Source organism: Octopus bimaculoides, chromosome 28 (assembly GCF_046866305.1).
Source record: "Octopus bimaculoides isolate indiv1 chromosome 28, ASM4686630v1, whole genome shotgun sequence".
Lineage (NCBI taxonomy): Eukaryota > Metazoa > Mollusca > Cephalopoda > Octopoda > Octopodidae > Octopus > Octopus bimaculoides.
Window position 1 is genome coordinate 15,632,580 of NC_142955.1, and position 144,179 is coordinate 15,776,758.

The 144,179-nt window shown below is 36.9% G+C and overlaps 17 protein-coding genes across 25 annotated transcripts in view; 6 read left to right on the forward strand and 11 right to left on the reverse strand.

The window, feature by feature from the left end:
* Positions 1–3,503: 3,503 nt before the first annotated feature.
* LOC149130639 (uncharacterized) lies at positions 3,504–11,326 on the reverse strand. The gene is made up of 2 exons (XM_089344490.1): positions 11,138–11,326; positions 3,504–5,963 (listed from the first exon to the last, which is right to left on the reverse strand). The coding sequence occupies exon 2, from the start codon at positions 5,671–5,673 to the stop codon at positions 4,408–4,410; it is 1,266 nt and encodes a 421-aa protein (XP_089200616.1). The 5' UTR covers positions 5,674–5,963; positions 11,138–11,326; the 3' UTR covers positions 3,504–4,407.
* Positions 11,327–16,085: 4,759 nt separating this feature from the next.
* On the reverse strand, positions 16,086–20,203 carry LOC149130640 (uncharacterized). Its single transcript, XM_089344386.1, has one exon. It carries the CDS (start codon positions 20,186–20,188, stop codon positions 16,112–16,114), a length of 4,077 nt encoding a protein of 1,358 aa, XP_089200512.1. The 5' UTR covers positions 20,189–20,203; the 3' UTR covers positions 16,086–16,111.
* A 4,363-nt stretch (positions 20,204–24,566) lies between these two features.
* Positions 24,567–35,768, reverse strand: LOC149130641 (uncharacterized). Its single transcript, XM_089344384.1, has 2 exons — positions 35,628–35,768; positions 24,567–30,161 (listed from the first exon to the last, which is right to left on the reverse strand). The coding sequence occupies exon 2, from the start codon at positions 30,152–30,154 to the stop codon at positions 24,593–24,595; it is 5,562 nt and encodes a 1,853-aa protein (XP_089200510.1). The 5' UTR covers positions 30,155–30,161; positions 35,628–35,768; the 3' UTR covers positions 24,567–24,592.
* Positions 35,769–40,745: 4,977 nt separating this feature from the next.
* Positions 40,746–46,361, reverse strand: LOC149130642 (uncharacterized). Of its 5 annotated transcripts, none has more exons than XM_089344579.1 (2): positions 46,219–46,361; positions 40,746–44,217 (listed from the first exon to the last, which is right to left on the reverse strand). In XM_089344579.1, exon 2 carries the CDS (start codon positions 43,795–43,797, stop codon positions 43,012–43,014), a length of 786 nt encoding a protein of 261 aa, XP_089200705.1. In that variant the 5' UTR covers positions 43,798–44,217; positions 46,219–46,361; the 3' UTR covers positions 40,746–43,011. The 5 variants fall into 5 exon arrangements, with proteins under 5 accessions (XP_089200705.1, XP_089200703.1, XP_089200706.1 ...); XM_089344577.1 differs by lacking the exon at positions 46,219–46,361 and adding an exon at positions 46,029–46,101; XM_089344580.1 differs by lacking the exon at positions 46,219–46,361 and adding an exon at positions 45,119–46,101.
* A 666-nt stretch (positions 46,362–47,027) lies between these two features.
* LOC106883490 (uncharacterized) lies at positions 47,028–56,463 on the forward strand. The gene is made up of 2 exons (XM_089344513.1): positions 47,028–47,215; positions 53,797–56,463. Exon 2 carries the CDS (start codon positions 53,981–53,983, stop codon positions 55,124–55,126), a length of 1,146 nt encoding a protein of 381 aa, XP_089200639.1. The 5' UTR covers positions 47,028–47,215; positions 53,797–53,980; the 3' UTR covers positions 55,127–56,463.
* A 1,606-nt stretch (positions 56,464–58,069) lies between these two features.
* On the reverse strand, positions 58,070–69,123 carry LOC106883482 (uncharacterized). Its single transcript, XM_089344510.1, has 3 exons — positions 68,927–69,123; positions 67,663–67,760; positions 58,070–61,244 (listed from the first exon to the last, which is right to left on the reverse strand). The coding sequence occupies exon 3, from the start codon at positions 60,924–60,926 to the stop codon at positions 59,760–59,762; it is 1,167 nt and encodes a 388-aa protein (XP_089200636.1). The 5' UTR covers positions 60,927–61,244; positions 67,663–67,760; positions 68,927–69,123; the 3' UTR covers positions 58,070–59,759.
* On the reverse strand, positions 65,182–69,123 carry LOC106883481 (uncharacterized). Its single transcript, XM_089344460.1, has 2 exons — positions 68,927–69,123; positions 65,182–67,760 (listed from the first exon to the last, which is right to left on the reverse strand). Exon 2 carries the CDS (start codon positions 67,475–67,477, stop codon positions 66,125–66,127), a length of 1,353 nt encoding a protein of 450 aa, XP_089200586.1. The 5' UTR covers positions 67,478–67,760; positions 68,927–69,123; the 3' UTR covers positions 65,182–66,124.
* On the reverse strand, positions 67,395–74,626 carry LOC106883479 (uncharacterized). The gene is made up of 2 exons (XM_089344430.1): positions 70,727–74,626; positions 67,395–67,760 (listed from the first exon to the last, which is right to left on the reverse strand). Exon 1 carries the CDS (start codon positions 73,641–73,643, stop codon positions 72,078–72,080), a length of 1,566 nt encoding a protein of 521 aa, XP_089200556.1. The 5' UTR covers positions 73,644–74,626; the 3' UTR covers positions 67,395–67,760; positions 70,727–72,077.
* Positions 74,627–76,390: 1,764 nt separating this feature from the next.
* On the forward strand, positions 76,391–92,890 carry LOC106883483 (uncharacterized). The gene is made up of 4 exons (XM_089344639.1): positions 76,391–76,469; positions 78,547–81,864; positions 85,841–87,143; positions 90,101–92,890. Exons 3-4 carry the CDS (start codon positions 86,163–86,165, stop codon positions 90,743–90,745), a joined length of 1,626 nt encoding a protein of 541 aa, XP_089200765.1. The 5' UTR covers positions 76,391–76,469; positions 78,547–81,864; positions 85,841–86,162; the 3' UTR covers positions 90,746–92,890.
* A 250-nt stretch (positions 92,891–93,140) lies between these two features.
* On the reverse strand, positions 93,141–99,765 carry LOC106883486 (uncharacterized). The gene is made up of 2 exons (XM_052977558.2): positions 98,680–99,765; positions 93,141–97,007 (listed from the first exon to the last, which is right to left on the reverse strand). The coding sequence occupies exon 2, from the start codon at positions 96,660–96,662 to the stop codon at positions 95,790–95,792; it is 873 nt and encodes a 290-aa protein (XP_052833518.2). The 5' UTR covers positions 96,663–97,007; positions 98,680–99,765; the 3' UTR covers positions 93,141–95,789.
* A 376-nt stretch (positions 99,766–100,141) lies between these two features.
* On the reverse strand, positions 100,142–119,908 carry LOC106883477 (uncharacterized). Its single transcript, XM_089344641.1, has 3 exons — positions 117,824–119,908; positions 115,541–117,409; positions 100,142–102,650 (listed from the first exon to the last, which is right to left on the reverse strand). The coding sequence occupies exons 2-3, from the start codon at positions 117,052–117,054 to the stop codon at positions 101,705–101,707; spliced, it is 2,460 nt and encodes an 819-aa protein (XP_089200767.1). The 5' UTR covers positions 117,055–117,409; positions 117,824–119,908; the 3' UTR covers positions 100,142–101,704.
* On the forward strand, positions 102,645–108,185 carry LOC128251125 (uncharacterized). Of its 4 annotated transcripts, none has more exons than XM_052977565.2 (3): positions 102,645–102,810; positions 104,641–104,762; positions 106,136–108,185. In XM_052977565.2, the coding sequence occupies exon 3, from the start codon at positions 106,533–106,535 to the stop codon at positions 107,322–107,324; it is 792 nt and encodes a 263-aa protein (XP_052833525.1). In that variant the 5' UTR covers positions 102,645–102,810; positions 104,641–104,762; positions 106,136–106,532; the 3' UTR covers positions 107,325–108,185. The 4 variants fall into 4 exon arrangements, with proteins under 4 accessions (XP_052833525.1, XP_089200702.1, XP_052833526.1 ...); XM_052977566.2 differs by lacking the exon at positions 102,645–102,810 and adding an exon at positions 104,247–104,521; XM_089344576.1 differs by lacking the exon at positions 102,645–102,810 and having other exon boundaries at positions 104,244–104,762.
* LOC128251111 (uncharacterized) lies at positions 108,432–113,221 on the forward strand. Its single transcript, XM_052977501.2, has 2 exons — positions 108,432–109,674; positions 110,802–113,221. The coding sequence occupies exon 2, from the start codon at positions 111,181–111,183 to the stop codon at positions 111,946–111,948; it is 768 nt and encodes a 255-aa protein (XP_052833461.2). The 5' UTR covers positions 108,432–109,674; positions 110,802–111,180; the 3' UTR covers positions 111,949–113,221.
* Positions 119,909–122,156: 2,248 nt separating the features above from the next.
* On the reverse strand, positions 122,157–129,477 carry LOC128251121 (uncharacterized). Of its 2 annotated transcripts, none has more exons than XM_052977550.2 (2): positions 128,879–129,477; positions 122,157–125,143 (listed from the first exon to the last, which is right to left on the reverse strand). In XM_052977550.2, exon 2 carries the CDS (start codon positions 124,810–124,812, stop codon positions 123,037–123,039), a length of 1,776 nt encoding a protein of 591 aa, XP_052833510.2. In that variant the 5' UTR covers positions 124,813–125,143; positions 128,879–129,477; the 3' UTR covers positions 122,157–123,036. The 2 variants fall into 2 exon arrangements, with proteins under 2 accessions (XP_052833510.2, XP_052833509.2); XM_052977549.2 differs by having other exon boundaries at positions 128,809–129,477.
* Positions 129,478–131,495: 2,018 nt separating this feature from the next.
* On the reverse strand, positions 131,496–134,697 carry LOC106883488 (uncharacterized). The gene is made up of 2 exons (XM_014934515.3): positions 134,485–134,697; positions 131,496–133,519 (listed from the first exon to the last, which is right to left on the reverse strand). The coding sequence occupies exon 2, from the start codon at positions 133,089–133,091 to the stop codon at positions 131,724–131,726; it is 1,368 nt and encodes a 455-aa protein (XP_014790001.2). The 5' UTR covers positions 133,092–133,519; positions 134,485–134,697; the 3' UTR covers positions 131,496–131,723.
* Positions 134,698–135,232: 535 nt separating this feature from the next.
* Positions 135,233–144,179, forward strand: part of LOC106883476 (uncharacterized) — an 11,603-nt gene continuing 2,656 nt past the window's right edge. The window contains exons 1-3 of the mRNA XM_052977552.2: positions 135,233–135,444; positions 136,358–137,976; positions 143,111–144,179. The exon at positions 143,111–144,179 is cut by the window's right edge and continues 2,656 nt beyond it. Coding sequence (XP_052833512.2) covers positions 136,785–137,976; positions 143,111–143,967 — 2,049 coding nt within the window. The 5' untranslated portion in view covers positions 135,233–135,444; positions 136,358–136,784 and the 3' untranslated portion in view covers positions 143,968–144,179. The remainder of the gene's footprint in view (positions 135,445–136,357; positions 137,977–143,110) is intronic.
* Positions 140,726–144,179, forward strand: part of LOC106883485 (uncharacterized) — a 25,182-nt gene continuing 21,728 nt past the window's right edge. Inside the window, exon 1 of the mRNA XM_052977570.2 lies at positions 140,726–141,397. The gene's annotated coding sequence lies outside the window, so the exon portion shown is untranslated. The remainder of the gene's footprint in view (positions 141,398–144,179) is intronic.

Here is a 144,179-nt window from a genome sequence, read left to right on the forward strand (position 1 = left end):
TAGGAAAGAAAAAATTATTAAGAATAAAAGGTTAAACTTTATATATATATACAAAGTTTTGATTTAAAAAAAACTTTAACGATATTATAAACTATAAAGATTAATAATTAATCAAATAATATTAATCAAAAATAATCGAAAATATATCAACACTATTCCAATCGAAGTTCTAATATTATGTTGAAATGAAACTATAACTTCTAAATAATTTAGTGTTAAATAAGTTATCTATTAAAATAATCTATAAAGAACCAAATGAATAGTATAAAAACAAGAATACATATTATTTTCAAATAGTAGAAAATCTTTAGCAAAGTGAAAACAGTACTTATCCAAATTTTTCCGTAATTCAAACTGAAAACTAAGATGTTATCTAATAGCTATAGCGTTTTAAGCAAGAGTTCACGCGAAAATACTACGTTAAAAAAGAACGTTAAATAGAGAATAGAATACGAAAGCATGAATGAAATAATAATACTTAAATAAATGAATGAAAAATTTAAAATTTATATAACTAACAACATAAAAAGAACAAAAAACTATAGTTATCTTATAAAACATATTAATAAATATTAAATTCTAATATATAATAAATAAATAAAAATATTAATAGTCGTAAATTAAATAATATTATGAAATAAACTAAAATACTACTATTGATTTAGTCTTATCAAAATCGTAGTGTCATTGTAATATAAAACCTTAAACTTATTAAAATATTAACCTACCAATAAAAACAAAATATAGCTACTAGAATAATTAAATAGATACCCCAAAACACACCCTAATACATACATACACATATATGTGATCTTTGGTAATGTGACCTTCGGTAATGTGACATTTGGTAATAATGTCTTACGATTGAGTTGGTTCTCATGAATTTCACTGAAGAGAAGACTACATCTTTATCAACATCACTCATTCCTTCGGAAGGAACCATTTGCAATCTTCAAAACATATGTCGGAAATAAAGGTAATCATTTAACACATGCGTATAACTCCAATTATTAAATTTTATATTTATTCAAAATACCTCAAATTAACAGGGAGTTTCTACCTCGTAAACAGGAGTTACACCAAAGTTATTTTGGGAACTTTGCTACCCTGGTAGCTATTAACCAATTTATTTTCTCTTAGTTAATTGTTAACTAAGAGAAAATATATACATATAATCAAATATATATACTCTTTTACTTGTTTCAGTCATTTGATTGCGGCCATGCTGGAGCACCGCCTTTAGTCGAGCAAATCAACCCCAGGACTTATTCTTTGTAAGCCTCGTACTTATTCTATCAGTCTCTTTTTGCCGAACCGCTAAGTTACGGGGACGCAAACACATCAGCATCGGTTGTCAAGCGATGGTGGACAAACACAGACACACACACATGCATACATATATATATATATATATATATATATATATATATATATATATATATATATATATATACGATGGGCTTCTTTCAGTTTCCGTCTACCAAATCCACTCACAAGGCTTTGGTCGGCCTGAGGCTACAGTAGAAGACACTTGGCCAAGGTGCCACGCAGTGGGACTGAACCTGGAACCATGTGGTTGGTAAGCAAGCTACTTACCACACAGCCACTCCTGATATATATATATCTGTGTGTGTGTGTGTGTGTGTGTGTGATTGCGTGAATGTGTGCATATGTATCTGCATAAATGGGTGCGTGTGTGCTTACCTGTTGTATGTATGAGCATGCCTCTGATATCTGTGTATGTATGAGTATGACTCCGCTATACATATAGGGTTGGTGTGTAGGGGAGGGATGTGCGGCTGCCTCGGGTTTGGCACAACTCTGTGCGAAGAGGAGCCTTATTAGGGGTAACCAGATTTGCTGTTGGATTGAGATTTGGCAGTGTGAGAGAGAAAGAAAGCATACATACATAGAAGATGAGTGTGCGTAACGTAGGCGAATCCACATATATAAGAGGATTACAGGAGATTAGAGAAGCAGTTTTTGGCTGGAAACCCTGCCGTGGTCTGTGCACGCAGTGGCTGTTGTTATGTACCCTGTCTATCAAGCTATCTGCATATGTTCAGCAGTCTCTCTTTGTGTGTGTGTGTGTGTGTGTGTGTGTGTGTGTGTGTGTGTATATATATATATTTATATGTATATATATATGTATATATATATATGTATGTATATATATATATATATATGTAAAGTAGACGTAGGGGTTTTTAAATCAAAGCTGGACCTCTTCCTGTCGAGAGTCCCAGATGAACCTACCTCACGGCAAGAGGTGCAAATGAGGGTTGCTAAATCAAACTCCATTCATCACCAAGTGCCACATATTGTAGGAGGCTCCCTGTAATAACAGTGTAGCAACACGGCGGTGCATCAGCATGGCCGCAGCTCTAAGCTGAAACTATAAAAAACAAAAAACATATACACATGTGTATATATATATGTGTGTGTGTGTGTGTGTATATATATATATGTATATATATATATATATATATATATATATATATATATATATATATATACCATCTGTCTGTTTCTCAATCTGTGTATCTACTGGTATCCGTCTGTCTAGTTGTGTATCTATCTGTCGGCATGTGTGTGTGTCTATCTATCTGATAATGTGAAGACCTGTCAAACTGAGTGAAATTGTAGTCAGGGCCGATGCCAGTGTCCGGTCAATGGCACCCGTGCTGGCGGCACATAAATGTCACCTACTACACTCTCAGAGTGGTTGGTGATAGGAAGGGCATCCAGCTGTCGAAACCTTACCAGATCAGATCAGAGCCTGGTGCAGATCCCAGGCTTACCAGTTTTTAGTGAAACTATCCAACCCATGCCAGCATGGAAAGCAGACCTTAAATAATGATGATGATGATGATGAGTACACCAGCACCTTAGATTCACAACTACAATCTGTCCACCTCACTATCTTCCATTCCATCATTTCAGAAAATGGCTGAAAGATTACTTTCTTACAACCATTTTCAAGAAACTCTTTTACCATTTGAACAATTTGTCATGCATGAAGAGAAGAATGTGTAATTTCACAAAGAGAAGCTGCAATGCATTTCCACCATATCAGGGACAAAAGCAATGACAACATTTTTGGTAGGCAGATGCTGACAGATGCCATCACCTTTGTCAGAGATTCTTCAGAAGAACAAAACGGAAACTGTAGCACAAGGAGGGGCCCCGCCACGTCAAAACGGTAGAGGAGTAGGAGCCGAAACCGGACGTGGTTCCTCCTGATGATGTCTTGAGCTAACTGGATCCTATAAAGGAGCTGTTGTGGTAGCAGACCACGAAACATGGTTGAAATTCCTCCATTCCTCCCTTTGCTTCAACATAGAACTGCACAAGAACAATTATCTGAAAAACAATGCCACCATATTCAAATACAAGGGGCTGCAAAATATCACTGGTTCTGGGCATAAAACAGCAAGACAAGCATTTGGGCAGCTGTGCTTTTAGTCATGTATAGAGTTAATAAGAGACACTGTGAGATCTTCTTTGCTGTGTCAAGACATTTATTGCTACTAAAATATTTCTTTTCACTCAAGCATTTATAATATTAATACAGTTGCTCTTCTCTCTGAATACATACATGTGTAGTTACCTGTCTCTTTGGAGAGAATGATTTTCCATATATATCACAATGATATGGTTTCTCTTCAGTATAAATGTATTTGGGTGTTGTTGTCCTCATTTCAGTAGAATGATCAATCAAAAATGTCCATCAGGTAGTCTCTCACTTGTGTGAATATGTTTTCTGACACCTACTGATCAAAAATCTTCATCGTACCAATTTCATTGTGCAGAATATCCTCCACCCTCTCATGGGATATGCTGATAGCATTGGCTATTTGATTTTATAGTCAATTGCCTGTCATCCACCCCCATGTGGTGAACTCAATATTTTTCTCAGTGGTGGCAGTTGCAAGACCTCCTCATCTTGGAGATTCTCCATTCCCCTACTAAATCCAGTTGCCTATTTTTGCACTGTTGATAAAACTGGGTTGTTATCCCCTAATATAGCAACCATGCCAGCATGAATGTCCATGGGAGCCAAACCCTTTTTCTGCAAGTACTTGATAACACCAAGATGCCAAATTTTATCCATTTTCAAGAGAGGTTGCTACTAGTGGCTTCCAGAGTCTTCTTTGAACAGTCAGATGTCAGTTTACATGGAAAGAAATGATGCAGTTTTTAATAAGACACAAAGAAATTATTACATGCAAGATTTCAAAGTTCTAGCATCACTCCTTCATAATAAGCCTATAAAGTATTTTAGACCACCTTCATAGCCATTTCATTGAATGGTTTATCACATATATCCAGCATATTTTTGAGCTTAGCTGAGGTACGTCTTTCAGCGAATGACTGACCACAGACATAACAATGAAATGGCTTCTTTCAAGTGTGAATACATTTGTGTCGAGTTAACTTCCTTCCTTCAGAGAAAGACTGACCACAGATATCACAGTGATAAGGTCTCTCTCCAGTGTGAATGCGCCTGTGAGCAATTAAGTGGTCATTTCGAGAGAATGATTTACCACAGATATCACAATGATAAGGTTTCTCTCCTGTATGAATGCGTTTGTGTTTTGTTAAGATATGACTTTGAGAGAATGATTTATCACAGATATCACAGTGATATGGTTTCTCTCCTGTATGAATACATTTGTGTCTTGGTAAAGCACTACTATCAGAGAATGATTTACCACAGATATCACACGTATAAGGTTTTACCCCTGTATGAATACGTTTGTGCTTAGTTAAGGAACGGCCCTCAGCATACGACTGACCACAGACATCACAATGAAATGGCTTCTCTCCAGTATGAACACGTTTGTGTCTGGTTAATGTACTCCCTTCAGAGAAGGACTGACCACAGGTAATGCATTGATATGGTTTCTCTCCTGTATGAATGCGTCTGTGATTAGTTAAGACGAAATTCTGAGAGAAGGATTTACCACAGATATCACAGTCATATGGTTTCTCTCCTGTATGAATGCGTTTGTGTTTAGTTAAGTAATTAGACTGAGAGAATGATTTGCCACAAGTATCACAGTCATATGGTTTCTCTCCTGTATGAATGCGTTTGTGTTTAGTTAAGTGATCCGACTGAGAGAACGGTTTACTACAGATGTCACAGTCATATGGTTTCTCTCCTGTATGAATGCGTTTGTGTTTAGTTAAGGTTCCACCATCACAGAATGACTGACCACAGAAAACACACTGATATGGTCTCTCTCCTGTATGAATGCGTACGTGTGTAGTTAAGCCATGATTTTGAGAGAATGATTTACCACAAATATCACAGTGGTATGGTCTCCCTCCTCTATGAATGCGTTTGTGTGTAGTTAAGTGGTAATTCTGAGTGAATGATTTGCCACAGGTGTCACAGTGGTAGGGCCTCTCGCCTGTATGAATGCGTTTGTGTGCGGTTAAGTGTTTATTTTGAGATAATGATTTTCCACAGATATCACAGTGATACGGTCTCTCTCCTGTATGACTACGTTTGTGAATCATGAGGCTTTCTTTTCGAGTAAATGTCTTTTTACAGATATCACAGTTGTGAGATGGCTTCCCTATATCTTTTGGCACCTCCCCATTAAAGTCAATACTTTCCATCAGCATTTTACATCTCACACTGTCCTCACACAATTCACTTTCCATAATTTATATTTTCTCACCACAATATGCAGATGTTTACACACTTCATTCCTAAAAAATTTCTTATCTCAGTCAATATCTGGAGATGCTGCAAACTCTTTTGTAATCCATGTTTAATACGAATGCAAAATCCTCACTGAAGAAGAATTTTTTTCCCAGGATATTTACCATTTTTGTATAAACAGGGATATATCTGTTCTGTGGAACAACTTTGTTTAGTCTTTGAAAGATAATAAATATTGATGACAAATCCAAAATCAAAGAAATTCTTTAATCCAATGTTATCCAGTAATCTGAAATAAGAGAGAAACAGCAGAAGTTAAAGAGGAGATTTAGTAAAACAACAGAGATTACACAGTGGAAGATTTTACAGGTTATATTCAGGATTATGGGAAGATATCTTTTATCTTTCACTTGTTGGACTTTGGCCATGCTGGGGCACAGCACTGAAGGGTTTAGATACACAAACCAACACTAATACTTAGTTTCTTAAGTGACTTACTCTATTAGTCTCTGGCAGGACTGCTTGGTTAGAAGGATGTAAACAAACCAACTCCAGTTGTGGATGCAGTCATGGGGGACAGATGGAACATAAATACACACACACACACACACACATATATGTAATGAAAGCGACTTCCTAAATCACAAAAGCAACAGAAATACATACATCAACATCGTTTAATGTCTGGCATGGGTTAGATGGTTCGACCGGAGCCAATGAGCCGGAGAGTTGCAACCGGTTCCAGTCTGATTTGGCATGGTTACTACAGCTGGATGCTCTTCCTAACGCCTCAAACTCTACAGTGGATCTATTGACCAAATGTTTGTGTATCTTATAGAGAACAGCCGTATGTTTGCTATAAACGATCATAATTTGTTGGTTAATGATCTCGTTACAAATAATCAACTTAATTATTATATCGACCTGGTAGATGTATTTTCCAGAAACATTTCTGTCAGTGAAATGCTGTCTTCTTTATATCTACAGGATCTGACAGTTTCTGATAAAGCCAAACATATTCCTCTCCCTAAACATTTGGGAGACAAAAAAAACCAGTGGAGATTAAATATTTGGTTATAACTGAAAATAATCTGATTGCAGGATGGGACGAGGAGAATAAAAACATGAAGATATTCACATTGGATCGTCAAGTTTAGGATTCTATCCTGGAAAAATGCATTTTTCTGAAAAAATATTTTTCAGGTCCCTACGACTTAGATGTCGGAGATCATGGATATGCAAAAAAAAAAATTTAAAAAATTAATCACACCCACTCAATTTATTTAAAATTTTGGACTTTCTTCGAAATTTCTTTTAAAACCACCTTTCCGATATTTTTTTTTTACACATTACAGCAGTAAGTGACTTTCTTTTTTTCCTTTCTTTTTCTGGTTCATAGGATTATGCTCTAGGTGGCTCCATCATTCACACGTGCCATCCTTGCTACATTCCCCCATCTTTTATTGAAACATTCACTAGACAAGACTTCCCTCTCTACTCTCACCTTCCTTTTCAAGTGATACTTGAAGAGGTTGATGAGAGAGGAAAGTGTTTGTCTCTAGGCCTTTCAGACGCGTCAACCATACACATTCTTTCACTATAGCCACAAGTACAATAAAAATGGCCCTTACTTCCTGCTTGAAGGAAGGAGGCATGACAATATTGAGGATAGACTCCGCTGATGAACTGACCCGTCCTACACGTGTTAGCAGTTATGCGACATAGGCCCACAGGTTGGAAATGGTCGAGCACTGCACGAGTGCATGCAGAACAGTTTCGTCGCTCTGACCCCATCTCAGGCAGGTCAGCCCAGTGTTTCTCAAGCCATGCCTGTAGAGCTTGTCCCAAACGGGTGGTGCTCCTCGGTAGTACTGCCAGGCCAGGGATCTCTAGAAGCTGTCCATGAGTCCCGGCCCGAAAGTCATCTGGAGCTGGCGGGTCAGGTAGTCCTCATCGACGCCCAGGTTTGCTCCGAGATTGTTGTCGTACATCCCCTCCACTAATTCACAATAAAATGCATTTGTGTGATGCAGTCACTCAAGGTTGACATAGTTGCTTGACAGCAACGCGACACTCACGGTGCCATTCGCCCTTCCTTGGCTTCTTTTTGATCCATGGCTGCCATTCGGTCATGGGAACAAGCTGCGGGAAAGTGTGACTCACAAATGGCAACCACACCTGTTCACCGTCGTCTACGTAGAGCCAGAGAGGTCGCAGTCTCAGCGCATCATCAACCACGGCATGCTCAGCCCTCCTTTTAGCAAGTGTTGGCCGCAAAACGGATCGCCTGACCAACGGAACACTTCCTTTCCACAAGAAGTGGAAGCGGATACATTCCAGTTTGGTGATGGTAGGGTCGGGACAAGGCACAACGGTCAGGCGGTAGTAGATGACGGACGCGATGTACGTGTTCACCACCTCCACCTGACCTTTTAGGGACAGCTTTCTCTCGGACCATTGCCGGCAGAGAGTGGCCACCCTATTCGTAATCTCGTCCCAGTTCTTCTCCGTTTAGAGGTCCAGACCAAACCAGACCGTCGGTCCAGCGTCCCATGACAGAGGAGCTGCTGGACAGCGTGCGTTTGCTTCTCCAGGTGCCGGTTGATTTTCGCTCCTGTTACTGCTTCATAGTCTTTCAGTGTCTCGCCGACCAGCTCGATGTATTTGTAGCTAGACACTATGATGGTGACGTCGTCCGCATATGCGGGCACACTCGTCCCGCATCTCAATTCTCACGGGATACCTCTCAACGTCGCCAGCTTCCGCAGTAGTGGCTCGAGGGTCAATACATACAGAAGCATCGAGAGGGGGCATCCCTGACGGACCGAACGTGCGATGTTGAGAGGTCTCAATAGATGCCCATTCACACGAATTACTGTTGTATAGGACAGTGATCCAGCCACAGAAAATGGGACTGAAACCAGCCGCTATGAGGACAGCCTCCAAGTATCAATGGTCTACCCTATCAAAAGCTTTGGATTGATCCAAATTGATCAGTGCTCCACCCATGCCATGTTACTTAACTACCCTGTCTATGATGTTGCGCATGAGGAGAAAGTTGTCAGAGATGCTCCAGCCCGGCATGGCGCTTGTTTGCATCTTGTCAACCAGTTTCTCAATGACTCGCGCCAACCTCTTGGCTAACACCTTGGCCAAAATTTTCAAGCCTGCATTGAGCAGAGTGATGGACCTAAAGTTATCTATTACATTCCCCTTGTTTGGATCTTTAGATAGGTAGATAGAGCGAGATATGAATAAACAGACAGGGATAAGTAGACAGACAGACAAATAAATAAAGAGAAGAAAAAGTTCAAAAAAATTGAAGGCGGGGGTGAAATTTGAGCCCCTTGTTAAACTTTATAGCATTAATTATTGGTGTGTATTTAATTTACATTTAATTATTATTTACGATTATTTAAGGCAAACACAAGTAAAACCTAAATTCTTTTCACTTTAATATTTTTGTCCATATTTAATTTTGATTTGCATATGTTCATCAATTCGCTTCAATCAAAACAAAATCAAAATTCTAAATTGGCGGGGAGGGATTAAAATCCCCTCCCCCTCCCACTTGTATATTCGTCATCTCCGACATCTAAAATGGAGGAATGGAGTCCGAAAAACCTTTTTGGTAAATTTTGATATTAACACCCGCACGATTTTCACTAAGAAAGTAAAAATTTACAGAAGACAACCAAGAGTTACTTGAAGATGAAATGGTTGTTCTTCTACCGGGAGCTCGAAGACTGGAATAGTATAGCCCTTTTCCTTTAAGCTAAGACAATTATATATAAAAACAGTCGTTTTTTTTCTGCTATTCTGGTGATGATTTTTTGAGTTAGCTTACCAATTATTTTTGTTGGTAGTTAATTTATAATATCATCATCATCATCATCGTCGTTTAACGTCCGCTTTCCATGCTAGCATGGGTTGGACGATTTGACTGAGGACTGGTGAAACCGGATGGCAACACCAGGCTCCAGTCTAATTTGGCAGAGTTTCTACAGCTGGATGCCTTTCCTAACGCCAACCACTCAGAGAGTGTAGTGGGTGCTTTTACGTGTCACCCGCACGAAAACGGCCACGCTCGAAATGGTGTCTTTTATGTGCCACCCGCACAAGCCAGTCCAGGGGCAGTGGCAACGATCTCGCTCGAAAATCCTACGGGAGCCAGTCAGGCGGTACTGGCAACGGCCACGCTCAAAATGGTGCATCTCATGTGCCATATATATATATATATTCTTGGAAGTCTTCTGTAATTTTTTTTTCTTAATGAAAACCGTGCGCGTGTTAATATCAAAATTTACCAAATTTTTTCCAAAAAATGGCTTTGTCCAGGAGAGGTGCGATTCTGCATTAGCCCCCTATCTAATTATATCGCCATCAAACAACATTTTCATTTCGTTACCGATTCCTCTTACCTTCTGTCACATGTTCTCTTATTTACAAATGTACCGGTGCTACCTCAATACGAGATCTACAGCACTATCGGTAGTGTATGCTGTGAAATGACCTCACCTGCTTTTCTCACCTTCCATCCTATGAATTTATTACTGGGATTAGGGTAATAGTGAGCTTTTCCCAGTCACACCTTCATCATATATGCTAGAACAGGGGTTTTCAAACTTTTTGGGTACTACTAAAGCAGCACGGTCCCGAACTCACAGTCGCGCGTCCGCGCTAGCTAGTCGTGAGTGGTCGATCCTACAAAAAGTGCGCACGCGCCTGCAAATGAATACGTATTTAGGGTTAGGGTTAGAGTGCGCTAGCTAGTCGTGAGTGGTAGATCCTAACCCTAACCCTATCCCGTATTCATTTGCACACACGCTCGCACGCGCACTTTTTGTAGGATCGACCACTCAAGACCAGCTAGCGCGGACGCGCAACTGCGAGTTCGGGACCGTGCTGCTTTAGTAGTACCACTTTTTGACTTGCGGACCCCTTTATATTTCAGGCTTTACCTTAGGGACCCCCTTATAAACGCTTAGGAAATTTATACATAAATATTTGCTTAAAATAACATATATTTTTGCATTTATTTATTTAACAGATAGGTTTATTGTCGATTAAAAGATTTCGATTAAAAAACATATATAAAATCAAATTGCCCATAAAAAGTATTTGCTGTTCACGGACCCCCTGTCATGTCCTTGCGGACCCCCTGTGGTCCGCGGACCACAGTGTGAAAACCCCTGATCTAGAAAGTACTGAGAAAAGATGCAGCCGATTCGTTTGTGACATTCCTAAAAGATTTAAGAAGCATCATCGTTAAAGGATTTAAGTGTAAATTCTGTCAGTTACGCATGTCATTAAGAATAGATAATTATACGATATTATTCAACTCGATTTTTATAATTGTGCCGTATAAACGGTTGTGGTGGAGGTAGACGGCGGCACACAAAAGTGACACAGAAGTAAATTGCGGGTAGGAATGGGTGTGGAGCGGAATATTTTGGGTCTTACCTCAGATAATCACTCGTTTTTCCTCTCCCAGGTTGTGTCAGGACGTCGACGAAGAAGAAGAGAAATGACAGAACCTATTCACGACTCAAATAAGCAGACATTCGCTTTCTGTTTAGCATAAGAGGAGGAGAAACCAGGAGCGCAGCTGGCGTTTCCGTCTCTCGATTTTAAGACACCACATCGCGCTCCGATCAGGCCAGCTTCCGACTTTGCCTGGTGACGTCACGTCCGCTTCCCATATCAGCCAATAATAACAGACTTACAATGTCAGCTGATGTGGTTTCGATTCCTGGACAGGAACGATGCGTTATATTCTTGAGCAGAGAACTTCATCTTTGTTGCCACATTGGATATCGGACACTTGTACATCTGAACCACATCTTGTAACTCTTCTCCGTTAACTAAGCTTTCAAGCTTATTTTTAAAGAAATAACATTGGTTGTCATGGCAGCAGTGAAACGTCAACATTATTTCTCAGAGTTATTTCCCTTAGAGTTATTTCCCAGCAAGAAATTTCGGAAATTTACGATTTTCTTTTATTCTCTCCCACCCCAGTCAGGGTCCGATTTCGACCCCTTTTTTTTAATTATTATTTTGGTCGACGCACTTAAAAGAAAGAAAAAAAGGAAAATTTTGGTAAGGAAACCCCACGATTTTCACTAAGAAGAAAAAAATAAACTCGGATTTCTTTTTCTTAGTGAAAATGTTGTGGGTGTCCTTACCAAAATTTACCAAAAATTGTTAATTTCAGAGGGAAAGGTGTGATTTGAGGCAGGTGTGACTGTTATTTTTAGCACATCCCAAGACCTCCTTCCTCCTTTCTTTCTCACTCTCAAATCTATTGATGCTTTTCAATATTTTTCTCTCCCCCAGAAACACATTTTCTGGAACGATGATGCCAAAGTAACACACGCGTGGTCCATTGCTGGGATATAATAAGCTAAGACACACCAAAAAAATGGTCATTTAGATTTTTATTCGCATCCCAACCAAGCGAGGCCGTGTATGTGTGTCTAAGAAAGAAAAGAAAACCATTTTCTAACAGAAAAGGATGCTCTCAAAAGAAATCCTCTTTTACATAAACTCTTATTTAAATCATTTTGGATAAATCCCAGCAATAATCTTCTCAGGCTCTCCAGTATTTTAGAATTATAAGAATTGGGGGCCAGGAAGTGGGGCTAAAAATAATCATACATTTTAAAAATATTCTTTTTATTTTTTATAATATAAATGTGTTTCTGAGGGAAAATATTGAAAAAAGAAAATCAATAAATCATTTGATTGAGAAAAAAAGAAGACAAGGCGGGTGGTCTTGTGATGTGCTAGAAACAACAGCCAAATCTCCCTTAAATCACATACTTTTTCCTCGCTGCCTTACAAAACATGGTATATTTTACCAACAAATTTCCTTGGAATCGTAATCTACACCGTTTGAAAGTTATTTCTATATATTACACTTAGTGGTGGTGGTGGAAGGCGGAGGCGGTGGAAGGCGGAGGTGGTGGTGGTGGTTGTCGTCTGCTGCTGCTGATGTCGCCGTTGTTGCTTTCGGTCGTCTGCTTTTCAATGGAGAATCAATGAGATGAAAGTCACTGGTTTGCCACCAGACATACCTATACATACATGCATGCATGCATATATATATATATATATATATATATATATATATATACATATAACAATTAGAAAATGGAGGATAATATGCTGAACCCAACTACTTGCAGACGGTGTATCCCGTTGACCCCAACCCCTAACTCTCTCACGTTATATATATATATATATATATATATATATATATATATATATATATATATATATATATCTTAATATATAAATCTGAAATTGTGTGTTTGTGTGAAGCCTTTTTGAATGTTTATAGAAATCCACATTTTCCACTTTTTCGTAAAAATTTTTACATCAATGGAATTTTCTTGATCTGAACTTTCCAGTGCAGTAATTAGATTTTTTAAATTCCGTTTACTTTGTGCGATTTAAGGGAGATTTGGCTGTTGTTTCTAGCAACTTTTATATTTCATCCCTGCTACCTGGAACGCCATTCTTACACACGCGCTCAACATAAAAATATAGAGAGTAAAAGTAAAAGAGGGAGAGGGAGAGAGAGAAAGTGATACATACAACGTCATAGATTAAACTTTCATCTCAGTATTCTTTACCTATTTTTCATAACATAGATACGTAAAAACACACACAACCACACATACATGACCTGTGACAACAACATACACATTGCTCTCAATCTCTATTCATTTCTACCCCTCTTCCTCTCTCGCTCTCTCAAACGTATACACGTGCAAGTAAACACAATCATTCACATCGTGGTATATTTACAAAACGTTGATGGCATAACTACAGAGTTGTATCCCCCAACTTTGGAAGGTCATGACTTTCATAGAAATGAATATTTTTTAATGAAATTTTCTATGCATATATTATTTATTATGTAGATTCCAAATATACAAAAATTTTCGGTGAAAATGTTTTGGAAGGGGGTGGGGTACAATATTCGGAAATTCCACTTAAATTCCTCTTAACTTCCAGGAAAATGAATATTTTTTCATGAAATTTTGTACAAATGTACCTTGATGTATGTACATTTCAAGCATGTAGGAATTTTGAAGGAAACAATTGCAGGTTATTTTTGAGAAGTGTTCCCCACTCGGTGGTGTTTCGGAGCAAGTCGTCCATATTTGTTTCATTTTTCTCTATTATGTGCTTATGTGCATCCTTAGATTTCTAATGAAGTAATAGGCAGTGAAGAGAAGCAGTCATAAGAAAACTTTTAACTATCCCTATTCCTTTCTCTCCCCCTCTCTACCTCTTCCTCTCTCGCTCTCTCAAAAGCATACACGTGCAAGTACACAATCATTCAGTAAAATATAACTCATGTTCGTCAATGTTTTGTAAATTTACCACGATTTTCACTAGGGTGTTAGGGTCAGGGTTAGGATTAGGGTTAGGGTTTAGGGTTAGTGTTAGGGTTAGTGTTAGGATTAGGGTTGGGTAATCGTGCGGGTGTTAATCTGAAAAATTACAGATATATGAAAAGTACCGACCCTGCCATCTATTATAACTTTTGTTGTTCTGTTTAATATATACATAGATTATGCCTCCAAAGAAGAGAGTGTGCTGGGGAAAGACAGCAACCGGTTTAAAATGACAGCAACAGACTGCAGTTATACACCACATTCCAGAAGCTATTTTGAACATAATGCAAAATGGTGCATCAACATCTGCCCAATCTGATAGAATTCTGGCAAAACTGTGTAGCAACAGATCGCCAGCAATTGCTTCATCAGAAATTGCCGTCCTAGCTCCTGTGAAAAGGGATTACCCTGCTATGTATAATCAGGGCAGCGCAAAAAGTTGTTTTGCACAAGCATTTCTATAGCCAATTACACGGATGAAATTTACGTATGCTTAATAATTTTACGCAAAACAGCCTTCAGACTTTCCCTATTAATTTCATCATCTTTTGAATTATGAACATATTAACATCATAAGGGTTTTTTCGTTGTAAGGCTTTCTTTTTTAGTTGATTTTCAGCTAGCAAGACTTATCGTAGATGGCATAATAAGTCACACCCGGACAAGGTCGGGTTATACTGCTAGTATATAATAAACGTGAAAATGTGTGTCTGTGTGAAGCCTTTTTAAAAGTTTATAGAAATCCACATTTTCCACTTTTTCGTAAAAATGTTTACATCAATGGAATTTTCTCAATGTGAACTTTCCAGTGCAGTAATTAGATTTTTTAAATTCTGTTTACTTTGTGTGATTTAAGGGAGATTTGACTGTTGTTTCTAGCAACTTTTATATTTCTTCCCTTCTACCTGTACTGGTGTTCTTACACATCGCTCACGCGCTCAACTACCAACCCTGCCATCTGTTATAACTTTTGTTGTTCTGTTTGATATGTACATAGATTATGCCTCCAAAGAAGAGAGTTTGCTGGGGAAAGAAAGCAACCGTTTTAAAAAGACAGCAACAGACTGTAGCACTTCACCACATTCCAGAAGCTACTTTGAACATAATGCAAAATGGTGCATCAACATCTTCGGCCCAATCTGATAGAATTCTGGCAAAACTGTGTAGCAACAGATCGCCAGCAATTGCTTCATCAGAAATTGCCGTCCTAGCTCCTGCAAAAAGGGATTACCCTGCTATGTATAATCAGGGCAGCGCAAAAAGTTGTTTTGCACAAGCATTTCTATAGCCAATTAGACGGATAAAATTTACGTACGCTTAATAATTTTACGCAAAACAGCCTTCAGACTTTCCCTATTAATTTCATCGTCTTTTGAATTATGAACATATTTACATCATAGGGGTTTTTTCCGTTGTAAGGCTTTCTTTTTTAATTGATTTTCACCTAGCAAGACTTATCGTAGATGGCATAATAAGTCACACCCGGACAACGTCGGGTTATACTGCTAGTATATATAGATATATATATATATATATATATATATATATATATACAATATATATATATACACACACACAAACATGCATATATAACCACACACATATACATATATATACACAGGCACACACACGCATGTATATACACATTTTATTAAAACTGCAAAATTATCCCAGAACTGTTACACATTTTTTTTATTTACTTGTTTTTTTCAGTGATTTAAATGCGGCCCTGCTGGAGCACGTCTTTATGTATCATATATTCAAAAGTGAGTTCATATTTATGTGTATAGCCTTATTTCTATACATACATACGTAAATATGTGTGTGTGTGTATGTATAAACACATGTACATATACTGTATATAAATATACACACATGCAAAGAGAGTGTGTTGAGGAATGTGTAGAATGCAATGAATGCGATGAAGGTTCGATTCCCGGGAGAAGCCATTTACAATAATAATGATAAGAAGAAGAACAACAGCAACAACAACAACAACAAGATTGAAGTTTAATATTTCTGGAAATATTTATTTGTCATAATGAAAGAAAGCAAAAGATTGACGTCCAGGAATAATTCCAAAAACCATCAAAGAATTTTCTGAAACATCCAAACCAAAAACTTCACAGACTTCATTATCATCCCATCTGAAGAGTAAATATTTTGGATTATCTTTTAATCCCCAGATTATAATATCTTCACATGTTTCCTCTTCATTACCTTCAGATGTTTCCTCTTCAATATGTCGAGGTATTTCGTAAATATTGTTGTCTACATCTGTTATATAAACATATTCACCATTTATGGTTAAATGAAGTCTTGGAATATATTCCAGACCAAAATACATTCTTCCTCCTTCTATTCTTATCCTCCTCACCAAAGACTTTTCCCTGAACCATTCCACAAAAAACCAACAATCCCACCTTCCAGACTCCTTCAACTCCCTCCTCATAACAACAACATCACCAAAAGATGTGACTCCCACACCATCCACCCCTTCGTCTCCCTCAAACCTTCCCCCTCTCCCCATCTCCCCCCTACACACTTCATCTTTACATTTCCCATCTTTCATATCAAACACATCCACATAATAAGGGTCAAAGATGCTGGGGTCTTTGCAACAATAGTAAACCTTGTTGTTGTACCCTATTCTTTCGTATTTCTTGTCTCTCTCTTCTTGAGTCATGTCTCTAATATAATGACCACCACACACGAGTTGATTGTCGTTGTATTTATAAATCTTGTTGTAGGATTTCTCAGTTCTGATGGTTTTTAAACGACAGAGATCCCTGTTGAAGACCCTCATTTCCTTCCCAAAGGCGACAATGAAACATTCATCTGTCCACCGACAAATGTCCAGTGGTTCTTCTTGTTGTTGTTCATGTTGAAGTATGTCCACTGTTGTTGTTGTTGTTGTTGTTGTTCTGATTAATGTGAAACTTTCTCGAAACATCAACACACTCACATTCTCATCTAACTTAATTAGTTTACTCCTCCGGTCCCTAATGCCCCTAAAATCATAATCTATAGGTTCCTCGAATGCAGGAATGCAAAAAGGGACCATTGCTGTTCTATATGGAAGTCTCCTCACTGATATTTCATCAATTCCTGAATTATCAATCTCCGCTATGTAATTACCACATCTCACCTTTAATCTACCTTTACTAATTATTTCACCTGATTCACCTCTTCTTCCAACATCTCCATCTCCATCTCCTCTGTATTCCAATTTACTAATTAATTCATTACTGAATATTTCCCCAGATGTAATGGAAGGGAAACAAAGACCAGAATCAAGATTTAATAAAGACACAGATTCCAGAACCTTCACTTGGTCCCCATCAATCTTTATGCAATGACATTCAATCAATTCAATATGTTGACACCAGTAAATACCCCCCACTTTTCTCCATATTACACCATAAGGGACGAGACTTGTCCAAGCTTTAGATGTCTTCAAATCTTCTCCATTCAGTTGAAATATTTCTTTTCTTTTAGGAACCGTGGCCATTATGTGTTTTCCTTGTGTAAAACACACACCACCAACTAAACTTGCCACATTTCTGTGACATAGCAGCTCCCCGTCTTCATCAAATATTTTAACAGTTCCATTATTGGCTTTTTCACACACAACTGTCTTTCCTTCATCAGAAATATCAAAATCTTTTACTTGAACAGCAAATTCGTCTGTTTGTAAACGAGCAACAGGGAAGCTTTCTCGATTCACCATAAACAACCCTTCAACATACAATTCCTTCCCCATTACCCCCCAGGGGCTTCCAACAAACCTTGGTCCTTTACAGTTCATACTGGAGAAATGTACTGCATGTTTATAAATTCTTTCATTTAAAAATATTCTCTTGTATTCCCCATCCTGGGTCAAACACAAAATGTTTCTATATCGAGATAAACCAAAATATTTCTCCCACCCACCATGAATGTACAAAAAACTGTCATCAATTGCCATCCTGTCATCATCAAAAGAATAACACAACATGTAGTGTCTGACTGAATGTAAATATTGACCATCACTGTTGAAGAAAATTATGAATCTTCTGTTGAAGACAATGATGACATCTTCAGCAGTAACTTTAATATCCTTGATGTCATCATAATAATATTTTCCATCTCCTTTTCTCGTTATTAATGGTTCAGGTATGTCTATTTGTTTTATTTCCTTCACACTCGAATGTATCTCATCAATATCAACAAAATACAAATGACTTCCATCTCTCCTTTTACTAAGAACCAGTTGATTGTTTGATAAAGAAGCCACACAATCATAATTATTTCTCGTTTGGTAAATTACCAACGACAATGGAAATTCCACTTTTAATGTCAGCAATTGGGATTTATTATCATCATCTTCATCATCCCAACTCGTAATGACCAATGTGTTTGACTGCCATCGACACATTTTAATTTTGTTATAAACATTCCATTTGATAGAATCCAAAAGTTGACCATCCAATGTGAATATCTTAATGTTTCCATTCTTCTCGTCCCATCCTGCAATCAGATTATTTTCAGTTATAACCAAACGATTAATCTCCACTGGTTCTTTGTCTCCCAAATGTTTAGGGAGAGGAATATGTCTGCCTTTATCAGAAACTGTCAGATCCTGTAGATATAAAGAACAAGACAACATTTCACTGACAGAAATGTGTCTGGAAAATACATCTACCAGGTTGATATAATAATTAAGTTGATTATTTGTAACGAGATCATTAACCAACAAATTATGATCGTTTATAGCAAACATACGGCTGTTCTCTATAAGATATACAAACATTTGGTCAATAGATCCACCGTAGAGATTGAGGGGACGTTTCACTTGGGACATTAAAACACTGGGGACCATCTTAATTCTATGAGGTTGATGACTGACATGACCACCACTACTAATGTGCTTGAAGACAGCTTCTGGTTGGGACTCTAAACCACTGGACACCATCTCAATACTACTACTACTACTACCATCACTGCCACTACTCTGACGACGTGCACTGCCATGACCACCACCATCTATTCTAGTGTTGTACTGAAATACTTTTCCCCTAGTAACAATTAATAGCTTCTTTGTTTTCTTGTCTATTGATAATGATTTCACAAAAAAAGGGATATTAATTGTCTTAATTGTTTCAACTTGATTATAATAATTGATGGCTAAAATATCTAAATGGGATGGTTTATCACAATAACAAACAATTTCCCCTTCACCCATCTTACACACCCGTACATAAGGCTGCCTTAATGATACACTTCTCACTGTCTTTGATAGGTTTCCAATGACCCTTAATTGTTTCTGTAGGGGTAATGTGACACCTATTTGATGAGAATCCCATCGACATATATCCGTAGCTGGAGACGGCAGAGATAATCTCGTCACAATGTCTCCTTCATTAGAAATGTATAACAAGCAATCATGGTTGATGTCGGACACCACCAACTGTCCATTCTCCAGATTACATATTTCGCCAATGACAAGTTTTTTGTCATTCTTCTTGTCTTTGAGTCGTAGATTTAGATTTCTGATATAAGGATTTTTCAGGTGTAAACAACAGCCAGACGACCGGTCCTGATACTTGTAAAGAAGGACCCTGTTGAGTTGAGTGTCCGGTAGATAAAGAGTTCCTTGGAAAACAGCAATGTGAGGGTGAACTGGGAAAGGCAGTTGCCACTGCCATTTCATTTCTCCATATATATCATAACATATCAGAATAGAGTGTCTCTTGAAGAGGACATAAAAATAAACATTATCAGAGTAGATGTGATGAGGGTAGCCATAGAATGGAAGGTATTTTTGAAAAAGTTCTTCACCACATGTCGAATAAAATACCATTTTATTTTCCCTTCCATCTACGACTACAAAATTAATTGGAGTTGCAGCAATGGTGACGTTAGAATGTCCCAGAGAAATTCTTTCAATAATGTCAACATTATCTTCGTTGATCAATAGGATATGGACCTCATTTTTGTTTTCAGTGGTGGTCACAGCTAAACACCTATTTGATACAATATGACATATTTCCATGTAATCAGTTTGGACCTTTATTAAAGGGCCTTTTCTTAGTTCAGGACAGGTGATACACTGAAATCCTTTCATTTCACGATAAAATACCAGGAATTTGCTTCTGTTTATTCTACAATAGAAAGAAGGAAGCTCAAGGAAAACTAAATTATTTTGGCTAATTGTTGACAAACTACGGCACTAATTTTATTCAAGGGAATAGATCCCATGACACCGTTAGGACATGTTGTTTACATTCCACGGCAGTAATTGTTTTCACCTCAATAGACGTCAGTGATTGGTTGAAATTACCGAAATACGACAATTTTTTTTACATGAATACAAAAATTTTTATCTGTTCTATAAGACAAAATATACAAGTATACGAAGTTTGAAAGTGTTTCGTTACCAAAGACACTACATAAAACATAAATGAAAAGTGGCGCCTGCCAAATCAGAAGGATCCCTTTAGGGTTAGGGTCACGGTCTTAGGGTTAGTGTTGGGGAAAAAAAGTCATAATTGAAGAAGTTGGGGAAGAAAATTTCACAATGCCGATTTTTGGCAATTTTCCGGAACCTCCGTATCCGAAAACGGGGATTTTTGGCAAAAGAATTACAAAATTGAACAAATTTGGGATAAAATAGCGGGGAGGGACGGGCGGAAGTATTTCCCGTTCACGGATAAATACATACATACAGACACACACACACACAAACAGGCGTGTATACACACACATAGACGCACCGACACATACATACACACACACACCAGACATCATTCGTCTTTACCCCCTCATTCCATCGATTTGTATGTAATACTCCTCTCTCTACCCCCTTTCTCTCTCTATAGATGTATGTAAATATTCACACACACTTACATATATCTGTTTTACCACAAATAAATCATTTCCCGCTTTTTTCCCCTCGTTTTTGTCATTGAAATTGTCGTTGCTAGGCAACAGACATACTTAATTGAACGGGAAACGGCAGAAGTTATAGAGAGACTCCAGACTGGGCGGCTTTTGTGCTACCACATCAGAAATATCATCAGATCTCCTTAAGCATGGGTGGTCACAGGTGGATTTCATCCGTCCTTTTTCTTACCGCCTTTGTGGCATTCTTTCGCTATTAATACTCCGACTGTCAACGTCCACGTGCGTTTGTTTACATCAATTCGGCATTTTCCGTAAGGAAAGACGGAAAGGACGTATATATATATGTGTTTGTATGTACATATATATATATAGTTTAACGTTTTTTTTTGTGATGGCCTGTACCCATATATGCATGTATGTATACATATAGATGTAGGTATGTACATATATGTATGTATCGATATATGCATATATAGAAAGAAAGAGAGATAGATAGAGAGAGAGAAAGCGAGAGATAACTGATATGTGTTTTTAAAGGAGGGAGAAAGAGAGATAGAGAGAGAGAGAAAGCGAGAGATAGATAGATAGATAGAGAAAGCGAGAGATAACTGGCATGTATTCTTAAAAGAGGGGGAAAGAGAGATAGATAGATAGAGAGAGAGAGTGAGAAAGCGAGAGTTAACTGATATGTGTTTTTAAAGGGGGGAGAAAGAGATAGATAAATAGAGAGAGAGAGAGAGAGAAAGCGAGAGATAACTGGCATGTATTCTTAAGAGAGGAGGAAAGAGAGAGAGAGAGAGAAGGAGAGAGAGAGAGAAAGAGAGAGAGAGAGAAAGCGAGAGATAACTGATATGTGTTTTTAAAGGAGGGAGAAAGAGATAGATAGATAGAGAGAGAGAGAGAGAGAGAGAAAGCGAGAGATGACTTATATGAGTTTTTAAGAGAGGGAGAAAGAGAGAGATAGATAGATAGATAGAGAAAGTGAGAGATAGATAGATAGAGAAAGCGAGAGATAACTGGCATGTATTCTTAAGAGAGGGAGAAAGAGAGATAGATAGAGAGAGAGAGAGAGATAAAGCGAGAGATAACTAATATGTGTTTTTAAAGGAGGGAGAAAGACGTAGATAGATAGATAGAGAAAGCGAGAGATAACTGGCATGTATTCTTAAGAGAGGAGGAAAGAGAGAGAGAGAGAGAAGGAGAGAGAGAGAGAAAGAGAGAGAGAGAGAAAGCGAGAGATAACTGATATGTGTTTTTAAAGGAGGGAGAAAGAGATAGATAGAGAAAGTGAGAGATAGATAGAGAGAGAGAAAGCGAGAGATAACTGGCATGTATTCTTAAGAGAGGGAGAAAGAGAGATAGATAGAGAGAGAGAGAGAAAGCGAGAGATGACTGATATGTGTTTTTAAAGGAGGGAGAAAGAGATAGATAAATAGAGAGAGAGAGATAGAGAGAGAGAGAGAGAGAAGGAGAGAGAGAGAGAGAGAGAAAGAGAGAGAGAGAGAGAAAGCGAGAGATACCTGATATGTGTTTTTAAAGGAGGGAGAAAGAGAGAGATAGATAGAGAGAGAGAGAGAAAGCGAGAGATGACTTATATGTGTTTTTAAAGGAGGGAGAAAGAGAGAGATAGATAGATAGAGAAAGCGAGAGATAACTGGCATGTATTCTTAAGAGAGGGAGAAAGAGAGATAGATAGAGAGAGAGAGAGAGAAAGCGAGAGATGACTGATATGTGTTTTTAAAGGAGGGAGAAAGAGATAGATAAATAGAGAGAGAGAGATAGAGAGAGAGAGAGAGAGAGAAGGAGAGAGAGAGAGAGAGAGAAAGAGAGAGAGAGAGAGAAAGCGAGAGATACCTGATATGTGTTTTTAAAGGAGGAAGAAAGCGAGAGATAGAGAGAGAGAAAGCGAGAGATGACTTATATGTGTTTTTAAGAGAGGGAGAAAGAGAGATAGATAGAGAGAGAGAGAGAGAAAGCGAGAGATGACTGATATGTGTTTTTAAAGGAGGGAGAAAGAGATAGATAGATAGATAGAGAAAGTGAGAGATAGATAGAGAGAGAGAGTTGCATCTTTTCTTTTTCCCTGCTGTCTGCTCCCTAACAGGTCAGAGCTGTCGCTGACTAACGTCCTTTCCCTCTTTCCTTACGGAAATTGCCGAATCGATGTAAAGAAACGCTGAAGCCAAAAGGACGATTGGTATCGAAAGATCGCCGGTGATGGGGATGGTGGTGGTGGGGGTGCTAATGATGATGGTGGCGGTGGTGGCGGAAGGAGGAGGCGGCGGCGGTGGTTGTCGTCTGCGGCTGCTGCTGATGTTTCCGGTGTTGCTTTCGGTCGTCTGCTTTTCAATGGAGAATCAATGATGCGAAAGTCACTGCTTTGCCACCAGACATACATTATACATACATGCATGCGTATACATACATATATATATATGTATATATACGTGTGTATATATATATATATATATATATATGTATATATGTATATATATTGTATGTATATAAATTCAAATTACGATGAACGTAAACAAACAAACGAAGGTTGCTTTCAGAAGCTTTGAGATGTCTTAGAAAGTGGAAGAAGTGATTTTCAATTCTCAATCGCAGAATAATGCTAATAATAAAGCCTGAACAGGAAAAACTACCCCCATTTTGAAGGGAAACAGTGTCGGCGGTTATACACACATGTATACACACACACACATATATATACACACTCACACACACATGTATATACACACACACATATATACATATATATACACACTCACACACATGTATATACACACACATATATACATATATATACACACTCACACACATGTATATACACACACATATATACATATATACACTCATACACATGTATATACACACACATATATACATATATATACACACTCACACACATGTATATACACACACACATATATACATATATACACTCATACACATGTATATACACACACATATATACATATACACACATGTATACACACACACATATATACACAGTCATACACATGTATATACACACACATTTCACACATGTATATATATAAACACACAAACATGTATATATAAACACATACATATACATACACATATATATTAACATACATATATACACACACATATACATATACACACAAACACACATGTATACACACACACACATGTATATATATACACACACACATGCATATATAAACGCACATATATATACATATATACACACTCACATGTATATAAACACACATATATACACACACACATATATAAACATACATATATACACACACATATATACATATACACACATGTATATATATAAACACACATACACACACACACATGCATATATAAACACACATATATACACACACACATGCATATATAAACACATATATATACATATATACACACTCACATGTATATAAACACACATATATACACACACATGAGGAATGTGTAGAATGCAAAGTATGCGATGCAGGTTCGATTCCCGGGTGAAGCCATTAATAATAATAATAATAATAAGAAGAAGAAGAAGAAGAAGAAGAAGAAGAAGAAGAAGAAGAAGAAGAAGAAGAAGATTGAAGTTTAATATTTCTGGAAATATTTATTTGTCAAAATGAAAGAAAGCAAAAGATTGAGGTCCAGGAATAATTCCAAAAACCATCAAAGAATTTTCTGAAACATCCAAACCAAGAACTTCACAGACTTCATTATCATAACTCCCGAGGAGTAAATATTTTGGATTATCTTCTAATGACCGGATTATAATATCTTCAGGTGTTTCCCCTTCAATATGTCCAGGTATTTCGTAAATATTGTTGTATAAATCTGTTATATAAACACATTCACCAATTATGGTTAAATGAGGTCTTGGAATATGAAATTCCACACCAACAAACATTATTCCTTCTTCTATTCTTATCCTCCTCACCAAAGACTTTTCCCTGAACCATTCCACAAAAAACCAAACATTCCAGCATCCAGCCAACTCCTCCAACTCCTCCTCCTTCAACTCCTCCACCCCCTTCAACTCCCTCCTCATAACAACAACATCACCAAAAGATGTGACTCCCACACCATCCACCCCTTCCTCTCCCTCAAACCTTCTCCATCTCTCCATCTCCCCCCTACACACTTCATCTTTACATTTCCCATCTTTCATATCAACCACATCCACATAATAAGGGTCAAAGATGTCGGGGTCTTTGCAACAATAGTAAACCTTGTTGTTCTTCAATATTCTTCCGTATTTCTTGTCTCTCTCTTCTTGAGTCATGTCTCTAATATAATGACCACCACACACGAGTTGATTGTCGTTGTATTTAGAAATCCTTTTGTAGTATTTCTCAGTTCTGATGGTCTTTAAACGACAGAGATCCCTGTTGAAGACCCTCATTTCCTTCCCAAAGGCCACAATGAAACATTCGTCTGTCCACCGACAAATGTCCAGTGGTTCTTCTTGTTGTTGTTCCTGTTGAAGTATGTCCACTGTTGTTGTTGTTGTTCTGATTAATGTGAGACTTTCTCGAAACATCAACACACTCACATTCTCATCTAACTTAATTAGTTTTCTGTTCAGGTCCCTAATGTCCCTATTATCATAACAAACAGGTTCCTCGATTGCAGGAATGGAAAAAGGGACCATTGCTGTTCTATATGGAAGTCTCCTCACTGATATTTCATCAATTCCTGAATTATCAATCTCCGCTATGTAATTACCACATCTCACCTTTAATCTACCTTTACTAATTATTTCACCTGATTCCCCTCTTCTTCCTCCATCTCCATCTCCATCTCCTCTGTATTCCAATTTATTAATTAATTCATTACCGAATATTTCCCCAGATGTAATGGAAGGGAAACAAAGACCAGAATCAAGATTTAATAAAGACACAGATTCCAGAACCTTCACTTGGTCCCCGTCAATCTTTATGCAATGACATTCAATCAATTCAATATGTTGACACCAGTAAATACCCCCCACTTTTCTCCATATTACACCATAAGGGACGAGACTTGTCCAAGCTTGAGATGTCTTCAAATCTTCTCCATTCAGTTGAAATATTTCTTTTCTTTTAGGAACCGTGGCCATTATGTGTTTTCCTTGTGTAAAACACACACCACCAACTAAACTTGCCACATTTCTGTGACATAGCAGCTCCCCGTCTTCATCAAATATTTTAACAGTTCCATTATTGGCTTTTTCACACACAACTGTCTTTCCTTCATCAGAAATATCAAAATCTTTTACTTGAACAGCAAATTCGTCTGTTTGTAAACGAGCAACCGGGAAGCTTTCTCGATTCACCATAAACAACCCTTCAACATACAATTCATTCCCCATTCCCTCCCAGGGGCTTCCAACAAACCTTGGTCCTTTACAGTTCATACTGGAGAAATGTACTTCATCTTTATAAATTCTTGCATTTAAAAATATTCTCTTGTATTCCCCATCCTGGGTCAAACACAAAATGTTTCTATATCGAGATAAACCAAAATATTTCTCCCACCCACCCTGAATGTACAAAAAACTGTCATCAATTGTCATCCTGTCATCATCAAAAGAATAATACTCAATGTAGTGTCTGACTGAATGTAAATATTGACCATCACTGGTGAAGAAAATGATGAATCTTCTGTTGAAGACAATGATGACATCTTCAGCAGTAACTTTAATATCCTTGATGTCATCAAAATAATAATCTCCATCTTCGCTTCTCGTTATTAATGGTTCAGGTATGTCTATTTGTTTTATTTCCTCCAAACTCGAATGTATCTCATCAATACCAACAAAATACAAATGACTTCCATCTCTCCTTTTACTAAGAACCAGTTGATTGTTTGATAAAGAAGCCACACAATGATAATTATTTCTCGTTTGGTAAATTACCAACGACAATGGAAATTCCACTTTTAATGTCAGCAATTGGGATTTATTATCATCATCTTCATCATCCCAACTCGTAATGACCAATGTGTTTGACTGCCATCGACACATTTTAATTTTGTTATAAACATTCCATTTGATAGAATCCAAAAGTTGACCATCCAATGTGAATATCTTAATGTTTCCATTCTTCTCGTCCCATCCTGCAATCAGATTATTTTCAGTTATAACCAAACGATTAATCTCCACTGGTTCTTTGTCTCCCAAATGTTGAGGGAGAGGAATATGTCTGCCTTTATCAGAAACTGTCAGATCCTGTAGATATAAGGAACAAGACAACATTTCACTGACAGAAATGTGTCTGGAAAATACATCTACCAGGTCGATATAATAATTAAGTTGATTATTTGTAACGAGATCATTAACCAACAAATTATGATCGTTTATAGCAAACATACGGCTGTTCTCTATAAGATATACAAACATTTGGTCAATAGATCCACCGTAGAGATTGAGGGGACGTTTCACTTGGGACATTAAAACACTGGGGACCATCTTAATTCTACGAGGTTGATGACTGACATGACCACCACTACTAATGTGCTTGAAGACAGCTTCTGGTTGGGAATCTAAACCACTGGACACCATCTCAATACTACTACTACTACTACCATCACTGCCACTACTCTGACGACGTGCACTGCCATGACCACCACCATCTATTCTAGTGTTGTACTGAAATGCTTTTCCCCTAGTAACAATTAATAGCTTCTCTGTTTTCTTGTCTATTGATAATGATTTCACAAAAAAAGGGATATTAATTGTCTTAATTGTTTCAACTTGATTATGATAATTGATGGCTAAAATATCTAAATGGGATGGTTTATCACAATAACAAACAATTTCACCTTCACCCATCTTACACACCCGTACATAAGGCTGCCTTAATGATACACTTCTCACTGTCTTTGATAGGTTTCCAATGACCCTTAATTGTTTCTGTAGGGGTAATGTGACACCTATTTGATGAGAATCCCATTGACATATATCCGTAGGTGGAGACGGCAGAGATAATCTCGACACAATGTCTCCTTCATTAGAAATGTATAACAAGCAATCATGGTTGATGTCGGACACCACCAACTGTCCATTCTCCAGATTACATATTTCGCCAATGACAAGTTTTTTGTCTTTCTCCTTTTCTTTGAGTCGTAGATTTAGGTTTCTGATATAAGGATTTTTCAGGTGTAAACCACAGCCAGACGACCGGTCCTGATACTTGTAAAGAAGGACCCTGTTGAGTTGAGTGTCCGGTAGATAAACAGTTCCTTGGAAAACAGCAATGTGAGGGTGAACAGGGAAAGGCAGTTGCCACTGCCATTTCATTTCTCCATATATATCATAACATATCAGAATAGAGTGTCTCTTGAAGAGGACATAAAAATAAACATGATCAGAGTAGATGTGATGAGGGTAGCCATAGAATGGAAGGTATTTTTGAAAAAGTTCTTCACCACATGTGGAATAAAATACCATTTTATTTTTGCTTCCATCTACGACTACAAAATTAATTGGTGTTGCAGCAATGGTGACGTTAGAATGTCCCAGAGAAATTCTTTCTATAATGTCAACATTATCTTCGTTGATCAATAGGATATGGACCTCATTTTTGTTTTCAGTGGTGGTCACAGCTAAACACCTATTTGATACAATATGGCATATTTTTATGTAATCAGTTTGGACCTTTATTAAAGGGCCTTTTCTTAGTTCAGGACAGGTGATATACTGAAATCCTTTCATTTCACGATAAAATACCAGGAATCTGTTTATGTTTATTCTACAATAGAAAGAAGGAAGCTCAAGGAAAACTAAATTATTTTGGCTAATTATTTCCTCATTATCAGTGAATAATTTAGCTTTCTTGTTTCTGTAAATTATTAATATAGAAGATGTAGACATAGGTAGAATATTTGTAATGTTGTTGCAATCCTCAATATCAATATAGTCTTTTAAACTGGGGGTATGTTGCTGGTGGTTGTATGACAGTTTGGGCCAAAAGTCTTCATTTATTTGAATGGCATGTGGTTTGCCAAAATAATCTGTTACCAAAATGGTATCTTTAGCAACAGAAATAGAACGGCATTTCCTGCCAATGTCCCTCTTTGTCACACCACCTTTAGTCGAAATCCTGTAAATGATCTGTCCCTGGAGGACATAGAAATAGCTTTGGAACCGAGAGATTTTACCTGGGAGGTGCAGAGAATGGGTCTCTACCTCCCATAACTGTTGGCCATCCATATTGTAACAGATTACTCTGTTAATACTGGAAAATGTAATTAAAAGTCTTTTTTGGACCCCTACAGCAATATCTGTTGGTGATTCTTTGGTAATGAATTGGTTCTGAATTTTGTTATTCTCCCAATCAATTTGGTAAACACTCTTACCAAACATTTCTACACCTATAAGTGTAGAATGTCCCAAATAACTCACCATATGTAACCCCAACTGTATCCTTTTAATCTTGAAACATGTGGGGCTGATAATAAGAATGAGTTTTCGGAACGGGAGGGTTGCTAGAACCATGTCTTCACCGATTCTTGTGAAACTGGTGACAGAAGATGGACAATGGACATCATTTCTGGCACCGTCTCTTGTCACACAACATATTGTCATACAATGGTGGGAATATGTTACTATTCCCTCCTCTATGATGACAATATTGGATATTGCTGTGATTTTGTCAAATTCTTCTCCAGATTCTTCGATTTTTGCTTCTCTGGTCACAACTGGGCAAAGAGGTCGAAATTTAGTGATTATTTTTGGTGGCTCAATGGTTTTGTGTTTGTCTTGTAGAATATTTCTCTTTAAATAGTGTTCCAGGAACAATTCTAGTTTTCCAAAAATAATAAATTCTTGATTGTAATCGATTTTTTTAATGTCTTTCATCAAAATTTCTATTCTCTGTGTAAAATCATTTAGAAAAGTATTTTTATCCATTCCTATACTTTTTAAAAAAATACAAATTTCTTCCCGAGAATTTATCAACAAATTCATTTTGTCTTCACATGCATTGAATCTTGTGTAAAATATGTGTTTGTCCAAAATATTTCGTCTTCCCATTATTTCCCTCTTTTCTTGCTCTCCTTTATGTTCTTTTTGTTTTGTTGTTGACTGTGACATTTCTCTCCTTGAACCATCATCTCTCTCATAGTTACGCCCTTTTGTTGTTGAGTCCCTTGAAGCCCTTTCCAGAGGGGTAGGTTTTGTTTGGTCTTCCATAGTGAATCTGTAATGAAATATAAGGAAAATATTTAACTTTGTGAAAATATTAAGGTTTCAGGGAGATGTTTACTTCATTATTTGAAACACACAAACAAAACATTTATGTATTTCTGTCAGCAAATTAATCTTGTCTAATTAATATTTAAACAACTTTCTGTTGGAATAATAATGATTAGAATTAAACACCTTATTACAATCTACTTTGAGATATATTAATAAGTTTCATTAATTACATGGAGTCTAAATATTAGCAATAATTATATTCACTGGAAATGATATTTTCGTTCAACATCACAAATTAATAGTCAAGTGTGGTTTAGATTTATTTAACGATAATTAGTCAAAGAGATTCCCCTGCTCCAAAATTATTCAATAACGAGACACTCTAAGCTGCAGAGGAAATTAACTTTAATTGGTATACATGCTATATTATGTCCCAACACACAACAATTATGTTCAAACTTCGTTAACATGGAGCAATTAGCAAAACATAGACTTTATGTTACATAGACATTTGTCAGATACAAGACAGACTGAACATTTTGCTAATTAGATGGAATATAAGTATTACTAATGATTATATGTGCTGGAAATGATGGGACCGTCATGGTTGGCTTGGTTTCCATCATATTTACCTGGATTAAGAGATATCAATATAGCTGGAGATGAAACTGTTCTTAATCTGACAAATGCTGTAAATCTCTCAACATTCCAATATAATCCACACAATTATCATAGACAACACTGATTAAACTTGGAAAGCTTATCAAAAGATGGGCTTTCATATAATCACACTGATACACAGCATGTTGAGAGGATCGTTATTATTTGTTCCTGATTGAGATAATAAAGATTGGTTAATGAATAAGCCTAATTAATGAAAGGTAGGTTCATCTTAATTATATTCAATGAGGGCAATATTCAGTTACATCAACCCCAATGCGTAACTGGTACTTGTTTAATCAACCCCAAAAGGATGAAAGGCAAAGTCGACCTCGGTGGAATTTGAACTCAGAACGTAGTGGCAGACGAGTCATAATGATAATGGTTTCAAATTTTAGCACAAGGCCAGCAAGTTCAGGGGAGGAGGTAAGCTGATTACATCGACCCCAGAACACAAAACGGACTTATTTTATCGACCCCGAAAGGATGAAAGTTGACGTCAGCAAAATTTGAACTCAAGACCATAAAGATGAACAAAATGCTGCCAAGCATTATTCCTGGCGTGCTAACGATTCTGCCAGCTCACCACCAATAATAATAATAATAACAACAACAACAACAACCCTACCTTTCCTATTTCATATCCTTCATATTTCCTCTTCTTTTACTTTCGTCTCTCTCTTTCATGCATTCACAGTTTCCTTTTAAACACCAACTTCAACATTTCATTTCTATTCCTTTACATTAACGTTTCTGTATTATTCGGTTGGTGCATAATTATTGCGGTTTGTTTTTTCAATAAAGTTTATTCAACAAAAACAATAACATTTAACAAAAACATATGTAAATGATTATTCTGGAGCGTATTCACCATCTACTTCAATTACTGCTTCCCATTTGCTTGGCAGCCAGTTGGAGTAATCATTTAAAGATGCTTCTGTTAAATGTTGTTATCGTTTTGTTGAATAAAATTTATTGAAAAAAAAAGCCGCAATTATTATGCACCAACCTAATGTGTGTGTGTGTGTATATACATGTCATCATCATCATCATCATCATCGTTTAACGTCCGCTTTCCATGCTAGCATGGGTTGGACGATTTGACTGAGGACTGGTGAAACCGGATGGCAACACCAGGCTCCAATCTAATTTGGCAGAGTTTCTACAGCTGGATGCCCTTCCTATATATATATATATATATATATATACATATATATATATTATATGTGTGTGTGTGTATCTATCTATCTATATATATAAATGGAGCAAAACACATATAATCCATAAGTTCCTTTTTAATTATATGCGTTTTGCTCCATTTATTATTATTCTTTATATCTACTCAAAATACATCACTTTAATATGAAATTTCTACCCATTAACTGATATCCCAGTTTTTGTGTGATTTTTGCTACCCTGGTAACTATTAACATATTTGCATTATCGAAGTTTTTCAACCAAGATAATATTAATAAATACATAAATTAATATATATATATATGTATATATATATATATACATACATATATATATATATATATATATCAACAATTGCAGTATGGAAGGTGTTTATAAGCCATTTAAAAAACACTCAGAAACTGTTAGATTTACTTCAACATTTAAATTTAATTTGTCAAGATATTTTCGTTGCTTTGAGACTGAGACTCGTTCCCTGCAGCACAGAATTTTGTCAGGGAACAGGTCGCGGTCTCAAAGCGACAAAAATAATTTCACAAATTAAATTTAAATGTTCAAGTGAATCTAATGGTTTTAAATGGCTTATAAACATCTTCCCTGCTGCAATTGTTTTCGTTTCAGCACAAGATTCCAGAACAGGTCACTTGCTATGCAAGTACATCTCAATAATATATACATATATATATATATATGTATATATATATATATATATATATATATACACACACACACATATAGCCTGGTGCAGCCATCTAGCTCACCAGTCCACAGACAAACCATCCAACCCATGCCAGCATGGAAAGCAGACATTAAACGATGATGATGATATATATATATATATATATATATATATATTCTTGTACTTGTTTCAGTCATTTGACTGTGGCCATGCTGGAGCACTGCGTTTTGTCAAGCAAATCAACCCCAGGACTTATTCTTTGTAAGAAAAGTCCTTATTCTATTGGTTCCTTTAGCTGAACTGCTAAGTTATGGGGATGTAAACACACCAACATTGGTTGTCAAGCTATGTTGGTCGGACAGACACATAAATACATCCATAAACATATATGACAGGCTTCTTTCAGTTTCTGTCTACCAGTTCCACCCCCAAGGTTTTGGTCAGCCCAAGGCTATACTAGAAGACACTTAGGCAAGGTGCCATGCTGTGGGACTGAACCCGGAACCATGTGGTTGGGAAGCAAGCTTCTTGCCACACAGCATCTCCCATGCATATATCTATATATATATATATAGATATATATATATATATATATATATATATATATATATATATATATATATATATATATATACCACAGATTGACAAACCCAAAGATCCTGACTCCATACATCAGAAGCGTAGTAGAAGCAATGGCAGTGGCCAGATGGGTGTGTCTTTGAGACTGGAGCCTTAAATGGCTGCAAAGGTGGCAGGGACAACTACAACAGTTGTAGCAGTCTTGATAATATAGAAAAGGAGAAGAACGATGAAAGAGGGAAGAAATGGATGAAGAGGAGGCAAGTAAATAAAAACTGGGTCTACATTGATGGAAAATAAGTTGAAAAACAGCCTCAGAAGATCTGACCTCTGTGGCTGTGTTTAAAATCGAAAGTGGTCAACCAGATGACATAAGATGTAGAATGACTGGAAGACATTTGAAATCTGGGGGGAGCCTTTCTCTCTACATGTGTAACCCCTGCCAATGTCTTCCACATAGAAAGAAAGAAGTGGTTGAAGAGGAAGATGAACACAACAATGATGACAAATGTACTCCAGTACTTGACTGGTTCTTTATCAATCATAATATAAACTAAAGCTGACCTCACTAGGTATTGAACTCAGGGCACCAGAGAAAATACTGGAAACAGTCTTTTTCTAAAATGTGTTAATGCCTTTGCCAACTGACCCCTTTTTACATGAATAAGTTCACTTGTGTTACTGTTTGATTTCTATGAATATATTATTGCTTGAGAGAGCATCATTAGGGAAACATAGCCAGGTTGTACCTTGGCCAGGTAATAACAAATCATTAATTACATTTTACACAGGTGTATGTTCATTGGTGTATCTGATGTCACCTTGGAATTGCTTGATTTTTAGACATTTCTCTTGCTTTACTTCAAGAAATATACAAATTTATAACATGGATTATTCTTTCAAATACAATATTTAAATGTAATTTATGAAAATGTATTAAAAATATAATCTTTTTAAATTTCATAGAATGTTTAACCTTTGTAATGCCAAAATACAATTTATAAAGTTGAAACATTAAAACATTAAAATCATTTTTGTAAACAGTAAATATATTTGAAATGCAAGAAATATATTTGTTTAAAATATATTAAAACTATGGCTTCTATTGTTGATGTTTAACTGAAGGTTAATTCTTGTCTAGCAACGCTATAGTCAAAAACACTCCAGCCATGACCCTCCTATAAGTTGTCATGATTGAATGTTTTTAGGAGCATTTTAGGGACTGTGTTGTTGGTTTTGTAATAGAGTTTATAATAATTGCAGACAATGTGAAATAATTCTCAGGAGCCATCCCTCTGGTAAATAATATCGAAGATGGTGAGAAAACATATTTATATTTAATACATTCCACATTAAAAAGGTTGATGTAGGATAAAAATGAGCTGAGAGAGAAAATATATGTTGCCACCAAATTGTTTAATATTTAAACATTTCTTCTTGTTTGCTTCGAGATATAAAATAGAAATGAAATCACCAGAACAATTCCATTTACATACAAAGTTTAATATTAAAATTTAAAAATCAGTTTAAAAAATTGATTGAAAGAAGAAAAAGATCAATTAGTCATCATTAGAATGGGATTTATACTGACTCTTTGTGTTCTGGGTTCAAATTCTGGCAAGGTCAACTTGGACTTTTATTATGCAGGGGTTAATAATTTAAATACTAGTTTCAGAGGGTAGAATTAAATACTGGACAAGATGCCTTGTAGTATGTAATGTGGTTGTTTGTAATCTGAGTTCAAATCCCATTGCGGGCACCCTAGGTTGCAGACTTAATCTATCGCCTAATTTCACGCCATCAGCTGGCCCCTGAGCTGATTTTAGCAGAGGATTTCTCTTTTCTATGCACTCACGTTGGGCCTCTTGTCTTGAGAATGCTTTTCTCCCACTCACCACTGTCAGAGACCCTGGAAAAAGAAAGGGTCATATGCAGGGCCCTTCTCCCTCGACCATGCTTTAAAAGAATTAAGTTTACAAAAAACAAATGAATCTGCCATAAAATTAATTTACAAATTTTAAATTTCACTTGGGACTTAGGAATCCACTGTAAACTACTTAAAATTGTGTATCCTTAGATGAACATATCCGTTCCTTTAATTTCCATCAAATAGTTTTGACATAGTTACAACCAAACCATACTTTATATTATATTCTGGAAATGAAATGTTTTACTTGTGATGTAACACTGTAAAATGTTTAAACAATGTCTTGTCTATAAAATGGTGTGGGAAAATAAAACAATATCTATATAACAGTATATTTATGTTTGAAATAATTCAAATGAATGTTTAGCAATGTAAATGTGTTGGTAAATTGTGTGTTAGATAAATATCAGAAGAATATTATTTACCAGAGTCAGTTATTGGGTCTTGATTTCGGCTTGAAGTCTTTCTATCTCAGAAATATTCTGTGAGTCTGCTTCGCTCGAATAGCAATGAAAATATGGCAACAGTTAAGAGGATACTTATAATATATCAGGGAGTAGTAGGCATTGCCTCCTCGTGTGTGTATTTATATATATGTGTGTGTGTGTGTGTGTGTATGCATCTGTATGTATGAATGTATATATAGATGGATATACACATGTTTATACATAAACGTCTGTGTGTATATACATATGTGTGTGTGTGTGTGTGTGTGTGTATAGGCACAGCAGTGGCTGTGTAGTAAGTAGATTGCTTACTAACCACATGGTTCTGGGTTCAGTCCTACTGCATGGCACATTGGGCAAGTGACTTCTACTATAGCCTTGGGCCAACCAAAGCCTTGTGAGTAGATTTGGTAGATGGAAACTGATAGAAGCCCATTGTATATATATATATATATATATGAAAGGTGAACTGAAGCAAGTAAAAGAATATCAGTGAATGAGTGAGAACTTTACACAATATCAAAATTTGGTAGAAATAATAAAGAAATTTTCCTGAAATAACATTCTACCGTCTCATAAGCACACACACGCACACACACACACACACATAAATATACATAGATATGCTTATTTTTATATGTATGTGTATATATTTATATATACATGTATGTGTAAAAATCCAGGTTTCATGACAGTAACACAACTACGGAGTTACCGTTGTGAAACCGGCATTTCTTATGCTTGAAGAATGTCGGTATTGGTCTGGAATCCAACAGCCTAGAGCTCTGGTGGAGTTTCTCTGGAAATAATCAACGAGGAACTAACTTATGTATATGTGTGCATATATATATATATATATATGTGTGTGTGTGTGTGTATGTATGTATAGTGAGAGGGAGACAATAACAGATAGCTGGCATTTCTTAAATAGGACCCAAATTTTGGCAATTTAGTCAAGAACAGGATTCTGTTTCAGTATGAACATAGTAATTATCTCTTTAATTACTTCAAATTAGGTGTAATCATTTGATTTCTGTGTTTAATTTCAGACTTCGTATATGGGATTAATATTTATATCTGGAAGAGCATTATTATCCTCTCATTGCATTCATCATCTCAACTTGAATTTTTCTTACAAGTTTTCTAGTCTCTGCTCTACAGGTTACATAATCCACTGCATTCAGATATATTCATCAACACACACACACACAATTCTGCTGTTTTCATTTGCTCCACCCTTCTCCTCAAAGACATCTCACTTCTTTCTTGTCCACTACCAAGCAAACCGAAACATGTCCTGCTTCTCATCATTATCTTACAGAACTGCTGCACACAGCTTATATATTCTCTTATTCCCCCTGTAATGTCTTTTCAAATGTTTCAGCCTCCATCTACCAAATCACACTCATACATGTCCATATAGATTATATCATCATCATCATCATCGTTTAACGTCTGCTTTCCATGCTGGCATGGGTTGAACGGTTTAACTGAGGACTGGCAAGCCAGAAGGCTGCACCAGGCTCCAATCTGATCTGGCAAAGTTTCTACAGCTGGATGCCCTTCCTAACACCAACCACTCCGAGATCATAGTGGGTGCTTTTACATGTACCACCGGCACGAGGGCCAGTCAGTCGGTTCTGGCAACGACCACGCTCGAATGTTGTTTTTTCACATGTGCCAGTAAGGTGACGCTGGCAATGATCACGCTTGAATATAGCTTTTTACATGCCACCGGCACAGGAGCCGATCAACGGCCCTGACAATGATCACGCTCAGATGTGCTTTTAACGTTCCACTGGCACCAGTACCAATCATGCGGTACTGTCATCAGTCACGTCAGCAGTTCTCATTTTGTTTCCACTTGCCTCAACAGGTCTTCGCAAGCAAAGTTTCTTGTCCAATGAATGAGGGTTACTCGTAAGTGGGATGGTTACACCTACTGGCATAGGCCACAGGTTATGATCTCACTTGGCTTGTCGGGTCTTCTCAAGCACAACATATTTCCAAAGGTCTTGGTCACTAGTCATTGCCTCGGTAAGGCCCAATGTTCGAAGGTTGTGCTTCACCACCCCATCCCAAGTCTTCCTGGGTCTACCTCTTCCACAGGTTCCCTCTACTGCTAGGGTGGGACACTTTTGCACACAGCTGTCCTCATTCATTTGCAACACATGTCCATACCAGAACAGTCGTCTCTCTTGCACACAACATCTGATGCTTCTTAAATCCAACTTTTCTCTCGGGGGCACTTACGCTCAGCTGTGTATGCACACTGACATCACACATATGGCGAAGCATACTGGCTTCATTCCTTGCAAGCTTACACATGTCCTCAGCAGTCACAGCCCATGTTTCATTGCCATGTAGCATGGCTGTTCATACACATGCGTCATACAGTGTACCTTTTACTCTTTAGCGAGAGGCCCTTTGTCACCAGCGGAGGCAAGAGCTCTCTGAATTTTGCCCAGGCTATTCTTGTATATATATATATATATCTATATATAGATAGATATAGATATATATATATATATATATACATATATACACATACACACAAACGCACTCACATATACACGATGGACCTCTTTCTGTTTCTGTCTACCAAATCCACTCGCAGAGCTTTGGTTATAGTAGATGACACAGTGGGACTGAACCTGGAACCATGTGGTTGGGAAGCAAGCTTGTTATCACAAAGACACTCCTGTTGTTATTTTGATTTGATGTTCACTTCCCCCCTCTTAAGATCTCAATCTATTTTGAAATAATTCCACTTGTTTGCAACTGATAAAGCATCCATTTACATTTACTCGACAACTCAAGTGTTTTGTTTACACATTGGTCCCCAAAATGCAAATATTCACCACACCACCACCACCACCACCACTATCATCACCATCATCTTATACACTGGTTTGAATTGTCATTTATTAAAAATATAATTATTTATTTGTTAAATATTCTCTCCAATTAATTGTTTTGTTTTATTTCCTTTTCAGCCTAAACGCAACGACCAGGCTGGAGCATCACCAGCATCATAAGCCTGGTCCCCATGCCATCCGTTCTCTACAAAAATCATGCTCACATTGCATCACAACACCAACGCAGAACCCTGTCACCTCCACTGACCCCACTCTCTTTAACATCATGCCAAGACACATAGGAGAAGAAAAAGAAAACAAAACACAATTATGGTATTGAAATGGTTCCTGGGTGAATATCTCCAACACATTTCAGTTCAACCCTAAACACCCAGATATATCACTGCAAACAATAAGTCTTTACTCGAATGGGTTAGGGTGCCCACAGAATTACTGTAATGTGAAACATCATTAAATGTTGTTTCCAACTGGTTTCTATCAAGTTAACCATGTCCTTGGGTAGTTCTACCTGAAACTTATCTATGTATCTAAGTATATATGTACACATACATTAATACATACGTTCACACACACACTTAGCAATCAGTCTAGTTTGTTGTGTATTGTTGGTCTTCAAATTCGACAATCCTCAATGTTTATTGCACACACACACTTGCTTTGTGTATTGTTTTTCTTTTCCTGTGCAAGACCTCATTCTCTCCTTTCTCTCCCTCTCTCTCTCTCTTCAAATAATCACTCTGAAATCATTTGATCCTTGTTCTTCTTCTGATTTCCTTTCCACTCCCTCCCTCTCAACATTTAACAATCCACTTTTCTGTCACAATGGCCGAGCTGAGGTTAGACAAAAATAAATATAATTGAAACCTCTTTGCAAACTGATAACCCATTCATTTAAAGATTGAGGGTCATCTGAAGGGTTTTCTATTTAAAACCCTTAGAAACTAGCTTTTCTAATGAATATGCATTGTTCAGTATAAATTTCACTTTGTTCAGTATGAATGCAAACGCTTACACCAACATCAACAACAACAGCATTATCACTGTCATCATCATCATCATCATCATCACAATCATAGTGTTAATTATTTGGAATTATTATCAATTAAAAATAAATTTATTCTATTTTTTAAATTTTCTTCTACTGTCCACTGATTAAAAAGGTGAAGCAGCACCTTTGGGTGTTTTCTTTTTTCAATAAGTTCAATTAGAGGTTAAATTAGCCTTAGTTAAGGGATGGCAACATTCAAAGAGTAACTGGTTAGATCCCTAGTATGTTTAGGGAAAATGATAGGTTTATATATAAACCATGGTTTATAATCAATCAAATGAAAATAAGAAAATGGAGATGTACCCTTTAATAAATCTTAATAAAATTTATTATCAGCAAAATCAAATATATACATACATCCACATATATATATATATATATATATATATATATATATAATACTAGTATTATAAACCAATTTCATTCGGGGCTACTTGGGCCACATTTTAAAGATGAGGAATTTTGCCCTAGAGGCCATGCTTTTCAATTGCACAAACTCAAACTTGCCACGTAAACTCCCCACCACTTTTAACATAGGTGTGCAAATTTTCAGGTCAATGTGACCACATTTACTAAAACTTTTGACTGCGCAACTGCTTGTGAGACAACATACACCCTTTTCACAAATATAAAGCATATATACATGTATATATATTCTTTCCTTTTACTCTTTTACTTGTTTCAGTCATTTGACTGCGGCCATGCTGGAGCACTGCCTTTAGTCGAGCAAATCGAACCCAGGACTTATTCTTTGTAAGCCTAGGACTTATTCTATCGGTTTCTTTTGCCGAACCACTAAGTTACAGGGACTTAAACACACCAGCATCAGTTGTCAACCGATTTGGGTGGGACAAACACAGGCACACACATATATATATATATATATATACATATGACGGGCTTCTTTCAGTTTCCATCTACCAAATCCGCTCACGAGGCTTTGGTCGGCCCAATTGCTATTGTCAAAAATACTTGCCCAAGGTGCCACGCAGTGGGACTGAACCCAGAACCATGTGGTTGGTAAGCAAGCTACTTACCACACAGCCACTCCTGTGCCTGTGTGTGTGTATATATACACACAACAGAAAGATTTCGTCATCCAAATGTAGTCACAAGGTTTTAAACGGCCCAGGGCTACTGTTGAAGTTACTTAAACACATGAACTCAAGATTAATGTCCCGAAAGATTTTATTAGAAATATCGCAATGCTACATTATTTTCCTTACATAGATACAATTGCAGATAGGCTGGATATGGGTCTCCAACCATTTTTATACCACGATCCAACTTCATACGGACCGCGGCACATGTGTGTAATTTGAGTGCATTTCGATAAAGAGACCAATAATAAAAAAGTACAATTTATTGAAGGAAAAAGAAAAAGTGTATGATCTTTTCACTCTCATGTGTTGAAAGTTATTAAGAATATACATTAATTGTAAAAAGCACTTACAACAGATCGTATTGAGCACATGAATATTTAAAGAAATCTTTTCAAATTAAAGTCCAATATTCAATTTAATTATTATATAATTTTAAACAAGTTAATTATTTCTCTGCAGCCCAGTAGCAAATAATCCATGAACCAGTTGTGGCCTGGTGGTTGTGGACCTCTGATATAAAATACAAAGTTGATAGTTGCTCTCATATACTAGATTACATTGTCTGTCCTCTGTACATTTACGGCTCTATAAGACATTTGTATTTAAGGTTACATATGTTGTTGTTGGCACTCCGTCGCTTATGACGTCAAGGGTTCCAGTTGATCCGATCAACGGAACAGCCTGCTCGTGAAATTAACGTGCAAGTGGCTGAGCACTCCACAGACACGTGTACCCTTAACGTAGTTCTCGGGGATATTCAGCGTGATAAGGCTTACCCTTTGAATTACAGGCACAACAGAAACAGGAAGAAAAAGTGAGAGAAAGTTGTGGTGGAAGAGTAGAGCAGGGTCTGCCACCATCCCCTGCCGGAGCCTCGTGGAGCTTTTAGGTGTTTTCGCTCAACAAACACTCACAACGCCCAGTCTGGGAATTGAAACCGCGAGTCCGCTGCCCTCACCACTGGGCCATTGCGCCTCCACACTAGGTTACATATGATACATATTTTGAGAAGCAATTTTGACATAGTAGTTGTATCCAGTTTAGAACAGAAGTGGATACAGATAGAATCCCATATCCCTGTCTGTTGCAAGAGGCCACTAAAGTGGTTTACATACAGAGAATGTGGTCAGAAAATAGTAGCTCAAAGAAATAACCATGATGAGTATGATTCAAGGGAAGGCTGTAGAGATTACTGTTAAGACCAGAGGACTAACAAAATGCTTAGTGATATTTCATTTGTCTTTATGTTCTGAGTTCAGATTCTGCAGAGGTCAACTTTGCCTTTCATGGTATTCTGGATAAAGAACGTGAGAAGGTAAAACAGGATATTCATGGATGAGATACAACTGCCTCTGCAGAAGAAGTCTGAGAAGTAATATGCAAGAGAAAGACAAAGACTGTTCCACTGAGAGAGAGGGGGGTTTGTGAGTGTAAAAGGAGAGGGGGAGGAAAAGGAAGGGGGATGCAGTGAGTAGTGAACCTGTGTCTATTGAGGAGCAGAAAGAAAGCAATGATACAGTTGGTAGGGGGAGACTAGAAGAGAGAGAGAGAGAGAGAGAGATAACAAAGTGGTGTTGGGGAGGTGGGGGAGGGAAAGGGATTGTAGTGTGTGATGAGGAGTAGTTTGGTTGACTGGGGGGAGAAGGGGGAGATTAATGTAACAAGCAGGGGAGTACAATTAATACACACACTAATGAGTGACAGTCCAGGTGAAATGAGGGGATTCCACTGAGATGAATGTCTGTCTTGGAATTGGTTTCATGTATTTTGAACACCATCACCATCACAGAATTTCTAAGGTCTTCCAAACAATATCAGTGGTATAGATATCCACCAGAGAAAAATCTCTGTGAATATTTAAAGAGCAACAGTATTGAATCACCAATTTAGATTTAGAAGAAGATCAGGATGATCTACTGAAGTCTTTGGATTATGATTCCCAGCCATCTTCTGCACCAAAATGTCTCCAGTCTCAACAAATTTGGTAAAGATGTCATTGCAGAGCTTATTACATTGACCGAGGACATTTGCAGTACGGTTCATGGCATCTGCATTCTTCTCCATTCAACCAGGTCCCTTGTTACTGTGCAGGACTACAGGTTAATGATAAAATATGATTTGTACAAAGAGTATATCCAGCTGTTCTTCCTTGACAAGGCCCCTAGGTTGATATTTTTTCAGGAAACACTCCCTAGATTCGAGAAATAGTTAATCCACAAACTTGTGCTTATTGTTGGGAGTGTAAGGAACAAATATTTCCCAGTCGTTTGAATATGTTTGTGAATAGTAAAGCCCTTCCACTGAGAGAATAATTTCCCACAGATATCACAGTGTTATGGTCTTTCTCCTGTATGTATAAATTTGTGTTTAGTTAAGTGACTATTTTGAGAAAATGAGAAACCACAGACATCACAATTATATGGCTTCTCCCCTGTGTGAATACGTTTGTGTTGAGTTAAGGTACTGTTTGCAGAGAATGATTTACCACAGGTATCACAATTATATGGTTTTTCTCCAGTATGGGTACGTTTGTGTTTAGTCAAGTCACTAATTCCAAAGAATGATTTACCACAGATATCGCAGTGGTATTGTCTCTCTCCTGTGTGAAAGCGTTTGTGTGTACTTAACGTACTATTTGCAGAAAATGATTTACCACAAATATCACAATGATATGGTCTCTCACCTGTATGAATATGTTTGTGACTACTTAAGTTACTATTTGCAGAGAATGCCTTGCCACAGATATCACAGTGATAGGGTTTCTCTCCTGTATGAATACGTTTGTGTTTAGTCAAAGCACTGTTTTGAGAGAATGATTTACCACAGGTAACACAGTGATATGGTCTTTCTCCTGTATGAATACGTTTGTGGTTCGTTAAGTCACTGGTCTGAGAGAATGATTTACCACAGATATCACAGTTATATGGTCTCTCTCCTGTGTGAACACGTTTATGTTTAGTTAAGTGATTGTTTTGAGAGAATGATTTACCACAGGTATCACAGTGAAATGGCTTCTCACCTGTATGAACACGAATGTGTTTAATCACATTACTACTTACAGAGAATGACTTACCACAGATTTCACAAGAATATCGTGATTTCCCTAACTTTTTTGACATTTCTCTTAGGGATACAAACAGACCCAACCATTGAAGTTTCTCACAGTATTACATTTTTCCCTTATCTTTCTTCTATCACCACAGCATGTAATTTCCTTTTTCTTGTTATAATTTATTCCTTAGAAATATTTCAACTGCTCTCAGCTATGATTTTATCAATATCTAAAATTCTGTAAACTTCTTTGCAGTTATGTTCAAGTTTAATTAGAATGCAAAAACACCAGATAATGAGATGCAGAAATGGTGCTATGAATCTTCGCTCAGAGCAAATATTTCACAGTAATTCAACCCTAGATTTATAGCAGTTGGGTTATTATATTTGTTCCCTAAAACATTTTCTTTTAGTCTTTAGAACATGGTAAATATTCCATATGTATCCAATGTTAAAAAAGTTGTTTTGCGCCAATGTCATCCATTAATCTGAAATAATAAAGAAACAGTATTAGATATAGAGGAGAGATCAAAACGGAAATGTTCCAACATTTCTATATTGATTAACAAACGACATCATATAACATTGGGCGAAATCTAAAAATTTGTAAACTACACCTTCACAGTGTGTAACATTACATACATATATATATCATGCAAGTGGCACAGAAAAAACACCGTCTGAATGTTGGGCCTCATGGAGGCAACATGGCCAATGTTTGTGTCACATACCTGGTACCCTGGTGGGCCATCTATCGAGTGCTGGGCTTCAAGGTGGCTGTGTGTCCGAAGCCATTGTTGTCCAACTGGCACCTGTGCCAATGGCACATAAGAAGCACCGTTGGAATATTCGGCCTCAGAAGAGGATTCATCAAGTAAAGTGAAATCAGGCAGAGTAAATATTGGTGTCACACAATTTGTGCCGGTGGCACACGGCGGCACCCATTATGTTCTCGGAACGGTTAGCGTTAGGAAGGGCATCTAGGTGTAGAAACCACGCCAAATCAGACCGATCCCATCTTCCCCTCTGTGGACCGATTTCAGTCGATTCTGGTCACACTGAAACCTTACAAACCATACATGCCTTTTCATTAAAGAAAAAAAAAGAAGAAAGAAATCGAAAAATGTTCAGAAGGAAAAGTTCAATTAATGGGAGATTTGGCTGTTGTTTCTAGCATATCCCATGACCGTTATGGTTTAGGGGTGGATAAAAATCATAAATTCTAACAAACATTTTTTAATAGCTTGAGTTTATGCAATCAGTAGGGGGGGAGGGATATTCAAAAACAACACCAGTGAAAGTGAGAAAGAAACGAGGAAGGTGGTCATGGAAGATGCTAGACACAACAGCCAAATCTCCACTTATTTACCGAATATGATTCTTCTATACCTTCTAAGTGCGTAGTGCCCACAAAAACGATCGAAATCTGTCCAGAAAGGGAACACTGGGGAAAAAGAGGGACTTTAAAAAAAAATCATTTCTCGAAAAGTGTTTTTTTTTTTTAATGATGCGATCGTTTCCAAGGCTACAGTGGGGGGAAAAAAACCCTGGAAAATGCACGCTAAAACGGAGAAATTCCATCTTCGCCATATTTTCTCTGGTTTCTTCACAATCAGCTGGAGTAGAATCTCTCCCCGATATATTTGCGCACCATACAGTTAAAGAAAAGAATCCTCACATGTGCTGACCAATATAAGGTGGACAATATAAATAGAGACATGAACGACGGTAAAACATGTGGTTACTGTAATAGGTGCAAAAAACAAAGAGAGCATTCGTCAAGGAAATTGGTTCGAAAACAGCCATCTCACTTTGTTCAATATCATCCTTCTATCATATTGCTGGGCCCACGATTTGTCTCTGAAAGACATTTCTCATAAGGTCCACTGCAACAAGAATACTTGTGCAATTTCAACTGTGAATTGATTTTACGGACATAAAATAGGAAATTATCCCGTGTTGTCTTTAGAGTGTGTCATTAGATCTGTTCTTTGGTGAAACTTAGTCTACTTAGGAACATTCTGCTCAACATGGCTCACTGAAGCGTAGTGTTGTGTGCTCTGGAGTAAAGCAATCTGAATTAGATATGACCAGAGAAGCTAAAGAGAGGGGATGACAGCACGGAAGGCCACAGTCCCTCAGGACCCACGAAGGGTAAAGCTGAAAACCTGGTCATCTTCAGAGAAAGGAAGGGCGGAACCGAATACTCAATACACGGTATAAGTATTCCCGGATTTCTGGAAGCCAGATAAGAGATCCGGCACGAACGATCAATCGATAGAAAAATATATTTACTCACACCAAATTTCCGTGAAAACATACAAAGACAGGTTATTGTTTATTCTCCCGAGTCAAATGATTTTCAGGGAGACGGAAGTACGTTGTATCATGTGACAAAAGTAAACCCACCGCTCTCTATTAAATGAAACAAAGAATATTATGAAAAGGGAGATAAAAAAAAACAATAATAATATTTTGATGCAAATCACCATGGTTACTGTGGTTAACATCTGGCTCTGATAAACGAATCTTCATTATTGTCACCATCGGCCGTGGTGGTGATGTTCTAGAAAGATATATTTTATCCTCTCTCTGGGATTCATTTGGCTTAAGGTGGCGACCTGGCAGAACCGTTATCACGCTGTACGAAATGCTTAACTCGATTTAGCCCGTCGCTACGTCCTAAGTTCAAACTCCGCTTTCATTCTTTCGGGGGTCGAAACACTGGGCTCGATGTATTCGATTCGTTCCCTCCCCGCCAAGTTGCTACCTTTCTGGCAAAATTTGAAACCGATATGATTAACATTGCCAACGTTACGTTAATTGTCATCAGTACGATTATCTCTCACTGAAATATACTTTAAAGACACAAACTTCCACTCTTCATTCATTGACTCCCTTCAGACAGTTAAGTCAATGGGAAATTAATTTCACGTATGAAATGCCGTGTTCTGGCATGTCTATCAGGAACGTGGTGTTTTAGTGAATGTTGGTGGGGGATAACTCGACGTAGAAATATGTCGATAGAAGTGTCAAAAAGTGTTCACTCGTCCACCCTGTATAAACCAAATAAAATCTGCCAAATGGAAGGCTTTCCTGAATCTATTAAATAATGGCGTGATCTTTTATTCTACTATCCAAGGGGCTAAAAAGATTAAGTGTTTTGCTTAATAAACACAGCGCATCGCCCGGTCCAGGAATCGAAACCACATCAGCTGACATTGTAAGTCTGTTATTATTGGCTGATATGGGAAGCGGACGTGACGTCACCAGGTAAAGTCGGAAGCTGGCCTGATCGGAGCGCGATGTGGTGTCTTAAAATCGAGAGACGGAAACGCCAGCTGCGCTCCTGGTTTCTCCTCCTCTTATGCTAAACAGAAAGCGAATGTCTGCTTATTTGAGTCGTGAATAGGTTCTGTCATTTCTCTTCTTCTTCGTCGACGTCCTGACACAACCTGGGAGAGGAAAAACGAGTGATTATCTGAGGTAAGACCCAAAATATTCCGCTCCACACCCATTCCTACCCGCAATTTACTTCTGTGTCACTTTTGTGTGCCGCCGTCTACCTCCACCACAACCGTTTATACGGCACAATTATAAAAATCGAGTTGAATAATATCGTATAATTATCTATTCTTAATGACATGCGTAACTGACAGAATTTACACTTAAATCCTTTAACGATGATGCTTCTTAAATCTTTTAGGAATGTCACAAACGAATCGGCTGCATCTTTTCTCAGTACTTTCTAGATCAGGGGTTTTCACACTGTGGTCCGCGGACCACAGGGGGTCCGCAAGGACATGACAGGGGGTCCGTGAACAGCAAATACTTTTTATGGGCAATTTGATTTTATATATGTTTTTTAATCGACAATAAACCTATTTGTTAAATAAATAAATGCAAAAATATGTTATTTTAAGCAAATATTTATGTATAAATTTCATAAGCGTTTATAAGGGGGTCCCTAAGGTAAAGCCTGAAATATAAAGGGGTCCGCAAGTCAAAAAGTTTGAAAACCCCTGTTCTAGCATATATGATGAAGGTGTGACTGGGAAAAGCTCACTCTAACCCTAATCCCAGTAATAAATTCATAGGATGGAAGGTGCGAAAAGCAGGTGAGGTCTGAGAAAACAGATCAAATCGGACGTTTGGAGGGACTGGGCCACTAACTGCCAAGTTCTTGTCATCATTTGGGGGTTCGCGTTACCGAGGTGTCAGGTAATGCTCGTGAGCGCATTTGGCCGTTCCAACGCCTTAGCTTCGCCATTGTCCGTGGAAATGCCACGAGCGTGTTGGTTTGCTTCAGTAGGTTCCTTAGAACCTTATGGCGTGCGACCAATTGAGTCGCTTACTGTTAAATTCGTGTTTAATTTTTTTTTTTACCCTTTTTTGGTGATCCTTCGTTTTGCTTTGCATCTGTTATTTGGATCAGCTGGCTTTATTCCGTAAGCATTTTTTTTATTTTACTTTATTTTGAAGTGAAAGATGTACGTGTGTGTGTGTGAGTGAGTGAGAGAGAGAGTGAAGGAATGTGTTGTATACGTACATACATAAATGTATATGCATACATCTTTTTTGTATGCATGTGAAAGAGAGAGAGAGTGAGTGAGAGTGTCACTTAAACATACGTGCAAAAAAAAAAAAAAACTTTTTCCCCTTTCTTTCCCAGTTTTGGATCTATATTCTTAATGTGGAGCTCTAGAATAGCTTGCAGAAGACATAGATTGGATTTTCTCCGTTTTGACGAGGGGGGGGGGGTTCAAATTTTCTTTTTCGCCACACATTTCAAAATGATGGGGGGGGTGGAATAAATTTTTGAAAATTTATGCTTTTTTTAAATTTTTTTTTTTTTTACTGCAACTGGTTGCTTATATTACCATACTAGAAGAAGAATGGCCTCAGAACTGTGACGGTTGTGGGTAGCAAAAAAGGAAAGAGGAATTGGGATGATTGTGAGAGAACTGTAGAAGATGATTTAGTTTTGGGGGAAGGGCCACATGAGGAGAGGCAGTTATTGATTGGTGTGCTCTTTCTCTCATTATCATATATATATATATATTATATATATACATACATACATATACATATATATATATATATATATATATATATATATATATAATAATATTAGGGACAAAATCCAAAATTACAGGTAAAAACTCAATTAAAATCAATTTATAAAAAATTAATATTAAATTGAGCCTTATAGATAAAGTATATATAAATATATAGTTTTAGGGAAAATAACCAATTTTCAAGAACTCATCGATGAAAATCCACTATCACATATAGAAAAATTAATAATTAAAAGCACAATAAATGAGTATAATATAAAGTAAAGTAAATATCATAAGATAAATATAATAAAATGATTACACGTGTTTCATAACCAATTTTCAAATAGAAAAGAAATTTCTATATGTGATAGTGGATTTTCATCGATGAGTTCTTGAAAATTGGTTATTTTCCCTAAAACTATATATTTATATATATATATATATACATACACACATATACATATATATATATATATAGATAAAGCAATTAAGAGTATGAAGACAGGGAAAGCCCCTGGCCCATCAGGAATCACTGCAGAGATGCTCAAAATATCTGGTAGTGTTGGCTATAGCCTAGTCACCCGTATTACGAACCAGGTGATACACGAAGGAGTCATACCCAATGACTGGTGTAGCAGCACCATAGTAAACTGCTACAAAGGTAAAGGTGACGCTTTAGATACTAATAATTACAGAGGCATCAAGCTGTTAGATCAGGTTATGAAAGTTACGGAGAGGGTCATAGCCCATCTCTAAGGTAAAGCCTGAAATATAAAGGGGTCCGCAAGTCAAAAAGTGGTACTACTAAAGCAGCACGGTCCCGAACTCGCAGTTGCGCGTCCGCGCTAGCTGGTCTTGAGTGGTCGATCCTACAAAAAGTGCGCATGCGAGCGTGTGTGCAAATGAATACGGGATAGGGTTAGGGTTAGGATCTACCACTCAGGACTAGCTAGCGCACTCTAACTCTAACCCTAAATACGTATTCATTTGCAGGCGCGTGCGCACTTTTTGTAGGATCGACCACTCACGACTAGCTAGCGCGGACGCGCGACTGTGAGTTCGGGACCGTGCTGCTTTAGTAGTACCCAAAAAGTTTGAAAACCCCTGTTCTAGCATATATGATGAAGGTGTGACTGGGAAAAGCTCACTATTACCCTAATCCCAGTAATAAATTCATAGGATGGAAGGTGAGAAAAGCAGGTGAGGTCATTTCACAGCATACACTACCGATAGTGCTGTAGATCTCGTATTGAGGTAGCACCGGTACATTTGTAAATAAGAGAACATGTGACAGAAGGTAAGAGGAATCGGTAACGAAATGAAAATGTTGTTTGATGGCGATATAATTAGATAGGGGGTTAATGCAGAATCGCACCTCTCCTGGACAAAGCCATTTTTTGGAAAAAATTTGGTAAATTTTGATATTAACACGCGCACGGTTTTCATTAAGAAAAAAAAATTACAGAAGACTTCCAAGAATATATATATATATATATACATATGGCACATGAGATGCACCATTTTGAGCGTGGCCGTTGCCAGTACCGCCTGACTGGCTCTCGTAGGATTTTCGAGCGAGATCGTTGCCACTGCCCCTGGACTGGCTTGTGCGGGTGGCACATAAAAGACACCATTTCGAGCGTGGCCGTTTTCGTGCGGGTGACACGTAAAAGCACCCACTACACTCTGAGTGGTTGGCGTTAGGAAAGGCATCCAGCTGTAGAAACTCTGCCAAATTAGACTGGAGCCTGGTGTTGCCATCCGGTTTCACCAGTCCTCAGTCAAATCGTCCAACCCATGCTAGCATGGAAAGCGGACGTTAAACGACGATTATGATGATGATGATATTATAAATTAACTACCAACAAAAATAATTGGTAAGCTAACTCAAAAAATCATCACCAGAATAGCAGAAAAAAAACGACTGTTTTTATATATAATTGTCTTAGCTTAAAGGAAAAGGGCTATACTATTCCAGTCTTCGAGCTCCCGGTAGAAGAACAACCATTTCATCTTCAAGTAACTCTTGGTCGTCTTCTGTAAATTTTTACTTTCTTAGTGAAAATTGTGCGGGTGTTAATATCAAAATTTACCAAAAAGGTTTTTCGGACTCCATTCCTCCATTTTAGATGTCGGAGATGACGAATATACAAGTGGGAGGGGGGGGGGGATTTTAATCCCTCCCCGCCAATTTAGAATTTTGATTTTGTTTTGATTGAAGCGAATTGATGAACATATGCAAATCAAAATTAAATATGGACAAAAATATTAAAGTGAAAAGAATTTAGGTTTTACTTGTGTTTGCCTTAAATAATCGTAAATAATAATTAAATGTAAATTAAATACACACCAATAATTAATGCTATAAAGTTTAACAAGGGGCTCAAATTTCACCCCCGCCTTCAATTTTTTTGAACTTTTTCTTCTCTTTATTTATTTGTCTGTCTGTCTACTTATCCCTGTCTGTTTATTCATATCTCGCTCTATCTACCTATCTAAAGATCCAAACAAGGGGAATGTAATAGATAACTTTAGGTCCATCACTCTGCTCAATGCAGGCTTGAAAATTTTGGCCAAGGTGTTAGCCAAGAGGTTGGCGCGAGTCATTGAGAAACTGGTTGACAAGATGCAAACAAGCGCCATGCCGGGCTGGAGCATCTCTGACAACTTTCTCCTCATGCGCAACATCATAGACAGGGTAGTTAAGTAACATGGCATGGGTGGAGCACTGATCAATTTGGATCAATCCAAAGCTTTTGATAGGGTAGACCATTGATACTTGGAGGCTGTCCTCATAGCGGCTGGTTTCAGTCCCATTTTCTGTGGCTGGATCACTGTCCTATACAACAGTAATTCGTGTGAATGTTACGGAGAGGGTCATAGCCCAACTAATTAGGGAGCGAATCAATTTAGATGAGATGCAGTTTGGGTTCGTGCCAGGTAAAAGCACCACTGATGCCACATTTCTAGTGAGATAGCTGCAGGAGAAATATCTAGCCAAGGATAAACCTCTGTACCTGGCCTTCGTTGACATGGAGAAAGCCTTTGACAGGGTCCACCGATCCCTTATCTAGTGGTCAATGAGGAAACTTGGGATAGAAGAATGGTTAGTGAGAGCTGTGCGAGCCATGTACAGAGATGCTGCCAGTAAGGTGAAGGTTGGAAATGAGTACAGTAATGAATTCCGGGTAGAGGTAGGGGTCCACCAAGGTTCCGTCCTCAGCCCCCTCCTATTTATCATAGTCCTCCAGGCGATCACAGAGGAATTCAAGACAGGTTGCCCCTGGGAGCTCCTCTATGCTGATGACCTTGCCCTAATTGCGGAGTCACTATCAGAACTAGAGAAGTTGTTTAAGGTGTGGAAGCAAGGACTAGAATTGAAGGGCCTTAGAGTCAACCTAGCAAAAACCAAAATCCTAATAAGTAGGAAGGTAGATAAAACACAAACCCCTTCAGGTAGATGGCCCTGCTCAGTATGCAGTAAAGGAGTAGGTAGTAACTCTATAAGATGTACCCGGTGCAAGCTATGGACACATAAGAGGTGCAGCAATATCAAAGGCAGATTAACTACAAAGTTAGTTTTTGTATGTGGCAGATGTTCAGGTGCAATAAACACTGTAAACAAACAGGAAACAACTTCTATCTCATTCCAGGGAGAAAAACTAGAGGTGACCAAGTTAGTAGTGGGGGTGGGTGCGCTGAAAGTGTAACTGCTAGAATAAGAATAGCCTGGGCCAAGTTTAGAGAACTCTTACCTCTGCTGGCGACAAAGGGACTCTCACTCAGAGTAAAGGGCAGACTGTATGACGCATGCGTACGAACAGCCATGCTACATGGCAGTGAAACATGGGCTGTGACAGCTGAGGACATGCGTAAGCTCGCAAGGAATGAAGCCAGTATGCTCCGCTGGATGTGTAATGTCAGTGTGCATACCCGTCAGAGTGTAAGTATCTTGAGAGAAAAGCTGAACATAAGAAGCATCAGTAGTGGTGTGCAAGAGAGACGATTGCGCTGGTTTGGACATGTGGTGAGAATGAATGAGGATAGCTGCGTGAAAAAGTGCCACTCCCTAACAGTTGAGGGAACCCGTGGAAGAGGTAGGCCCAGGAAGACCTGGGCTGAGGTGGTGAGGCAAGACCTTCGAACATTGGGCCTCACCGAGGCGATGACTACTGACCGAGACCTTTGGAAAGGTGCTGTGCGTGAGAAGACCCGGCAAGCCAAGTGAGATCGTTGCCAGGGCCCCTGGACTGGCTCTTGTGCGGGTGTCACATAAGATGTACCATCCTGAGCGTGACCGTTGCCAGTACCGCCTGACTGGCCTTGTAGGGTTTTCGAGCGAGATCGTTGCCAGTGCCCCTGGACTGGCTCTTGTGCGGGTGGCACATAAAAGACACCATTTCGAGCGTGGCCGTTTTCGTGCGGGTGACACATAAAAGCACCCACTACACTCTCTGAGTGGTTGGCGTTAGGACGGGCATCCAGCTGTGGAAACTCTGCCAAATTAGATTGGAGCCTGGTGTAGCCATCCGGTTGCACTTGTCCTCAGTTAAATCGTCCAACCCATGCTAGCATGGAAAGCGGACGTTAAACGATGATGATGATGATGATGATATATACATACACACACACATATATATACATATATATATATATATATATATATATATATATATATATATATATATATATATATACATACATACACACACATACCCACATAGATATATGTACGCACCCAATAAATATATATTATATACAATGTATCCCCTTGCAGTGCTTCAGGAAGTTACACACACACATATATGTGTGTGTGTGTGTATTGCTGTTGCATTTGTCCCTCACAACTGGCCGGATCTTGTGAAACTGTCCCACCCATGATTGCATGGAAAGCAAACATTAACCTATGATGATGATGAATCATGAATCTAACATATAAAATCTGTGTAATCTCCATTGTTTTATGAAGCATCCTCTATAACTTCTACTTTTTCTCTCTTATTTCAGATTACTGGATAACATTGGATTAAAGAATTTATCATCTTTGAACTCTTCAATGATAATTTTGCATTCCTATTAAACTTGGATTACAAAAGAGTTTGCAGCATCTCCAGATATTGACCAGGATAAGAAATTGTTTTAGGAATGAAGTGTGTAAACATCTGCATATTGTGGTGAGAAAATATAAATTATGGAAAGGGAATTGTGTGAGGACAGTGTGAAATGTAAAATGCTGACGGAAAGTGTTGACTTTAATGGGGAGGTGCCAAAAGATATAGGGAAACCATCTCACAACTGTGATATCTGTAAAAAGTCATTTGCTCGAAAAGAAAGCCTCGCTACTCACAAACGTATTCATACTGGAGAGAGACCGTATCAGTGTGATATCTGTGGAAAATCATTCTCTCAAAAATATGCATTAACGAATCACAAACGCATTCATACTGGGGAGAAGCCCTACCACTGTGATATCTGTGGTCAGTCATTCTCTGAAGGAGGAACCTTGACTAAGCACAAACGCATTCATACAGGAGAGAAACCTTATCAGTGTGATTGCTGTGGTCAGTCGTTCTCTGAAGTTGGTACATTAACTAAACACAAACGTATCCACACTGGAGAGAAGCCATTTCGTTGTGACGTCTGTAGCCAGTCATTCTCTGAAGGAAGCAGCTTAACTAGACACAAACGCATTCATACAGGAGGGAGACCATATCACTGTGATGTCTGTGGTCAATCATTCTCTCAAAGTCATGTCTTAACTAATCACAAACGCATTCATACAGGAAAGAGACCTTATCAGTGTGTTATCTGTGGTCAATCATACTCTACATTAAGTATCTTAAGTACACACAAACGCATTCATACAGGTGAGAAACCATATCAGTGTGATGTCTGTGGTAAATCCTTCTCTCAAAATAATGTCTTAAATAATCACAAACGCATTCATACAGGAAAGAGGCCATATCTATGCGTCATCTGTGGCCAGTCGTACTCTACAGCAAGTACATTAAGTACACACAAACGTATTCATACAGGAGAGAAACCTTACCAGTGTGATATCTGTGGTAAATCATTCTCTGAAAATACACACTTAACTGTACACAAGCGCATTCATACAGGGGAGAAACCATATCAGTGTGAAATCTGTGGTCAGTCATTCGCTGTAGGAGGTACCTTAGCTAAGCATAAACGTATTCATACGGGAGAGGAACCATATCAGTGTAATACTTGTGGTCAGTCATTCTCTCAAAATGATCAATTAAATAAGCACAAATGTATTTCCGCAAGAGAGAAAGCATATCACCATGATAATTCATTCTCTGATAATGATGTGTGAACCAAAAAACAAACGTATTGAAACAGGAGAGAAAGCATATCAGTGTGATATTTGTGGTAAATCATTCTCTCAAAAACTCCCACTTAACTAGTTGTTGTTGGCACTCCGTCGCTTACGACATCGAGGGTTCCAGTTGATCTGATCAACGGAACAGCCTGCTCGTGAAATTAACGTGCAAGTGGCTGAGCACTCCACAGACACGTGTTACCCTTAACGTAGTTCTCGGGGATATTCAGCGTGACACAGTGTGACAAGGCTGGTCCTTTGAAACACAGGCACAACAGAAACAGGAAGAAAGAGTGAGAGAAAGTTGTGGTGGAAGAGTACAGCAGGGTTCGCCACCATCCCCTGCTGGAGCCTCGTGGAGCTTTTAGGTGTTTTCGCTCAATAAACACTCACAACGCCCGGTCTGGGAATCGAAACCGCAATCCTATGACCGCGAGTCCGCTGCCCTAACCACTGGGCCATTGCGCCTCCATTCACTTAACTAGACACAGGTGCATACTTACAAGAGAGAGATCTTTTCTGGTTAGCCATTCTCTAATGGAAGTACCTCAGCTAAACATCTTCATCTTAGAGAGAAGCCGTGTTGTGATCAGTGTAATAAATCATTGAATCAAATGGCGAAATTAATTGAACACAAATATATTCCTACAGAAGATATCACTGATATCTTTGACAAACCATCCCACTGAAATGAGGACAACTACACCCTAATGCATTCATACAGAAGAGAATCCATATTGTGATATAAATGGAAAATCATTCTCTCCAAAAAGACTCTTAACTTCACATGTTTGTTATTCACAGAGAAGACCAACTCATATATTTCCCAAGAAAATATGATATTGCTCCTTGGATGAACGTATGAGAGCTTTTGTATGTGTCTGTAGTGAAGACATTGAATGTAACTACACAAAGACGTGTTACACTGGAACAATTTTAAAAACATGTAAGAAAGTTTTTTTCTCCTTCCATCTTTACCTCTCTTCCTTTCTTTTCTCCACTGTTAGAAGAAAAAGAAATAAATAATTAGGAAATTGCTTCTGTTGGAACCATGTGAATGAGAAGCAAGCTTCTTACCACATACAATATGCTGTGGTCAATGCTTCACTTGTTATTCTACGTCATGTTACTTTCTATAATAAATGTCTTTCATAATTTCATAAATGTTGTACATGTGGCCTTCTTGGGATGGCTGAGTTGTGCTGGTTTGGTTCACTGGGCTCAGCTTGTCTGGTCCAGTTCAGCCCAGTTTGTCTGGGCAGTGCTTGGTTGACCTGGCCAGCTCACCATCCTTAATAAAGATATAATAAAAGAGATAAATATTTAGGAAATTGCTTCTGTTGGATTTTTATTCTGATTCGGCATTTTAATGGAACCAGGCTTTCGGTTTCAGGTAAAATACAACCAGAATGTTTTTGTTTTTTAATCAATCCCACTAATTAAAATTTTTCTCTTAAGCCTGGTACTTATTCTGTATATCTCCTTTGCTGAGTCACTAAGTTTAAGGGACATAAACACACCGACACCAGTTGTGAAGACAAACACAAACATACAAAACCCATCACGCCAAGTAAAATCGTAGTTGTGGCCGATGCCAATGTTGTGTGACTGGAACCTGTGCCAGTGACATGTAAAAAGCACCCTTTGAAGATTGGGCCTCGTGGTGGCAGTGTCCAAGTAATCAAGACCTTTGGGCAATATACCGTATTTGAGAAAACCTGTCGAAACAAATGAAATCGTAGTTGTGGCCAATGCTAGTGTCTTGTAACTGGCACCCATGTCAGTGGCATGTAGAAAGCACCCTACTAACTTTGGGCCTTACAAAGGCAGTGACAAGTGACTGAAACCTTTTGGCGATATACCGTGCTTGAGAAAACCTGTCAAGCCAACTGAGACCACAGTCGTGGCTGATGTTGGTTTTTCATAACCGACATGTAAAAAGCACCCATTACGTTTTTGGAGTGATTGGCTTTAGGAAGGGCACCAGTCAAAATGTCCAACCCAACATGGAAAACAGATGTTAAATGATGATGATGATGATGATGATATTTGGTTTCCTCAATTGGTCTGCTGATTGGATGAGAAAATTTCATCAACCTCAAAGAACTGGTGCTATTCAAATGAGAGACATAGTATTCCAATGAAAAACAAAGTGGAACAATGATAAATGAACGATACACACATGAGAAGAGGAGTGAAAAGAGGTAATGAATTTAATTCTTTAACTGCCAAATTTTTTTAATTCATGTTTCTTGGTTTTGCCAGGATTCTTAGGAGCTAAAATAATATATAGTATTTAAAATTTCTTCATATGTGAATTATTTTGGAAATTATGATAATTTTTTCGAAATGTTCCAAATGAGGATTGCTGAAAGAAAGCATATTTATCCTTTTCTGTTCAGTTGCAATAATAAACATTTTAGTTCACCATTTGAACAATTTGTCATGCAAGGAAGAGAAGAATGTGTAATTTCACAAAGACAAGCTGCAATGCATTTCCACCATATCAGGGACAAAAGCAATGACAACATTTTTGGTAGGCAGATGCTGACAGATGCCATCACCTTTGTCAGAGATTCTTCAGAAGACCAAAACGGAAACTGTAGCACAAGGAGGGGCCCCGCCACGTCAAAACGGTAGAGGAGTAGGAGCCGAAACCGGACGTGGTTCCTCCTGATGATGTCTTGAGCTAACTGGATCCTATAAAGGAGCTGTTGTGGTAGCAGACCACGAAACATGGTTGAAATTCCTCCATTCCTCCCTTTGCTTCAACATAGAACTGCACAAGAACAATTATCTGAAAAACAATGCCACCATATTCAAATACAAGGGGCTGCAAAATATCACTGGTTCTGGGCATAAAACAGCAAGACAAGCATTTGGGCAGCTGTGCTTTTAGTCATGTATAGAGTTAATAAGAGACACTGTGAGATCTTCTTTGCTGTGTCAAGACATTTATTGCTACTAAAATATTTTTTTTCACTCAAGCATTTATAATATTAATACAGTTGCTCTTCTCTCTGAATACATACATGTGTAGTTACCTGTCTCTTTGGAGAGAACATTTCCCAATGTTCTGCAATGTGAAGACAAAAGACTTGAAGTGTTTTGGATTGCAAGACTGTGTGAGAGAAAACTGTGATGTCATGGGAGAGAAATGTGTCCATATGGATGATGGTACATTTAATGATTCTGCAAAGAAAGAGGCTTGGAAATGCTATTAAAATTATTCTGCTTGGAAAGGCTATTAAAAGCGGAGAATGAATGAATGCAGGATAGTCTTGCAAATGTTGACCCAGCTATCAGAATCGACAGTAGCTTGGTAGATAAAGCAATTAAGGATATGAAGACAGGGAAAGCCCTCGGCCTGTCAGGAATTACTGCTGAGATGCTTAAAATATCTCACAGAGAAGGATATAGCCTAGTCATCCGTATACTTAACCAGGTTGTCCACAAAGGGGTCATACCCGACAATTGGTGTAACATCACAGTCAACTGCTACAAAGGCAAAGGTGACGCCTTAGATATTTACAGAGGTATCAAATTGCTGGACAGGTGATGAAAGTCACAGAAAGGGTCATTAGTCAATTAACTAGGGAATGAGTTAACATAGATGAGATGCAGTTCAGATTTGTGCCAGGCAGGAGCACGACTGATGCTGTATTCCTGGTTAGGCAACTACAGAACAAATGTTTCGTCAAAAATAAAACTCTGTGCCTAGATTTTCTAAACTTGGAGAAAGCCTTCGACAGTGTTCCCTACTCCCTTATCTGATGGTCAATGTGGAAGCTGTGGTTAGTGAGAGCAGTACAAACTATTTGCAGGGATGCTGCTAGTCAGGTGAAAGTTAGCAATGAGAATAGCAATGGATTCAGTGTACAAGTGGGAGTTTACCAAGGATCAGTTCTAAGCCCCATCTTGTTTATCTTAGTCTTTCAGGTGTTAACAGAAGAATTCATGACTGGCTATCCCTGGGAGCTTCTCTACACTGATGACCTTGTTCATATACGCTGGATCACTTCCTGACCTAGGGAAGAAGTTTCCCAAGTGGAAACAAGGCCAGGAATCTAACGACTTTAGGGTTAATTTAACAAAAACCAAAGTCTGTTTTCCTACTTACTAAGTAGGAAAACAGTCAAATCACAAGACCCTTCCAGAAGATGCAAAAGAATTTAGTAAGAACAAAAAGGGAGGTTTAAAAAAAAAAAGGATTTAGAGAAAGTAAATGATATAAATATAAGGGAGTTTTTTATTTGTAAATAAAAAAAAGGAAATTAAAGGGACAGAGTGAAATATTTACAATTTGCCCCACAAGAAATAGCAGCTGAAATGAAACAAGAACACATGGACTGGCAATAAAAGAAAACGTAACAGAATGTTATGAAATTAACAGAATCCAGATATGCATGTCCATGTCTCGTAATTATAGAACATCCCTTGTATAAATACCTTTATTTTTAATCAAATTAGCCATTTGATTAAATAGTTGCCCAAAGTTGTCAAAATGATTTATGGTTTCTCACCTGTATGAATGCACATCTGTATTAATTTAAGTTGAGTTTTGGGAGACCAATTTACAACAGATATCAGTGATACGTTTCCTCCGTTGTTTGAAAACACCTGTGTTTCATTCAGAGTGATAAGCTTTCTCTCTTCTATGAATGCATTTGTGTTTATTTAAGTGATCGTTTCGAGAGAATGATTTACCACAGACATCACAGTGATATGGTCTCTCTCCAGTATGAATGCGTTTGTGTTTAGTTAAGCTACTACTTTCAGAGAATGACTGGCCACACACATCACAGTGAAACGGCCTCTCTCCAGTGTGAACACGTTTATGTGAAATTACCTGTTGATTTTGACAGAATGATTTACCACAGATATCACACTGATATGGTTTCTCTCCTGTATGGATACGCGCGTGTGTACTCAAGGAACTTGCTGTAGAGTATGACTGACCACAAACATCACATTGAAATGGCTCCTCTCCTGTGTGAATGTGTTTGTGTTTAGTTAATTGATCATTTACAGAGAATGATTCACCACAGATATCACATCGGTAAGGTTTCTCACCGGTGTGAATGCGCTTGTGCTTATGTAAGGAACCACCTGCAGAGAATGATTGGCCACAGATACAACACCGATAGGGTTTCTCTCCTGTGTGAATGCGTTTGTGTTCAGTCAAGGCAGAATTTTGAGAGAATAACTTACCACACGTGTCACATTCATAAGGTTTCTCTCCAGTGTGAATTCGTTTGTGGTTAGTTAATCGATCATTTTGAGAGAATGATTTACCACAGATATCACATCGGTAAGGTTTCTCTCCTGTGTGAATGCGCTTGTGCTTATGTAAGGAACCACCTGCAGAGAATGATTGGCCACAGATACCACACTGGTAAGGTTTCTCCCCTGTATGAATGCGTTTGTGATTAGTTAAGACAAAATTTTTAGAGAATGATTTACCACAGATATCACAGTGAAAAGGCTTCTCCCCTGTGTGAATACGATTGTGTCTAGTTAAATCACTACTTACAGAGAATGATTTATCACAGATGTCACAGTGATATGGTTTCACTCCTGTATGAATGCACTTGTGTTTAGTTAAGTTGTGTTTTTGAGAGAATGATTTTCCACAGATATCACAGTGATACGGTCTCTCTCCTGTATGACTACGTTTGTGAATTGTGAGGCTTTCTTTTCGAACAAATACCTTTTCACAAATATCACAACGGTGTGATTTCTTTCCTTTTTCTTTTGGCACCTCCCCATTAAAGTCAATACTTTCCGTCAGCATTTTACATCTCACACAATTCACTTTCCATAATTTATATTTTCTCACCACAATATGCAGATGTTTACACACTTCATTCCTAAAAAATTTCTTATCTCAGTCAATATCTGGAGATGCTGCAAACTCTTTTGTAATCCATGTTTAATACGAATGCAAAATCCTCACTGAAGAAGAATTTTTTTCCCAGGATATTTACCATTTTTGTATAAACAGGGATATATCTGTTCTGTGGAACAACTTTGTTTAGTCTTTGAAAGATAATAAATATTGATGACAAATCCAAAATCAAAGAAATTCTTTAATCCAATGTTATCCAGTAATCTGAAATAAGAGAGAAACAGCAGAAGTTAAAGAGGAGATTTAGTAAAACAACAGAGATTACACAGTGGAAGATTTTACAGGTTATATTCAGGATTATGTGAAGATATCTTTTATCTTTCACTTGTTGGACTTTGGCCATGCTGGGGCACAGCACTGAAGGGTTTAACCTTCAATAGCTATCTATCTATATATATATATATAATGATGAATGTAAACAAACCAGTGTTTGCTTTAGAAGCAGCGAAATGTGCATTGTGAGATACCAATAGGGTAATCTATTTTTAAATGCACAAACGATTATATATATATATATATATATATATATATATATATATATATATGTGTGTGTGTGTGTGTGTATATATAAACGCTGATGTATATGTACTGAGAGACAGAGAGAGTGGGGAGTGAGAGAGAGCTACCCAATCAATAAATCTACGTGTATTGCCATCATCATGCACCATATCATCCATCATGTATGTTATGAAGCTACTGAGGCTTGGAAACTATCTTGGTAAAGATATATCTTTATGGATAATTTTTTTTTTTTTTACCAGTATGCCCTAACCTAACCCTAACTCCATCAACACACTGAATACAACACCAACTGGAACTGTATGGAGAAAGAGAAAGGAGCTTTCAAAAGACATAGAAGTACAGCTAGAACCAGGATTAAAGAGTCCAAATGAAAATTCTATCAGTTATGTATGTCATTATGAATAAATAATTATTCAACTTGATAATATAATCGTGTATTATAAACTGTTGTGGTGGAGGTAGACGAGACACTAAACTGGCACCGAAGTAATTTACGGGTAGAAATGAATGTAGAGTGAAATCATCATCATCGTTTAACGTCCGCTTTCCATGCTAGCATGGGTTGGACGATTTGACTGAGGACTGGTGAACCAGATGGCTACACCAGGCTCCAATCTGATTTGGCAGAGTTTCTACAGCTGGATGCCCTCCCTAACGCCAACCACTCCGAGAGTGTAGTGGGTGCTTTTATGTGCCACCGGCACAAAGGCCAGTCAGGCGGTACTGGCCACGGCCACGCTCAAAATGGTGTTTTTTACGTGCCACCTGCACAGGAGCCAGTCCAGTGGCACTGGCAATGATCTCACTCGAATGTCTTTACATGTGCCACCGGCACAAGTGCCAGGAAGGTGATGCTGGGCACAGGTGCCATCATGATTTCGCTTTCGCTTGCCCCAACAAGTCTTCGCAAGCCGAGTTTGAATTATTTCAATGTTTTGGGTTTACCTCAGACAATCACTTCTCCAGGTTGTGTTAGGACATCGACGAAGAAGAAGCAAAATGACGCAAAGTCAAGATTCGAATACGTTTAATACTTCTGAAAACTTCGAAAGGCTTCCGACTTTTTCTGGTGATGTCACGTCAATGTCGGCTGATGAGGTTTCTATTCCTGGACAGGGCGATGCGGCATTGTTTTGGAGCGAAGTACTTTATCTTTGTAGCTACTTGAAAAGCGGAGACTTAATGCATCCAAATCACTTGGATATTCATTTTGTTGTGACTCCCATCAGTTCACTCAGCTTTCAAACCAATTTTTAAAGAAGAAATAACTTTGGTTGTCATGGAAGCAGTGAAATATCAACATCATCACACACAGTTATTTCCTGTAGCGGGAACTAAAAGTTAGCATCACTCAGGTTGTTGGCTACACTGGTGTACTTTTTGGTCCCGATCACCTGTGTTTCTATTCTACTCTCATACAAAAGGTTGGTTTATGGGACTACCTAAGGTTTCCCGTCCATGAAGGGTTTAGCTTTATCGCGTATGGTCAGATCCCAAAACCTGTTGAGGTAAGATTTCTGCCTGTCCCCAACACCAAAACTACCCTTTTAAAAAATTTTTTTCACCACCCCCGATTTTTCAGTTACAGGGAATACGAATCTACAAAAAGATTGGCAAAAATTGGCATTTTTAAATTACCCCACCCCTACTCCCATCTCCTAATTTTTTCAGAATCTTTTTTTTTTTTCAAAATATGCGGAAAAATACAGAGATTATGATTCTGAAAAAAATTTCCAAAAATCTTTCTTTTAACAACTTTTTTTTTTATATATATGCAGAAAAATACGGACATTATGATTTGGACAAAAATTTCAAAACATTTCTGTACATACGTTTAGGGTTTTAGGGTTAATGTTGGGGAAAAAATTCAAAATTGAAGAATTTGGGTGGGAAGCAGGGAAAATTTAACAATGCCAATTTTTGGTAAAAAAAATTTTTTAATTAAACAAATTTGGGAGAAAATGGCGGGTGGCGGAAGTCTTTCCCCTGTTGGCCCTAGACCTCTTGAAATTATGGAGGAGAAAAAAATATTAAACCCTTTATGGACGGGAAGCCTAAGGTAATCACATATACTGGCCTTCCCCATTTTTAATAAAGGCTGCTCTATTTCTTATAGTGTACCTCTTCTTTTGGACTAATGTTTTTTTAAAGATGATATATATATATATATATATAGACAGAGAGAGAGAGAGAGATAAACTTACTTGGAAATGGATGCGTGGCGTTCACTCAAATAATAATAATAATATATATATGCATATATGGGTACAGGACGCCACAAACCGTAAACAACATGAAATACAAAAACAAGTGAAACAAATGGAAAACAGGACAAGTAACATAAAGAATGACCCTTCATCAGTTGTCAGCTGTCCATCTACTCCTCATTTCGAGATGGACAGCTGACAACTGATGAAGGATCGTTCTTTATGTTACTTGTCCTGTTTTCCATTTGTTTCTCTCGTTCTTGTATTCAACACTTTTGTTTTCGTATTTCATGCTGTTTATGGTTTGTGGCATCTTGTACCCATATATGCATATATATATATATATATATATATATATATATATATATATATATATAAGGGTCAGGTTTACCAGTTAAATGTTGTCAAAGAAATGACGAAGATTTTTATAATTCCTAATCAATTGTTTTCAAATTCTTAACACAGAAGTAATTCTGCTTGCCGAAGATAAATATTACATTTATTTTCAGGAAAAATTAATAATCAACAAGGTAGGAACATTTAAATTTATACATTTTTAGCCAATGAAATAAGATCAGTGTCTTCACAAAAGGAAGTCGAAACAGCTGACAGGGTTGTCATGGCAACAACTAAAGTATCGTTGAAGAAAGGGACACTGAAAATTGAGCAGATTCTTTTGGAAAAGGAATTTAATGAAACAAAAAGAGAGGTTTAAAAAGAAAAAAAACTAATGAAATCAAACAATACAAACAAAGAAACATTTAAAAAAAAAAACAAAAAGAAAGTTAAAAAAAAAAGAATGAAATATTTTCGACTTGCCGCTAGAAATAGCAGCCGAAATGAAACAAAATCACATGGATTGGCATTAACCCTTTAGTTACCAACCCGGCTCTGGTTCTGAGTACAAATGTCTTGTTTTCATAAGTTTTGAATTAAAATCTTCCACCAAACCTTAGTCACAATTTATGTTCCTAACACTAGTTTAATGATAACGAAGTTAGTTTACTAAATTCTTTGTTATATTTAAAGTAATTGAAAGAAACACAGAGCATCTCAAAATATATACAGTAACGAAAGGGTTAAAATAAAACAATGCAACGGAATGTCATGAAATTAACAGAATTTGGTACATCGGATATGTACCAAAGTATTTTTTCGAAAGGATTAGGATTAAGGTTTGAGTGAGGGTTAGATTTAGGTGCACTATGGCGAAATTGGTTAGGGCTGACGTTTAGTTTTAGGGTTTGGCTTTCTAAGGCAAAATTGGTAACGTGGCATGCTATTAAGTTAGACAAGGCTCAGGCTAATTTTTGACTGAACAAAGATTAGTTTACACGCGCGCAGAATGCACATACATACATGGTGTAACGTATATACAAGATTAATGTTTATAAAATGAAAATGAAACGAAGGAGAGTAAAGAACGTGGTTTTATTGAACACATAAAGGTATGAATTAATACAATTGTAAAACAGGGTTTACGGAGATGTACTTGCATAGCAAGTGACCTGATCTGAGATCGTGTGCCGGAACGAAAACAATTGCAGCGTGGTAGGTGTTTATAAGTCATTTAAAATAACACACAAAATCCGTCAGATTCACTTCAACATTTAAATTTAATTTGTCAAAATATTTTTGTCGCTTTGAGACCGCGACCTGTTCACTGACAAAATTCTGTGCTGCATCTGGGTTAATTCTTTATCAATTCACTTAAACATGTAAAGAACCCATAGACCAGTGCCTCTTTGAAATCACCTTGTGATTTTATGAATCACAGCATAATTTCTTGGAAAATATGTAAAATGGAAGAGATGAGTACGCTCAATGCACATTCTTTATTAAATTTATCAGAAAGGGGTTTTAAAAAGGGGTATCATTTCTGGAGAATCTGTCTGTCTGGAACATTTCAGAAAATCAAGCAACATGACTAGACAGTCTGAGTTGATGCTCCCCATTCATAGCAAAGGACACATCCCAGTCTCTGAGTAGAATCGTTTGTTGGATACAAGATCTGACCAATGGTAAACCATAATGTTCCAAAGTGGCCTGGCACCAAAGGAGTTCAGGTCGCTCCTAAGGGCCTCAAACAGTGTCCATGTCTTGTAACATATAGAATATCTCTTGCATAAATATGTTAATTTTTAATTAAATTAGCCATTTGATTAAATGGTTTACCCAAATTATCGCAATGATATGGTTTCTCACCTCTATGAATACACATCTGTATTAAGTCATGTTTTGAGAGAATGATTTACAACAGATACCATATTGATATGGTTCCTCCGCTGTTTGAATACTTTTCTGTTTCATTCAGACATGATTATCAGAGAATGATTTACCAAAGTGAAATGCCTTTTATTTTTTATGAATGCGTTTGTGTTCATTTAAGCGATCATTTCGAGAGAATGATTTACCACAGATATCACAGCGATATGGTCTCTCTCCTGTATGAATGCGCTTGTGTTTAGTTAAACTACTTCCAGCAGAAAATGACTGGCCACACACATCACAATGAACTGGCTTCTCACCGGTGTGAACCCGCTTGTGTCTAGTTAAGTGTTGATTTCGAGAGAATGATTTACCACAGATATCACATCGAAAAGGTTTCTCTCCTGTATGAATACGTTTGTGTGTAGTTAATAGAAATCTTGAAGAGAATGAGTGTCCACAGATGTTGCAACAAAATGGTTTCTCTCCAGTGTGAATGCGCTTGTGCTTAGTTAAGGAACTTCCTTCAGAGAATAACCGACCACAAATAGCACATTGATAAGGTCTCTCTCCTGTGTGAGTGCGTTTGTGCTTATTTAAGGAACTTCGTACAGAGAAAGACTGACCACAGATATCACACTGATATGGTTTCTCCCCTGTATGAATGCGCTTGTGTGCAATTAAGTGGTCATTACGACAGAATGATTTACCACAGATATCACACTTATAAGGTCTCTCCCCTGTATGAATGCGTTTGTGTGTAGTTAAGGAAAATCGTTCAGAGAATGACCTGTCACATAAATCACAATGAAATGGTTTCTCTCCAGTGTGAACACGTTTGTGTTTAGTTAAGGAACTTCCTGTGGAAAATGACTGACCACAGATAATACATTGATAAGGTCTCTCTCTAGTATGAATACGCTTGTGTTTAGTTAAGGTAGAATTTTTAGAGAATGATTTTCCACAGAAATCACACTGATATGGTTTCCCTCCAGTATGAATACGCTTGTGCTTAATTAAGATAGAATTTTTAGAGAATGATTTACAACAGAAATCACACTGATAAAGCCTCTCTCTTGTATGAATGTGCTTGTGTTTTGTTAAATTATTTTGTATAGAGAATGAGTGGCCACACACATCACAATGAAATGGCTTCTCACCAGTGTGAATGCGTTTGTGTTTAGTCAAGGTACTTCCTACAGAGAATGACTGACCACAGATATCACAGTGATAAGGTTTCTCCCCTGTATGAACACGCTTGTGTTTAGTTAAGTGGTGACTTTGAGAGAATGATTTTCCACAGATATCACACTGATACGGTCTCTCTCCAGTATGAATACGTTTGTGAACAGTCAGGCTTTCTTTTCGAGTAAATGACTTTTTACAGATATCACAGTTGTGAGATGGTTTCCCTATATCTTTTGGCACCTCCCCATTAAAGTCAACACTTTCCGTCAGCATTTTACATTTCACACTGTCCTCACACAATTCCCTTTCCATAATTTATATTTTCTCACCACAATATGCAGATGTTTACACACTTCATTCCTAAAACAATTTCTTATCCTGGTCAATATCTGGAGATGCTGCAAACTCTTTTGTAATCCAAGTTTAATAGGAATGCAAAATCCTCATTGAAGAGGAATATTGCTGCAGTCACAAGAAATATTTCACACAAAATTTACCTTCTTTCTATATAAACAGGGATATCTCTGTTCTGTATAACAGCTTTGTTTAATCTTTCAAAGATGATAAATTCTTTAATCCAATGTTATCCAGTAATCTGAAATAAGAGAGAAACAGCAGAAGTTATTGAGGACATTTCATAAAGCCACAGAGATTACACAGTGGAAGATTTCACATGTTATATTCATGACTATACTCTTGTACTAGTTTCAGTCTTTTGACTGTGGTCATGCTGGAGCACCGCCTTTAGTCGAGCAAATCGACCCCAGGACTTATTCTTTGGAAGCTTAGTACTTATTCTATCGGTCTGTTTTGCCGAACCGCTAAGTTACGGGGACATAAACACACCAGCATCGGCTGTCAAGCGATGTTGGAGGGACAAACACAGACACATACATATATACGACGGGCTTCTTTCAGTTTCCGTCTACCAAATCCACTCACAAGGCTTTGGTCGGCCTGAGGCTATAGTAGAAGACACTTGCCCAAGATGCCACGCAGTGGGACTGAACCCCGGACCATGTGGTTGGTAAGCAAGCTACTTACCACACAGTCACTCCTACGCCTATGTGAAGATATCTTTTATCTTTTACTTGTTTCAGGTACTGGACTAATATTTAGATTTTTAAGAGACTGTCAGGCTCCGGCAATTTTGCGGAAAAAGTGAAAAATGAAGAAATGGGGAGCGGGGCGCGGGATTGAAATTTTGAAGTTGCGATTTTTGAAAAGTTCGTTTTCAGAATCGGTATCTCCATAACCTAAAACGTAGGATTCGGTAAAAAAAAAAACAAACAAATTTAAGTGGGGAAGGGTTCCGTTTACATATAGTCCATCTGGATCCCAGTCAGAAATACAGACTTAACGTGTGAAAGCTACAAATAGTGGCGGAGGTAAAGAACACGTACACCACCCATTTTCGGCGCAACAAAAGCTCGAACCTTAAACACCCGGGTGTGCGTATTCTTTACTTTCGCCCAAATAGTTTTATAAATCGAGTAAATAATCATTTTCTCCAAAGCGAAACTAGAAATCAGTTGTAAATAACTGATAATGATGATGATGATGATGTGACAACAGAAAAGACACCAAATAGTTTCGCGTATTTAGTTATGTCTTTTACGGTTGTTTTTACGAATTAAACTGAACAATTATCAGATTTTATAATTGTGCAATATAAATGGTTGTGGTGGAGACAGACTGGCGGCACACTAAACTGGCATCGAAGTGGGTGTGGAGCGAAATATTTCAATATTTTGGTCTTACCTCGGATAATTACTCGTTTTTCCTCTCCCAGGTTGTGTCAGGACGTCGACGAAGAAGAGGAGAAATAACAGAAGCTATTCACGACTCAAACAAACAGACATTCGCTTTCCGATTACCACAGGAGGAGGAGAAAGAGACAAGATTCGAACCCTGTTCGTTCTTCACAAATTTTTTAAACAAAAAGTGTGCCTCGTTCTGATCGTGCCACGGCTTCCGGATTTGCATAGTGACGTCACATCCGCTTTCCATTTCAACCAACAAACTGTGTCGTCTAATTACAGTTACTCTTTTACTTGTTTCAGTCATTTGACTGCAGCCATGCTGGAGCAGCGCCTTTTAGTCGAGTAAATCGACCCCAGGACTTATTCTTTGGAAGCCTAGTACTTAAGCTATCGGTCTCTTTTGCCAAACCGCTAAGTTACGGGGACGTAAACACACAACAATCAGTTGTCAAGTGATGTTGGGGGGACAAACACACACACACACACATATATATATATATACGACGGGCTTCTTTCAGTTTCCGTCTACCAAATCCACTCACAAGGCTTTGGTCGGCCCCGAGGCTATAGTAGAAGACACTTGCCCAAGGTGCCACGCAGTGGGAATGAACCCGGAACCATGTGGTTGATAAGCAAGCTACTTACCACACAGTCACTCATGTTAAGATATCTTTTATCTCCGACTCATTTCAAATACTGACACCACCTTAACAAATTGTTACACTGGCAACTCTCAACTACAACTAATAACATAACTGTGACACTATTTTCAAATTTCTAATCATTAATTAATAATTAAAAAAATGAATTTTTTTTTTAAGTGCAAAAAATATTTTGAGTTATTTTTTTAATTTTTTAATAGAAGTAATAAACTTGAAATAAAATTTTTAGCTTTAATCTGAATATTTTATTTGAAATTTTATCCTTAGCTGTAATATTTTAAGTGAAAATTTTCTTGTTCTGTACTTTACCAGATGTAATAAGCTGTCCTAAACTTTTCCAAGAGTAATAACTTAACTTGTAATTTTCCAAGTTTATAATCTTAAGAATATTATTTCTCTTGGTCGCATTTTTCCATGTAATAAATGTATCTGTTTGTTGTTCTCATTTCGGGAGAATGATTTATCAAAAATATCAGTGATATAGTTTGAGTCTTGTATGAATATGTTTGTGCTTAATTAAATTAGCCATCAATTAAACGATTTACCATATGGTTTCTCACCTGTATGAATGCATATGTGCTTTGTTAAGGTATTTCCATCAAGGAATGATTTACCACAATGAATTGACTTCTCTCCTCTGCGAATACATTTGTGATTAGTTAAGATACTTCCTGCAGAGAACGACCGACCACAGATCACACAATGGTGTGGTTTCTGTCCTGTGTGAATGCGCTTGTGGGCAGTAAACTGATTTTTTTGCTACAAATATCACAGTGATACGACTTCTCTTTTGTATGAATGTGCTTGTGTTTAGATAAGTGATCAGATCGAGAGAATGATTTACCACAAACATCACAGTGAAATGGCTTCTCTCCAGTGTGAATACGTGTATGTTTAGTTAAAGTACTTCGTTCAGAGAATGACTGATCACAGATACGACACTGATATGGTCTCTCTCCTGTGTGAAGGCGTGTGTGTTTAGTTAAGTTATCAGACTGAGAGAAGGACTTAGCACAGATATCACAATGATATGGTTTCTCCCCTGTATGGATGTGTTTGTGTGCAGTTAAGTGGCTATTTTGAAAGAATGATTTATCGCAGATATCACACTGGTAAGGTGATATTTTGGGTCTTACCTCAGATAATCACTCGTTTTTCCTCTCCCAGGTTGTGTCAGGACGTCGACGAAGAAGAAGAGAAATGACAGAACCTATTTACGACTCAAATAAGCAGACATTCGCTTTCTGTTCACCACAGAAGGAGGAGGAAGCAACATTCGAACCCGCTTCGCTTTCCACAAATGTAAAAAAAAAAAAAGTGTCTCTCTCTGATTAAAGCAGTTTCCGTCTGTGCCTGGTGACGTCATGTCCGCTTTTCATATCAGCCAATCGCAACAAATTATAAGTCAGCTGATGTGGTTTCGATTCCCGAGCGGTACGGTGCATTGTGTTCTTGGGCAAAATACTGCCTTTCCTGTCTCTGTGTGTGCACGTAATTATGTATGACTCTATGCATGTATGTACATAATTTTATATGTAGGTATGCGTGCATGTAGATGTATATATGTAGGTATGCGTGCATGTAGATGTATATATGGGTTCTACTAAAGCAGCGCGGACCCGAACGCGCAGTCGCGCTAGCTAGTCTTGAGTGGTTGATCCTAACCCTAACCCGCGTGTGCAAATGAATACGTGTTTAGGGTTAGGGTTAGGGTTAGGATCGACCACTCACGACTAGCTAGCGCGGCTGCGCGTTCGGGTCCGCGCTGCTTTAGTAGTACCGTATATATGTATATACATATTATTATTATCTTCTCGTGGAATAGTCCATACTGCTTCAACGGTCCCTGAATTCGGGGGTGTAATCTTGTATTTGAGGCTATATAGTAATAGATTCTTGTTAGCCAGATAATTGAAAGGAATATTTTAATCTCATTGAGGATGTTGAAGGAAAAAAAAAAGGAATTTAACTAGAGTCATCTACCCTTACATTAAGAAATACGCACGCGTGGGAAGAGAAAGGAGGAGTGGAGGCAGAAAGGGGAGGAAGAAAAGAAGATGTATGTGGGACAAGGGGTCAATGAGAGAAGAGCTGTGATGTGGTTAGGGATGATATCGACTGCCAGAAGAGCGGGCATGAAAGTATAGAGGGGTCAATAACCTTGAGTCATTTCAAGACCTTCATGGAACTATCAGCATGTCTAGGGAAGGTGTGAAGGAGTTTAGAGAGAAGCCAAGAAATTTTATAAAAGGGATCGTCAATTCCAGGGGCTATGGATTTGATTTTAAGTTTAGGTCCAGGTTGTGGATTTTCAGTGAGTGACGGAAAGAGAGGAGGCGGCTATTTTTGGAAGTCAAATTGAGTCTAATCTTCTTAAAGAGTTTTCTTTTGTGGCAAATGTTGGTCCGGCAGGCGTTGAGCTTAGCTTAAAGCTGACTAGGTGTGCATCTTCATATAGTGTGGTATCACTGAGGTGCTCGATTGCTTCTATCCGGTGTGTGTAAGTTTATGTCTTTTCAAAAGACTTCCCGTGATAAAGGATTTCCCACATATTTCACAGTGATACGGTTTTTCTCCGGTGTGACTTCGTAGATGGGTGACAAGGCTGGAACTAACAGAATATGATTTCCCACATATGTCACAATGAAATGGCTTTTCTCCAGTGTGACTACGATTGTGAATTACAAGACTGGAATTTGTGAAGAAAGATTTCCCACAAGTTCCACAATGAAAGGATCTTTCTCCACTGTGACAACGTTTGTGACTAATAAGATGAGATGTGATAGCAAACGATTTGCCACATACTTCACAAAGATAGGGTTTTTCACCAGTGTGTGTTGTTTTGTGCCTGTTTAAATTACTGTTATCAAGAAAGGATTTTCCACAGATTTCGCAGTGGAATGGCTTTTCACCAGTATGAGTACATCTGTGGATATTGAGTTTAGAATTCAGAGTGAAGGCCTTCCCACAGATTTCACAGTGGAATGGTTTTTCTCCAGTATGACTACGTACATGGATAAGAAGATGATAATTTCGAGTGAAAGTTTTCTCACATATTTTACACTGAAAGTTTTTCTGTCCACTATGTATCCCTTGGTGCCTTTTTAAGTGACCACTGGTGATAAAGGAGTTCCCACATATCTCACAATGGTACGGTTTCTCCCCCGTATGAATCCGTTTGTGTATGGTCAAATCACTGTTACAAACAAAACATTTCCCACATATTTCACAATCAAATAGTTTTTCTCCACTGTGTATTTTTTGGTGACGTACAAGATTAGAATTATCCGAGAACGATTCCCCACATATATCACAATGGTAAGGCTTCTCTCCAGTGTGTATTCTCCCATGCTTGTTTAGATCTCTTTTAGAGGCAAAAGTTTTCCCACAGATATCACATTCAAACGGTTTTTCTCCAGTGTGTATTTTCCGGTGAGCTACAAGGTTAGAATTGTCAGAGAATGATTTACCACAAACTTCACAAGGATAAGGCTTTTCTCCGGTGTGTATTCGTTTGTGTCTGTTTAAATCATTTTTAAAGATAAAACATTTACTACATATTTCACATTCAAATGGTTTTACTCCAGAGTGTATTTTCCGGTGAGCGACAAGATTAGAATTGTCGGAGAATGATTTCCCGCATATTTCACAGTGATATGGTTTTTCCCCAGTGTGTATTCTTTTGTGTCTTTCTAAATCACAATTAGAGACGAAATATTTTTCACACACCTCACACTGATAGAGTCTCTCTCCAGTATGAAGCTTTTTGTGTATTGTTAAATTACTACGATTAACAAACGGTTTCCCACATATTTCACAGTGGAAGGGTTCCGCAGTTTTGTGTATTTCTTTGTGTGTGAAGACTTCATGTTCTGTAAAGAAAGTTTTCCTACAAACATCACATTGATATTCAACAATATTTCCTTGCAACGATCTTTCCTTAGTAAATGTTTCGCCAAGTACAGGTTTTTCATCTCCTTCTATCTGTGTAACTGTATCTATATTGCTAAAAACAGTTGTGTTACAAGTCTCCAAGTGATTCACGTTCTCCATATTAACTCTTGAATAATTCTTAAAAAGCTGACGAATGTCTGAGTTAATCTAAAACAGTTCAGTTTCTTGCCTCAGATATTACAGATCTCTGTTTACATGTGTGGAACTGATGTAATGTAAATATACTTTCTACTTACCAGTAGAATGTTTGATGTAAAGTTCAAATGAAAAGTGAAGAAATGTGAGGTAAGTTCATTGATTTGTTTTTGATTAAAAGCCATTTCCCGTCCTGTAAAATAGGGAACAGCCAATTAACGATGTAAAGCTGTGATCAAATTAAATATTGAATCACGAAGGTAATCGAATAGCAACCCTGAAACATGTAGATCGCCCTATCTTATCGACAAACATTAACGTTCACCTTAACACGAGATAATTACTATATATAATATAATTAGATTTAGCTCAGTAAATTGATGAGACCAAGTACGTCGTATAATTAACAATTGTCTCCCCTGTTTGAAAACACCGGTGTCATAAGATAAAAGTCCCTGATATAATTTAAAACATTGAAAAAACATTTCTATATTTAAGAGATGAGGAATTATTTACATTATTTACATTTGACGGATATTTGTCCTCATCTTGTTTGTTGTTAACACAACATATGGCGTAGTGGTTAAGAGCGCGGGCTACTAACCCCAATGTTTCGAGTTCGATTCACGGCAGCGACCTGATTAATAATAGTAATAAATAATAATAATAATAATAATAATAATAATAATAATAATATAATAATAGTAACATCGTTAGGAATAAGAACCCAGGTTCGAAATTTCCCCAAGACACCTGACGAAGGCTGGAGGGTATATCAGCCGAAACGTTGTGTTAACAACAAACAAGATGAGGACAAATATCTGTCAAATGTAAATAATGTAAATAATTGAAAAAAACATCTTAAGAGATGATTTGACAGGGTCTCCTGAAATACGAATACACTAATCCCTCGACTATCGCGGGCGTTACGATCCAAAACCTACCGCGATAAGTGAAAATCTGAGAAACAGAAACGGTACTGTATATATATATATATATATATATATATATATATATATATATATATTTATATATATATTATTATTATATTCATAATTTGTATATATTTATCGATATATATAAATATTTGTTTTGCAAGATTTTTGATGTGAAATCGTGTGTTGAAACAGATGTTGTTGTACTTGGGATGGTCATATTGCCAGTTTAGCCAATAAAAACACACGCACTGTATATTTGGTGTTAATTTGCTTCAGCTTTATATTACATTGATCCTATTTCGGCCAGAGTTCTTTCGTCACACTTCTGTGACCTCATCAGTGGTCCTTTGCTTTTTTCTTATGTGTGTCTCACCTTGCTAACTATCAGCCATTTTGTATTTTGTATTCCTATTGTATGTGTCTACGCATGCGTATCCTTCAACGTGTCTATGTTTTTGTAAGTGCATGTGTTGTATGGGGAGTGTCTGTGTTATCTATATCCTCTGTTAATACATGTTTGAGGCCGAAATAAGATGAATGTAATATAAAGCTGAAGCAAATTAACACCAAATATACAGTGCGTGTGTTTTTATTGGCTAAACTGGCAATATGACCATCCCCAAGAACAACACACACACACACACACACACACACACACACACACACATATATATATATATATATATATATATATATATATATATATATATATATATATATATATATATATATATATATATATATATAGTGCACACGTAGATTTACATACATACAGCAACTTAATGTATATTTCTATGCATATAAGACTGAAGTTATTTCCCTTGAATATTTCTTTTACCCCTCGAAACTGGAAGATTACCAATTATTTTTTGTTTACGAAACCAACTGATCGTTACGTATTTCTTACTCCAATTTCTAGAGAGGTTATGTGCCTTCAGCTATTGGAGTCAAAAGAATCGCCAAAACGCTTTATAGTGTCAAGACACCCCATTCTTCAAAACTTCCATGTTTCTTGAAAACAGCCAACAGTACACCTGATGGCTTTTTTTTGTTTTTTTTTACTTGTAATGCACCTGAGAAATGTGTACAACAATTTCTTTCATATCTATAAACAATGAAAATGAATGAATTTTCAATGTTTTGATGGAGCTATTTCGAAACCTTCCAAAATATTGTGGAGTAACAATAAAAAGAATTGCATTAGTTTGAACTGAAATTTTTGAAATAAATCCTTTGAAATTTACACCAATTTATGTGATTTTTTTGTTATTTAGTTGCTATTTTTAAATATCACACTTTTCACTTTTAATTGGTACTTTTAACAATTTTTTTGTTGGCTGTGTGGTAAGTAGCTTGTTTACAAACCACATGGTTCCGGATTCAGTCCCACTGCGTGGCACCTTAGGCAAGTGTCTTCTACTATAGCCTCGGGCCGACCAAAGCCTTGTCAGTGGATTTGGTAGACGGAAACTGAAAGAAGCCCGTCGTATATATGTATGTGTGTTTGTGTGTCTGTGTTTGTACCCCCACCATCGCTTGACAACCGATGCTGGTGTGTTTACGTCCCCGTAACTTAGCGGTTCGGCAAAAAGAGACCGATAGAATAAGTACTAGGCTTACATAGAATAAGTCCTGGGGTCGGTTTGTTCGACAAAAAGGTGGTGCTCCAGCATGGCCGCAGTCAAATGACTGAAAAATAAGTAAAATAATAAACCTGTTTTGCCCTCTCTCGGAGAATTGGGGAAATACATAAAATAAAGGGGAAACAACTTCATACCAAGTACAACTGACATCGTCCACTGAGTTCGATACAATCGCCAACTGGGCACTGACTGATTCCATGTGACGAACGGTAAGTTGACAAAGATTTCCTTGAATGAGAATAAATCTGTAATAATGTGTGTAAAGAATAGAATTGTTCTCATGTGAACCCGTCAACGATACAAGTAATCCTATACAAGTGAAAACACATAACAACATCGGAACAAAGATATTTGCTCCTGCAAGTCGTCGTTTTGCTGTCTTTTACCGACAGGAAAATACTTCCAAACCGAAATGTTGATCTGTTATTTTCGAAAAGACACACACAGACCATTGTTGTATTATAATGAAAAATGCGGGCGCATGCATGTTAATATTTTTCAGTTATTGCAGAACAAGGTTTCTACTATAGAATTTACCTAATTCGTCACCTCTAAAAGAAACTGAAAAGTATTTAAAATATTGCAGTCGAGAATGACAATTTAAAAATTTATCATATTTTATTGAAACACAAATTATAAAAATATTGCTGGCTTTTTCCCAAAATAAACTGATCCGATTTTAAGCTTATGGGCTTATATTCAGAAACTGTTTACATGTATAGCCCCAGTAATTTTGATTATTTTTAGAAAAAAAAAAAGTTATTTAAGCAAAATTATTTTTCTGGATTGAAGCTCATGGGCTTATTTTTGGAAAAAGTAGTATTTTAAAAATAAAATCGATTTTTAAAAAATACAGTAGAATTCGCCTAATAATTCATCCCTAGGAGACAACTGAAAGTGACGTATTAGGTTAATTCCACTGTATAAATTTAAAATTTTAATAATCAATAAATTTTATTTATTATTTGTTTGTCAGATTAAATTTTTTTTTTAAATGTACAAAAATTGACTGAGCATATGATTGATTGGAAACCATTTAATGAACATTCTTACTGCAATAAATGTTTTTTTTTTTTTTTTTGTAAAGGTATTTCATTTCAAAAAGAAAAACAGTCTTGTGTAATATTATTTACAACTTCATAGTATATTGTTTACTCTTTACTCTTTTACTTGTTTCAGTCTTTTGACTGCGGCCATGCTGGAGCACCGCCTCTAGTCGAGCAAATCGACCCCAGGACTTATTCTTTGGAAGCCTAGTACTTATTCTTTCGCTCTCTTTTGCCGAACCGCTAAGTTACGGGGACGTAAACACACCAGCATCGGTTGTCAAGCGATGTTGGGGGGGGGGGGACAAACACAGACACACATACATATATATATATATATATATATACATATATACGACGGGCTTCTTTCAGTTTCCGTCTACCAAATCCACTCACAAGGCATTGGTTGGCCCGAGTCTATAGAAGAAGACACTTGCCCAAGGTGCCACGCAGTGGGAATGAACCCGGAACCATGTGGTTGGTAAGCAAGCTACTTACCACACAGCCACTCCTGCGCCATATTGTTCATATTTTATTGTTTGTATTGATGCAAAACTGTTGAACCAACTTTGGTTAAGAATGACAGCTGATCAAACCTGAATTTAGAGGCTCTATGAAGAGTAAACCTTCTCTCATGAGGAGTTTTGTTGAAGGCTGTGCATCAGAGACTTCTGATATATATATCGTTTAGTTTAACGTCCGCTTTCCATGCTAGCATGGGTTGGACGATTTGACTGAGGACTGGTGGAGCCCGAAGGCTACACCAGGCTCCAATCTGATTTGGCAGAGTTTCTACAGCTGGATACCCTTCCTAATATATGAGTGTATACATATATACGTACATGTATGTACATACCTACATCTACATGTATATATATAGATGAATATCTGGGTACAGGACGTTGCAAAAACAACATGGACAAAATGATAAACAGAGCACAGAAAACACACAGGCCACATAAAGAACATTTCCTTCATCAGCTGCCACCATTCTAAAACTAAGCGTTTCGAGTACACATACATCTCTCTCTCTCTCTCTCTCTCTCTCTCTCTATATATATATATATATATATATATATATATATATATACATAGAGCTGTTTCAAGAGGTGCAGTCTCTAAAATAATCTTAGTATTCCAAATCCAACATAGTTGTGATGTTGGTGTTAGTTGTGACCGACTGTTTTATCTTCACTGTCAAAATCTCTTCTGTATCTCACTGTTGTTTCTTTTATTTCAGAATATTGCATTGTTTCCATCAGATAACATCATCAATATTCATCACCTTTTAAAGACTGTCAGAAAATGTTGTGCAGAACAGATTTAATAACTCCAGAGAATTCCAGTGAAATATTTCTTCTCAACTGAGAACATTTCTCTTCTGAAATGTTTGGAATGACTACAGGATTATTTTGTTCTGAAGTTAAACTTGGATAATTTTAAAAGGAATCTCAGAGTATTTTCAGATATCAAAAAGGGTTACAGTTGATGGAAAGAGAGCAATAGCAATACTTGTTAGGAATAAGTTGTAGGACAAGAACCAAAACTGTATCCACTTACATTGTGGTGGTTGAAGTAAGATAAGAGACAGACGGACTATTTAAGTTAGTTGAAGAATATGTTTTTATTCAGAAGAGATGTCACAAGAGAAACCACAATCAGTATATCAGTGTGATATCTGTAAAAAGTCTTTAACTGAGAAAGATAATCTAAATAATCACAGATCTATACATTAGGGTGGAGCAAAAAACGCAACTTTTGAAATTAGTAACCAAGAATTGATATTTTGTAGCGAATTAGGGTCTATAAAGGTGTATAAAGAACTTTTCAGTTAAATATTTTTTCTGTCTCTGCAACACAATTGAAAATTTTAAAAACTGATATTTTTGGTCGAATTTTGGATTTCGTGAATTATAAGTCATAACGAGTACATATTTCTACATAGCAGAATGCAAAACAGTGATTCTTGTATCCTTAAAAGGTTGCATACCAAGTTTCAGTACAATCGATTAATAGCTTGAGGTTCCGCATTGACTATAAATAGAACGGGAGTGTGAACTTCTCTCCAGTGCCACTGCAATGGTCATTGCATGTGGACGTATGTTGTACGTGTGTGAAGTTTTCTGCTTTGTACCTTGACTTTAGGCCATTGTATTAAAATTAATGATCTTATTAAATTTAGTGTTGTTTACATTTAGTGATGACCCATAAGCCAATAATGCGTTATGAATGCCCAATATTTGGTACTCCGTCTGATCTTAGTGACCGAGTTTTGCCAACTTACAAGGATGTACTAAAATGTGTTTTATTTGAACGAGAAAAAGAAAAGAATGTTGTTAAGAAAGATCCTTCAATTAAACAAATTGTCAAGATTGTAGCTGAAAAGATAATCCTTCTTTGGCAAAAGGCATCCATCCCTTGTGTTACGATTCAGTCAGTTAAACCGAAAATCTTAAACTTTTATCTAAAGTACCAAGGATTACTAAAGTCTGTGAAAAATAGAAAAAATGTGCCATCGTTTCAGACAAAGTGTAATGTGTTTAAAAACAATGCAACAAAAGATTTATTTGACATTTCCTGTTGCAAGTGCAGCTCCTTTGAAAACTGCAGCTGTAGTAGGGACAAAAAAGTACCGCAGAGAGAACAAGATTTTTTACAGGATCAGCGGACAAATCGAAAACTGATCATTAGTGGAATAGATAAAGCAGTATCTAAACAGAACATTCAGAGGCTGATAGCATTTTCATCAAGCAGTGAATCGGGAAATGGATCAGCAGGTGAAGATGAAAATTTTCCAATTTCATTTTCCATGAAACGAAAAGACGTCAGCAAAAATCTAAGTTCAAATACACCAATAAAACAAATGAAATTCCCAGAACTAGCTTCTTCCTGTAATGCCACCAGTGTATCAGACCATGCTGCAGGTCTTCTTACAAGTTCGATCACCAGTGACTTAACGGCAAATACATCTGGTGAATGTTCTTTCAGCTAATTGTGAACACATTGACACAAACTTTCATTATGTAAGCAACAATTAATTTCGTGTTAGATGGATTCTCGGTGGCAACACAAGATACAAGAGAAAAAATTCCAGTGTTTGAGACAAAAAAAAAAAGACTTCGTATTGAAAGGTAATACAGCAACGATCAATTAGAATTGTTTAGTTTTTGCTATTTTGAACTTAACAAAAAATTAGCATTATGCCGTTTTAGGAATTTCAAAAACAACAAATCTTTGTTCCGTTCTTTATTTGAGAGTGAGATGCTAATTCTTATCTATGAAAAATATTAATTAGCTTTATTACCGGAATGAAAAAGAATTCACTGCACTGATTCGTATTATTGAAATATTTCAAACAAATTGGAAAAGTTAATTATTTTTATCACCAAAATGTGTCAAGACTCAAAAATTGGTTTACACGTCATTTTATATGAGTGTGTAATCTAGATCCCTTGTAACACACATAATCAGTGACCTAGTATAAAAAATGATAAAGAAAGCTAAGTCATAAGGTCCATTTATTTCACATAATTTCGAAATTTCAAGTGCATTGTGGGAACATTTTGTTTTTATGCAAATATTTTGCTTTCGCTTTGCTCTTTTTATAATCACTGCTTGTTTGTGTGGACTTTCAGTCTGCAGAGAGATAGTGTAGTGAGACACAAAGGAACTATTTTGTTGCTGTGAGTATATTCAGTTGTGCTTTCGCAAATGCCAGCCAATCAACACTGGCGATGTCATACAAGAGTAAAATGTTGTTGGCACTCCGTCGCTTACGACGTCGAGGGTTCCAGTTGATCCGATCAACGGAACAGCCTACTTGTGAAATTAACGTGCAAGTGGCTGAGCACTCCACAGACACGTGTACCCTTAACGTAGTTCTAGGGGGTATTCAGCGTGACAAGGCTGACCCTTTGAATTATAGGCACAACAGAAACAGGAAGTGAGAGTGAGAGAAAGTTGTGGTGGAAGTAGTACAGCAGGGTTCGCCACCATCCCCTGCCTCATGGAACTTTAGGTGTTTTCGCTCAATAAACACTCACAACGCCCGGTCTGGGAATCGAAACCGCGAGTCCGCTGCCCTAACCACTGGGCCATTGCGCCTCCACTACAAGAGTAAAATGCACGTCTATCAAAGAGCAAAGTTTAGTTGCTGCTTTGACGCTGAAAAAGCAACATTGTCTGCTACGATGTGGCATCTGTTTTTAAGTTCACCACCAGCATAGCCTCCGGTGGGTTTGACAGCCCTAGGGGCTAATTCAAACTTTCTTCGGTGAGACTGTAATTGTGTTGACAATCATCATTGTGAAACCTAATTCATTTATTATTATTCTGTGGCGTAAAAACCATCAAAACTAACATGTACAGTAAGTCATGCGAATCTCTTCATGTCTCGTTACACAGTTCTAAGTCAGTGATGTTCTTCATTGTTTTACATTCACACACTCCTAAATAAATAACTATATATTTTTTAACAAAATATATACCGTCTGATACTTATTCCATATACACACTTTTCAACTTCGTACCATGTCTTTCAACGCTAAACTTTCATCTGGTAATTACGTTTTTTTTTGTTTTTTTTTTTTGTAATGGAGTAATGTTCTCATTCTTCTAATGTTTACAACTTGATCCGAAAACGAAAATCAGAAAGAAATAGCGCGGAAAATGTGTAGGAAACGAATATAAAAAAAAAAAAAAAAAAAATCCGTGCAAAGCAATGGGAGGGTGGGGAGAGGATCTCGGAAAATTCACACGATCCGAGTTTTTGTCTCAACTTATTGAAAAATAGTTTTTTTTTTTTTTCAATGTAAAAATTTAATGTGTCTGTATATATATGTGTGTGTGTGTATATATATATGTGCGTGCATATATACATATATATATTATCTTTTATTATAGTTTCAGCCTAGAGCTGCGGCCATGCTGATGCACCGCCGTGAAAATATTATTTAAGTAATTCCATTTGGAGATATATATATATATATATATATATATATATATATATATATATCCAAAAGGAATTACTTAAATAATATATATATATATGCGAGTAAAAATAAATACAAAAAAAGGGGTTTTGTATGATTGTGTATAGAGGAATATATTATTTTGTTTAAAAGAGTTCCAACACTGTCTGTTTTTTATGTTTTATTTATATTCCTGCAAAACCAATGTGGGATATAGAATATGGAATATACAATATAAAATAAAAATGGATGGTACAATGAAATAAAATATTGAATGTCTTATTGAATAGATGAAATATAGAGTGTTCAATATAAAGGCGAATACGTATTTTCTATACCTTGTGGTATTTCATCATGGCCGGTATGACAGACTTTAATATATAATATATGTATCTCTCTCTCTCTCTCTCTCTCTCTCTCTCTATATATATATATATATATATATATATATATATATATGTATATGTGAGTTTTTGGCTAAGACTGTTAACAGATACTATATATTTTGTAAAATTTGTTTTATAAAAGTATATATTTAATATATATATATATATATATATATATATATACTTTTATAAAACAAATTTTACAAAATATATAGTATCTGTTAACAGTCTTAGCCAAAAACTCACAGTTGAGTTTTTGTATATATATATGTATACATGTCTCTTAAAGGATAGAGCTCAAAATCAATGCATTGAAGATACTTTATTGCAGCAACAATTATAATAACAGAATAGAGAGAGAGAGAGAAAGTAACAACGAGTGAATGGGAATAACGACAGGATTAAAAAAGCGTAAAAATAATTGAAGATAAAATGAAACAAAATTGAAGCCAAAACATTAAAAATTATTGAAAGTGAGTAGAAATAAACAGTACGTAGTGTAGTGGTTAGGGTTATCTGTAGAAAGTTGAACGTAATTTCGGAATATAACGAGAAGTATGTATTAGATAAGACCAGTTTAGAGGCCACTCACTAGGGAGGTCTTTAGGCAACAGACTTTGGGATCTGATGATACCCCATAAAGCCAGAGCCTTTATGGAAGTGAAATCTAAGGTAATCCCATAAACCGGCCTTATCTAAGTTGTATATATATATATATATATATATATATATATATATACATGATATATATATATATAGATATATATATATATAGATGTATATATATATAGATGTATATATATATAGATGTATATATATAGATGTATATATATATAGATGTATATATATATAGATGTATATATATATAGATGTATATATATATAGATGTATATATATATAGATGTATATATATATAGATGTATATATATAGAGATGTATATATATAGAGATGTATATATATAGAGATGTATATATATATAGAGATGTATATATAGAGATGTATATATATAGAGATGTATATATATAGAGATGTATATATATAGAGATGTATATATATATATATATATATATATATATATATATATATATATATATATATATATACAGGGAGAGAGAGATGTTGGCACAAGATTAGTTGTTTCTGAGGGAATGGAAAAATCGGTATATATATTGATGAAATTTTATAGAAATACCGTTCAAATGGCACAAATTACGATTATAAAGAAACGTCTAGGCAAAATGTTTTCCGAGGCCAAACATTCCTGAAAGTTTCATCCTAACCCATCCAGCGGTTCTTGAGATATCTTGTCAACGGACAAACACGATTGAAAACAATAATTCCGCCTTTGCTAAGGCGGAGACAAAATGTATTCCTTTTTTTGCGGCACGTATTCATATCCTCTCAGTTCTGGAGCCAGCTTGATTATCCAGGGTGAGAACATATGGTCTTACCCTTTGTCCCTGGGAAGAGGTAGGTGCCTCATCTGGGACTCCTTTTTTCCCTTCCACATACTAGATGCTGCGCAAAATGGGAGGGCCACTGCTTTTGTAGCCTAACGGACTTGGCAATGAACCACCTCTTCCAGCTTGTGACGTTTGGAGGGTCTGGGCTGCTAACGGCGAAGTCCTTTTTATCGTTGGTGGCTCACGTTACCGAGATGACAAGGGATGCCCGTAATGGTGCTTAGCTGTTCCAATGTCTTAGCCTCGCCACTGACCGTGGTAATGCCTCCAGCGTTTTTACTTGCTTCAGTAAATTCCGTAAGGCTCTTGGTTTTGAATTCATATGGGATTTCTTTTTCCCTTTCTCTCTCTCATTTTTTTTTCATTTATTGACTATAAAAAGATTTATGCTACTAGAAACCAGAGTAACAAACCAAAAAAGTCGCAAGAAAACATCAATAAACTGATTTATGCCAATTTTTTGTTTTTTAAAGTTCATAAGCACATTTTAAAGTTCAAACCCTTTCAAAATGCATGATTAAACACTCCAAAGCACAAGAACAAAATTAAATATTCCGAAGTACATAATTACTAATCAGTTTAAAAGATATTACATTAAATTGTACTAACGTTTTGCGTTTTATAAAATTATGAGTACGAAACTAGTAATACTAACTCTGTATGTTCCCCCCCCCCACTCCGTTTGGCTTTGTTGGCATTATTTGACAACAACTTGTTAATATTAATTATAAAATGTTATATATTTTATTAAATTGTATTTACTTCATTACAATTTAATCATACCATCGACAAATTATATTAATATATATATATAGAAATAGTTGGTTGCCCATCGAAATCTCTTTAATTAAACACCAAATGTAATCCTATCATCTGGTAAGTATGTTTAATACATCAAACACAAATATTATAACGATATTTCCCGCTTGATTGTTTTCTTAAACAAGGAATATTAGAATATTTAACAGTGTTAATGTTACTTGGGCAACTAGCTTTGGTGACTTCCTAACTTAGAATAACGAGAAAACTTTCGATTATTATTTAGTAACAGTGAGGAGATACACACCTAAAAGCTCCACAAGGCTCCGGCAGGGGATGGTGGCGAACCCTGCTCTACTCTTTCACCACGACTTTCTCTCACTCTTTCTTCGTGTTTCTGTTGTGCCTGTAATTCAAAGGGTCAGCCTTGTCACGCTGAATATCCCCGAGAACTACGTTAAGGGTACACATGTCTGTGGAGTGCTCAGCCACTTGCACGTTAATTTCACAAGCCGGCTGTTCCGTTGATCGGATCGACTGGAACCCTCGACGTCGTAAGCGACGGAGTGCCAACAACAATCAAGAATTTAGTAAAATAACATCGTCATTGTTAATTTGAAGTCACAAACAGGAATTTATGATGGAAGGTTATAATTTAGATTGTTTTAACCCATCACTTACTACATTTATATCGAAATACACTGCTCTTTGCTTCAATTAATTCGAAAAATAATAAAGAGCTTACTAAAATAATTTTGTCATGTTTAAGCTGTTGTTTGGAACATACAATTTAGATCGTTTTAACCCATCGCTTACTAGATTTATGTTGAAGTACACTTTGAGTGGTAGATAGAGAGGCTGTAATTTCAGCAGGAACCAAGACCAGTGTATAGATGTGTATTTATGTGCATTTGTGTATTTATGTCTGACACCATCATATCTTTTCTTGCTCCAGGAGTTGTGCCAAATATTCTACAGCCAGCTGTAATAAGAACCTCAAGACATCTACAAACAGTCATCATGGATGTTCTTTATTGTTTTCACCAGAAAAAACATCCATTAAACGCACCTGCATATTTGAATGTAGAAATATAAATCTACAACAATATGTGTCCCACTTGGAGAGGACCCAGTCAACTGCAGACTTTCTACTGGTCAGTAGAAAATATATCGGCTTTGCATATTCTTCTAGAGATGTAAACAGAAGTCTGTAATATCTAAGACAAGAAACTGAACCATAATAGATTACGTCTTTTAAGAATTCCTCAAGAATTAATATGGACAACGTTGATCACTTGGACACTTGTAACACAAATGCTTTTAATAATATAGGTACAATTAAAGAGACGGACCGAGATGAAAAAGCCAAAGAGAAAAATGCTCTTGAATATCCCTGTGAGATTTGTAATAAGACCTTCTCTTCAGAACGTAAAGTCTTCAAACACAAAGAAATACACAGAAAAGAGAAACCATTTCATTGTGAAATATGTGGAAAATATTTTGTTAGCAAAAGAAAATTAAGAACACATAAAAGGATCCACAGTGGAGTAAGACCCCATCATTGTGAAATATGTGGGAAGTCCTTTCTCTGTAGGGGTCAGTTAAAAATACACAAAAGCATACACACAGGAGACAAACCCTTCCAGTGTGAATTGTGTGGAAAGCATTTTGTCTCTAAGAGTAATTTAACAGCACACCATAGAATCCACACTGGAGAAAAACCTTATCACTGTGAGACATGTGGGAAATCTTTTCTTTCCAACAGTGACTTAACAAGACATAACCGTACCCACACTGGAGAAAAGCCCTATTGTTGTCAGATTTGTGGTAAACCATTCATTAATAAATCACTTCTTGTGGTTCATAGACGAAGTCACACAGGAGAAAAGTTGTATAAATGTGAAGTATGTCTGAGGTCTTTTGTGTCTAACGGTGTGTTAACTGCACATGTTAGAATCCACACTGGAGAGAAACCTTATCGCTGTGAGATATGTGAAAAGTCTTTTATTACCAACAGTTCTTTAAATGGCCATAGAAGGACACACACTGGAGAAAAACTGTTTCACTGTGAAATTTGTGGGAAAGCTTTCATTTATAATTCACGTCTTATCAATCACAAACGAAGTCACACTGGGGAGAAACCATATCATTGTGAGATATGCGGGAAGTCGTTTGTCAGCAATGGTGCTGTTACCAGACACATGAGAATACACACTGGAGAGAAACCATTCCATTGTGAAACATGTGGGAAAAATTTTGTGTATAGGCGTTCATTGATAAGTCACAAGAAAAAACACACTGGAGAAAAAACTTTATTGCTGTGACATTTGTGGGAAAGCATTTATCAAGACACTGCAGTCTTCAAAACTTCCATGTTTCTTGAAATTCGCCAACAGTACACCTGATGGCTTTTTTTGTTTTTTAGTTGTAATGCACCTGAGAAATGTGTACAACAATTTCTTTCATATCTGTAAACAATAAAAATGAATGAATCTTAAATGTTTTGACAGAGCTATTCCGAAACCTTCCAGAATATTGTGGAGTAACAATAAAAAGAATTGCATTAGTTTGAACTGAAATTTTTGAAATAAATCCTTTGAAATTTACACCAATTTATGCGTTTTTTTTTTGTTTTTTTTTTAGTTGCTGTTTTTAAATATCATACTCTTCACTTTTAATTAGTACTTTTATCAAATTTTAATTAGCAACTCTGTTTGTCCCTCTCCCGGAGAATTGAGGAAACACATAAAATAAAGGGGAAACAACTGCATACCATGTACAGCATTTAACGAGTTCCATATAATTGCTAGTCGGACACTGACTGATTCCATGTAACGAACGGTACGTTGACAAAGATTTACGTGAATAATAATAATAATAAATCTGTAATAATGTGTGTAGATAATAGAATTGTCATTATGTGAACCCGTCAACGATACAAGTAATTCTAAACAATTGAAAATACATTGGAACAAAGATATTTACTCCTGCAAAAGTCGTAATTTTACCTGCAGGAAAAAAAAAAACGCGTCCAAACTGAAATGTTAATTTGTTATATTCACAAAGAAACAATCCATTGTTATTTATGAAACTACTAAATGGCATAAAAGCGGGACAAATTATTTTATTTACTGGGTATCTTCGCCTGTACCGTCCTAAAGTAGAATTGATCTGTTAACATAGTGCTACAAATGCATCCATCATCTCTCGATCCGTTTTGTTGTTTTTCTAGCAGTTGGGTTTTTCTTATTTCTTTCTCTCTTCTTGATTTATGTTATCCTTCTGTTTACTTTAGAAAAAAAAGCCAGTTTTAAGCGCTGTGTAAATCATATGCATATCGAGACATTAAAATTTTGGTAAATTTTCAGATTAACACCCGCACGATTTTCACTAGGGTGTTAGGGCTAGGGTTACGGTTAGGAAATTCCGTACCTAACTCTAAAACCCTAACCTTAACGAATAAAAGTTTAGAATGGTACAACAATGCACTATAAAACAAAAAAATGGACTATATACCTGTTGTAATTTGGTTATCTCTAGTCCGATGATATTTCGGAATTACAATTCCTTCTTCCGATCTTCTTAGCTGGAGTCTCTGCTATAACCTTAGTGAAAATCGGGCGGGTGTTAATATGAAAATTTACCAAAATTTTTGGTGTATTGGATATAAACAGCAGCAGTAGCAGCAGATCTACCGGTAAAGTGTGGCAGAGGCTAGGATTCCTGTTGATATCTGACTAGTAACATTAAGAGGTTTTCATTTAGGAAACTCGTAATATACTTTCTATTTGATGTAACAAGCCACTTACTTTCCTTGTTAAATGTGTACCGCGAACGTTTTTTTAAAAAATTCTATTATTATTATTATTCACAAGTTGTTCAACAAAAAAGACAAATGGTTTTCAATATTGTCGTGCCCATTCTCAAATTTTTTTTGTGTTCAACACTTTCCGAATTTTTTTAAAACTTAATTCCACTGTTGTATGAAGACCCAGAAGATATGACGACTGAAGGTGTTTTGTCTTATCTTCAGGAACAAACCGACTTGTGTTTGTTAGGATATGACCTGTAACTTTCAACACCTGATCCAACAATTTGATACCTCTGTAATTATTTCTATCTAAGGCATCACCTTTACCTTTGTAGCAGCTGACTATGGTGCTGCTACACTAGTCATTGGTTATGACCCCTTCATGAACCACCTGATTTACATTTTGGGTGACTAGACCATAACCTACGCCGACAGATATTTTAAGCATCTCAGTGGTGATTCCTGATGGGCTGGCGGCTTTCTCCGTCTTGATTGCTTTATCTACCATACTACTGTCTATTTGTGTAGTTGGTCCCTCAGTTGGGTCAACGTTTGGTAGACTCTCTGAGTGGTTGGCGTTAGGAAGGGCATCCAGCTGTAGAAACTCTGCCAAATCAGATTGGAGCCTGGTGTAGCCATCCAGTTTCACCAGTCCTCAGTCAAATCGTCCAACCCATGCTAGCATGGAAAGTGGACGTTAAACGATGATGATGATGATGATATATATATATATATATTTATATATATATATATATATATATGTATGTATACATATACATAGAGATGTTTCAAGAAGTACAGTCTCTAAAATTATATTAGTTTCCAAATCCAACATAGTTGTATTGGTGTTAGTTGTGACCCACTTTTTTATCTTTGCTGTCAAAATCTCCTCTATATCTTAGACTGTTGTTTCTCTCTTTTATTTCAGAATATCACATGACATTGGCACCAAAGCATTGTTTCCATCAGATAACATCATCAATATTCACCACCTTTTAAAGACTGAAAGAAAATATTGCACAAAACAGATTTAATAACTCCAGAGAATTCCAGTGAAATATTTCTTCTCAACTGAGATTGATAGCAACATTTCTCTTGTGAAATGTTTGGAATGTTGACAAGATTATTTTGTACTGAAGTTGAACTTGGATAATTTTAAAAGGAATCTCAGAGTATTTTCAGATATCAAAAAGGATTGTATTTGATGGAAAGGAAGCTGTAGCAGTATTTGTTTGGAATAAGTTGTAGGAGAAAAACAAAAACTGTATCCATATATGTTGTATTGATTGAAAAAAGATAATGGACAAACGGACTATTTAAGTTAGTTGAAGAATATATTTTTATTCTGAAGAGATGTCACAAGAGAAACCACAATCAGCTTTTCAATGTGATATCTGTAAAAAGTCTTTCACTGAGAAACGTAATCTAAATACTCACAGACGTATCCATACAGGGGAGAAGCCATATCATTGTGACATCTGTGGCAAATCATTCTCTTACAATAATATCTTCATTAATCACAAACGTATTCATACAGGAGAGAGGCCATTTCACTGTGACATCTGTGGTAGATCATTCTCTCAAATTAGTCACTTAACAACTCACAAACTGATTCATACTGGGGTGAAACCATATCACTGTGATATCTGTAATAAATCATTCTCTCGACATAGTTATTTAACCGTACACAAACGTATTCACACTGGAGAGAATACATTTCGCTGTGATACATGTGGCAAATCATTTTCTGTTGCAATGCACTTAACAACACACAAACGTATTCATACAGGAGAAAAGCCATTTCACTGTGATATCTGTGGTAAATCATTCTCTCGAAATAGCAATTTAACTGGTCACAAACGTATTCATACAGGAGAAAAGCCATATCACTGTGATATCTGTGGTAAAACATTCTCTCGGAGTAACCATGTAACTTCACACAAGCGTATTCATACAGGAGAGAAGCCATATCATTGTCATGTCTGTGGTAAATCATTCTCTGAAAACAGTACCTTAACTAAACATGTGTCTATCCACATAAAGGTGTGACTATCATTGCTAAAATTCATTACATCTCACAACTACCATCAGCATTTTTTTTTGTCATTTCCTCTAATAAATCATGGGTTAGTTCTGTGGATTTTACAGTAATCCATGAATTTTTGACGTAAATTATACTTAACATGTTTATTTCTGTGAGGCACTATTTTCTGGCCACTTTCTCTGTTTATAGCCCTTTTAGCATTCCCTTACAACATACACGGATATGGCAATCTATTTGCATCATCATCATCATCGTTTAACGTCTGCTTTCCATGCTAGCATGGGTTGGACGATTTGACTGAGGACTGGCGAACCAGATGGCTACACCAGGCTCCAATCTGAACTGGCAGAGTTTCTACAGCTGGATGCCCTTCCTAACGCCAACCACTCAGAGAGTGTAGTGGGTGCTTTTATGTGCCACCTGCACAAGGCCAGTCAGGCGGTACTGGCAATGGCCACACTCAAATGGTGTATTTTATGTTCCACCCGCACAAGAGCCAGTCCAGGGGCACTGGCAACGATCTCGCTCAAAAGTCATTACACATGCCGTGGGCACAAGTGCCAGAAAGGCGACGCTGGGCACAGGTGCCATCCCGATTTCGCTTTCACTTGCCCCAATAAGTCTTCGCAAGCTGAGTTTCGTGTCCAATGAAGGAGACGACGTTGGCATGGGTGCCAGATCTTTGTCTTATGTTACCATAAATAAAAATATTTTATATACACATTCACACAGAAGAGATGATGTAATGATATATAAGGGAACAGAAAACAGTTTCAATCATGATATTCTTTAACAAAAGCCTGACTGATACATAAAATTATTTTCTGCAGAAAAAACAATTCCTGCCAGTGTCTCTTTCAATAGACTAAACAAGTTTCCTTCTTTTACATAGAAATCCATCCATTTCCTCCATCCACTTTTCCCGTGTGGGCGTCATTGGATTAGAACCCTCCTCTATGCAGATCTATCAGAAACAGCATTCATTACAGTTTCCAGTTGGGTTCTCACACGTGACTGACAAATATGATGTTTATCAATCAACCATCGCATTCATGGCCTACCACTGAGTCTCCTGCCAGTTAGCTCTGTTTGAAGAATGCATTGTGTGTGTGATTCTTTCCTGTAAAATTCTAATCACATATCTGTTGTGTCAGAGCTGTGACTTCTCTATGCAGATGAGTAATGGCGCCACCTGGAGAGACTCTCTGATCTCTGAGTTACGTACCGTGTCCAGTAACGTTACTTTAGAGATCTTTTCGTCATTCCCAACATCAATGACTGTAGTTGATGATTGAAGATTAGAAACACTATTCTATATTTTTGAAATGAGGAATTATGTGCATCTACAATGGACGAATATTTGTCCTGATCTTGTTTGTTGTTACCACAACGTTTCGGCTGATTTACTCTCCAGTTTTCATCAGGTGTTCTGGTGGAAGGATTAGGTTCGAAATTCCACCAGAATATCTGATGAAGGCCAGAGAGTACATTAGCCGAAATGTGGTAACAACAAGGTGAGGACACCTATCCGTCATCATCGTTTAACGTCCGGTTTCCCTGCTGGCATGGGTTGGACGGTTTGACTGAGAACTGGCAAACCAGAAGGCTGCACCAGGCTCCAATCTGATCTGGCAGAGTTTCTACAGCTGGATGCCCTTCCTGACACCAACCACTCTGAGAGTGTAGTGGGTGTTTTTATGTGCCACTGGCACAGGGGTCTAGTCAGGCAGTACTGATGAAGATAGCAAGTTTTTTTTTAACAACCTCTCTCTCTCCTTTTATGAGAATCAAATGCTGCAGCTGGCTTTGTCACTGTGGCTGCTCCTGCATTTCTTGATATAGTAAAACAAGAGTGGCAGTGTGGTAAGTAGCCTGCTTATCAACAACATGGTTCTGGGTTCAGTCCTACTGTGTGGAACCATGGCACGTGTCTACTGCTATAGACTTGGGCCAACCAAAGTCTTGTGAGGGAATTTGGTTGATGGAAACTGAAAGAAGCCTGTCATATATATATAGATATAGATCGCTGACCACTACACACATTTCTTTTCTCTCCTTATTTCTTTCTGTTGAAGAGCGTAGCTCGAAACGTCAAAGACTTTCTCTATTCCCGAGCGTTAAACTAATACATCCATTTGTTATTTACACCACCTGTCTTCGTCTGTTGTTTTTTACGTAAATTCTCCCGGGTGTCTTGGTGGTCTTGTGGGTAGAGACATAATTAGACAGCCACATTGAACATCCAGAGCAGGGTTCAATCCTACCCAGGGCCTGCATTAAGGGGTTTTACTAAAATTTTTCACGGCAGTGCATCAGCATGGCCACAGCTCTAAGCTGAAACTATAAAAAAAAAAAATATATATATATATATATAAGGCAAGGAAGACAATGGAGAAGAGATTCAATTGACAAGCATCAGTAAGATTTATTTACTATAATCATAGGAATAAATACAACTCCACTCTTACAGCTGTTTCCATTTTGGGGATCCAGTATGCTAAAGTTGACATATCATATAAAAACTGAACTGCAAAGCTTCACCAGAGAGTCAGTGAGTCCACAATGGTAAGGATACAAGGTAAAAAGTAAAGCCCAAGGCTATATTCAGAGGTTGTGAGATCACATCTTATTGCAATTTGATGGAGGAGATAATAAAGATATAATGTAGCACTCAAAAATGCAGTTTATAAGGGTAAAATTAAATATATTCTCAATAATAATGGAAATGTTAAGGATAATTATGGCAACGTAGTAATTAATAAAGATGAAAAATACAAGTGAGAGAAAAAGAAAACATTCAGTTCCTGAAAAAAAAAAATGCCAAATCTAAAATATGTTAAATTGTATGGGGGGAAAAAAAAAGGGAGGCGGGGTGAATTAAAATAATTATTGCTAAATAAAATGACACTTCCGAAGAAAAACTAAAATTCCTTGCACTTTCCGTTGCTGTTGTCTTTATTGAACTTATAATGCTGAATATGCTCCTTTCTCACTTCCATTATAGCTTCGGAAAGAAATGTTAAAACTGAACTGCACTCTTCAAAAGTTGCACTAAGAATAAGTTGATGTTTTATTGCCCACAAGGGGCCGACATAGAGGGGACAATACAAGGACATGTGGGGACATATAACAAATTAAAAAAACAATGAAAGAAGTAAAATAAACAAAAGCGTATGTTACAATGAACGACAATATGAAGTTGTCTCTGAGTTACTTCATTTTTTTCTTTTTGTACTTGGTGCCTTCCAAGATGTCAAAACCGTATTCCTTTAGTAATTGCATGGAATCCATATTCCATGGTAACTTTTCATTGTCTAGTTCAACTTCCCACATTTTAAATCCAGCTTTGAATTTTTAAACTTTTTCCTTCTGATCTTTGTCCAACAACAGGGTAGCGATGCCACGACTCATATATTTTCCCATGTCATCTCTTCACACAGACCCTTATTGGTATTGTCATACATTCCACTCATGATCGTAAGGTCGTGAGTTCAATTCCCGGCGACGCGTTGTGTCCTTGAGCAAGACACTTTATTTCACGTTGCTCCAGTCCATTCAGCTGGCAAAAATGAGTAGTACCTGTAATTCAAAAGGGTCAGCCTTGTCACACTGAATCTCCCTCAGAACTACATTAAGGGTACGTGTGTCTGTGGAGCACTCAGCCCCTTGCACGTTAATTTCACAAGCAAGCTGTTCTGTTGATCGGATCAGCTGGGACGTTTGTCGTAGCCAATGGAATGCTCCTTTTATATACATACACACGCAACTGATATTCAGACAGTGTCCACTCAGATGGCTTTGCTCAACCCTAGGGATACAAGGTGACACTTTTCACTGTGCTATGCAATGGGATTGAACATCAAACTGTGTGATGGGAAATCAAATTCCTTTACTATGCAGCCTAGTAATAAATAACATCAGTGCTAAGCTATCTCCCCAGGAGTGGCTGTGTGGTAAGTAGCTTGCTTACCAACCCCATGGTTCTGGGTTCAGTCCCACTGCGTGGCATCTTGGGCAAGTGTCTTCTACTATAGCCTCAGGCCGACCAAAGCCTTGTGAGTGGATTTGGTAGACGGAAACTGAAAGAAGACCGTTGTATATATGTATGTGTGTGTGTGTTTGTCCCCCTAGTATTGCTTGACAACCGATGCTGATGTGTTTATGTCCCCGTCACTTAGCGGTTCAGCAAAAGAGACTGATAGAATAAGTACTAGGCTTACAAAGAATAAGTCCCGGGGTCAATTTGCTCGACTAAAGGCGGTACTCCAGCATGGCTACAGTCAAATGACCGAAACAAGTAAAAGAGTATATGGAGAGACTTGGGTGTATGCTCTTATATAATGCTACATTTTTAGTCACATGTGAATATATTCATGGTTTATAAGATAATTTTATTTAAGGTTTCATAAGACAAAGCCTTTAAGAATCAATTTTGACAGTATAAACTAGAATAAAACTGGATCTAAACAAATCATATCTGTGCATGTTGTAAGAGACTACAAACAGAGAATGTAGTCAGAAAAGAGTACCTCAAAAACAGAACCATAAGTATGATTCAAGTGAAGGCTTCACAGATTATTGTGAAGACCACAGGAGTAACTTGTGATTTATCTGGAAAACATTTGTTTGATAAAGGGTACAGCAGAAAGGCTGCCCCGATTTCAAGGTTACATTAAATGCCATTGTGATTTAACCCTTTCGTTACTGTATTTCTGTTGAGATGCTCTGTGTTTCTTTCAATTACTTTAAATATAACAAAGAATTTAGTAAAAAAATAATTTAGTTATTACTCAGCTAGTGTTAGGAACATAAATTGTGACTAAGGTTTGGTGGAGGATTTTAATTCAAAGTTTATGAAAACAAAACATTTGTACTCAGAGGCAGAGTCAGTTTCAGCCGGGTTGGTAACGAAAGGGTTAATGAACTTCATAGAAATACAAAGTTTTTGCATGCATCTTAATGTGTTCGTTTTTTTATTAACCATTGAAATTGGGGCAACCTTTCTGCTGCACGCTATAGTTGGTTGTTTAGAAATGCAATGAGTTTTGACTATGACATAGTCACACTTTTTTTATGAATAGATATATGTCTAGTTAAACTTTTGTTTAGAGAGAATGATTCACCACAGATATCACAGTGAAATGGCTTCTCCCCTGTGTGAATACGTTCATGTACAGTTAAGATACTGTAGTAAGAGAATGATTTACCGCAGATATCACAGCAAAATGGCTTCTCTCCTGTATGAATGTGTCTGTGTTTAGTTAAAGTACTGCTTGCAGAGAATAATTTACCGCAGACATTACAACGAAATGGCTTCTCTCCTGTATGAATACGTATGTGTTCAGTTAAAGAACTGCTTGTACTGAGAAATTTACCACAGATATTACAGCGAAATGGTTTCTCTCCTGTATGAATGCGTATGTGTTGAGTTAAATCACTGCTTGTAGAGAATAATTTATCACAGATATTACAGTGAAAGGGCTTCTCTCCTGTGTGAATAAACTTGTGTTTAGTTAACCTATTGTTTGCAGCGAATGATTTACCACAGACATCACAGGGAAATGGCTTCTTCCCTGTGTGAATACGTTTGTGAGTTGTTAAGCTGCTATTTCTGGAGAATGATCTCCCACAGACGTCACAGAAAAATGGCTTCTCCCCTGTATGAATGCGTCTGTGTTTAGTTAAATCATTGCGTGCAGTGAATAATTTACCACAGATATTACAATGAAATGGCTTCTCTCCTGTATGAATACGATTGTGAGTAGTTAAGTAACTGCTTGTAGAGAACGATTTACCACAGCTTTCACAGTGAAATGGCTTCTCTCCTGTATGAATACGTCTGTGAGTCGTTAGATTACATTTATGAGTGAAAGTCTTTTTACAGATGTCACAGTGATATGATTGTGGTTTCTCTTGTGACATCTCTTCAGAATAAATATATATTCTTCAACTATTTTTAATAATCTGTTTGTCCCTTATCTTACTCCGATCACCACAACATATGTGGATACAATTTTTGTTCTTCCCCGACAGCTTATTCCTAATAAATATTTCTACTGCTTTATTTTCATCAACTGTAATTCTTCTTGATAACTGAAGAGAAATGTTGCTATCAATCTCAGTTGAGAAGAAATATTTCACTGGAATTCTCTGGAGTTATTAAATCTCTTCTGTACAATATTTTCTGTCAATCTTTAAAAGGTGTTGAATATTAATGATGTTATCTGATGGAAATGATGTTTTTATGCCAATGTCATGTGATATTCTCTGAAATAAAAGAGAGAAACAACAGTCTAAGATAGAGAGGACACTTTGAAAAAGACAGATTAAAAACAGTTGATCACTACTAACACCCACATCATCACTATGTTGGTTTGGGAATAACAACATGATTCTAAAGACTGTGCTTCTCAAAGCATGTGTATGTACATATGTATGTGTAGGTGTAAATATATATGTATACTAGCAGGCCTCCCGTCTCAAACATTTTCATAATGTCCATTTTACTTAGGATAAAAGTTGTGAAAAGGTATTTCAATATTGCATAAAATAATTTTGGATCTGTTCAGTTTCGCTCACAGATTTTTAAATTATTATTTTTTAACAGTTTGAAACTTCGTAATCTGGCGTAATTTCTCATGCTGAAAAACAGTTTACTTTCAACATTTCTGACAAACTTTCCTATTTTAGAAGTTATTTCGTGTTAAAGTTGTCGTATTTGGGTAATTTTTAAGCAATAAGTGACGTGTATTCAGTAGAAAGGTGACATGGGGCACTTAAACCAGAATTTCGTTGGATAGGAAGCATTTATGGCACGATCCTGTATGCTTAAGCTTCTCAACATTCGGCCAGAGTCTACAGAAACCAGACGTTAACTATCTATGAACAATACAGAAAGAGAAAGTTCAATTCTCCCGCTTCTTCGTGTCACTTCAGCCCTCCCAGACAGACACATATTAACTTATAGCGCTCTATTAACACGGATTTGACATTTACGGCAGTAAAAGTGCAGTTTCATACCTCTCCTTGTAAAATGCACTTTCTCGAAAAAAATTTTTCGGATCCATACGTTTTAGATGTCGGAGATTACGAATATGCAAAAAAATGAGACTTCCCTCTTAAAATTTTGAATTTTTTCGAAATTTTTTTCCCCCCATGTTTTCGATGACGGAGATTCCGAATATGCCAAAAAGCACGTTTTGAAACTTAAATATAATAAGCATATAGATATGTGTATAAAGAGATAGATGTCTTCCTGGGGCTAAAAACAACAGTAACACCGTCTTCTTTTGGATCGCCAAAATAGTTGACAAATATATTTTATGAATAAACGGACAGGGATAAATTGATAGACAGATAAATAAATAAATGGATGAAAAAGTTCAAAATTTAAAATTGAGGGGGAGAAATTTGAGCCCCTTATTAAACTTTATGACATTAATTATTAAACATTAAATTATTATTTACGATTATTTAAGGCAAACAAATAAAACGCTAACTTTTTTCACTTTAATGTTTTTGTTTGTATTTAATTTCGATTTGCAGATGTTCGTCAATTCGCTACGATCTCTTTAAAGTAAACAAAATCAAAAATTTAAATTGGGGGAGGGTGTTGAAAAAAAATTTTTTTTGCATATTCGTTATCTCCGATATCTAAAGCGTAGGAATCCGAAAAAAAAAAATGCATTTTCAAGGAGTGGTGTGAAAGTGCATTCGCCCCAACAATGAATTGCGTCTTTTCGAAAATAACCGACCAAAATTTCAGTTTGGAAGTATTAGGTAAAAGACAGGAAGACGACGACTTTGTTCCAATGTTGTTATGTGATTTGACTTGTATACAATTACTGTATCGTTGACGGGTTCACATGAGAACAATTCTATTATTTACACACATTATTACAGATTTATTTATTATTCAAGTAAATCTTTGTCGACTTACCGTTCGTCACATGGAATCAGTCAGTGTCCGATTAACAATTACATCGAAGTCGTTAAATGATGTACATTGTACTCGGTACGAAGTTGTTCCCCTTTATATCTCATGTATTTCCTTCATTCCCCGCAAGAGGGAGAAACAGGGTTGCTAATTAAAAGTGAAAAAGTATCTAAAACGGAAAATCACATAAATATGTGTAAATATGAAATAATTTATATGTAGAAATCCTGTTGCAATTGAATAAAAATCAAATTAACATAATTCCTTTACTTTTTACTCCGTAATATTTTGTCAGATATAGAAGCGGCCGTTTCCTATCATTTCTATAATCAATATAATATTCACAACTTCGTCCCTTTTGTTACCATGTTTCTGTTGAGATACTCCGTGTTTCTTTCAGTTAATTTTACATATAATAAAGAATTTAGTAAAATAACTTACTTATCATTAAGCTAGTGTTACGACCATAAATTGTGATTAAGATTTTTGTGGAAGAATAAAAAAACAAGACTTTTGTACTACAGAGCCAGGGCGATTTAGGGCGTGTTGGAATCAAAAGCGTGGTACATATTTGATGTTCAAAGTTTCTCTTAGTGTTTCTAAGCTTAGATTGTTCATAAAATTCTCGTGGCTTAATGCTCTGTTTACATCAACAAACGTATGTGGTTAAAAAGAAAAGAAAAAAAAATTAATGCTATCTTAGACATATGCCTTAATCTCCGGTGTTGGTCCAGCGGTGGTGTATCTCATACCCTAGGGATTTTTGTGTGCGTGGATCTTGCATCTGGCAGCAGTGACAGTGCTACCCATGCATGTAATCTCTTGACACACACCACTGAGTTTAATGCCCAAATCCACTCAGTTAATTGCAGAGTGATGAGAAATGTACACACGTGTTATTTGCATCTGGGGTTGTGCATACCCCCACCATACCATTCACTGTACTACTTATCGACAGGCACATATTTTTGTTTCCTTCTCTTTCTTGTTGTTATTTTACTTATTTTCCTATCTGAAAGGCTGATTATTTCTCGAATAAAATTATATATTATTGTCAACCGACTAACATAGTTTTTTTTTTTTTGTTCTTTGATAGTTATGTCTTCTTTCCTTTCAGATTCATAATGGATGAGGAAAAGCAAATGGAAAGATTTATAACGAATTAGACAGAAGAATAACGATAATTTCTTGATGAATAAATGAGAGATGAAGAACATGTTGCAGACTTCACCAGATGAAGCTAATGACGAAGATGAACAGTAGGCTACCAGGAATACAGAAAAACAGTGAAGTTGAAAATTCCAATACTTCAAGGAGTCATCACTGTCCATTCTTTTTCCCTTACTTTCTATTTTCTTCCCTGAAACATTTACATAACTTTTGAGCGCTGTAGGCTGAAAGAGAAGTTCACCCTATATTTTTTTTAGATAGTTTTTGAACCACAGATATTTGAATTTTTTCACTCTTTAGGGGTAATTTTAAGATTTTATTTAAAATAAAATAGTAATCTTTACCATCTTAATCAAAAGGCAGAAAAAAAGATTATCTCTTTATAAATGAAGATCAGTTGCAATGGGAGGAGTTGAAATCACACAAGAATAGAAAAACAAACAACAAATGGGTTGTATCTTATAATGAAACTCTTTTAAGAGCATTCAAATGCCACTGCAATGTTGAAATCTTTGCCAGAGTGAGGTAAAATAAGTATATCATCAAGTACACACTGAAAGGGAATGGCTCAGCTGCTGTTCAAATAATGATAATGAAATTAGTCGACATCTAAGGGGTAGGTATATTGGATAATCTGAAGCTGTTGCATCCATTTTAGGATTTTCAGTTCATGAAAGAGTATCTGGAATAGTAAGACTGAAATTTCATCTACCAGATGAACAAAGAATATTGCTCAGAAATAATGAGGATATATATGGCTGTCAATGCATGACATATGAAAACGAACAATGACTTTGTTAGAAACAGTATTTTAAGCTGAAGCACCCATGTATTTTGCTTGGAACAGTAGGAACAAAGAACAGCAAAGAAGAAAGCAAGGCAAAAAAATCGAAGGCCATTTGAATGTTTTCAAAAAAGAAACACTCTGTCATGTTTATGTTGTCACAGCAAAAGTAGGAGAACCACATTATTTAAGATGTTTATTGCGTGCATCAACATTTTCCAGTTGGAGAGGTTGTGACCCAACACGCCATGGCATATTGATATCAAGACAGTCGTATACCATGCTACCTTAAATTGATCATTATTGGGATCTCATTAAATTCTCAATAAATCAATTTCAAACATTGCAAGTATTTTTCAAATTTTCACCAGATTATTTTCAAAACCTGTAGATTTGATGTAGTTTTTGCATGCTGACTGAAAATCTTGTTTGCATTTCTGAGAAATTAATGGACAAAAAATGCATTCATTTACAGTTATGTAAATTTTATCCAGAGACAAAAACAAAGTCCCTACTCGAGTTATTTGCTTGATACGGTGTTCCAGACACGTTAGTTTCACATAATGGAACACAATTCACACGATATGAATTAAGAAATTTCTGCAAAATACATGCCATAAAGAACATGTTTACCCTGTACTACCACCCGAGGTCAAATGGGTAGGCACAGAGATTCATCGACACGTTTAAAAGGGCTCTAAGAAAAGATAGGATCAAGTGAGATAATGAGGTAGCACTAATGAAATCCAAATACTTAATGCAGGGAAGTCACCAGCAGAGTTCATGTTTGTGCATAAAATAAAATCGATCTTCGATAAATTATTGCCAGGATAACATACATATGAAGCAAAGATGAAAAAAACATTTGAAGGTAATACAAGAAATATTACAAAACATTTTGAAGTCAGAGATAAAGTTCATTTTAAAATGTACAAACATGGTAAAGAAGGTTGGGAGGATGACTGTGTGACCAGAGGGTAAGGTAACATGATGTACTTAATTAAAGGACAACATTTGGAAAATAAGAGACACCTTAACCAGTTAAAGATGCAATGAATTTTGAGAATGACAGAGTCAGACTTTTGTATGGTTAGACATATGGTTAGTTAAGCTACGTTTTTGAGAGAATGATTTATCACAAATATCACAGCGAAATGGCTTCTCCCCTGTATGAACACGTTTGTGTTTGGTCAAGTGATCGTTTTGCGAGAATGATTTACCACAGAAATCACAGTGAAATGACTTCTCCCCTGTATGAATACGTTTATGTACAGCCAAACTGCTACTTGCAGTGAATGAATTACCACAGATATCACAGCGAAATGGCTTCTCTCCTGTATGAATACGCGTGTGTACTGTTAAGGCAGTTCGCTGAGAGAATGAATTACCACAAATATCACAGCGAAATGGCTTCTCCCCTGTATGAACACGTTTGTGTTTGGTCAAGTGATCGTTTTGCAAGAATGATTTACCACAGAAATCACAGCGAAATGGCTTCGCCCCTGTATGAACACGTTTGTGTTTGGTCAAGTGATTCTTTTGCAAGAATGATTTACCACAGAATTCACAGCGAAATGGCTTCTCCCCTGTATGAACACGTTTGTGTTTAGTCAAGTGATCGTTTTGCGAGAATGATTTACCACAGAAATCACAGCGAAATGACTTCTCCCCTGTATGAATATGTTTATGTACAGCCAAATTGCTACTTGCAGTGAATGAATTACCACAGATATCACAGCGAAATGGCTTCTCTCCTGTATGAATACGCGTGTGTACTGTTAAGGCAGTTCCCTGAGAGAATGAATTACCACAAATATCACAGCGAAATGGCTTCTCCCCTGTATGAACACGTTTGTGTTTGGTCAAGTAATCGTTTTGCGAGAATGATTTACCACAAATATCACAGTGAAATGGCTTCTCCCCTGTATGAATACGAATGTGTTTAACTAAGATAACTTTTTGAGAGAATGATTTACCACAGATATCACAGTGAAATGGTTTATCTCCTGTATGAATACGCCTGTGAGTCGGTAGACTACATTTCTGATTGAAAGTCTTTTTACAGATATCACACTGATATGTTGATTGTGGTTTCTGTTTTGACATCTCTTCAGAATAAAATTATATTCATCTATCTTAAATAGTCCGTCTGTCTCTTATCTTACTTCAATCAACACAACGTAAGTGGATACAGTTTTTGTTCTTGTCGTACAGATTATTCCTAACAAATACTATTTTTCTCTTTCCATCAACGGTAATCCTTCTTAATGTCTGAAAATACTCAGATTCCTTTTAAAATTATCCAAGTTTAACTCCAGTGCAAAATAATTTTGTAGATATTAAATTTGTTCTGTATAACATTTTCTGTCAGACTTGAAAAGGTGATGAATATTAACGATGTTATCTGATGGAAACAATGCTTTGATGCCAACATCATGTGATATTCTCTGAAATAAAAGAGAGAAACAACAGTCTAAGATATAGAGGACACTTTGAAAAAAAGAGATTAAAAACAGTGGATCATTACTAATACCCACATAACCATTATGTTGCTCTTGAAATACCGATGTGCTTTTAAAGACTGTGCCTCTTAAAACATGTGTATATGTCGTTGTGAGTGAGTGTGCGTGTATATACATGTATGTATGCATGCATGTATGTATACTAGCAGGCTTCTTGGCTTCAAACATATTTATATGGCACATTTTGGCATATATCGTACTGCCCATTCTCCATACAATAAAAGTTGTTAGAAGGTGGTATTTCAGCAATGCAAAACATAATTTTTAACATTTACTTACAATATACCAGCAAATATCACTTCACGAATAGAAAATATTAGTTGAAGTTGTAATACATGTAAGAGAAGGGGTGTATACAAACTTATAGCGCTAGCGCCATATCAACACGAATTTGACATTTTGGGCAGTAAAAGCGATAATAACTGTTATATAAAATAATCTGTCTCATTATATCGTTTCACAAGTAAGAATGGATTGCGTCTTTTCGAAAATATCAACATTTCAGTCTAGAAATATTACCCCGAAGGCAAAAGTCAGCAAAATTACGACTGATGGATGCAAATATCTTTCGTTCAAATATTGTTGTGTATTTACTTCTATAGAATTACTGTAGTGGCGCAATGGCCCAGTGGTTTGGGCAGCGGACTCGCGGTTTCGATTCCCAGACCGGGCGTTATGAGTGTTTATTGAGCGAAAACACCTAAAAGCCCCACGAGGCTCCGGCAGGGGATGGTGGCGAACCCTGCTGTACTCTTCCACCACAACTTTCTCTCACTCTTTCTTCCTGTTTCTGTTGTGCCTGTAATTCAAAGGGTCAGCCTTGTCACACTGTGTCACGCTGAATATCCCAGAGTGCTCAGCCACTTGCACGTTAATTTCACGATCGGATCAACTGGAACCCTCGACGTCGTAAGCGAAGGGTTCACATTGCAATTCTATGATTTACACACACTATTACAGATTTATTATTTAAATAAATCTTTGTCAACTCACCGTTCCTCGCATGGAATCAGTCAATGCCCGATCAAAGTCGTACTCGGTATGAAGTTGTTCCCCTTTATATGTTATGTATTTCCTTCATTTCCCGCGAGAGGGAGAAATAATTGTTGTTGTTGCTGGCACTCCGTCGCTTACGACGTCGAGGGTTCCAGTTGATCCGATCAACGGAACAGCCTGCTCGTGAAATTAACGTGCAAGTGGCTGAGCACTCCACAGACACGTGTACCCATGACACCCGGTCTGGGAATCGAAACCGCGAGTCCGCTGCCCTAACCACTGGGTCATTGCGCCTCCACAGTATTGTATTGATTATAGAATTGATGGGAACAGCGGCTTTTTTTTTATCTAACAAAATATTATGGAGTAAAATGTATGGATTTTTCCGTGCAAATCATTTCGTAATGACACGTATTTATTAGATTTTTCATTTTATACAGTTTTTCGCTTTCCCCAAGTTTTAATTCGCAATCCTGTTTCCTCCTCTCGCAGGGACCGAAGAAGGGAAGACGAGATATAAAGGGGAAACAACTTCATACTGAGTACAACATACATCACTTAATGACTTCGATGTTACGGCTAATCGGGCACTGACCGATTCCCTGTGACGATCGGTAAGTTGACAAAGGCTTACTTGAATAATGATAAATCAGTAATAAGGTGTGTAAATAAATAGAAATGTCATTTTGTGAACCCTTCAACGAGTGGAAACACATGACATTGGAACAAAGATATTTGCTCCTGCAAGTCGTCGTTTTGCTGTCTTTTCGAAAAGACGCAATCCATTGTTATATGTGAAACAATATAGCGAGACAGATTATTATATAGAAATGCAGGTTATTGTCGCTTTTACTGTCCTAAATATCAAATTCGTGGTAATAGGTGGCTGTAAGTCTATGTATACAATATCTGCCTGTGAAGATTGAGGAAGTTTGTGTCTGTCTGGGAGCGGTGAAGCGAACGAAAATGGGGGAGTAAGACACACGAAGAAGCAGGAATTCGAACTTTATATTTCTTTCTCGTTCATAATGTCTGGTTTCAGCAGATTCTAGTCGAATGTTGTGGAGCTTAAGCATACAGGTTCGTGTCACAAGTGCTTCCTCTCCTGTGAAATATCGCCTTTCATAACGTTTTCATTTTGTCAATTTTTCTGAATTATTTTTGTTGTGTTTTTGTCTTTTATATGGCACTGGCGCCAGAAAGGAGAAGCTTACGTCCTAAAGTCTGGGGGGTAAAACCTTGTAGTTATGCCGTACAGCAGATCCTCACATCTCCCGGTCCTTTATATATATGTATATCTATCTTCTATATCTTTATAAAATGCAAAGTTTGTGTTGACCACTGAAAACGCTAATGGAAATTAATAATATTAATATTTTTTTTATGTCTTTTCAATTAATTTGGACATTCTGCAGATAACTATACACTTATTATTTCGAAAAACGGAAGAGGTAGGCAGTTAACGGTGTATTGGCTCTTATTTCTAGCACATCGACGCGTTGTCTATTTAACTGTAATGCTTTTCACAGATAGGGCATACCTACACAAGAGTACCCCACCTGATTTCATGTAAAAATCACCATTCCAGTGCCGCCCGACAGCAGGGAAAGCGGACGTTAAGCTATGATAAAGTGAAATTTGGGGATGTATTGTAAATAAATGTTAAAAATTATGTTATGCAATATTGAAATACCTTTTAGCAACTTTTATGGTAAGGAAAATGGACATTACGATATCTGTCTATGTGCGTTATGAATATGCTTGACCTGGGAGGCCCACTAGTATACATATATATATATATATACTTACACCCACACATATATATGTACATACACATGTTTTGAGAGGCACAGTCTTAAAAATCTTATTTGTATTCCCAAACCAACATAATGGTGATATTGGTGTTAGTAGTGATCCACTGTTTTTAATCTCTTTTTTCCAAAGTGTCCTCTATATCTTACATTGTTGTTTCTCTCTTTTATTTCAGACAATATCACATGACATTGGCATCAAAGCATCATTTCCATCAGATGACATCATCAATATTCATCACCTTTTAAAGACTGAAAGAAAATATTGTACAGAAGAGATTTAAGAACACCAGAGAATTCCAGTGAAATATTTCTTCTCAACTGAGAACATTTCTCTTCTTCAATGTTTGGAATATCTACAAGATTATTTTGTACTGAAGTTAAACTTGGATAATTTTAAAAGGAATCTCAGAGTATTTTCAGATATCAAGGAGGATTCCTGTTGATGGAAAGAGAGCAATAGCAATACTTGTTAGGAATAAGTTGTAGGACATAAGTTGCAGTGATTGAAGTAAGATAATGGACAAATTGATTATTTAAGATAGTTGAAGAATATATTCTTATTCTGAAGAGATGTCACAAAAGAAACCACAATCAACATATCAGTGTGATATCTGTAAAAAGACTTTCACTCAGAAATGTAATCTAACTACTCACAGGCGTATTCACACAGGAGAGAAGCCATTTCACTGTGATATTTGTAGTAAATCATTCACTCAGTTATCTGGCTTCACTGCACATAAACGTATTCATACAGGAGAGAAGCCATTTTGCTGTGATATCTGTGGCAAATCATTCTCTCGAGTGTATAGCTTAACTGTACACAAACGTAATCATACAGGAGAGAAGCCATTTCACTGTAATATTTGTGGTAAATCATTCTCTCATGGAAATGTCTTAACTGCACACAAACGTAGTCATACAGGGGAAAAGCCATTTCAATGTGATATTTGTGGTAATTCATTCTCCCAGATAACTGCCTTAACTGTACACAAACGTATTCATACAAGGGAGAAGCCATTTCACTGTGATATCTGTGGCAAATCATTCTCTCAGTTATCTGGCTTAACTGAACACAAGCGTATACATACAGGGGAGAAGCCATTTCACTGTGATATCTGTGACAAATCGTTCTCTCGCGGAACTGACTTAACTGTTCATGAACGTATTCATACAGGCGAGACACCATTTCAGTGTGATATTTGTGAGAAATCATTCTCTCAGATATCTAGCTTAACTGTACACATACGTATTCATACAGGAGAGAAGCCCTTTCACTGTGATATCTGTGGTAAATCATTCTCTGCAAGCTCTAACTTAACTAGACACAAACGTATTCATACAGGAGAGAAGCCATTTCACTGACATGTATAGTTAATCATTCCCTTGAAATAGTCAAGTCACTGCGCACCAACATACTTATACAGGAGAGTAGCCATATCATGTTGTTATCTGTTTGCTAGGATATGAAAGGTTTAGTCCACTTTGAAGTTTTAAACCCAAACCAAATGAAAACAAAGGAGATCTACTGTGAGCAGGTGGAGCATTTGCAGCCAGCACTTGAAGATAAATGACCATCTTTGGTTTGAAGATGAAAGGTGTTCTTCCATCAGGATAATGCTTGGCTACAGACATCAAGTATGATATTCCAATGGCTGGGGCAGATTTAATGAGAAATGGTGCCCCAACTGCCATATCCACCAGACATTGGTCCCGTCTGATTATTGTTTATTTCACAGTCTCCAAAATCATTTGGATGAGAAAATATGAATTCTGTAGACACGGTCAGAACATTAATGGAGGAGTATTTTTCGTCAGGGATGAGTGAAATTTGGAAGGTGGGGGGGGGGGGCAACAATTCTATCAGTTAGATGGAAGAGCCTTGTAGAAAGTGAAAGAGAATATATTTTCGAATAAGAAAGAACTTTGTTTATCTTAATCTTTCAAAATAAAAGAAGTATAAAAAAATTGCATTATTAATGGGATAACCCAATATATATCTATAAGTGTAATATATTATAAAAGTATACATCCCCCTCTCACTTCTTTTCTCTACTACTAAAGAAAATAATATAAGAAAACAAGCAAAAAACATTGTTTATACAGTTTACGAGTAATGCATCCTGGCGTTGCCAGGGTGTTATGTCCTACAACCACATTGTACTAAGTTTTGAAAATAAATTAATGAAAATTTAACAAAATTCCAAATGATTATCAGAAACTGAACAAGGTTTTGCGGCTTTTATTATTTATCCCAATAAATCGTTTACTGTTATAATCCTTAAAATGTTCAGATATTTGCAACGCCCACTTCAGTATATTTTATAGTTCGGCGAAAGTAACCAATAGAATAAGTATCAACTTTACAGAGTACAAGTCCTGGGTGAGGGTGGGGTCGACCTCTCCAACGAACAAACCCCTTGAGGCGGTGCTCCAGCATGGCCGCAGTCAAATGACTCAAACGAGTAAAAGAATATAAGGCACTGTCATGCTATTAGCTGTCAGAAGTGAAAGTGCTCACTGCTAGTGAAGTATCTGTCTGTCTGCCTGCATGCCTGTTGCTGTGTCCGTCTGTCTGTCTGCCTGCTGGTTTGAGTTGATACTTTGGCTTACTTACTTACTGATATCTATCTACTATCTATCTATCTATCAATCACTCGTCCACCTTATTAGAAAACACAAATTTAATATAAAAACATATTTCCTGAAATTGCAAATTATTTAAAATATAAAAATATAATTTTCAACAGAGAGAATTTATCAAAATAGAAAACAAATGAAGTTTGAAGTTTAAAAATAATAGGATCGACCACTCACGACTAGCTAGCGCGACTGCGCGTTCGGGACCACTCTGCTTTAGTAGTACCCTTATACTCTGTGTGTTTTCAAACGCATGGATATAGGTGTCAAATTTGTTCCAATAACTTTCGAGTAATAGATAGATAGAGAGACAGGCAGACATATAACTCGCTCCGGCCAGTCATGGTATTAGCTGTCAGTAGCCAAAGAATCGACAGGCAGACAGACAGATACTTCACTAGCAGTGAGCACTTTCACTTCTGACAGCTAATAGCATGACAGTGCCGAATAACATTCCTAAAAGTACGGAGGGCACAGTTTCTATTTGGATTCAAGTACCGTAATTTTCAATCGGATAAAATCCAATAAAAACATACATCTGAGATGCTTTCATTTCATCTTTTTTTTAATGCCACACACGTATGGTGATGTGGACAGAGTATTAAGCCACATAAATTTTATGAAACCAAATAAACTCAATAGTCTTAGCATGGAAACACTAAGAGAAATATTTAACATCAAATATGGACTTCAACGAAGTGGTAAATATTGTATTGATTATAGAGATGATGGGAAACAGCGGCTTCTATGTCTGACAAGATTTAATGGAGTAAAATGTAAAGGAATTATGTTAATTTGATTTTAATTCAATTACAGCTAAATTTTTCCATATAAATCATTTCGTAATTACACGTATTTATGTGAGTTTTCGTTTACATGCTATTTTGTAGAGACTTTTACACTTTTAATTAGTGCTTTTAACAAGTTTTAATTAGCAACCTTGTTTCTCCATCTCTCGGAGAATTGAGGAAATACATAACATATCAAGGGGAACAACTTCATACCGAGTACAACGTACATCATTAACATCGATATAATTGCTAATCGGACACTGACTGACTTCATGTGATGTATGGTAAGTTTACTTGAATAATAATAAATCCGTAATAAATTGGTGTAAATAATAGAATTGTTATTATGTGAACCCGTCAACGATAAGTAATCCAATACAAGTGAAAACACATAGAAACATCGGAATTTGCTGCTGCAAGTCGTCGTTTTGCTGGCTTTTACCTCCAGGATAATTCTTTCAAACTGAAATATTGATCTGTTATTTTCGAAAAGACAATCCATTGTTACATACGAAACGATAAAAGGAAACAGATTACTTCATAGAGTAAAGGCTGCGAGCTGGCAGAGTGGTTAGCACGCCGGGCGAAATGCTTAGCAGTATTTCGTCTGCTGCTACGTTCCGAGTTCAAACTCCGCCGAGGTCGACTTTGACTTTCATCCTTTCGGGGTCGATAAATAAAGTACCAGTTATGCACTGGAGTCGATGTAATCGACTTAGTCCCTTTGTCTGTCCTTGTTTGGCCCCTTGTGGGCAATAAAGAACTAGGAAACAGATTGCTTTATAGACCCGTTATTTTTGCTTTTACTGCCCTAAATGTCAAATTCGTGTTAATAAGGCGCTTTAAGTCTATATGTGTCTGGGGGAGGTCAAGTGAGCGGAAATGGGGGAGGATTTTACATGAAGAATTGGGAGAATTGACCTTTCTCTTTCTTTATTATTCATCGAGCGTTAATGTCTGGTTTCAGTAATTGAGCGGAATCATACAGGTTTGTGTCAGAAGTGCTTCCTATCCGGCGAAATTCTGGTTTAAGCACGCCGCCCCATACTACCACTCATGGCATTTTATTTTATGGGATTTAAAAAAAAATTCTACGAATTTCTGTTTTACACACAGTAATTCATGAAAAAGAAAAAAAAACATTTTGTGTGTGATTTAAGGACGAGTTAGCTGTTGTTTTTAGCATATCCCACACCATCCAATACCGTTCCCGTTTCTTTGTCTCTGACATGTATTGTTGCTTTTTCATATTTTCTACCAAACTGCTTAAATGCCTTAAGGTTTTTGACGTTGTCCGTTGTGGTTCTGGTCACGTTGTTTTGCAGATGGAACTTGTAATCCACTGTTTTTAATCTGTCTTTTTCAAAGTATCCTCTATGTCTTACACTGTTGTTTCTCTCTTTTATTTCAGAGAATATCACATGACATTGGCATCAAAGCATTATTTCCATCAGATAACATCATCGATATTCATCACCTTTTAAAGACTGAAAGAAATGTTGTGCAGAACTGATTTAAGAACTCAAGAGAATGCTAGTGAAATATGTTTTCTCTTGTGAAATGTTTGGAATGTCTACAAGATTATTTTCTACTTTAGTTAAACTTGGATAATTTTAAAAGGAATCTCAGAGTATTTTCAGACATTAAGAAGGATTACAGTTGATGGAAAGAGAACAATAGCAATATTTATTAGGAATAAATTGTAGGACATATGTTGTGGTGATTGAAGTAAGATAAGGGACAGATGGATTATTTAAGATAGACGAAGAATATAATTTTATTCTGAAGAGATGTCACAATCAGCATATCAGTGTCATATCTGTGAAAAGTCTTATACTCAAAAACATAACCTAACTAGTCATAGACGTATGCATACAGGAGAGAAGCCATTTGAGTGTGATATCTGTGGTAGATTATTCTCTCAAAGTATTCACTTAACTAAACACAAACGTATACATACAGGAGAGAAGCCATTTCAATGTGATATCTGTGGCAAATCATTCCCTCAAAGTAGCCATTTATCTGTTCACAGACGTATACATACAGGAGAGAAGCCATTTCACTGTGATATCTGCGGCAAATCCTTCTCTCAGTTATCTGGCTTAACTATACACAAACGTATTCATACTGGGGAGAAGCCATTTCACTGTGATATCTGTGGCAAATCCTTCTCTCAATTATCTGACTTTACTGTACACAAGCGTATTCATACAGGAGAGAAGCCATTTCGCTGTGATGTTTGTTGTAAATCATTCTCTAAAACTGGTAACTTAACTACACACAAACGTGTTCATACAGGAGAGAAGCCATTTCATTGTCACGTCTGTGGTAAATCATTCTCTGCAAGCAGTAACTTAACTACACACAAACGTATTCATACAGGAGAGAAGCCATTTCACTGCAATATTTGTGGCGAATCATTCTCTCAGTTATCCGGCTTTACTGCACACAAACCTATTCATACAGGAGAGAAGCCATATCACTGTGATACATGTGGTAAATCATTCTCTCAAAACTGTAACTTAACTAAACATATGTCTATCCATACAAAAGTGTGACCATGTCATTCTTAAAATTCCTTGTATTCCTTAAGAACCAGCATTTTCACATCTTTTCCAGATAAATCACGAGTTAGCCCTGTGGTCTTCACAGTAATGTGTAAAGCCTTCACTTTAACCATACTCCTCATGGTTCTTTGTTTGAAGTACAGTTTTCTGACAGCATTCTGTTTGTAGCCCCTTACAATATACAGATATGATGTTCTGTTCAGATCCAGTTTCATTCCAGTCTACATTGTCAAAATGGGTTCTAAATGTCTCTGGCTTTGTTGTAATGTAGTTGTTGTGTACAATAAATAAGATAACCAGACAACAGTCACAACAATGTAACGAACTAACAAATCTATTTACAAACCAACAATCATTATTCCTTGTGTAATAACCCAACTGATAGCTTCCGACTTTACTATGAACTAAAATCTTTCAAGGTGATGCCCCAGCATGGCCACAGTCAAGTGACTGAAAGAAGTAACAGAAAAAAGATGCCACAACATCCTTTATTTTATTCAAGCTAAAATGTCGCACTCTGCAGGGACTTGAGTGCTTGCTTCAAAGAAGGACTACTGGGACCTTTGTCCCATATAACTGAGGGTTTCCAATAACGGAACAACAAATGTTCACATGTAAGTGATTTATTTGGGTAAACAATAAAAGCTATAAAACATGAATGTCACAGAATCTCTTCCAGTTACTTGAAGTGAGAATTTCCAAGGGTCTCCTCACAGTTCATGAAATCAATCACAATCTAACCCTTTCACACTGTCTCAGCTTTTCATTTTCCAGTGTTTGAATTTTCTTTGTTTGTTTCTCAATCGTTAATTGCTAATTTCCCAATTGTCACTTTTTTCTACCTGTTCCTTCCTCCTGTCAACACATTATCAAAAAACTTCGCTCTTATGCCCTTCAGACATTATTGCATAGTTGAAGTGATATATGGCTGCTATTTCTTGCATGTCATGAGACCATGTGAAGGTTTTGCCTTTGTTGTGTCTGTTGGTTGTTCTCAGTATAGGATTAATCATTAAATAAAATAATCATGTGCTTAGGGCTTCAAGGGAAAGGGAGGGGCTCCGCAGAAATGGTAAATGGTTTACAGCACAAAAAAAAATCACTTTAAACTTACTAAACCAATATTTAAAACGTGCTGTCTCTGCAAAGTGTAGAAGCAAATGTGTTACATAAAATTAATTTTGAGGATCCGATCAAAGATTTTGCAATTAAAATAAAAAGAGAAAACTTTTCAAATATGAATAAACTGCAAGGATAAACTTTATTTTCCATCTTATTGTTATTCGGTTTCATTTTGAATTACATGTATGTGGGAGCACCAAAATCTTTGAAGCGCTTAGGGCCTCCATGGGTCTTTATCCAGCCCTCAACATCCTATTCTCCATAGCAATGGCAATTAGCACATATGAAATGTAAGCAAGGGAAAAACTTTTGATTGGATAAAATTTACGTAACCTTAAATGAATGCATGTTTTTTTTTCCTTTTTTGCTTTTGTTTTCCAATTAATTTCTCGGGTGTAATTTTAACCTGGCTTGGTGGTGACCCAATAGGTCATGGCAAGTACATCCGGTAAATACTCGTGGCACTTTGTCAGTTACAATGACGACGAGGGTTCCAGTTGTATATATCCATTTACACATTATCCTCATATCACTTCCGTTATATATATATTTAAAAATACACATTAAGTACAGGATATCTTGTTGTTGGCACTTCGTCGCTTACGACGTTGAGGGTTCCAGTTGATCCGATCAACCAAGAAACAAAAAAAAAATAAAATAGATAGACTATCTCTTTATATATGAAGATCAGTTGCAATGGGAGGAGTTGAATCTAAGAAGAATGGAACCGCAAATATTATTTACTAGTTTGATCCTTTTGTTACTGTATTTATTTTGAGACACTCTGCATTTCTTTCAATTACTTTAAATATAACAAAGAATTTAGAAAATGATTTAATTATCATTAAGCTAATGTAAGGAACATAAATTGTAATTAAGGTTTGGTGGAAGATTTTAATTCAAAACTTGTGAAAACAAGATATTTGTACTTAGAACCAGAGCTGGTTTCAGCCGGTTTGGTAACGAAAGGGTTTAAAGCCGTATATAAGCTAGTATAAAATGCATACACACACCTTATATGTATATATATTATATATCTACATACATACAGTGTCCATGTACAAGGCTTTGCTCAACCCTAGTATAAATGATGACACTTTTCAATGCAGTGTGACTGAAAACGAAACACTCAGGGGAAGTAAAATTCCTTTATTACGCAGCCTAGCAATGAATATTCTGAAAGGCGGATTTCACTAAAAAGACATCTATGATAAGCTATTTCCTCACTTGTGGATTTGTTATACATACATACATACATTATATATATATATATATATATATATATATTATTTAAAATACAGAGATGCCTATAATAGGACATCTAACCCGCTAGAAAGAGCAGCAAAAAAAACTCTATACCATCTATTATAGGCATCTCTATATTTTAAATGAATAATATATAGTCTATTGACTAATTTTTTCTTCTAGCTGGATCACTGGTGGTAAATAAAATTTCTAAAATTTTTTTTACTGCCCTATGATTTATATTTATATATATATATATATATAATAATAATAATAATAATATTGGGGATAAAATCCAAAATTACAGGTAAAAACTCAATTTATTAAAAATTTAAATTAAATTAAGTTTCACAGTATAAAATATACATATATAGTTTTAGGGAAAAGAACTCATCGATGAAAATCCACTGTCACATATAGAAAAATTAATAATTAAAAGCACAATAATAAAGTATAATATAGTACAAAGTAAACATAAGATCAAGATAATATTATTATTAAAATTATTATCATCTTAATCTTATGATATTTACTTTGTATTATATTATACTTTTTTAATTATTAATTTTTCTATATGTGACAATGGATTTTCATCGATGAGTTCATGAACCTTCGTTCTTTTCCTTAAAACTATATATATATATATATATATATATATATATAGTCAATTCAAACACGAAGGAAGAAAAAACAACAACACGAGAACGAGGAACAAGTACTGTGTTATTGGACGCTCAGGAAAGGAAAGAAAAGAAAGAGGATTTCACGTTTCGAGCGGAGCTCTTTATCAGAAATATAGAAAAAGTCCAAAGAAGGGAAGATGGAGAAAGAAAATCGCCCCCGATACACACACGATCACATGGTTGAGTGTGTGCTCTTATATGTTGCTACATCTTCAGTCACAGGTGAATACATATGTGGTTATACGAGATATTTTTTGTTTATGGTTACGTAAGACAAAGATTTTTAGAACCAATATCAACAGTATAAACTGAAATAAACCTGGATATAAACAGAACATCATAACATAGAATGTAGTCAGAAAATAGTACGTTAAAAAATGAACCATGAGTATGATTAAAGTGAAGTTTTTACAGATTACTGTTAAGAGCACAAGAGTAACTTGTGATTTAAGTGGAAAAAGATGTTAAATAGTTAGTGGTTAAGAGATGCAATGAATTTTCACAATGACGGAGTCACTTTTGTATGGACAGACATATGTTTAGTTAAGTTACACTTCTGAGAGAATGATTTACCACAAATATCACAGTGAAATGACTTCTCCCCTGTATGAATACGTTTGTGTATAGTTAACGCAGTTCCCTGAGCAAATGATTTGTCACAGATATCACAGTGAAATGGTTTCTCCCCTGTATGAATACGTCTGTGTATAGTTAAGTCAGGTTCCCGAGAGAATGATTTACCACAAATATCACAGTGAAATGGCTTCTCTCCTGTATGAATACGTTTGTGTACAGATAAGGTAGGTCCTCGAGAGAATGATTTACCACAAATATCACAGTGAAATGGCTTCTCTCCCGTATGAATGCGTTTGTGTGAAGTCAAAGCAGGTCCCTGAGAGAAAGATTTACCACAGATATCACAGTGAAATGGCTTCTCCCCTGTATGAATACGTTTGTGTATAGTTAGGGCAGTTGCCTGAGAGAATGATTTGCCACATATATCACAGTGAAATGGCTTCTCCCCTGTATGAATACGCCTGTGTATACTTAAGACAGGTCCCCGAGAGAATGATTTACCACAAATATCACAGTGAAATGGCTTCTCCCCTGTATGAATACGTCTATGTAAAGTTAAGACAGTTGCCCAAGAGAATGATTTACCACAAATATCACAGTGAAATGGCTTCTCCCCTGAATGAATATATTTGTGTTCGGTTAAGGTAGGTCCCTGAGAGAATGATTTACCACAGATATCACAGTGAAATGGCTTCTCTCCCGTATGAATACGTTTGTGTGAAGTCAAGGTAGGTCCCTGAGAGAATGATTTACCACAGATATCACAGTGAAATGGCTTTTCTCCAGTATGAATACGTTTGTGTAAAGTTAAGGCAGTTCCCTGAGAAAATGATTTGCCACAGGTATCACAGTGAAATGGCTTCTCCCCGGTATGAATACGTTTGTGTTTAGTAAAATCACAGCTTGCAGTGAAAAATTTACCACAAATATTACAATGAAAGGGCTTCTCTCCTGTATGAATACGTTTGTGAATAGTTAAGATACTTCTTGTAGTAAATGATTTACCACAATCATCACAGTGAAATGGCTTCTCCCCTGTATGAATACGTTTGTGTACAGTTAAACCATTTACCTGAGAGAATGATTTACCACAGATATCACACGGAAATGGCTTCTCACCTGTATGAATACGTTTGTGGACAGTTAAGCCAATTAACTGAGAGAATGATTTATCACAAACATTACAGTGAAATGGCTTCTCACCTGTATGAATACGTTTGTGGACAGTTAAGCCAATTAACTGAGAGAATGATTTATCACAAACATTACAGTGAAATGGCTTCTCACCTGTATGAATACGTGTATGTAGAGTTAAGCCAGCTACCTGAGAGAATGATTTACTACAGGTATCACACTGAAATATTTTCTCTCCGGTATGAATACACATGTGAGTAGTCAGATTACATTTCTGACTAAAAGTTTTTTTACATATGTCACATTGAAAACCTGATTGTGGTTTTTCTTGTGACATTTCTTCAGAATGAAAATATATTCTCCAACTATCTTAAATAATCCGTTTGTCCCTTATCTTAATTCAATCACAACATACGTGGATACAGTTTTTGTTCTTGTCCTACGACTTATTCCTTACAAATTATAGCTATTGCTCTCTTTCCATCAACTGTAATCCTTGATATCTGAAAATACTCTGAGATTCCTTTTAAAAGTATCCAAGTTTAACTTCAACACAAAATAATCTTGTAGACATTCCAAACATTTCAGAAAAGAAATGTTCTCAGTTGAAAAGAAATATTTCACTGGAATTCTTTAAGTGATGAATATCGATGGAGTTATCTGATGCTTTGATGCCAATGTCATGTAATATTCTGAAATAAGAGAGAGAAATAACAATATAAGATATACAGGACACTTTCAAAAAGAGAGATTAAAAACAGTGGATCACTACTAACACCAACATTACCACAGTCTAATATCTTGGCAAAACGTAATTATCAATTCAATTGTTGCTGTTCAGTCAAGTAATACATAGACTTATAGCACCTTATTAACACGAATTTGACATTTAGGACAGTAACGGGTATATAAAATAATCTATCTCCTTATATCGTTTCACATGTAACAATGGATTGTGTCTTTTCGAAAAGAACACATCACTATTTCAGTTTGAAAGGATTATCCTATCGGTAAAAGACAGCGAAATGACGACTTGCAGGAGCAAATATCTTTCTTCCAATGTTGTTATGTGTTTTCTCTATTCAAGTAAATCCTCCTCAACTTACCGTTCGTCTCGTATAAATCAGTCAGTGCCCGATTAGCAATGATATCGAACTTGTTAAATGATGTACGTTGTACTTGGTATGAAGTTATTCCCCTTGATGCCTCATGTATTTTTTTAATTCTCCTATAGAGGGAGAAACATCGCTGCTAATTAAAACTGGTGAAAAGAACTAATTACAGATCAAAAAAAGGATCTAAAAATTATTACTTAAACGAAAACTCACATAAATACGTGTGAATACGAAATTATTTATATGGAAAGATCTAATTACAATTGAATACAAATCAAATTTACATAATTCCTTTAGTTTTTACTCCGTAATATTTTGTCAGATATAGAAGCCGCTGTTTCCCATCATTCCTATAATCAAGACAATATTTACCATTTCGTTTAACTCTGTTTGATGTTAAAAATTTCGGTTAATGTTTAGATTACCCAGAAACGAAATTTAAAAAAAATATATATAGTGCAACGGGTGTAAAAAAATGTGTGGGAAAGGAATATGAAAGGAAAAAGGCTCGGAAAGCAATGGTGGGAGGGAGTTTGGAAAATTCACAAGATCCGAGTATTTCCCTCATAACTTTCTCATTAAAAGATCCTATTTATTTTCCGGAAAGTTATGGGTGAAAACCTCGGGTCTTGTGAATTTTTTTGAAGTCCTCCCCTCACTCCCTCGGAAAAGATTTTACCCACAAATTTCTTTATAACCATAAAGTATGTCGTTCGAAAGGTATTTATATAAAATTTCACAAAAAAAAAAAAAAAAAAATTCCTAACAGTTACGAGGGAAAAACTCAGATCTTGTGAATTTTCCGAAGTCGTCTCCCCACCTCCATTGCTTTCCTATTTGTTTCCTACACATTTTCTTTTTACAACCGTTGCTCTGTTTTCTTTTATTTCATTTCCGGGTAATACTGTAAACGCTAACCGAAATCTTAGCGTTTCTATGCTTAGATTGCACCTTTGGTTTTATAAAATTCACGTGGCTTAATACCGTACCCACATAACCTTTAGCGTGTAGTTGTAGCATGGGATCACAAGTGAGTTAGCACCCGTGCATTTTCGTCAAGAGCTTCAACTGACGTACGCGCAAGAGGGCCCTGGCATCACGTCCGCTCAAGGTCCCTGGCGCGTAAAGCTAACCATTTTGATCCGTTGCAGTACAGACCTGGAACTGTTAAGGATCATTTGGATTCCGGGTAGAGGTAGGGGTCCACCAAGGTTCCGTCCTCAGCCCCCTCTTATTTATCATAGTCCTCCAGGCAATCACAGAGGAGTTCAAGACAGGTTGCCCCTGGGAGCTCCTCTATGCTGATGACCTTGCCCTAATTGCAGAGTCACTATCAGAACTAGAGGAGGAGTTTCAGGTGTGGAAGCAAGGTCTAGAATTGAAGGGCCTTAGAGTCAACCTAGCTAAAACCAAAATCCTAATAAGTAGGAAGGTAGATAAAACACAAACCCCTTCAGGTAGATGGCCCTGCTCAGTATGTAGAAAAGGAGTAGGTAGTAACTCTATAAGATGTACCCGGTGCAAGCTATGGACACATAAGAGGTGCAGCAACATCAAAGGCAGGTTAACTAGCAAGTTAGTTTTTGTTTGTGGCAGATGTTCAGGTGCAATAAAGACTAAGCAAACAGGAAACAACTTCTATCTCATTCCAGGGTGAAAAACTAGAGGTAGTCGATAGCTTCCGCTATCTGGGCGACCAAGTTAGTAGTGGGGGTGGGTGCGCTGAAAATGTAGCTGCTAGTATAAGAATAGCCTGGGCAAAGTTTAGAGAGCTCTTACCCCTGCTGGCGACAAAGGGACTCTCACTCAGAGTAAAAGGCAGACTGTATGACGCATGCGTACGAACAGCCATGCTACATGGCAGTGAAACATGGGCTGTAACTGCTGAGGACATACGTAAGCTCGCAAGGAATGAAGCCAGTATGCTCCGTTGGATGTGTAATGTCAATGTGAATACCCGTCAGAGTGTAAGTATCTTGAGAGAAAAGCTGAACATTAGAAGCATCAGTTGTGGTGTGCAAGAGAGACGATTGCGCTGGTATGGACATGTGGTGAGAATGGATGAGGATAGCTGCGTGAAAAAGTGCCACACCCTAACAGTTGAGGGAACCCGTGGAAGAGGTAGGCCCAGGAAGATCTGGGCTGAGGTGGTGAGGCAAGACCTTCGTACATTGGGCCTCACCGAGGCGATGACTACTGACCGAGACCTTTGGAAATGTGCTGTGCGTGAGAAGACCCGGCAAGCCAAGTAAGATCGTTGCCAGTGCCCCTGGACTGGCTCTTGTGCGGGTGGCACATGAGATGCACCAATTTGAGCGTGGCCGTTGCCAGTACCGCCTGACTGGCTCCCGTAGGATTTTCGAGTGAGATCGTTGCCAGTGCCCCTGGACTGGCTTGTGCGGGTGGCACATAAAAGACACCATTTCGAGCGTGGCCGTTTTTGTGCGGGTGACACGTAAAAGCACCCACTACACTCTCTGAGTGGTTGGCGTTAGGAAGGGCATCCAGCTGTAGAAACTCTGCCAAATTAGATTGGAGCCTGGTGTTGCCATCCGGTTTCACCAGTCCTCAGTCAAATCATCCAACCCATGCTAGCATGGAAAGCGGACGTTAAACGATGATGATGATGATGATGAACACAGCGACTCACCTACTATGTTTTCCACTACTGTGATTCAGTTCAATAACCTCAACCGACTGCTCACAGCACTATCTAGCTTATAGAAACAATTCCTGTCTACACTAGTATCAGCAATTTTGGGGGAAGGAATTAAGTCAATTAGATCAACCCCAGTACATAACTGGTACTAATTTTATTGATCTCGAGAGGATGGAAAGCACAGTCAACCTTGGCAGAATTCAAACTCAAAACCTAATGGCAGATGAAATACTGCTAAGCATTTTGCCCAGCGAGCTAGCGATTCTGCCAGCTTATCACCTTAATATAATATAATAAATGTGAATGTCAGTGTGTCACACTTTTTCAACTTTACTCCTTGAGGCCGCACCCAACACATCATACCATTTTGGAATCAGGCTGACTCCGTTAATAAATTAAAAACATTCTGGGTTGAATCTGGACCCACAATCTGGTTACTTTGGATTCCAAAGTTTTTATAACTGTGATCGTTTTGAGCAATTTTTTTTTACGTCTCTTTGCAATGAAATTTTTCGTACGATAACAGTTTTTATAATCTAAAGGGCAACTCTGTGAATAAATTAAAAACATTCAGGGCTGAATCAGGACCTGCAATCCTGAAATTTTGGATTCCTATGTTTTCATCGCTGCGATTTCTTTCATGATTTTTTTGCGACAAATATGATCATCATTGGTATATGACTGGAGGAAGCAGTTGCAAGAAATTCTCCAAAACAAGTCAGAGATCTATTTGCAGATCTTCCCATTTGGGGTCAGTTGTGTAAAAGCTGCCCTATTTGGTGGCTTTTAAGTTAGTATATAATGCATACATGAACACAACTGATTTTCAGACAATGTCCATGTACAAGGCTTTGCTCAACCCTACGTATAAAAGACAACGCATTTCAAGGTGCCATGCAGTGAGACTGAATATCAAACTGTCTCATTGGAAGTCAAATTCCTTTATTACACAGCCTAGCAATGAATATCCTGAAAGGAAAATCTCATTAACAAAAACATCAGTGATAAGCTATCTTCTCAGATGTAGATTTGATTGGATTGGATATATCATCATCATCATCATCATCATCGTTTAACGTCCGCTTTCCATGCTAGCATGGGTTGGACAATTTGACTGAGGACTGGTGAAACCGGATGGCAACACCAGGCTCCAATCTAAATTTGGCAGAGTTTCTACAGCTGGATGCCCTTCCTAACGCTAATTAAAACATTGGGTAAAAAATCAGATATTAATTAATATCGATTTATTACCAGGAAGCCAGCACATTGATAGAATCAGAGAGATTCAGAAAAAATATCTGAGATCTCAGGGAATTAATGTATATGTGTATATAACAACGACCACTAAGTGGACAGTTAATGTGCTAGAAGAAGATCACACGTAATGTGTCTACTAAGACCTAATAGTTCTCAAAAGAAATTCAGTGAAATACCAAACCGTATGCGGGCAAGACAGTGAAAATTACATGGATAAATCATTATTAGGTCTTAGTAGACACTTTACATGTGGTCTTCTTCTAGCACATTAACTGTCCACTTAGTGGTCGTTGTTATACACACACATACGTATATACATATATATATATAAATTTATCCAGAGAGAGAGAGAGTGGAGAGGATGCTTTTATATACTTCTACATCTTCAGTCACAGGTGAATACATATGTGGTTATATGAATTATTTTTTATTTAAGGTTACATAGGACAAAGAATTTTAGAACAAACTTTGACAGTATAAACTGGAATGAAACTGGATATAAACAGAACATATCTCTGTACGTTGCAAGAGGCTACAAACATAGAATGTGGTTAGAAAAGGGAACCTCAGAAAAAGAAACATGATGAGTGTGATGAAAGTTTTTCAAGATTGCTGTTAAGACCACGGGGCTAAGTTGTGATTTATCTGGAAAAAGATGTTAAATAGTTGGTTGCTGAGAGATGCAATGAATTTTAGGAATGACATACACTTTTGTATGGATAGACAAGATAGATAGCTAAGCTAATCTTCTGAGAGAACGATTTACCACAAACATCACAGTGATACGGCTTCTCACCTGTATGAATACATTTGTGTACAGTTAAGGCTGTTCCTTGAGAGAATGATCTGCCACAAATATCACAGTGAAATGGCTTCTCTCCTGTATGAATGCATCTGTGTTTAGTAAAATCACAGCTTGCAGTGAATAATTTACCGCAGACATCACAGCGAAAGGGCTTTTCCTCTGTATGAATACGTTTGTGAGTAGTTAAGACAGTTCTCCTAGGGAATGATTTACCACAGATATTAGAGTGAAAGGGCTTCTCTCCTGTATGAATATTCTTGTGTGTAGTTAAGTTACTACTTGCAGTAAATGATTTACCACAAACATCACAATGAAATGGCTTCTCCCCTGTATGAGTACGTTTACGTACAGTTATTCTATTTACCTGAAAAATGATTTACCACAGGTATCACAGTGAAATGGCTTCTCCCCTGTACAAATCTGGTTGTGTTTAGTAAAATCACTGCATACAGTGAATAATTTACGACTATTACTTTGATAGAGTTACTCCCCTGTATGACTACGTTTGTGTATAGTTAAGCCATTTAACTGAGCGAATGATTTGCCACAAATATCGCAGTGAAATGGCTTCTCTCCTGTATGAATGTGCATGTGAGTAGTCAACGTACTACTTGTAGTAAATGATTTACCACAAATATCGCAGTGAAATGGCTTCTCTCCTGTATGAATGTATGTGTGAGTAGTCAACGTACTACTTGTAGTAAATGATTTACCACAAATATCGCAGTGAAATGGCTTCTCCCCTGTATGAATACGTTTGTGGACAGTTAAGCTAGTTACCTGAGAGAATGATTTACCACAGGTATCACACAGAAATGGCTTCTCACCTGTATGAATACTTTTGTGTCTATTTAAAGTAAAATTGTTAGAGAATGATTTACCACATATGTCACAGTGAAATGGCTTCTTCCCTGTACAAATACAATTGCGTTTGGTAAAATCACTGCTTACAGTGAATAATTTATCACTATTATTTTGAAAGGGTTTCTTCCCTGTATGAATATATTTGTGTATAGTTAAATGACTGCTTGTAGAGAATGATTTACCACAGATATCACACGGAAATGGCTTTTCTCCTGTATGAATACGTCTGTGATTAGTTAAATGACTGCTTGTAGAGAATGATTTACCACAGATATCACAAGGAAATGGCTTCTCACCTGTATGAATACGTTTATGTCTATTTAAACTAGAATTTTTAGAGAATGATTTACCACATATGTCACAGCAATATGGCTTCTCCACTGTACAAATATGATTGTGTTTGGTAAAATCACGGCTTACAGTGAATAATTTACCAGTATCACTTTGAAAGGGTTTCTTCCCTGTATGAATATATTTGTGTATAGTTAAATGACTGCTTGTAGAGAATGATTTACCACAGATATCACACGGAAATGGCTTTTCTCCTGTATGAATACGTCTGTGATTAGTTAAATGACTGCTTGTAGAGAATGATTTACCACAGATATCACAAGGAAATGGCTTCTCACCTGTATGAATACGTTTATGTCTATTTAAACTAGAATTTTTAGAGAATGATTTACCACATATGTCACAGCAATATGGCTTCTCCACTGTACAAATATGATTGTGTTTGGTAAAATCACGGCTTACAGTGAATAATTTACCAGTATCACTTTGAAAGGGTTTCTTCCCTGTATGAATATATTTGTGTATAGTTAAATGACTGCTTGTAGAGAATGATTTACCACAGATATCACACGGAAATGGCTTTTCTCCTGTATGAATACGTCTGTGATTAGTTAAATGACTGCTTGTAGAGAATGATTTACCACAGATATCACACGGAAATGGCTTCTCACCTGTATGAATACGTTTATGTCTATTTAAACTAGAATTTTTAGAGAATGATTTACCACATATGTCACAGCAATATGGCTTCTCCACTGTACAAATATGATTGTGTTTGGTAAAATCACGGCTTACAGTGAATAATTTACCAGTATCACAGTGAAATGGTTTCTCTCCTGTATGAATGCGCGTGTGAGTAGTCAAAATACTACTTGTAGTAAATGATTTACCACAAACATCGCAGTGAAATGGCTTCTCCCCTGTATGGATACGGATGTGGGCAGCTAAGACAGGTCCCTGAGAGAATGATTTACCACAAACATTGCAGTGAAATGGCTTCTCCCCTGTATGAATACGCATGTGAATATTTAGATTACCTTTCTGACTGAAAGTTTTTTTACAGGTAATACACTGATATGTTGATTGTGGTTTCTTTTGTGACATCTCTTCCCAATAAAAATATAACCAACTCCCTTATATAATTGATGTGTCCCTTATCTTAATTCAATCACAACATACGTGGATACAGTTTTTGTTCTTGTCCTACAACAATTGCTCTCTTTCCATCAACTGTAATCCTTGATATCTGAAAATACTCTGAGATTCCTTTTAAAAGTATCCAAGTTTAACTTCAACACAAAATAATCTTGTAGACATTCCAAACATTTCAGAAAAGAAATGTTCTCAGTTGAAAAGAAATATTTCACTGGAATTCTTTAAGTGATGAATATCGATGGAGTTATCTGATGCTTTGATGCCAATGTCATGTAATATTCTGAAATAAGAGAGAGACATAACAATATAAGATATACAGGACACTTTCAAAAAGAGAGATTAAAAACAGTGGATCACTACTAACACCAACATCACCACTGTGTTGGTTATGGAATACCTATGTAATTTTTGAAGAATGTGCCTTTCAAAACATGGGTATGTACATACCCATGTGTGGGTATAAATATATATATATGTATACTAGCAGGCTTCTTGGCTTAAACATATTTATATGGTACATATTGTACTGCCCATTTTCCTTATAATAAAAGTTAAAATGTACTTCACTATTGCATAACATAATTCTTTACATTTATTTACAATATATCACCAAATTTCATTTCACCACTCACAAATACGTTTACTTGAAATCGTAATACATGTACAAGAAGAGATGTTCCAAGAGTAGATCAACCTGATAGCCTTTTGCAGAAGATAAATTTGAAGCGACTGGAAAATGCATTTTGGCATCAACAGTGAATCAGGCATTTGATGTAGCATTAGAGATTGTAGTTGCGTTGTGGAGACCTTTTGCCCCACTGAAATTTGGTTTCTGCTTTTGGGACTATTGTCATCAGTTTATCAGGATGGATATTATTTTAGAGGCTATCAGCAGATAAGGCCATAGTCATAAAATACACTCCTACCGATTGTCCAATGAATTTGACGCATGTTGAGACAGGAAGAAACGTATGAAAACAATTTCTATATGACCCTTGTGGGTGTTTTTCTATGAATTAGAATGGGTGAAGTGCGGTTATTTCTAACTGCAAAGGGCCCCTCACCATTTTCTGAAAAAAGAGTATTGTTAGTATCGGCGGTGGTAGTCTTCATAGTTGTAGTGGAGATGTCTCTGAAGTCGTGGTGTTAGTGTATATATGTAGATATATCACCATCATCATTTGACGTCTGTTGGATGGTTTGACTGGGCTGACACACTGGAAGGCTCCACCATACTCCAGTCTTAATTGACAAGGTTTTTGATGGCTGGATGCCCTTGCTAACGCCAGCCACTCTGAGAGTGTAGCGGCTGCTCTTATATGCTACCGGCACAGATATCATTTGCATGATACTGGGGTACTGGCAACGGCCAATACACCATTTTGAGCGTAGCCGTTGCCAGTACCGCCTGACTGGCCTTCGTGCCGGTGGCACGTAAAAGCACCCACTACACTCTCGGAGTGGTTGGCGTTAGGAAGGGCATCCAGCTGTAGAAACTCTGTCAAATCAGATTGGAGCCTGGTGTAGCCATCTGGTTTCACCAGTCCTCAGTCAAATCGTCCAACCCATGCTAGCATGGAAAGCAGACGTTAAACGATGATGATGATGATGATGGGGTGTATCTATCTGCTTTGACTGTGATTTTGTGCAGCTTAATGGTTCCGAGATGCCTCACCGGAGCCAAGAAACAAAAGAAAAATAGTGTAACAGATGTAAAACGACTTGCTCTGAACGAATATGAAAAAAAAAAAAATGCACTCCCGTGAAAGGCAGGGTGAGGAGAGGACTCGGAACATTCACATCGTCACATATCGTCATTCCAGGGCCTCTGAATTATAGTGTTTGAGCCGGTGACAAAGTTTTTTGTAAAAAATAGTCTAATAGGTGTAAAACAACTTGCTGGGAACGAATAGGAAAGAAAAAAGGTCAAACTGGAGCACACTTTTTGTTTTCGTATTCTTTCAGAGCAAATCGTTTTACATCGATTACACTATTTTTCTTTTGTTTCTTGGTTCCGGTGAGGCGTCTCGGAACATTCAGGATGCGAATGTTCCGATGCCTCTCCCCAACCCCAACCCCCGTTCGCGAGCGCGCGTTTTTTTCTTCATATTCGTTCGCAGCAAGTTGTTTTACACCTATTACTCTTTTACTCTTTTACTTGTTTCAGTCATTTGACTGCAGCCATGCTGGAGCACCGCCTTTCGTCGAGAAAATCGACCCCGGGACTTTTTCTTTGTAAGCCTAGTACTTATCCTATCGGTCTCTTTTTGCCAAACCGCTAAGTTACGGGGACATAAACACACCAGCATCGGTTGTCAAGTAATGCTAGGAGGACAAACACATATATATATACGACGGGCTTCTTTCAGTTTCCGTCTACCAAATCAACTCACAAGGCTTTGGTCGGCCTGAGGCTATAGTAGAAGACACTTGCCCAAGGTGCCACGCAGTGGGACTGAACCCGGAACCATGTGGTTGGTAAGCAAGCTACTTACCACACAGCCACTCCTGCGCCTTAGAATTTTTTTTTTTTTTATTTCCCACCGGGTCAAGCCCTTTAGTTTGACCCTCCCGTTTTAGCCCTCACGGAAAGACAAATATTGCATACATAGAGTTATAGCACCTTATTTCAACGAATTTGACATTTAGGGCAGTAAAAGCGTTAATAACGGGTATATAAAATAACCTGACTCCTTTTCTCGTTTCACATGTAACAATAGATTGTGTCTTTTCGAAAACAATAGATCAACATTTCAGTCTGGAAGGATTATCCTGCAGAAAACAAGCAGCAAAACGAAAACTTGCAGCAGCAAATATCTTTGTTCTAATTTTGTTGTGTGTTCTCAATATTCAAACAAAATCTCGGTCCAGATGGACTATATGTAATCTGAACCTTTCTCCACTTATTTATTATTTTTTTTTTTTTTACGGAATCCCACGTTTTAGGCTATGGAGATTCTGATTCTGAAACAAAATTTTCAAAAATCTCAAATTCAAAATTTCGATCCCCCACCTAACCCTGACCGGTACTACTAAAGCAGCGCGGACCCGAACGCGCAGTCGCGCGTCCGGGCTAGCTAGTCGTGAGTGGTCGATCCTAACCCTAACCCTAAACACGTATTCATTTGCACACGCGGATTAGGGATAGGGTTAGGGACAGGGTTAGGGTTAGGGTTAGGGTTAGGGACAGGGTTAGGGTTAGGATCGACCACTCAAGACTAGCTAGCGCGGACGCGCGACTGCGCGTTCGGGTCCGCGCTGCTTTAGTAGTACCACCCTGACCCTGACCCTAACTAGTTTTGTGCGATTTGGCTCTTATTTCTAGCATGTAAATAGCCTGCTTGGTGGTGGTGGTGGTGGGGGGGGGGGGAGGAATTGAAATTTTGCAAACAATTTTTGTTTCAGAATCATAATCTCCGTATTATTTTACGCATTTCTAAAAAAAAAATTTCCGGAAAATGTTTTTAAATGAGGAAATGGTGGGAGGGGGGGCGGATCGAAATTTTGAATTTGAGATTTTTGAAAAAATTTTTTCAGAATTGGAATCTACATAGCTTAAAACGTGGGATTCCGTAAAAAAAATAATAAATAAATAAGGGGGGGGGGAGGAAGGTTCAGATTACATATAGTCCGTCTCCGCCAAAATCTCTCTCAACTTATCGTTCGCCTCGTATAAATCAGTCAGCACCCGATTAGCAATTATATCGAACTTGTTAAATGATACACGTTGTACTCGGTATGAAGTTATTCTCTTCGATGTCTCATGTATTTCCATAAATTCTGGGAGAGAGGGAGAAACATCGTTGCTAAGTGAAAACGGTTAAAAGCACTAATTAAAAGTGGAAGAGTATATAAAAATTATTAATTTAAACGAAAACCTGCATAATATACGCGTAAATACGAAATGATTTATATGGAAAGATCGAGTTACAATTGAATACAAACCAAATTAACATAATTCCTTTAGCTTTTACTTCATAATATTTCGTCAGATATAGAAGCTGCTGTTTCTCACCATTTCTATAATCAATATAACATTTGCCACTTCATAGTTGATGTTGAAAATTTCTTTTAGCGTTCCGATGCTTACAATTGTGCATTTAATTTCATCAACTTCACGAGGCTTCGTACCGTATCCACAACACCATAAATTTGTGGTTGTAGCAAGGGCTTAAAAGTGAGTTAGCTCCCGTCGATTCTCAACGGTTTCACGTGACGGACACGCGAGAGTAACCCAAATGTGGCCCCCGTTTTAAAAAAGATCCAAAAAACGTACTTTTTACATATATCCAGCTATTTCAGCCGTAAAACAGCGCGCATGCGCGCACGTACTAATTTGCATACGCTCGCACGCGCACATGGATTCAATTGCATACGCGCTTGTTGTAGGATCGATTACTCACGACTAGCTAGCGCGGACACGCGACTGCACATTGGGGACCACTCTTCTTTGGTATTCTTGTAATTGCTTGAGCCATTTTATTGCGACCATGCTAGAGCACCGCCTCAAAGGGTTTTATTTATTATTTTTTAGTTGAAGTAATCGACATCGAAACTTTTACCGAATAGCTAAGTTATGGGGGCGTAAACACACAAATATCAGTTGTCAAGTGACAAACAGACACACATAAATACATGTGCAGTACATATATATATATATGTATGTATATATATATATATGTATATATATATATATATATATATATATATATATATATATATGTATGTATATATATATATATATATATGTATGTATATATATATATATATATATATATATATATATATACACACACACACGACGGGCTTCTTTCCATCCCCGTCTACCAAATCCACTCACAAAACGCCTTGGTCGGCCCAAGGCTATAGTAGAAGACACTTACCTAAGGACCCACTTAAAAAAACCCAGAAAATATCAAGTTGAAAATCTCGACACTTCAGAGAGCCAGCTACCGTAGACTGTCTTTTTTTTTTTTTTTAACTTGCTTGTTTGTGAGTTCCCTAAACTTCAAAGATAGAAATTCTCCCTGTATTTGTATGAGATATTTTTGAATCACGAGTCCTTTTGTTGTTGTTGTTGTTGCTGTTTTTTTTTCCTTCAAAATAAAATATTAATTTTTATCACTTTAATCCCGACGCAGAAAAGAAGAGAGACTATCTCTGTATAGATGCAGATCAGTTGCGATGGGAGGAGTTGAATCTCCAAAGAATGGAACAAGAGGTTGTTTCTCACAATGAAACTCTTTTAAGAGCATTCAAATGCCACTGCAATGTTGAAATCTTTGTCACAGTGAGGTAAATTAAGTATATCATCAAGTACATGCTGAAAGGAAATGACCAAAATGCTGTTCAAATAATTCTAGCAAAATTAGTCAATATCTAATGAGTGGACTAAGATGCTGTTCAAATGATGCTAGCAAAATTAGTCAATATCTAATGAGTGGATGTATGGGATCATCTGAAGCAGTTGCATCCATTTTAGGATTTTCAGTTCATGAAAGAGTATCTAAATAGCAAGACTGCAAGTGCATCTGCCAGATGAACAAAGAATATTGCTCAGAAATAATATATGGCTGTCTTCACTCTCTGAGTGGTTGGCGTTAGGAAGGGCATCCAGCTGTAGAAACTCTGCCAAGTTAGATTGGAGCCTGGTGTAGCCATCTGGTTTCACCAGTCCTCAGTCAAATCGTCCAACCCATGCTAGCATGGAAAGTGGACGTTAAATGATGATGAATTAGAGAATAACATTGACAGACTTCTTTTCATTGTGCATCAATCATCATCATCGTTTAACGTCCGCTTTCCATGCTAGCATGGGTTGGACGATTTGACTGGGGACTGGTGAACCAAATGGCTACACCAGGTTCCAATCTGATTTGGCAGAGTTTCTACAGCTGGATGCCCTTCCTAACGCCAACCACTCAGAGAGTGTAGTGGGTGCTTTTTTTACATGTCACCCACACGAGGGCCAGTCAGGCGGTACTGGCAACGGCCAATGATGACTTTGCTAAAACATTACTTTATGTTGAAGTACCCATGTATTTCCCTTGGAACAGTAGGAACAAAGAACGGTCATGTTTATGTTGTCACAGCAAAAGCAGGAGAACCGCAGTATTTTAGACGTTTATTGCGTGAAGATCAGAATAGTACTTTTTCCTTTCCCACTGCACATCAACATTTTCCAGTTGGAGATGTTGAGACCCAGTGAGCCATGGCAGGTACATCTGATGAATATATAGATGCCAAGACACTTGTATACCATACTACCTTACAATGATTATGATGGTGATCTCATTAAATTCTTAAATTAATTTCAGCCATTGGAAATATTTTTCAAGTTTTCACGGGATTCTTTTCAAAATTTGTAGAACTGATGGAGTTTTGCATGCTGACTATCAAAATCTTTCTCACATTTCTGAGAAATGGATGGAAAAAAAAAAAATGCATTCATTTAAATTTATGTAAATTTTATCCAATCAAAAGGTTCCCCTTGCTGACATTTCATGTGTGCTAATCTCCGTTGCCATGGAGATCAACATGATGAGGGCTGGAGAAGGACCCATAGAGGCCTAAGCACTTAAAAGATTTTGGTGCCCCTACATATATAATTCAAAATGAAACCAAACTAACAGTAAGATGGAAAATAAAGTTTATTTTTGCATGCTTTTTTTGCTGGATATAAACAGAACATCATATCTGTGTATGTTGTAACAGGCTTTTAAAAGGGCTACAAACACAGAATGTGGTCAGAAAATAGTACCTCATAAAAAGAACAATGATGAGTATGATTCAAGTGAAGGCTTTACAGATGTGAAATTGCCGGTTCTTCAGAGACGCAATGAATTTTGACAATGGCATAGTCACACTTTTGTATGGACAGATAGATGTTGAGTTAAGTTACACTTTTGAGAGAATGATTTACCACAGATATCACACTGAAATGGCCTCTCACCTGTGTGAATACGTTTGTGACTTGTTAAGGTGCGTTTTATAGAAAATGATCTGCCACAGATATCACAGCAAAATGGTTTTTCTCCTGTATGAATACGATGATGGTCAATTAAGAGATAATTAAAAGAGAATGATTTACCACAGACGTCACAGTGAAGTGGCTTCTCTCCTCTGTGAATAAGTTTGTGACTAGCTAAATTACTGCTTGTAAAGTATGATTTACCACAGACATCACAATGAAATGGCCTCTCTCCTGTGTGAATACGTTTGTGAGAAGTTAAGCTGGTTTTGACAGCGAACGACCTCCCACAGATATCACAGCGAAATGGTTTTTCACCTGTATGAATACGTTGATGACGAATGAAGACATAATCAATAGAGAATGATTTACCACAAATATCACAGCGAAATGGCTTCTCTCCTGTATGAACAAGTTTGTGTCTAGTTAAATTATTGCTTCTCAAGAAAGATTTACCACAGATATCACACTGAAATGGCTTCTCTCCTGTGTGAATACGTTTGTGAGCAATTAAGCTGCTTTTTACGGAGAATGATTTACCACAGATACCACAGTGTAATGGTTTTTCACCTGTATGAATACGACAATGATCCATTAAGAGATACTTGTAAGAGAATGATTTACCACAAATACCACAGTGAAATGGCTTCTCTCCTGTGTGAATACGTTTGTGTACGGTTAAGGCAATTATCTGAGAGAATGATCTCCCACAGATATCACACTGAAACGGTTTCTCCCCTGTATGAATACGCTTGTGTACAGTTAAGCCAGTTACATAAGAGAATGATGTGCCACAGATATCACACCGAAATGGTTTCTCCCCTGTATGAATAGGTTTGTGTACTGTTAAGTTATATACTCGCGAGAATGATTTACCACAGATATCACAGCGAAATGGCTTCTCTCCTGTATGAATACGTTTGTGTGCAGTTAAGGCTGTTCCTTGAGAGAATGATTTACTACAGATATCACAGTGAAATGGCTTCTCTCCCGTATGAATACGTTTGTGTACAGTTAAGCCAGATACATAAGAAAATGATTTCCCACAGACATCACAGTGAAATGGCTTCTCCCCTGTATGAATACGTTTGTGTAAAGCTAAGGTAGTTCTCTGAGAGAATGATTTATCACAGATATCACAGTGAAATGGCTTCTCTCCTGTGTGAATACGCCTGTGAGTAGTTAGATTACATTTATGAGCGAAAGTCTTTTTACAGATATCACACTGATATGTTGATTGTGGTTTCTTTTGTGACATCTCTTCAGAATAAAATTATATTCTTCAACTATCTTAAATAACCTGTCCGTCTATTTTTTTATTTCACTCTTCCCAACATATGTGGATATAATTTTTGTTCTTGTCCTACAACTTATTCTTAACAAATTATAGCAACTGCTCTCTTTCCATCAACTGTAATCCTTCTTGATATCCGAAAACACTCTAAGATTCCTTTTAAAGTTAATGAAGTCTAACTTCAGTACAAAATAATCTTGAAGACATTCCAAACATTTCACAAGAGAAGCGTTGCAATCAGTCTCAGTTGAGAAGAAATATTTCACTGGAATTCTCTGGAGTTCTTAAATCTCTTCTGTACAATATTTTCTTTCAGTCTTTAAAAGGTGGTGAATATTGATGATGTCATCTGATGGAAACAATGCTTTCATGCCAATTACATGTGATATTCTCTGAAATAAAAGAGAGAAACAACAGTCTAAGATAGAGAGGACACTTTGAAAAAGAGAGATTAAAAACAGTGGATCACTACTAACACCCACATCACCACTATGTTGGTTTGGGAATACAAATGAGATTGTTAAGACCGTGCCTCTCAAAACATGTGTATGTACATATATATGAATGGGTCTGGGTGTAAATATATATATATATATAAGTATACTAGTGGGTCTTCGTGGCTCAAAGGTATTCATGGATGGGAAGCACTTGAATCTAGAGAAACCAGACATAAACTATCCATGAACGACAAAGAAAGCTATGTCCCGCTTCTTCATGTCATTTCTTCCCTGCGTTTCCACTAACGGACACTACTGTACATATATATATATATATATATATATATATATATATATATATATATATACATATATATACATATATATATATATATATATATATATATATATATACACACACACATATATATACATATATATATATATATATATACACACACACATATATATATATATATATATATATATATACACACACACACATATATATATATATATATATATATATATATATATATATATATACACACACACACACGTACACACAAACTTATAGTGCCCTATTAGCACGGATTTGTCAAAAGCGATAATAACTGGTATATAAAATAATCCGTCTCGTTATATCGTTCACATGTAACAATGGGATCTTTTCCACTTGGATTGTGCCTTTTCGGAAATGTCAGATCAACATTTCAGTTTGGAAATATTATCCATCCTTTAGGTAAAATTTTGCAAAACGACGATGACAGGAGTAAAAATCTTTGTTCCAATACTGTTCTTTTCATTTGTATAGAATTACTGAATCGTTGGCGGGTTCACAAAATGACATTTCGATTTATTTACACACATTATTACAGATTTATTATTATTATTATTCACGTAAATCTTTGTCAACTTACCGATCGTCACATGGAATCAGTCAGTGTCCGATTAACAATTATATCGAAGTCGTTAAATGATGTACTTTGTACTTGTTATGAAGTTGTTCCCCTTTATATGTTATGCATTTCCTCCATTCCTCGCGAGAGGGAGAAACAGGCTTACTAATTAAAACTTGTTAAAAGCACTAATTAAAAGTGTAAAAGTATCTAAAACGGAAAATCGCATAAATATGTGTAAATATGAAATGATTTATATGGAAAAATCATTTATATGGGGGGTATGCACAACTACAGACACAAATAACATGTGTGTACACATCTCATAATCATTAACTCAGTGGAGCGTACCAAGACATTACATGCATGGGTAACACTGTTACTACTGCCAAATGTAAGATACACGTACAGAAATATCACCTGGGGTATAAGATACACCACCGCTGGACCGAAGCATACGTTTAATATAGCATTATTATTTTTTTGTAACAAAATACGCTTGCTGATGTGGACAGAGTATTAAGCCACATGAATTTTATGAAATCAAATGAACAGCCTAAGCATAGAAACACTAAGAGAAATTTTGAACATCAAATATGTACTTAAACGAAGTGGTAAACATTGTATTGATTGCAGAGACGATGGGAAACAGTGGCTTCTATATCTGACAAAATATTAAGGAGTAAAGTGTAAAGGACTTATTGTTAGTTTTATTTTTATTCAATTGCAACTGGATTTCTACATATAAGTCATTTCATATTTACACATATTTATGTGATTTTCCGTTTTAGATACTTTTACACTTTTAATTAGTGCTTTTAACAAGTTTTAATTAGTAAGCCTGTTTCTTCCTCTATCGGAGAATGAAGGAAATACATAACATATAAAGGGGAACAACTTCACACCGAGAACAACGTACGTCATTCTAGTGACTTAGATCTAATCTCTAATCGGGCATTGACTGATTCCATGTGACGAACGGTAAGGTGACAAGATTTGCTTGAATGATAATAAATCTGTAATAATGTGTGTAAATAATAGAAGTGTGTTTGTGTGAACTCATCAACGATACAGTAATTCTATACAAGTGAAAACAACAGTATTGGAACAAAGATTTTTACTCCTGCCAATCGTGGTTTTGCTAAATTTTACTTAAAGGATAATATTTCCAAACCGAAATGTTGATCTGACATTTCCGAAAAGGCACAATCCAAATGGGAAAAATCCCATTGTTACATGTGGACGATATAACGAGACGGATTATTTTATATACCAGTTATTATCGCTTTTGACAAATCCGTGTTAATAGGGCACTATAAGTTTGTGTGTATATATATATGTGTATATATGTACAATAGTGTCTGTTCGTTAGTGGAAACTCAGGGAAGAAATGACTTGAACAAGCGGGACATATCTTTCTTTGTCGTTCATTGATAGTTTATGTCTGGTTTTTGTAGATTCAAGTGTTTCCTATCCAGTGAAATCCTGGATGCAGCACCCCCATATCGCCTCTCATAACTTTTACCATTTTGTGAATTTCTGTTCTCCAGACGGGAATTTTTATAAATATGTAAAAATAAAAAAAAAATTTTAATTTTGAAAATCACAACTTAGAATATGAAGATTCAGAATTTTTGGCTTAAATAACAGCGATATTCCTGTTAGGGAAGAAAAATATTGAAAAAATCCTCACTTATGATAAGTGCCTTATGAATACGAGACCCATTCATATATCTGTACACATGTTTTGAGAGGCACAGTCTTAAAAATCGCATTGGTATTCCATAACCAACATAGTGGTGATGTGGTTGTTAGTAGTGATCCACTGTTTTTAATTTCTTTTTCTCAAAGTGTCCTCTATATCTTAGACTGTTCTCTCTCTCTTTCATTTCAGAGAATATCACATGACATTGGCATCAAAGCATCATTTCCATCAGATAACATCATTAATATTCATCACCTTTAAAAGACTGTCAGAAAATATTGTACAGAAGAGATTTAATAACTCCAGAGAATTCCAGTGAAATATTTCTTCTCAACTGAGATTGATAGCAACATTTCTCTTGTGAAATATTTGGAATGTCTACAAGATTCTTTTGTAATGAATTTAAATTTGGATAATTTTAAAAGGAATCTCTGAGTATTTTCAGACATTAAGAAGGATTACTGTTGATGGAAAGAGAGCAATAGCAGTATTTATTAGGAATAATCTGTAGGACAAGAACAAAAACTGTATCCATATATGTTGTGTTGATTGAAGTAAGATAATGGACAAATTGATTATTTAAGATAGTTGAAGAATATATTCTTATTCTGAAGAGATGTCACAAGAGAAACCACAATCAGCTTTTCAGTGTGGTATCTGTGAAAAGTCTTTCACTCAGAAAGGTAATCTAAATATTCACAAGCGTATTCATACAGGGGAGAAGCCATTTTGCTGTGATATTTGTGGCAAATCTTTCTCTCAGTTAAATTCCTTAACTGTACACAAACGTATTCATACAGGGGAGAACCCATTTCGCTGTGATATTTGCGGTAATTCATTTTCTGGAAATTACAATTTGGCTGTACATAAACGTATACATACAGGAGAGAAGCCACTGCACTGTGACGTTTGTGGTAAATCATTCTCTCATGGTTCTGCCCTAATTATACACAAACGTAGTCACACTGGAGAGAAGCCATTTCCATGTGATATCTGTGGTAAATCATTCTCTCATGGCTCTGCTTTAACTGTCCACAAACGTATTCATACAGGTGAGAAGCCATTTCACTGCAATGTTTGTGGTAAATCATTCTCTTATGTAACTAGCTTAACTGTCCACAAACGTATTCATACAGGAGAGAAGCCATTTCACTGTGATACCTGTAGTAAATCATTCTCTCAGGTAACTGGCTTAACTGTGCATAAACGTATTCATACAGGGGAGAAGCCATTTCGCTGTGATGTTTGCGGTAATTCATTCTTTACAAATAACCATTTAACAGTGCATAAATATATTCATACAGGAGAGAAGCCATTTAACTGTAATATCTGTTGGAATTCATTCTCTCACAGAGCTGCCTTAACAGTACACAAGCATATTCATGCAGGGGAGAAGCCATTTCATTGTGATGTGTGTGGTAAATCATTCTCTCACAAAGCTCCCTTAACTGCTCACAAGCGTATTCATACAGGAGAGAAGCCATTTTACTGTGATACCTGTGGTAAATCATTCTCTGCTAACAGTAACTTAACTATACACAAACGTATTCATACAGGGGAGAAACCATTTCACTGTGATGTGTGTGGTAAACCATTCTCTCACAAAGCTCCCTTAACTGCTCACAAGCGTATTCATACAGGAGAGGAGCCATTTCACTGTGATGTCTGTGGTAAATCATTCTCTGCTAACAGTAACTTAACTATACACAAACGTCTTCATACAGGGGAGAAGCCATTTAAATGTAATATTTGTGGAAAATCATTCTCTCTTGGATATGTCTTAACTAAACACGAACTTATTCATACAGGTGTGAAGCCATTTCACTGTGATACCTGTGGTAAATCATTCTCTCAGGTAACTAGCTTAACTGTGCACAAACGTATTCATACAGGGGAGAAGCCATTTGACTGTGATACTTGTGGTAAATCATTCTCTCGCGGAGATACCTTAATTGTACACAAACGTGTTCATACAGGGGAAAAGCCATTTCACTGTGACTTCTGTGGTAAATCATTCTCTCAAAGCTTTCACTTAACTAAACACAAATGTATTCATACAGGGTAGAAGCCATTTAGCTGTGATATTTGTGGTGATTCATTCTCTCAAAATTGCAACTTAACGAAACATATGTCTATCCATACAAAAGTCTGACATTTCGCTGTGATACATGTGATAAATCATTCTCTCAAAAACGTATCTTAACTAAACATATGTCTATCCATAGAAAAGTGTGACCATGTCATTCTTAAAATTCCTTGTATTCCTTAAGAACCAGCATTTTCACATCTTTTCCAGATAAATCACGAGTTAGCCCTGTGGTCTTCACAGTAATGTGTAAAGCCTTCACTTTAACCATACTCCTCATGGTTCTTTGTTTGAAGTACAGTTTTCTGACAGCATTCTGTTTGTAGCCCCTTTTTCAACCCCTTACAATATACAGAGATATGATGTTCTGTTCAGATCCAGCTTCATTCCAGTCTACATTGTCAAAATGGGTTCTAAATGTCTCTGCCTTTGTTGTAATGTAATTATTGTGTACAATAAATAAGATAACCAGACAACATTCTTTGGAACATATGAGGTCAGTGTAACATCCTTCTGGAAACCAGTCAAGCTTGTGTATTCAGTTCTGCCTCTTGTGGCAACAAACTGTGGAGCAAGTTCTATCTTGTTCTTTTTCAGAGTTCCAACTTATGTTAATCTATAATTCTTCAAGAGATCGACTGCAAGTCCATAACTTGTAAACCAATTATCCATTGGAATATTTCTTACAGTCCCATTTATAACAATACCATCCAGAACCATCTAATAACAAAAAAAAAAAATAAATAAAAGTTGGTCAGTTGACGATAATATATCATTTTGGTGAGATGGACATGTGGTGAGAATGGATGAGGATAGCTGCGTGAAAAAGTGCCACACCCTAACAGTTGAGGGAACCCGTGGAAGAGGTAGGCCCAGGAAGACCTGGGCTGAGGTGGTGAGGCAAGACCTTCGTACATTGGGCCTCACCGAGGCGATGACTACTGACCGAGACCTTTGGAAATGTGCTGTGCATGAGAAGACCCGGCAAGCCAAGTACGATCGTTGCCAGTGACCCTGGACTGGCTCTTGTGCGGGTGGCACATAAGATGCACCATTTTGAGCATGGCCGTTGCCAGTACCGCCTGACTGGCCTCCGTAGGATTTTCGAGCGAGATCGTTGCCAGTGCCCCTGGACTGGCTTGTGCGGGTGGCACATAAAAGACGCCATTTCGAGCGTGGCCGTTGCCAGTATCGCCTGACTGGCCTTCGTGCAGGTGACACGTAAAAGCACCTACTACACTCTCTGAGTGGTTGGCGTTAGGAAGGGCATCCAGCTGTAGAAACTCTGCCAAATTTAGATTGGAGCCTGGTGTTGCCATCCGGTTTCACCAATCCTCAGTCAAGTCGTCCAACCCATGCTAGCATGGAAAGCGAACGTTAAACGATGATGATGATGATGCAAGAAATAATCAGCTTTTCAGATACAAAAATAAGTAAAATAACAACAAGAAAGAGAAGGAAACAAAAATATGTGCCTGTCGATAAGTAGTACAGTGAATGGTATGGTGGGGGTATGCACAACCCCAGATGCAAATAACACGTGTGTACACTTCTCATCACTCTGCAATTAACTGAGTGGATTTGGGCATTAACTCAGTGGTGTGTGTCAAGAGATTACATGCATGGGTAGCACTGTCACTGCTGCCAGATGCAAGATCCACGCACACAAAGATCACCTGGGGTATGAGATACACCACTGCTGGACATAACAGCAGAGAGTTAAGACATGTCTAAGATAGCGTTAATTTTTCTTTTTTTTTTTTTTCTTTTTTCTTCTTTTTTTTTTTGTTAACCACATGTTTGCTGTTATGGACAGAGTATTAAGCCACGAGAACTCTATGAAATCAAATGAACAATCTCAGCATAGAAACACTAAGAGTCAAATATGGACTTACACAAAGTGGTAAATTTGTGTTGATTACAGAAATGATGGCTTTAATGTCTGACAAAATACTACGTAGTAAAAAGTAAAGGAATCAGGTTAATTTGATTTTTCCCACTGAATTTCCTTGGGAAAGACTTCCCCCCCCCCCCACCATTTTCTCCCAAATTTGTTTATTTAATTTATTATTATTATTTTTTTTTTGCCAAAAATCCCCATTTTTGGATACGGAGGTTCCGGAAAATTGCCAGAAATCGGCAACTTCTTCAATCTTGACTTTTTCCCTAACACTAACCCTAACCGTAAAACCGTAACCATAACTACAGAAATGTTTTGAAATTTTTGTCCGACTCATAATGTCCGTATTTTGCAGCATATTTAGAATAAAAAAAAAATTTCTTAAAAAATCAAATTTTACAAAAATTTTATGAATCTTTTTTTCAGAATCATAATCTCCGAATTTTTATTTTATTTTTTTTTTTGAAAAAAAATAATTCTGAAAAAAGTTTAAAATAAAGGAAATGAGGGTGGGGGTGGTAATTTAGAAATGTCGATTTTTGCCAATTTTTTTCCAGGTTCGTATTCCCCGTAGCCGAAAAGGAGAGTTTGTGTGGGAAAAAAAAAATTTTTAAGGGTGGTTTTTGGTGGAGGACGGGCGGAAGTCTTGCCTTTCCGTGTAAATTCATCTCGTATATACACATATTTATGTGATTTTCCGTTTTAGACGCTTTTCCACTTTTGATTAGTGCGTTTGTTGGCACTCCGTCGCTTACGACGTCGAGGGTTCCAGTCGATCCGATCAACGGAACAGCCTGCTCGTGAAATTAACGTGCAAGTGGCTGAGCACTCCACAGACACGTGTATCCTTAACGTAGTTCTCGGGGATATTCAGTGTGACAAGGCTGACCCTTTGAATTACGGGCACAACAGAAACAGGAAGTAAGAGTGAGAGAAAGTTGTGGTGAAAGAGTACAGCAGGGTTCGCCACCATCCCCTGCCGGAGCCTCGTGGAGCTTTAGGTGTTTTCGCTCAATAAACACTCACAACGCTCGGTCTGGGAATCGAAACCGCGAGTACGCTGCCCTAACCGCTGGGCCATTGCGCCTCCACAATTAGTGCGTTTAACAAGTTTAAATTAGTAAGCCTGTTACTCCCTCTATCGGAGAATGAAGGAAATACATAACATATAAAGGGGAACAACTTCACGCCGAGTGTCAATATTATTGTTGATCGATCGCCGAGTGACTCAATTAGAGGAACGGTAAGTTGACGAAGATTTATTTAAATAATATATCTGTAATAATGTGTGTAAATAATAGAATTGATATTATGTGAACTCGTCAACGATAAGTCATCCTATACAAGTGAAAACACATAAAAACATTGGAAGAAAGATATTTTCCTGTCTTTTACCAGCAGAAAAATACTTCCAAACTGAAATGTTGACGTCATTTTCGAAAAGATACAATCCAAATGGAAAGCATCCCATTATTACATGCGAAACGATTTAACGAGATTATTTGGTATACCATTTAGTCCATCTGGACTAAAAATTTCCGGAAAAAAATGAAGAAATGGGGAGGGGGGAATCGAAATTTTGAATTTGAGATTTTTGAAAACAAATCTGTATTAATAGGGCCCTATAAGTATATGTGTGTATGTATCTCCCATACATACACACAACACACATACGTACACATGGACACACTTCAAACTGCTAGTCAAAGGCGATATTTGCGAAGTGTTGTATTACACTTGAATACTGTCCTGATGCCATATGGATTACATATCTCTTGTATCTTTTCAGAGAGACCTTTCACATAGGGTAGACAGATTGTGGTCAGTTTAGGGGCTTCATACCTTAGGAATGAGAACTCTGGTTCGAAATTCGTCCAGGACGGCTGGTGATGGCTGGGGAGTACATCAGCCGAAACATTGTGTTAACAATAAAACAAGTTGAGGATAAATATCCATCAAATGTAAATAATTTAAATGACGTTAAAGATTATGTTTTGCAATATTGAAATACCTTTTAACAACTTCTATTGTATGGAAAATGGGCAGTACGATATATGCCAAGATGTGCCATATGAATATGCTTGAGCCAGAAGGCCTGCTAGTATACATATGTATGTATATATATATGTGTGTGTGTGTATATATATATATATATATCTTTACACCCACAACCACACATATATATGTACATGCACGTTTTGAGAGATGCAGTCTTTAAAAGCACGTCGGTATTTCAAGAGCAACACAGTGGTGATGTTGGTGTTAGTAGTGATCCACTGTTTTTAATCTCTCTTTTTCAAAGTGTCCTCTCTATCTTAGACTGTTGTTTCTCTCTTTTATTTCAGACAATATCACATGTAATTGGCATGAAAGCATTGTTTCCATCAGATGACATCATCAATATTCAACACCTTTTAAAGACTGAAAGAAAATATTGTACAGAAGAGATTTAAGAACTCCAGAGAATTCCAGTGAAATATTTCTTCTCAACTGAGATTGATAGCAACATTTCTCTTGTGAAATGTTTGGAATGTCTACAAGATTATTTTGTACTGAATTTAAATTTGGATAATTTTAAAATGTATCTGAGAATATTTTCAGACATTAAGAAGGATTCCTGTTGATGGAAAGAGAGCAATAGCAGTATTTATTAGGAATAATCTGTAGGACAAGAACAAAAACTGTATCCACATATGTTGTGTTGATTGAAGTAAGATAATGGACAAATTGATTATTTAAGATAGTTGAAGAATATATTTTTATTCTGAAGAGATGTCACAAAAGAAACCACAATCAACATATCACTGTGATATCTGTGAAAAGTCTTTCACTCAGAAATGTCATCTAACCACTCACATGCGCATTCATACAGGAGAGAAGCCATTTTACTGTGATATTTGTGGTAGATCATTCCCTCAAAATAGCTATTTAGCTGTTCACAAACGTATTCATACAGGGGAGAAGCCATTTCACTGTGATATCTGTGGTAAATCTTTCACTCAGGCAGCCACCTTAACTGTACACAAGCGTATTCATACAGGGGAAAAGCCATTTTGCTGTGATATTTGTGGTAAATCATTCTCTCAAGGATCTACCTTCACTGTACACAAACGTATTCATACAGGGGAGAAGCCATTTCACTGTGATATCTGTGGTAAATCATTCTCTCAGGGAAATGCCTTAAGAGTACACAAATGTATTCATACAGGGGAGAAGCCATTTCACTGTGATATCTGTGGTAAATCATTCTCTCAGCTACATGCCTTAACAGTACACAAGCGCATTCATACAGGGGAGAAGCCATTTCATTGTGATGTTTGTGGTAATTCATTCTCTGAAAGTAGCTATTTAACAATACACAAACGTATTCACACAGGAGAGAGGCCATTTAACTGTGGTATTTGTGGTAAATCATTCTCTTTTAATTGTCTCTTCATTAAGCATCATCGTATTCATACAGGAGAAAAACCATTTCACTGTGATATCTGTGGGAAATCATTCTCCGTAAATAGCGGCTTAACTACTCACAAACGTATTCACACAGGAGAGAAGCCATTTGAGTGTGGTATTTGTGGTAAATCATTCTCTGCATGCAGTAGCTTAACTACTCACAAGCGTATTCATACAGGAGAGAATCCATTTCACTGTGATATCTGTGGGAGATCATTCTCCATATTTAGCAACTTAACTACTCACAAACGTATTCACACAGGAGAGAAGCCATTTGAGTGTGATATCTGTGGTAAATCATTCTCTACAAGCAGTAATTTAACTACTCACAAGCGTATTCATACAAGGGGAAAAGCCATTTAACTGTGATATCTGTGGTAGGTCATTCTCTCAAAACAGTAATTTAACTAAAGATTCTTTTCACAAACTAAACAAGTAAATAATATGCCCACACCTATGAACATGAGTAAAAACATATCTAATGAAACACCTCAACCAAAATACAAAGTTCACCAGAGAAAAGATATTAATAATAGTAAAACTAATTAGACAAAAATTAATCAGGACAGCAAACA

Excerpts from the sequence above, each read along its gene's own strand:
- LOC149130639 (XM_089344490.1), bottom strand. The coding sequence starts at position 5,673 with ATGGAAAGTGAATTGTGTGAGGACAGTGTGAGATGTAAAATGCTGATG.
- LOC106883483 (XM_089344639.1), top strand. The coding sequence starts at position 86,163 with ATGGACAACGTTGATCACTTGGACACTTGTAACACAAATGCTTTTAAT. Across the intron at positions 87,144-90,100 it reads AAACATGTGGGAAAAATTTT|TCTTTCACTGAGAAACGTAA; the intron begins GTGTATAGGCGT and ends ATCTGTAAAAAG.
- LOC106883481 (XM_089344460.1), bottom strand. The coding sequence starts at position 67,477 with ATGGAAAGGGAATTGTGTGAGGACAGTGTGAAATGTAAAATGCTGACG.
- LOC128251121 (XM_052977550.2), bottom strand. The coding sequence starts at position 124,812 with ATGTCACAAAAGAAACCACAATCAACATATCAGTGTATTACCTGTAAA.
- LOC149130640 (XM_089344386.1), bottom strand. The coding sequence starts at position 20,188 with ATGAAAGGATTTCAGTGTATCACCTGTCCTGAACTAAGAAAAGGCCCT.
- LOC106883490 (XM_089344513.1), top strand. The coding sequence starts at position 53,981 with ATGGAAAGGGAATTGTGTGAGGACAGTGTGAAATGTAAAATGCTGACG.
- LOC106883477 (XM_089344641.1), bottom strand. The coding sequence starts at position 117,054 with ATGTCACAAGAAAAACCACAATCAGGTTTTCAATGTGACATATGTAAA. Across the intron at positions 102,651-115,540 it reads TGTAACTTAACTAAACATAT|GCGTATTCATACAGGAGATA; the intron begins GTCTGTCCATAC and ends ACCGACTCACAG.
- LOC106883488 (XM_014934515.3), bottom strand. The coding sequence starts at position 133,091 with ATGTCACAAAAGAAACCACAATCAACATATCAGTGTGATATCTGTAAA.
- LOC149130642 (XM_089344579.1), bottom strand. The coding sequence starts at position 43,797 with ATGTCAAAAAAGTTAGGGAAATCACGATATTCTTGTGAAATCTGTGGT.
- LOC149130641 (XM_089344384.1), bottom strand. The coding sequence starts at position 30,154 with ATGGAAGACCAAACAAAACCTACCCCTCTGGAAAGGGCTTCAAGGGAC.
- LOC128251111 (XM_052977501.2), top strand. The coding sequence starts at position 111,181 with ATGTCACAATCAGCATATCAGTGTCATATCTGTGAAAAGTCTTATACT.
- LOC106883479 (XM_089344430.1), bottom strand. The coding sequence starts at position 73,643 with ATGGAGAACGTGAATCACTTGGAGACTTGTAACACAACTGTTTTTAGC.
- LOC106883486 (XM_052977558.2), bottom strand. The coding sequence starts at position 96,662 with ATGTCACAAGAGAAACCACAATCATATCACTGTGACATCTGTAAAAAG.
- LOC106883482 (XM_089344510.1), bottom strand. The coding sequence starts at position 60,926 with ATGCTGACGGAAAGTATTGACTTTAATGGGGAGGTGCCAAAAGAAAAA.
- LOC128251125 (XM_052977565.2), top strand. The coding sequence starts at position 106,533 with ATGTCACAAAAGAAACCACAATCAACATATCAGTGTGATATCTGTAAA.